This window comes from Gymnogyps californianus, chromosome 21 (assembly GCF_018139145.2).
Source record: "Gymnogyps californianus isolate 813 chromosome 21, ASM1813914v2, whole genome shotgun sequence".
Lineage (NCBI taxonomy): Eukaryota > Metazoa > Chordata > Aves > Accipitriformes > Cathartidae > Gymnogyps > Gymnogyps californianus.
In genome coordinates this window covers 3,015,882-3,127,936 of record NC_059491.1, presented here as the reverse complement: position 1 = coordinate 3,127,936, position 112,055 = coordinate 3,015,882, and the positions used below count along the sequence as shown (strand labels likewise).

General features: G+C 46.6%; 6 protein-coding genes across 17 annotated transcripts; 1 reads left to right on the top strand and 5 right to left on the bottom strand.

Moving 5' to 3' along the window:
• Positions 1-6,197: 6,197 nt before the first annotated feature.
• Positions 6,198-52,365, bottom strand: MXRA8 (matrix remodeling associated 8). Of its 2 annotated transcripts, XM_050909378.1 has the most exons (11): positions 52,333-52,365; positions 43,539-43,663; positions 22,814-22,834; positions 22,077-22,385; positions 21,390-21,491; positions 19,722-20,180; positions 15,310-15,468; positions 14,185-14,215; positions 13,114-13,190; positions 11,280-11,357; positions 6,198-10,385 (listed from the first exon to the last, which is right to left on the bottom strand). In XM_050909378.1, the coding sequence occupies exons 2-11, from the start codon at positions 43,570-43,572 to the stop codon at positions 10,360-10,362; spliced, it is 1,296 nt and encodes a 431-aa protein (XP_050765335.1). In that variant the 5' UTR covers positions 43,573-43,663; positions 52,333-52,365; the 3' UTR covers positions 6,198-10,359. The 2 variants fall into 2 exon arrangements, with proteins under 2 accessions (XP_050765335.1, XP_050765334.1); XM_050909377.1 differs by lacking the exons at positions 43,539-43,663; positions 52,333-52,365 and adding an exon at positions 30,476-30,607.
• Positions 50,280-52,929, bottom strand: AURKAIP1 (aurora kinase A interacting protein 1). 2 transcript variants are annotated; one of them, XM_050909380.1, is made up of 4 exons: positions 52,916-52,929; positions 52,333-52,421; positions 51,385-51,833; positions 50,280-50,456 (listed from the first exon to the last, which is right to left on the bottom strand). In XM_050909380.1, the coding sequence occupies exons 2-4, from the start codon at positions 52,382-52,384 to the stop codon at positions 50,349-50,351; spliced, it is 609 nt and encodes a 202-aa protein (XP_050765337.1). In that variant the 5' UTR covers positions 52,385-52,421; positions 52,916-52,929; the 3' UTR covers positions 50,280-50,348. The 2 variants fall into 2 exon arrangements, with proteins under 2 accessions (XP_050765337.1, XP_050765336.1); XM_050909379.1 differs by lacking the exon at positions 52,916-52,929 and adding an exon at positions 52,552-52,799.
• Positions 52,930-54,361: 1,432 nt separating this feature from the next.
• Positions 54,362-66,166, bottom strand: LOC127024761 (C-factor-like). Its single transcript, XM_050909422.1, has 6 exons — positions 66,026-66,166; positions 57,396-57,447; positions 56,913-57,100; positions 56,316-56,471; positions 55,334-55,444; positions 54,362-55,118 (listed from the first exon to the last, which is right to left on the bottom strand). The coding sequence occupies exons 1-6, from the start codon at positions 66,164-66,166 to the stop codon at positions 55,005-55,007; spliced, it is 762 nt and encodes a 253-aa protein (XP_050765379.1). The 3' UTR covers positions 54,362-55,004.
• Positions 66,167-76,802: 10,636 nt separating this feature from the next.
• Positions 76,803-87,485, bottom strand: CCNL2 (cyclin L2). 8 transcript variants are annotated; one of them, XM_050909254.1, is made up of 11 exons: positions 87,162-87,485; positions 86,078-86,152; positions 85,683-85,792; positions 85,288-85,408; positions 83,965-84,029; positions 81,022-81,121; positions 80,832-80,936; positions 80,457-80,598; positions 79,532-79,649; positions 79,356-79,448; positions 76,803-78,055 (listed from the first exon to the last, which is right to left on the bottom strand). In XM_050909254.1, the coding sequence occupies exons 1-11, from the start codon at positions 87,483-87,485 to the stop codon at positions 77,701-77,703; spliced, it is 1,608 nt and encodes a 535-aa protein (XP_050765211.1). In that variant the 3' UTR covers positions 76,803-77,700. The 8 variants fall into 8 exon arrangements, with proteins under 8 accessions (XP_050765211.1, XP_050765216.1, XP_050765217.1 ...); XM_050909259.1 differs by lacking the exons at positions 83,965-84,029; positions 85,288-85,408; positions 85,683-85,792; positions 86,078-86,152; positions 87,162-87,485 and adding an exon at positions 81,481-83,209; XM_050909260.1 differs by lacking the exons at positions 83,965-84,029; positions 85,288-85,408; positions 85,683-85,792; positions 86,078-86,152; positions 87,162-87,485 and adding an exon at positions 81,498-83,209.
• Positions 87,486-87,922: 437 nt separating this feature from the next.
• Positions 87,923-93,196, bottom strand: MRPL20 (mitochondrial ribosomal protein L20). 3 transcript variants are annotated; one of them, XM_050909433.1, is made up of 6 exons: positions 93,049-93,196; positions 92,675-92,763; positions 92,462-92,599; positions 90,438-90,548; positions 90,052-90,129; positions 87,923-88,428 (listed from the first exon to the last, which is right to left on the bottom strand). In XM_050909433.1, exons 3-6 carry the CDS (start codon positions 92,546-92,548, stop codon positions 88,255-88,257), a joined length of 450 nt encoding a protein of 149 aa, XP_050765390.1. In that variant the 5' UTR covers positions 92,549-92,599; positions 92,675-92,763; positions 93,049-93,196; the 3' UTR covers positions 87,923-88,254. The 3 variants fall into 3 exon arrangements, with proteins under 3 accessions (XP_050765390.1, XP_050765391.1, XP_050765389.1); XM_050909434.1 differs by lacking the exon at positions 92,675-92,763; XM_050909432.1 differs by lacking the exons at positions 92,462-92,599; positions 92,675-92,763; positions 93,049-93,196 and adding an exon at positions 91,865-91,966.
• A 3,780-nt stretch (positions 93,197-96,976) lies between these two features.
• On the top strand, positions 96,977-111,302 carry CCDC8 (coiled-coil domain containing 8). Its single transcript, XM_050909649.1, has 7 exons — positions 96,977-97,076; positions 97,801-97,986; positions 100,460-100,645; positions 103,119-103,304; positions 105,774-105,959; positions 108,429-108,614; positions 111,082-111,302. The coding sequence occupies exons 1-7, from the start codon at positions 96,977-96,979 to the stop codon at positions 111,300-111,302; spliced, it is 1,251 nt and encodes a 416-aa protein (XP_050765606.1).
• The last annotated feature ends 753 nt before the right edge of the window (positions 111,303-112,055 follow it).

Below are 112,055 nucleotides of genomic sequence, written 5' to 3'. Positions count from 1 at the left end.
TGTACAAGCATCACAGTCTTTGGCCTAAGAAAAACACTTGGCGTCCCAGTAAACGTTCCCAAAGGGTTATATAAACACTATTAGTCCCCTTGCAGCTCTCCCCTGATTTTCTCCTTCTAGGAATTAGTAAACGCTTTCCAGGTACAGACCCCTAGGCATTGTACACAGGTTGTCAGTATCCTTATTCACATGACAGCAGGAAAAGGGAGGTACGTTACCATACGTATACTTGGTTAGCACAGCTTTCTATCCTAACTCAGCAGTCTTTGCAAGATGCAAGACACATTCTCTCCAATGTATTTATATGAGAGATGGGCAGGGCAGAGAACTGACTAACGTTACTCACAGCATTATCATGGCAGGCAGACTACTGTATTTCGGGTATCTCAAGAATTTGGACTCCCCTCCCCCAGCGGACCGGTGCCCTTTGTGTTTCATGAGAATTGAGATGGGTTCTGTTCAAGCAATGAGCTCATGGATTCTCTGCAGATCATGAAATTTTCCACAGTGCACCTGGCTTCTCCACAGCTTATGCTAATAAGAGAGCAGAGACACATTCATGGCTCAGAAGAAATTGCTTTTAATAGCTGCTTCAATGGAAGCCTGTTGGGCACAGAGCCCATTGAGGTGCTTGGCACGGAGCAAGCTTTAGACCTATCATCTCTTGAATTTCACAGAACAGCAAGAGTCACTGTTCAATGCTGCCAGGTGAAATAGGTATATTTTGGAGCACACAGTCCAGAGAAAAGTCTTTAGAGTGCCATGTTTTGCAGGTGATGTATTTGGGAAGAGTTCACCTTTCTTTCTAGAAATCTCCAGAAATGACAGCCAGAAAATGAAGATTTCAGAACAGTGTGCTTAGGTCTCAAGGAATCTTTAGTTCATTAAAAAATATTTCTTCAGGAAAATCCCAAGCCGAAGGACTCGGCTTCCTTTGGCAGGACTATAAGATAACTCTAGTACAAGCTATATTTTCTGAGATACTGAGCTTTATGTAGTTTTTGCAGGATGAAACTCAGGCAAAATATTAACATCCAACCCTTTGGTCTCTTCAGTTCGTACTTAATGACCTCCTGAATTCCTCAGAGACCCAGGTGGTATCCACACAAAGACTAAATCTCCAAAGAGCTCTGTTCTTGCTCTATTAGCTTTGCTTTTACTTTTGACAACTGAACATATAATGAGTTGTATAATTATCAGATGACTACCTTGGAACAGACGTGATAAGACTGGATCTATGACTCACAAAAAGCTTTCTGTGTCCCCATAAAGCACAGAAGAGAGGAGATAACCCACTTTCATGTTACAGTCAAACCACAAGCTAATCCAATTAAAGAGCGGACATAGGAATGCAGAATACACCACCTTAGCAAACCACTGGTCCATCAGGGCTAATATCTTGCTTCTTGTGGAGTTCAGGCCTTAACACTTCAGTGGAAAATAAATATAAGGCATAAAATCTCTTGCTATTAGTACTGTGCTCTCTGTGATAGAGCAAATAGTCTTGCTGACCGCTGCAGGGAGCAGATAGCGTCCTGAGGCGTAAAAGCCGCTCACCCTTTTCTTCGTTTACATAGTAGTGCACTTCATTACCACACAGAGAATAAGCAAGCCCTTTTAAAAAGCCATCCTTTGAATTATAGTGATGGTTGTTGTTTGTCTCAGTGAATTCAAAAAGCTCATCACACTCTGGGTGCTTAGCAAATAAGTATTTGTTTGAAGAGATATGACAAAAAGAAAACCAAAGCTCTGAGCACTCTGACACTCACCAAAGCTGTGACTTGGGACCCACTCTGAGATTTCATGGGTATTTTTTATCCATCTGCAAGAATTTATTTGTAAAAGAACAAAATTTTCTTTCACTTGGAGGATCATTTCTTCCCAAGAGTCAGTCGCTGGCAGTTTTGCCACTCATGTCAATGAAATCGGGTTTGACTATGAGTACTTTCATTTGGATAGTCAACCATGGGAAATGAAGGCTTCTATTTTCATTTGTTTCAGCAACACAGCAGGATCAATGTGGTTAGCATCACTGCAAGCTTCCCATCATTTACTGCCAGCTATCCATGCCACTTGTAGGACTGATGGTACCTACAAGGAGACCAGTAGTGCAGATGTATTAGAAACTAAACTGACGACACCCATTAGCCAGGGAAGATTCCTTCCAGATTGGAATCACAGTAGTGACCTAGAGACACAAAATCTGGGTTGCCAAAGTATTGAGTCCCATCAGTAGGGCTAATCCTTATATTCCTTCGCTGAAGTATTTTCTCTAAAATCACCATTGTTTAAAAATAAAAGGAGAAATGGATTTTGGACTTTTATCATTGAAGGGATGTATCAGAAGCTGGTGTCTGAATGAACCACACAGGAACTGTTAGCCAACCTGTTCCTCCTCTTCAGAGATCCTAAGTTTCCCCACACTGAGCACTATGTGAAAACTTTCAGCACATTCAAAAAGGTAAGCCACTCTTCATCTCTAGGGCAAAGACTCCATCTTATTCTACCGATTCACATAGGCAAGATTAGCATCAATGTAGAATAGGACATGAAACATGGAAATGATCCTAAAAGAGAAAGATATAACTGCAACCACACACTTCAGATGTGCTTAAAATTAAGATGCTGTAGGCTGGCTCCCAAGCTGATATACGTCAGCAGGATGCAATCCAAGTCAGTTTACTCATGGATCTGTTCTAAAAGATCTGCAAGTTTTTTTTCCTTTTATTCTTCCTCTCTGTGCAGCGGACCTTGGGCACAGTCAGGTCCTGGCAGAACTCAGTCCCAATAGTTTACAAGAAAATAAAGACATCAAACGCTAGAGGGAGGCAAAAGACCTGCAGTCCAGCAATCTGCTCTCCAGCCTCCTGGGCAAAGCTCCCCAGGGCTTTCATTGCCGCTGGATTCAAATACAAATAAACCTGGGGGGAAATGACAGGGAGTATTTTCAGTGACATTTCCAAAAGCCCTCTTAATTGAGGAATGTGTGTTACGGAGGGATATTGCCCTACAGGTCTGTAGGAATGAGGCACTGTGTACTTCGTATGGGAGGGGAAAAGAGGAGAATAGAGGACAACGTTCATGTGTGCTCCACAGGGACTGCTAAAAAGAAATTAGAAGAACGTAATGGAAAACATTAACCAACATTGTTAGCAGATGCACACAACTTATGGGATTCATAGGAACGAAGAGTGTCTCCTCCAATTTCAGTCTCTTTTTCATCTAACTTGCGTCTATTGATGACTGTTCAGTTACTGCTACCAAAAGTCTGATGCATCTCAGTTCTGTTACAGTGTGATCCTGTAGCGCTGGAAATGCTATCACACTGAACAAACTATGTTCCTGTCCTTTCAAGGTCTCCCAGCAACAGCAAACCTCAAGTGAAAATCAGATACTCATACAGAATGGCATCAAGCTCCCTACCTCTGCCGCAGAAATGCTGCTAACTTCTGTCTTGGAACTCAATTGTACTTTAAAGCAACAATCAAAACAGTGGCGATAAGTCTGGAAAGATGTGAAATGTTATTGCAAAAGGCAACAGGTTGAGCACTTCAAATCACTGAGTGACATCAAGCTGGTTTTGATGAAGTACCTTTTTCTCCATCATGTGTTTGCTGTAGATGGGTCTTCAGAAGGAAATTTTCATGAGACGCTCTGGTGTCTGGGCAAAAAGCTCTGACTGTGAAAGGAAGAAGTGATGCCTTCCAGGCAAGACCTCCCTTGTTGCTGAACCACATACACAAAACGCTGTGGGTTAGAACATCAGTACTCCCGCTATGAAAATTCAGCACTCCCACATTTTCTCTGGAGTCTTCTTAGTGCGAATCATGGAGAACCAGTCACTATTGCACACACACACTTTTGGCAGTCTCAAGCATTTTCAAACACTTTCATGCAATGCACACCTCATCAATAAGTTTAATGGGTCAACCCCAGCTCCTACTCATCATGACTGTTTTCTTTCCTCAGCCATTTTCTGGTTCTCCTACCTCTTCTTAGCAGCTGCAGCACTTTTTTAAAAGAGGAAAGTCACACTTGAAAAATTTCCCTGCAACAATTGTCTTCAGAGCAGCTGATCTGCAGAGGGCCACATACACGTTCAAAAACTTGACCTCTAGGACACAGTGGAGTTTTTTGCTTAGGAATGTCTATTCGGATCTTTATCTTACTTCTCTCAGGTCCCCAGTGTTTCTTCTTCCCCTCAGAAATTTGTTCTGTTAATGACTAGCAAGTCCCTCTCCACTGGTAAGACTCTCCCCAGATTGGGAGGCAGAAACGAAACGGGGACAATCTGGACTTCATTTCAGACAAGTTGAAGACAATGAAAACAGTTAATTTCAGTGGTCTGCAAAGCAGGCCCTGTGGTTGCTAAATTAGCTTTTCCTTGTTCCCAGCTGCTTTCCTGGAAAATCAGACCCCTTGCCTACGGAGACAGAGGAAAGTAACAAGATGCTCCAGCAACAAATAACCAGCAGTGCCTGGGCTGGAGTCTGCCAGCAGAGACCCAGTGTACCAACAGAAAGGAACAGGGCTTAAAGCGTTAATGACACGCAGCACTAGCTAAGGCTATCCAGTAAAATCTCACTCTTCAAGATAATTGCATAATTGCAGCTGCCTTTTTTGCAGGCTCCTCCATGTGTAGAAAAAAAAAGCCACACTGGGTTCAAGAGGGAACCAGGCAATTTATACATGCATATTGTCAGGCAAGTACAAATAAGCAGGCCTGCAAACACTGAATTTGTACTTTTGAAGCCCTCAAAAAAACTCCACTCAAGCTCCATATTCCCCCAACAAAGAACAAATATAGAAATCCAATCCAACATGTGTCACCTCAGTCCAGCAAAATGGTGGCATCTCTGGCTCCCAACATCAACAGTATAATTTGAATACTTTTTTTTTGCAGCATGGTGCTCTAGTTTGCCTGTGGCATTTAAGGGGGGGGAAAAAAAAAGTAAGTTTAAATCCTGGAAAAGTGCTGTTGAGTCAGATGTTCCCAGTGGGACTGGCACCAGCTCCAGGATGATCTCACTTTGCCCAAAGTATCTTTTTTTCAGTAGTTCTCATTTGGCTTCTCCTCACCGTGAAGAATCTCACTGGGGGGGGCAGGGAGCGAGCGAACAGCTGTGTGGTGTTTAACTGCCTGCTGGGTTAAACCACGACAAGGCTATAGCAGTGGCTGACCAGTAAAGTCCCACAACAGTACCAGAAAGGGTACTTCGGATGAGATCTTTATTGTACATGGACCCTGGCTCCACCTGCTCAAGAACTCATCATTCATTCTCAGCAACAGCAGAGCCCAATGAGAAGGAACTACTCCCCATCCACTTCTCACTGTCTTCAACTCCCAACCCTTTTAACCTCTTTGGTTTTTGGGTTTTTTTTCCCCCCTCTGGTTATCTGACAAACCACAAGCAGCCATCACAGGATGATTCACCCCAGTGAAGAGGTGGTATGAAATGGCAGGAGACTGGCTGTAGTATGATTTCTAACCAGGTAAGAGAAGATAATACTTTCACCAGAGCTAGACAAGCTGGTCAATAATCTTAGTTTTCTAAATGCACTTCTTTGCCACTTTATAGTTTCATATCCTGCTTTGATCCTTCAAACTCTTGCACCTGCACCCTGCACTGTCCATCCAAGCAGCAATACAAGCTGTTTCCATCAGTGTCCCTGGCAGAACTCTGTCATGCCAGCTGGGATACTACTCAGTGGGTGGAAGCCCTCCAAGAGCAGAATGTCCAGCAGGAACTTTGCAAGGTGTTAGTTCTGCAAGGAAAAGAGGAATTTGGGCTGGGAGCAAAGTATAAAACTGTGCAGTTAACTATTCCAGCAGGATATGTTATCCTCCCTTCTGGACCTGCAGAATTATGTACTATGAAGGAGCTGTCAGCCTTCATCTCTGATAGATGGTTTGAACTCCATCTACAGCTGCAGATCTGTTCATTATGCAACACTTTTGGAGAGCTAAAATTTGTCCGTGGGTCCCATGACCAAGTCAAATGATCATGTCCCATGCAGAAACCATATTGAAATCACTGGAATAACTTATTGCATCCAATCTGCACTTTGTCAAGCACTTCAGGATGCTCCGAGATGAAACACACTGCACAGCTATTGGGAAGAATTAGCTAATGCTGGCTAATAGCTTAGATAGCATCTCCAAAGGGCAAGAAATAAAATCAACCTTAACTTGAAACTCCATTATATTCTCCTTTATTTCTTAAATGTTAGGAGAGTTACACAACAATGATAAATGGTAAAAGTTAAGTAACAATAATAACGAAAATTAATTCTGTTACAACAAAGAAAAAAAACAAGCTTTACGGAACAAGTCCTCCTCAAGTCTTGAGAGGAAGCAGAGTGTGTACAGAGCTGAAAAGAGGGGGCTCTAGTTCTAGTCTCAGTTTTAACCCCTTTTAAGGTCACTGCCATACACCCTTTCCTTGTTCCACAACAAGGGCTTACAGTCCATATATTACCCAAAAAGAGACTTTCATTTCTCTGCCCTCATTGAGCTAGAGTACTCACTGAGAATTAATTGGTATAAAAATATTAGGGGTTATTATTATTTTAGCTAACTGAACATAAAATGCATGTCTCAGGAAACCAAGGAGACTATAATGAGGCAAAGCCTGCCAAGAGCCTGCAAAGTGACAGGTAAAGAAGTCTATCAAGATGCAGCATTCCATTAGTACAGTAAGAACATTACTTTGAGTAACTCAGGCAAAGCATATTTACCAAAGTGCTACACACATTAAAAAATTGTTTCTCTATGAGAGGCAAGTTACTGTCCCATATTAGGGAAAGAAAGGCTGAGATGAGAGAGAGAGAAAACCAACCTGTCTAGAATTGCACTGAGTCTATGGCAGAGTGGGAAGGGAAAACAGTGGTCCTGCCCCTAGCCTAGTGGTCAATTACAAGTCAAGCCTTCTAATTTTCACATGCAAGATCAGCTACCTAGACTTCATGCCAATGCCAATGCCAAAGACTGACAGAGTACAAAGTGCATACGTAAAGGACCCAAATGGCTTCTCACCAGTAGTTAAGGGCAAATAGCCTTTGATAATTCCTCTGTATTAAGAAATAAACAAACAAAACTCTTCAGTTTAGCATTCAGTTTTCTTTCTCTCTTCTTTTCAACAGTTTGAAAACACAACTGGTTATCCAGCAGTCTTGCCTGGATCTCTTTCAAGCAGAATTTTAATATACTAAATTACATACTGGATGCAGGCTGCTTTTGAAAACCACTGTTCTGATCATCAGTCCAATCACACAACATATGCCTCTCCTGAAGAAAAAAGGGCTATAATCTCAACTTGAACTCCCATCTTGATCAGTCTTGGGTTGTACTGGCATGTCTGACCATTAGCCAAATTCAAACTAGTGATCAAAGCAAGGATGAGGAACTCATAAAGCTCTTCCTAGTGCTTGTTTCAGAGAACACATTAATTTTTTTCCCTTAAGCTATTTTGCAGCCTAGAAGTCAAATAAAATATTTAAATGCCTCTGGAGTTTATGAGTAACCCCACTTTGAGCTGGTGTCTATATGAGCTGTACTAAGCAATTTGAACTGGCAAGTAAAGATCTCCAACCTTTGACTCACAGACATGAAAGGGAGGGAGAAAGACATTAATGACAATTACTTGAGACTGTGCCACCCTGATGGAATAACCAGCGCAGCCTTATGCACCTGCAGGAATGCGCCTTGGGTTTCAATCAGGTCCAGCCAAAGGCAGCCTAAGAATGGCTGTCTGCTTTGGGGGAAGGGCAGGCAAACAGGGACCTGGGCCCAACCCCAGACCCTCCTCTCCACTAGTCATGGGTCTGCCCAATCTGAGCACTTTTGTAGGGGTGAATCTTAAGTGAAAATAAAGGCAGTTAATCACAAAAACTGTCCAGAGAGCAGTGGAAGGGCTAAGCAAACTAAAAGATAAGGATCTGCCCAGCTGTAGCTTAGGAAGGCTCTCCTCCACCTGTTATATTCTATTATTAATGTTTTTAATATTTGAAAGCATTAAAAATAAGGGTCCCCAATATATTTATTCTTTAACATAGTCCTCACTAACAGAGAGAAGTATTAATATCTATAAAAATTGACATCGTCCATTTTCCACTCCTATAAAAAATGTGCATTGAAGTACTGACGTCCTAGCCTCCGAGTAGACAATACAGTCCCTTCTGGTATATAGGAGGCCTTACCCACCACACTTTTGGCAGAGCTAGGGAGCTGAGCTCAGCTTCAGCGTGAGTAGCTGCAACTCGGCAACCATTACACCCAGTGTAGTATACCTCTGAGTTGCTGAGTCTCAATGAGCCCTGTCACACAACAGCAGAGATCAGTGGTGTTTGTGGGAGGAGGGAGAGGGGGTCTGAAATGGCATTTAGATGTCTAGAAACATTGGCATCAGTCAGATGACACTCAAGTTGGTAGGAGTGGAAAGGAAGGGGCAGGTATGGGACTTGATGTTGATTCCTGCATGAGGGAGGCCCATAGCGTTGGATAGCTCTCAAAACAGCACTGGACCCTTACAGTACATGTGCTCTTGCAGTAGGCAGCTTTGCCCAGCCATGACATCATCTCTTTCCAGTTTGACCAAACTTATGCCCCTATTAGACAGCACTGACACGTTCCCGGAAGAGTGGCGAGGATGGCTAAAACAACAGTCGAGACACATACCATACTAGGCAGCAGGTCACATTCCGAATTGTTTAGCTGGTAGACTGAGATGCTTTCATTGGACCACAACTACTTCATCGCCTGCAAAGACCTCAGAATTCTCCATCCCCAGGAAGAAATCCATGCTGAGATACCAGTTGCAAGCAAAGCACTACTTCAAGGCTGAAACCACACCATCACCCTCACATCCTCCCTCACCCTCACGGTAGTTCCACACAAGCTCCTCTTCACACTTCCACCACCTGCAACATCCTGGAGACCCTACCCCAGTTCCATTCAGTCACCAAGCCCTTCGCCCTTACACAACAAGAATACAAGCCACTGTCATCACGCTCACAACAGTAGGAAAGACCTTTTCCTCTGTGCCCCAAGGACCACAGGCGTGCCTGATTTGGGAATGGTGCCACAGAATATCCCAAGTAGTCAGAGGAGCTGTGTAGAACTGTTAATTTTCTCCAGCTTTCCTGATGCTTTAACTTGCTTGGATTACAACACTGAATTATTGACTTCCAATTTTTTGACATCCCCACCTGACACACTGTTCTTATGTAGAACTCCCCTTCAGCCCACAGCCCCACTATCTCAGGTATCCGCTCCCCAAAACAATGCCAAAATCCACAAGAATGGACGCATCTCCCTCCTCGACTGCCCTTCTGAGATCCTGGCCCATGAAAATTCCTGACAGGCTATTTAGTGGAGTGTGTTGTTACTCTTGTTCCTCATGGTCTGCTCATGAGAAGCTATTCCTTTTAACAATCTGTCTGCCTGTGCTGTAATCATACCTTTGTTTTGATGTGCACACAAGCTCTGTGTGGCCTGGATCCACCCAAGGACTGCAGGAAAATCACATTCCAGATTCCACACAGGAGTTTAGCCCTCTCCATAATATTTCTGGTTCTGATCTAACTGAGACTGGTATTACAGCACTGTAACTCCATCAACTTCAGCTGAAAGTGTCTGCTCATGCCAAATTTGATTTGGTCTGCACTGAAACAAAAACAAATCAACAAACAAGCTTAGAGTGAGAAACACAGCATTAGGCTTCCAGAGCTCTTTGGAGCTCATCCCAACCCTATCCTTGGTCATTTGTGTGCCTCCCTTTCCCCTGTAAAATGAGGGTATTGACATTTCCCCGTTCATAAAATGAGGTATTTACATTGTCATTTGTGAACGGGTGTACTCTTTGTACTTCACCTGGAATACGTAAAGTGCTATGTCACACTGATTTATGCCAGCCTATGAGAGATCACAATCAGGCTTTGCTATTATTTTTCTGATGAATACACTACATGGAAAAATGCCTGATATAATGATGGCTCAAGATTAGTGATGCAGGTTGGTTTATTTAAAGCAGTAACATCAAAGCAAAAGGTCTGCTGATTCAGCTCATAAAAATCATTGATGCATAAAATCAACAATAGTTTCAAGAAAGAAAAGGGGAATGGAGGATCGGGAGAACAGAAGAAGAAAAGGCAACCCAAACCCATCATAAGTACACATGAAACAGATGGTCTAACTCTTTCGAGAAGCATTTGCAAATACCCTTGTGCTTAGTCGGGAGAAAGTCTATGTGAAAAAATCTATGATAACTGGAGGGACATGATATTAAGAAAAGGCATCTCTCTTCCATTTATCTATCTTTGATTGAAGCTTCTGGTCCAGCCAGCAGCTTGGGAATGTCTTCATTTACAATATTCCTTCCTGAAATCTGAAAGCAAATTGAAATGGAGGTCAGTACCTGAAGAGAGATTTCAAACCACCCAAAGAAGCACACTATAATATGGACTTAGCTATACAGTGACAAGTGACCATTTGCAGTCAACTATGTCCCCAATATCCTCTTCATAGAGCCCACAGTGAGATATACTGTGTATAAATTATTGCACAGATCATCTCTGCAGAATGTAGGTAAAAATATAATGACAACTGCAGCAAGAACAGCAGGTCTAAGGCAACTCATGGACTCTCCAGACCATTCCCTTCTTGATATCATTTCAGTCACATTTATTATATTCTAAATTCACATGAAAGGAGTCATGGAACCTAACAACTTCTTACAAGCACTGCTTGACATAAGCGTGACTCTACAAACTGAGGCATAATACTCAGGATTAATACTGGATAAGCAAAAGGAGATTCAGCCGCTAGGGAGGGAGAGTTGTTTGCTTTTGTTGGATGAAGTAAGTGACTGCCCATTATCCATAAATTAATTCAACTCAAAACACTCTCTTCTGCACAGTGTTTTCTTCTCAAACACCATGCCAGGACATTTTTGAGATACATCTCCCTCTGAGGTTACAGTACAGAATGCGCTATTCCAGCCCTGCAAGGCATTCTTTTTCCAATAAAGAAAAATTCTATTTGTGCCACGCCAAAAGTTTTTAAAAGCCTAATCACTACTTGCATCTTGTGGCTCCATGATGAAAGGATAGGAAGGGAACTAGCTTCTCATTCCTGCTGTCATTTGTCATGATGTTTATCATTCCTCATTCGGCTGTGGCTTGGTCAGCTCACTGCTAAACTGTGTTCTTCTCTCCTCCATCCTTCAACCCATCAGAAGGTTCCTACAGCCACCAATTAGGGTGAAGCAAGTCATTATTACCTTTGTCTAAATCAATGTTCTTTGCTGGGAAGCTTCTGGCTTGCTCAGCCTTCTCCTTCAGGATGTTGTTTTTGTAATCTGTGTAAGGGAGGAGTGTAATTCAGACAGCCATTAGAACATTAAAAGAAAACAAAGCTTTACAGGCAAGGCAGACATGTGATCAGTCCTTCCCTGAAGGACTCTAGGCCTGGCATCTCCAGATCTCTAGGAGTAACTCATGGAGTTACTCAGCCACTCAGCAGGAAAAGGAAAGCTGCTATGACTTAATTTTTGCTCTTGGCACTAATCAGTTATGCATACTTCAGTTTCCTTCTCCTCATAGGTACCACAGATTCTTCCAGCATGTAACAAAAACCTCTGGATTATCTACGCGAAGCTCACCTGAAGGTGACTGATGCAGTTACTCAAACAATTTGCTCACAGGGGAGCTCTCCTGAGACACACAGAGAACTTGTACTTGCTGCTGTCCTGATTTGCAACCCACCCTCTGCAATTCCTTTGTTCTTTACTTCAGATTTTGTATCTACCTCTTGTATACTGGGGCCCTTACAGCAATACTGTACCTTGGGACCTAAAGTTTGTCAGCTTGCTCTTTTAAAGGTTGTACCTTTACTGGGGGTGCACAGAGAAAAAAAAGGGATGGACTCAGTTGTTTCGTGGTTTATCAACACATTCACTGACATACGGCAAGTTGCAACAGCTATGAACTTGGCATCATAGCGAGTCTTCAGGAATCTCAGGGTAGTGCAGACAAGAGGATCAATTTTGCTTTACAGACAATCCACTCCAAGCCCAAGCAAGAAGACACTCCTGATCAATTACTGACACAATAAACTCAAGGCTGCACCTTCAAGCTCTAATAAGGAGCAGCATCCATCTTCAGGAATGTTGTAAGTTCCCCAAGTCAGTCCTACATATCCCAGCAAAAGTACTTTCACAGACCACCAGTGAGATTAGTTTCCTTCCCCTCTTTTCAGTATGTTTCATGTTACCATGAGTTCCAGTGTTTGTTGTATTTTCTATCTATCTTTTGTATTCTAGAACGTTTGTTGCAAATTTTCTTCCTATCATGTTCCCCAAGTTTATTTGTCCTAATTGCTATCACAGACCTTGATAGAAGACCCAACTGTTCACTAAATGATTTGACACCCAGGGAGGATGAAATTGTAGAAAGTTAAACCAAACTGGCTTCAATAGAAGGTGGAGGCAATGAACTCAGCTAACTCATGACTTCTCTTTATCCCCACTTCAGTCACCTACAGTTCAAACTCACTTTCAAGAGAGATGATAAGGTCAGCAGTTAGTACTAAAGACTGTTGATCTAATTTTTTTCTCCAAATCACTCACTTTGAGCTAGTTTTTATTTACTGTAGAATGATGATATTCATATTGACAAATGCTTCTAGTTTCTTGGACAGAAGATTCTAGAGAACTGCCTTGTTGATCCTCTTCCCTACACAAACTGTTTAAATTTGGGGAATCCTCTTCCCTAGATGCTGTCTTGATCTCATTCCACATTGTTTTGAACTCACTTGAATTTGGCTCTCAGGTGCATGTCAAAGAACCCCAAAAACTCCAGGTGAAACAAAAGAAGCTGTGCCTTGTTTCTGACCAACCTCATCAATTAGCCTCTAGTTCAACTCAAAAGTCAGGGCTGCCCTCTCCAGCTGCAGTCCCCCTGCTTGCACTGACTTGTGGGTTGAGGTTCTCAAAGCTGCCATTTAAAATCAGGAGGTTAAGTCACTTCAAAATGGGCATCTAAATGCCATTAGAAAATCCTCAATTCTAACAATTTTTGACCTGGTTTGGAGAATGGTTGCTAGTTGATGCATACCCAGCCTGATGTCTTCACTTTTGTATTGAGTCAGATCTGTTGTGTCGACTGTAAATTCTTTAAGATTTACATCCTTCCTGAAAAAGGAATAACAGTGAAAAATGGTATTGTCACATCCTTTAATAACTGGCTCCTTTGACACTTTTTCACAATAGCTTTTCTAATGCTACTTTAGAGAATTTAATTTACAGTGTTTATTTGCTATATATCTGGAGAAAAGTTGAAAATAATCCATAGAAGATTTCATTCTCTATTAAGTACTGGTGATTTTCACAGCAATCCTTACAGAATCCTTTCCAGTTTCTACAAGGCTTCCCTGGAGAAAGCATGACAGATAGGTAACAGCAGTGGCAGCCACCGTACATGGGTACTTTTCCTGTCTTTGCCCCTAAGCTATCAAACAGCTTTCAGAAGGTCATACTGCTTACTAGTGAATCCAGTTCTCCTCTGTCTTCCTTTTACTGTCTTTTCTGTTAACACCTTGAGATCTCTGGCTAGCTGGCTTTTTTCCCCATGTGTTTGTCCAGAGCTTAGAACAATAGGGACCCAATCTGTTCTGGAACCTCCCCAACTCTTCCACTTTAATAATATATAATAAAACATAAAGGAAACCAGCTACACAATCTTGGCCCCATCTCACAGTAGGGTTTACAGTAGATCTGTGCATTACCCCTTTACCACTAACTCCTAATGACATCTCACAGAAACATGATCTGTGGATCAGTTCCCAAAGTATAACAAGAGGAAATACAATTGCCAAAATCAGCCCTACAAACCATTCTCTCCTTCTGTACTTTGACCGCATGGAAGTTGCTCCCTCATATGCAATCATTATGCAAGTGTATATTCCTGGGAACATTAGAGTAATAATGACTAGAGTGTAAAGCTGCAAAAGAATTGGTGGAAAGCAATGAATGAACTCTATCAAACGGCCTATGCTTTATATGGCTGTACTCGTACTAACCAGATCCTCAGCTGTTTTAGGCTCTTAATGACAGCTGAGGGTTGGGGCCCATAAGTTCATTTTTATGCATTCTAATCCTAGATAATAGACCCTGTAATTATACTTACTCTCCATATTTCTTCACATTGTATTCATAACCTAAACAGGGAGAAGAAACAGAATGAGCAGTCATATCCAGTCCAACCAACTCCTCCCAGATAACAGTGATAACAGTAACACCTACTACTTATTCACAGTGCTCCTTATTTGTGATGCTTACAATGGTCACTTTCACAATCCCTCCAATACACAAGAATTCATGTGTGTTCCACTGCCACAGGGAGCTTCCCTTTCCTTTACTGACCAGCTTTTCAGTGGTCTTCCCAGATCTATGGATGATCAGCCATGAGAAACTATAGCCATTGCTGTATTTCGTTTCTTTCCACCTCCCATTTATTATAAAAATATTAGCCAGACCTGTCATCTCTTGTGTGCTGGTGCTGCACTGGCCCATCCCCAGCTCATTGCTTAGGCCTGCATCCATCACATGCTACAGATGCTGGTTTTCATCAGCCTCCCACACGCCAGGTATCTAACTACACTCCTGTCTCACCTCACCCTGCAAGGAGTGATGATTTCAGGCTCCTCAAAGGCCAGGGCCAGGAGTCTGTCCCCTCTGTGATTGCAAAGTAACTCCACTTAAGTCAGTAGAGATAGCCCCATTTTGTGTTGGTGCTAATCCCCTGACACGTAAATAAAGATGAATGTGGTACTGCAAAGAACACACCAGAAGACAGACATTCCCTGGTATTTGCTTTTTGTGTGGCATCCAAAACTATTTGTGTGGAAGTCACCAAATGATCTCAGTGTCCATTTATCTAATTACACACAGAGTCACGCAGCACAGGGAGTCCAGCAAGGACTCAGACATCCTAGTTCCTAAGGGATACATGTGGGCCTTCTGCTCTAAATAAATTCCACTTGTAAAGAGCAACTATCTAGCAGTTCTAATTTTCTTCTCCCTTACAACAGAGCAACTCAGCAAATCTAGGCCTGGAAATTTTTACACCACACTAATGAATCTCTCTTGCCATCAGCACCTGCAAAGACTCCCCACTGCATAGGTTGCTGGTTTTCCAGAAGAGGATCACTGCCTTCAGCGTTGTGGTTTGCAGTAATTATTTGCAGAATCAGCTCTGCTGTCATGAGACATCCCTATAAGCACCATAGGGCTGTTTTTTTCTAGCACTTACCCCTCTGCCGGCGCTTGCGGGTGACGAGGACAACAATGATGAGGAGGACAACGAAGAGCAGCAGAGTTGCCAGGATGTAGCCCAGCTGCTGGAAGAAGTGCACCCGGCTCTCGGGGATGATGACATTTATTACATTGTGGCCCCTGACAACATTTGGATCTGATGGCAGAGGAAAAGGAAAACAGGCTGATAATTGTAATTGGCATCCAAAGCAAACCACGTTCACACATGGGCCCATATGTGGACCCGAAAAGCATGTTCAGTGAGAAACTCTTCTGAACTGCATGAAGTAAGGGGCAAATGGCTGCCTAACTTACAACATACTGCACTTTTGTCAGATGGAAAATGCCTGTGCTCTTCACAAGACCATTATACTTCCCAGGAGCATGAAGTATTAACAGTGACTGTCACACATTCCCTTCCTGCTGCCTGGCTATCAGTGTGTTCTTGTTTATTGCAGAGGGGAAGTCCAGAAAGAAGCCACACTAGACAGCCCCAAGTCTTTCTGCAGGGTAACACAACCCTTCTCTGGGTCCCTTACAACACACATACCACGTTGCTTCGGCTCCAGACAGCTAAAGTATGAAGCAGCCCCTCCCTGCCAAGGGTTATAATTTACAGAGTAGGAAGAATTTTCAGTGCCAAAGAATGAGTTTCCTTTTAAATAAAATAAAAATCAATAAAATAAATAAAATAAAAACCCACAAAGAAAAGCCAAGATTCCATTCCATTTGTGGGTGCAGCAGTGTTTCAGTTCCGCAGCACAGGGAAGGGTAACTCAAAACTTTTACGTGGAACATTTTTGTAGATCTCAAATAAATAGGTCAATGTTTTACACATATAAAGAGGAAGTGACTTCTCTGCTTGCAATAGTCAGAGGAGTGGACAAATCCAGCCCAGGCACAGACAGCAAACCTGTAAGACACACTGTGCTGGGAGAGGCTTTTCTCTTCAAAACAGAGCTGAAAGCGACACCTTCTCCCCATAACAGGGAACATTCACAGAGCACCAGGCAAGAACCAGCATGAAGTTCTGGCCTACCATTCTCTTGGGAGTTTAACCCTGTAAATTAGTCAGAGGGAATAAGAGGAAAGACGGGGGGAAAATACCCCAAAAGCCACAGTACCATTTAACACGTGTTCTAATGTGAGAAATGTTGACATTTTTGGAACTGCTGGCATAGCGACTCGTTCCAGTTTGCCAGGTAGCTTGTTTTCAGCATTTAAAAACACCAACCCATCAACAATAAAATCACGTAAGACGATAGTGGATTGAAATAAACACTTTGAAACCAGAGATGATCATTTGCTAATGCTAACAGCAGTCCTAGAAAATCAAGAGGTTTTAGCATATGCTCTGTTCTGGTAGCCCAGCCCTCCACTCCAGCAACACTCCACTTTTTACTGGTGTTGCTAGATGCTGCGTGCTTGCTGGCTATAGTACTGAAAACTAGCACGTGTTTTTCACCACGGCTAAGCTAAAAAATACCAAACCAAAACACTCACTTGCAAAGCTGCAAACAGTATACGTGACAGTTCTACTTCAACAAATCTCTGGATCATGAAAGGCTTCTTCAGTAGCTGCCATAATGAGATGGTAGCCACTGGAGCAGCTGTTGAGGCAGAAGTCAGCAAACTTAAATGCATTCTATTCCTGGCTTTTTGCTTTCCCACAATACTGCAAGTTAGGGTAGGAGCTGAGTTAAACTTTAGTCAACATTGGAGAGGTCACTGTAACAACAAACAGTGCAAACAGAGATTCAATAACTTTGGGCCTCTTTGGCTTACTCAATCAAGTAATACTAAAAATACTTGTCATACTAGTGTTTTGACAAAGCATCACTGGTCGACTTCAAAGTGCATCACCACGAAGGCAGTAGAATATATCCCATTTTATAATTGGGGAAACTGAGGCAGAGAGTAACGGTTGACTCAGTGGCACGCAGTACATGAATGTCAGCACCTAGACTAGTATCACCAAGGTAATACAGACTCTCCTCCTCATCCTAGTGTTTTATCAGAATTTAAGCTGAGGTGATGAAGGTTTATTCTGTAACCAAGATCTGATCTTTCAGTACATCTCAACACGGCATGCCCATCTGCCTCCAATCCACTCATGTGATCTGGTTTAACTACTGGAAAATAAGTTCTAATGGTAAGGGAAAAGAAAAGTTAGAACAGAGGTGCCTTTACATTACTTTACCAAAGTGTCAAGGGTCAGATTCTTCTGCTGGGAAAAATGGAAACCTCTCCACCAAGAGAGCTCACAAATGCTGGCCATGCGGCCCATTTTCTTTTCAAGGCTGGCAAAGCATTGAGAATAGTTTAGCAATAAGCATGAGACACAACAGACACCATTCTTCAATCACTTGCTCCAAAGCAAACGCAGAGTGAAAATGCACTGAATTAGTAGACATACACCACATTTATACTGCTGAGACTGAGAGCAGAATTGAGCTTATGCTTACATTCAAAACACGATGAAGTTTCCTGCCTGGAAATGGCTCCGGGCCTTGGAGCTATGCCAGAAACTATAGCTGCTTGCTGAAAAAGCTCATTGTTTTGCTTTTGTTATCTCCTGAAGTTTCATTTTGGCTTTATGTTATATCCCCAGAAGAGTTCTATACAGTTTTTCATGGAATGGGGCAATAGCTCAGCCTTTCCTGTTGTACACAAATAGGGCATGTCCCAGCAGGCTCCTCATCAGCAGTGGGTTTGAAAAAGGCACTCTGGATGTCTCAGCTTCTTTCACATTCCCACCGACTCAGCACATTTTTGTGTGTGGTGCTCTCAAACCAGCTGAGCGTTCACTGCCCATAGGGGACAAAGCTCTTCTACAGCTGTTCTTTTTGACAGTGGAAATGGCTTTTCTCAGGAAGGCAAGTTCCTCCAGCACTGAGGGCACTACTGCCAAACTAAGAGAGCCCTGGCAGGTTAAAGTGCTTGTAGGTTCTGTCTAACTTCTGAGCAGGTACATGACTACTCAGCAACAACCAGGACAACATCCAGGAAAGAGAGGAATAAATTCCTGGGTGGGCAACTCTGAAAATAAGATCTAGCTTCCATCTGCACAATGTGATCTGGATAGGGCTCAAGGGCAGCAAAAGGGCGGCAGGCAGGGAGACTGATATTTTTATGTCCTGGCCTCCATGTCAGCTCAGTGCCAACAGCCACCTCTATTTAGTACTGCCTGGGTTTTCTGGACACCAACCTTAGTCCCAGGGGGGAGGTTTAGGTTTCTGTGACTTGAAAAAGCCAATTGCTAGAGAAGAATAGACCTATTTAAAAATGTATGAAGCATGTCAAAATTCTGTATTAAGCAGCCAATAAATATTAAACCGCAATGAATATTTTAAAATGTTAATAAGGAACTATACCCAAAAGACTTAAAAAAAAATACTAAACTTGGGATTTTTATTTTATTTTTCTGCCTGAACTAAGCATGATGGTTTTGAGTTTGGACAGGCTGTCAGATGATAGCTCACTGCAGTGGAAAATGTGAAAACTGGTTTAAGACAAAAAAAAGCTGAAGGGTGGAGGAAAATTCCTGGTGCTTGATTCTGCACAGTCTGGCATCTTGCACAGCCTAAACCCCTGTGCAAAGGGGAGAGAAACACTTACAATCTACACTGGTGAGAATAGTGGCATGTTGTAACAGCAAAGGCAGAGCAGAATCGACTCCGGCCCCACACCTTCTCCTGTTCCATAAAAGCAATCAGGAAAGGGAGCCTGTTAGAAAAACAGCTTGTTTGCCTTAAGGCATGTCAGCATTGCAGAGCAAAACATGCTGCAGAATTGCCCTGGAGCAAAGAAAACAGAAGCTGGACATGATGTCACTACAGCACTTCAAGCAGGGTAATTAACCCTGATGGGTGGGACACTCCACTTTTGGTGCAGCACAGTGTTAAAGCAGATCTACAGGATCCTCACTAGTATCAGTACGCATGCAGCTCCAGGCATACCAATGCAATGGAAATAGCTCAGAAACAACCAAGCCCATACACTAGAGCCATATACTAGTAGTAAGGGAGGCAAGACTTCATCTACTCTTCTAACCCCAAGGGCAGGAATAGCCGCCGGCTCAGTTGTGAGAAACCTTCATAGAGGAAACCTCAGTGTTGCTCTAAGTGGCACCCTCACTTGAGTGGTGTCTATGGTACTTCTGCAGGGCACAGGTTTGCCTTGACCATGCTCCCTCCTGCTGGCACTAAGTGATCCCTGCAGACCACTGTGGAGGGACAGGAAAGGCAAGGATATTTTGGCATTTGGAGCAAAGGCCTCCTGAGGTGATGACGGGGAATAATGTGTTATATTCCTGTCCCATGGCTTACTGAGCTCTTTAGAGCTCAAAGGTGCAACTGTAGATACTTATCCCTTCCTCAATCAGGAGAGCCACTTTCAGTGGCCACTTACCTATGGCTGGGGCAATGTTGTGAGTTGTGAGGTTCACCACCTTCTTCTCTCTCACTGGCTCTGTCACGAAGACTTGGTAGATCCTGCGCTCATGCAGGCCACAGTAGTGATGGTGCAGGTGGCAGGAGTAAGTGCCTTCATCTGCACTTTCCAGCTGTGAAATCCGCAGGGAAAAGTCACCCAGGGCAAAGGCTGTGTCAGTGATGTTCATCTTCTGGCGAATGAAGAGAGGTCCATAAGAACGGCGCTCACCAGAGGCGTACAGATCAATGAGGCGGTCAGCCCGGTCATGAGGAACCCCTGGGGGCTGCCTGTCCCAGTGGACCACTTGTTGTTCCTCTTCACTGTGCCGTTCGGTCCAGATGTGGTTATGGTTCACACAGGGGAGCATCACTGTGCTGCCTTCTAGGGCAAGAATCACAGGCTTTTCCCCATCCCAGTACTGCTTTGCATCCTCAGCTGTAGAGACAATACAAGTTGTGCAACCTTGGTACGTGCATCTTTACACACTTGTCCTATTCTTAAGGACACCCAGGCACACCTAAGATTGCTCTCAGACCCTGCAATCCTGTAACACATCCCCTCCAAAGATCTTTAAGTGCCACAAGGATAGCGTGCCTTGTTCACACTTACTTCAGCAGTTAGTAAAGAAATGCACCTTTATCTTCTACATCCTAGGTCAATGCATTAAGCAAGACCACTTTCTTTTCCTTATAACTGAGAGTTAATCTCTTGCTTCAGAAAGCCGGAAGTATATTCTTTCTACAGACTAAGAATGGAACGAGAATAACAGATTTCATCTTCAATATGCTGTATCCCAAACCTCCAAGCAGGAAATGCTTTTCTACCCACAAATGCCCTAATTACTGGAGAAGTTCAAGAAGCACTGTTTTGTATTTTGTTCTTGAAAAGGAATAACAGAAGAACCAAAACACAGATGAGCAGACTGGGGCTCACAGGCCTGCCTGGGTGTTTTTATTGCATAGAAGAGATGCACTTCTCTACTATCCCATCAGCCCTTCAACAGCTTCCCAGTAGCACCACTTGTGCATTATACAAAGGTCGATTTAAATGACACGGTAGTGATGAACGTGTGGCATGGGTGGCACACACTGCAGTTGCCAACAGCCCTTAGAAGCTTGCTTTTAGAGCTGGAGTTAAGGTGTTGTAACTTGAGGGGGCGTTTTAACTACAGACAGAGTAAGCTCACCAACCAATGTACAAGGCAAATCTTTGTGGCTAACCTGACTGATGATGGATTGTTACTAGGGATGTTCTACTGCTGGAGCAGTAACAGGACAGTTAGCTAATTGGGATGCCTAGAGTAAACATTTAACTTAACAGGCTCCATGCATTGTTTGGCACATGCCAAAAATTTCTGAAATGCAGGGAATCCGATAGCAAACAGCATAGTGAGCACCACTGTCTCCCAATGCTTTCCAAGCGTCTTGCAGCATCTGTGCCCTGAACCTGCAACTGAGAAGGCATGGGCAAAACCCTGCATGCACACCACTCTTCTCTGACACTAGCAGAACAGCATGCAAGGCCTACCGTGAATCAGCACACAAGCCCCAGTGTGAACTCGACAGAGTCCTGGTGGCCACGGGACTCCAGTTGCCAGACCAGGTCCCTTGCAGAAAGGAACACCAAGCTGTCTGCCACACCTACCTTTCTTGGTGATAGCTAGTTGGATTTTCACAGTTTCGTATAAGTGGCAGTAGTGATGGTGAAGATTACAAGAATATGTGCCTTCATCACTCTCTGCAACATCTAGTACAACACGGAAGAGAAAGGAAGTTGAATGTTTTATACTGAGATAATGATTACTTTTGTTATTTATACTGTTTCCCAAATGCTTGTGTGGATGCAAAAGGGCCTTTATATAACTTCGTTCTAACCCATCCTTATCACCAGGGTGGGCTAAACAGAGAAGAATCATCTTACCTAATACAATAATTTATTCAGTTTATTTTACTTTTGTGCGGAATGTATTTGTATCAACAGATGGAAAGAGAAAGCTGATTTAAGTTTAGCTAAGAGCAGGCATAGGAAGAATGACAATCTTGGGTTTATAGTTCAGGAACTGAAATACAGTCAAAGGTCCACAAGAAGCCCAAGTGACTTTCAGGCAATGAGTTGTTAACAATTCTCTTTTAAAATGGGACTGTTTCAAAGGGAAATAAAACACTATTGCCAGTGCTTCAGAGAACCTCATTAACCTCATTAGACTGATAGTTATTTATTTATAGAAAATGCTCTGTAAAATAGCCATTTTCACTGAAAACCACAAAGTTAATTTAGTCATGAATCCTCCATTCTGCAGATAGCATAGGGAGAAAAGATGCTGTTTAGTACCTTTGATCACCAAGGAGAAGTTGCCATCTGTAAATGCATTCTGGGGCATGAATATCCTCCCTTGGTTGTAGGAGCTGTATACACGTTGATCTCCAGCTGAGTACATGTCACATAGCCTCTCTATCTTATTATCTCCATAGTAGTTGCTGTACAGATCCCAGTGGACTACACGCTGCCGGTCATTCAGACGATCCTGGGTCCACACCATGCGGTAACTCTTGCAGGGCAGAACAGCCTGTGACCCCAATGTAGCACTGATGTTTAACACTGACACTACAACGCTGTCTGGGTTTGAGGCATCAGCTGGGACTGAGAGCCAGGAGCAAAGAACAAAAAACAGAGTTACCAGATTAAAGGCATGTGAAGAAGACACTAGAGTAGGACTCATACCTGTCCTAGAATCTCTGCACACCTTCCACCCAAAAGAAAGTAACTTTCAAGACCAACATACAGCTCTCTCATAGAGAAATACAATAGAAAGCCACTTAAAAACACATTTCGTTCAGTGAAAGCAACATCTATGATGTCTGTTATCAGGATTGTAGATTTGCCCTGTCCTGTCTACCCATCCTAATCCTAACCGTTTAATCAAAGTTTAGAGACACTAGTTCATGGGATGCATGGTTCATGCCTATGGAAGTCAGCAATGAAAGCCCCATTGCATGTTATGGAATCAGGGTCGCTCTCATTTCTTCTCATGATCACAAAAAAAGGCAGATTACAAAGATGTCACTCACCTGAATATAAATGAACAGAACCTGTGAAAGCAGAAAAAAAGACTGTTACTGACAACAAAAGGAAGAAAAAACTACAAATACGCTCATAGTCAGCAGCCACCTCCTCTGTTATTATTCCATCTATTCCTCCCTTCTCTGTTAATATACTTATTTAACATGTGTATTGTGGTTAAGCCCAGAGGCTCATACCTTGGTTGGTCCATGCTGCAGCAGATGCTGTACACTTACAGGAAAAGACAGTGCCCAACCCAACAAATTTAAGCTTAAGAGCCATGTGGGATATGCTTAGCCTGCAACTGAATTTCATACAGCCCAAGTCTTTATTTCATACCATCTATAGCCACAGAGTTTTTCCACCATGCTATTCAAACATTACACCAAAGGTATCTGTCAATGCATCACCCACCAAAACTGTGTGAAAGGCCCAAGAGGAAACTATTTAACAAACGTTGTGTAAGACAAAACAAGAACCCACGCAGGCAGGAGCGGGCAGGGGGAAGGGAGGCATGAGTATTATCTTAGGATCTGATATTGGTCCTGCATAAATAACAAGGCACCAGCAGAAACAGTACAGCAAGAACAGTTCATAGAATCATGGAATAGTTTGGGTTGGAAGAGACCTTTAAAGGTCATCTAGTCCAACCCCCCTGCAATAGGCAGGGACATCTTCAACTAGATCAGGTTGCTCAGAGCCCCATCCTACCTGACCTGGAATGTTTCCAGGGATGGGGCATCTACCACCTCTCTGGGCAACCTGTGCTGGTGTTTCACCACTCCCATTGTAAAAGATTTCTTCCTTATATCTAGTCTGAATCTATCTTCTTTTAGTTTAAAACCATTACCCCCTGTCCTATCGCAACAGGGCCTACTAAAAAGCCTGTCCCCATCTTTCTTATAAACCCCCTTTAAGTATTGAAAGGCCGTAATAAGGTCTCCTCGGAGCCTTCTCTTCTCCAGGCTGAACAACCTCAACTCTCCCAGCCTTTCCTCATAGGAGAGGTGTTCCATCCCTCCGATCATTTTTGTGGCCCTCCTCTGGACCTGCTCCAACAGGTCCATGTCTTTTTTGTACTGAGGACTCCAGAGCTGGACACAGTACTCCAGGAGGGGTCTCACCAGAGTGGAGTAGAGGGGTAACTCTATCCAGATGTGACCAGTTAAAACCATGTTCACTTTTGTGCTGTTTGACCATTGTGAAATGAATGTGACAGTTTCATTTCCATCTCCTCCCCAGCAGACATCCACATCTCAGTCAACTTTCTCTGCTAAGGCAAAGGCCTGAATAGACTTGGAGACAGAGCTGACCCCAGCTCATTTGCTGGGGGTTAGAGCTGCCCAAGTAGAGGGAAGTGGATCCACACTGCTGATGCACTAGATTGAGGGCCAAAAGATAACTTTCATCTCCAAGACTCCAAATCAAACTCCTACAAAATTGATGGTGGTATTAATGCAATGAGCGAATTCTGTAACTCTGCAGTATGCCGAGTCTACCTGTCAAATGAGGAGTGATATGACTTGGCTGTTTCACTTCACACTCATGACACACACTGTTGTCAGCACTTTGCTGAGCAAACACATCCTCACTTTGGGAGCATGCCCCCCAGAGTCTCTCCTGCTCACATTCCTGGTCTGCACAGTTAACACTGTAATGCTCTGGATGCAACTGCAACTCTCTCAACTCATGTGACTCAGATCTATGCAGGAAGAACTTCACAAGAAATGAACTAACGCCTTTGTTTCTGAATTTCTCTGACCCGGTCCCTCCTGCTTTTTGTGTAGGAGGGGTCTAGGAGGTCTCCTGGCATCATGCTTTGAGAGCATGATTCAGATTCCCAACACAATGACATCATTCATCTCTTTAACCAGTCAGGCCCAAGTGGGTTCCAGCAAGATCATTAGATGTTTTGTCCTGCTAATGTCATAGGCACAATGTCCTCCAGACAAAGGCTGTATTTTTTTTTTCAACCCTGGAATTTATACATTTCAAAAAAGAATAAATTAACTCCAGACTGGGGCTATTTTAACCACACCCCCAGTGCATGGGCTGAGAATAAACTCTGTTTCCTTTCGTTTTCCTATCACAAAACACTGGGCAGTGACACCAGAGAACAAAAACGAGCAGCATCGTCTGTTGAACTGCCAGTTCAAAGACACTCCAAATGTAAGTTATTTTTTCTACATTTATAATCTCAGCATCACAAAGAAAAAAAAAAATCTCAGACAAAGTCTGCACTGCTCTGGATATAAGAAAGAGACATCATACACAAGACATTATAATTCCATCATTTGATGGTCTCTCCTAATAGGCTGCAAAATGCCTGACGGTAAGCTGCCAGCCTCTGTCTCCAGAAGCCACGACTTAGATTTAGCTTAGGACAACAAAGAATGATACAAAGCTCTTTTACAGCACCAAATCAGCCTTCTCCAGCAGAAATCGGTTTCACTCGCGACAGGACAACCAGCTGTCAGCACACCAGCATCCACTTGTATCAGTGTGACAAAGCAATGCCCATGTGTCTGAATTGGTATTGTTTGCCCTGTGGCAAGGGAAAAACACAGTATCACAACATGAACAGTGGCTTGCGTGCTAGGGAGTGGTGTCTATGAGCTGGCTGGCTGCACAGCCAGTGCTTCCAGAGTCTTGCATTACTGCTCATTAACAGAAAATTGATTTGGTGCTACAGAAACATCCTCTCCTGGCTCAGCAAGAGGAATGCATTTACTTTTGTCCTTTCCTCTTGCAAGTTAATGTAAAAAACATCGAGCCCAAATGCAGCATCATAAATATAACAACTGACAAAAGTATCCACCTAAGCCTTCCAATACGCTCTGCTCAGCAGCCTGTCACAGCCCTAAACTAACAATAGCACTAAGCCCTAGTTTCGTATCTTTTAGCTGGCTCTACTGGCATGGTAAGGACCACCCAGGTCCTAACTCTATCACACCCACAGGGACCTTTTGCCAGGCTAGGCTGCTGGAGCTCTGTCAACCAGCTACGTGCATTTCTCCAGCACATTTCCAAACACAACTCTCTGTAAAACAAGGAAGCGGTGAAGTTGTCTGTAATGCAACAGCTTTTAGATAAGAAAAGCTTATGTCTTGTGGGTTTTGACAGCGTTTTCCTTCCACTCTTAAAGCTTCTGCTAGCAGCTTCCTAAGAAGCAGGGCAGGAGCACTCTCGCTTACTTGACAGTTACACTCCAGGGTCTTTCTAGGTCTGCCCCTCAGTGACCAGATGTTGCTTCCTGTTGGGAAAAGGGAATAGTCTGTCGATGCTTTACCTGCATTTTACCATACTGCTATTTTGACTTGCTGAGCATTGCCACACAAAGCTGAACGGCCCAGAGTTACAGTGACATTACGCTCTAGAACAAAACCCATCCAGGATGAAGGTATAGTTAAGTATTGTGTTGGAGTTCAGCACAGAGATGAGATACGGAAGAGAAAGGGTTTTTCACTACATGTCTGTGCACACTCACATGCACACACACAGATTCTGGACAGAAGCTTTGGGTCTGAAGCCTGCCCTAGGGTATCATTCATAGTCTCAGACAAAGTGGTAGGTGCAAATATCAAAAAGACAACAGCATAGCAGCCAATAAGCAAAGTTCTACAAGGGAAGGAAAAGACAAGTCTTTACAAGAGGCATGGGAACTCCACAAGACAAAGAAGGAAGAACTGATTGTTCCGATTCCCCAGAAATGCTGCAAATCTGCACACATACAGCAGGTAATGGATAAGACTCAAACTTATTTGACATGGCTGTAAATGAGGTCACTTAGAAATCTAAGGAATCTGGTATGTCTCTCATCTCTTGTATGCCTGGAGAAAATGGAATTTAAAACAACTGACCTTCAATAACCTGAACATAGAGCAGTAGTTAAAGAAGGAATTTTCTCTTTTCAGTCTCCTTCCTCTGCTATGAGACCTAGCTCTGCTCTGTGAGACAAGCAGAGCAAACAAGACATGTCCCCCAGCCATGCTTTTTAAAGTTATTGTTTATATAACACAGTAGCTACTGAACAAAGGCAGAGATATATCCATAACCCAGCAAAGTTGACAGCTTATGAACTACAGGATTGGGGTAAACTGGAAGCAGTTATTTTGGTGAGTCACACTTCCCAACTTGCAACTGTAAAATCAAGGAGTATTTATGCACCTAGTGAAAGCTCAGACTTTTGTAATCACAGGACTCCAGGACCTGGAGCTTCAAAACCACCAAATACCTTAATAGTTGTCAACGCAGAACTCGCTGTACCTTTCATTTTAAAATTTCAAATTCCATGTGATGGGTAATCACATTGTCCTCTCTGTGTGATGTACCCACAAAAAACCAACAAAAAGACGTCTATATGCTGTCCTCTGAAATGTTCTGTGCAGACTCGGCATGCCTCTCAGCGGGATCCCAGAGGTATTCTGCTGGTCCCACAATATAGGAAGAGGAAAGCAGCCTGCAAAAGCATTTCCTAATCCCTTGTAAAAAGCAGAGCCAGCTCTTGCTTCTTGAATCCCATCCACTTCTCAAGTAAAGAATTAAGCCAAAAAAAAATGCAGGCAAACTAGAAGTAGAAGCCTCAGGCTCTGAAAGGCATCTTACTCACTCAGAGCTCTCTAGGCAGTGTCCTTGGAGCAGTTCAAACAGAAAACTGTCCCTTGAGTCTTGCCTGAACAATACCACCACTTCTCTCCTCCTGGAGATAGCTGCTGGCAGAGGGTCTGCTTCACAGGTAGATGCATGTGCTAATGAAACCACTAAGTACCTGTCTCATAGTGGAGGATGAAAGACTACCAGAGCAGAAAAGGAAATTGCAAACACCATAAGTGGCAGCCTGAGTGCCAAGTGGCATATACGCTCCACAGGAGATGACACCACCAGCTCTACCTGCAGTGCTTCTGCTGAACTCGGGAAGAGCCTTGCCATTGATGTCAGCAGAGCGAGGATAAGCTGCCTGGAACAGTGCCTTACAAGGCAATAAGCATCAATGAAGTCCAGATTGTAGTGGTGGGCAGGAAAGAAAACAAACTAGGAGAAATGTCACTGGAGAAATGAGTGTCATAACCCACCAGGTGTGTGGGTTGAAACAACAGTCTGTGAGGTTGACACTCCGCTTGCCTAAGTAAGCTCTGCTCATTATTCCTTTGCACACCTTCTCTAGTGTCTCCTGGTCTGTCTCAGCTTCTTTTTTCTTTTGAAAAAGGAAGTGACATCACCTTTACATTAGGGGCACAGAGGGATGGTCTAGTCCTAGAGAAAGGACATGTTCTTCACGAAATCTGTATGTGTCAGATTCCTTATTTCTCCCATAAATCCCATTGTCTATGCAGGGGATTTAATGGTCTCTGTAGAGCCATTACACAATTATTGCAAAAACAGCAGCCTGTGCTATTAAGCTATTTCCAAATATTTTTGGGGAATGGCAGTAGCTCCATCCTTACTCTTTAGGGAACTGACCCAGCGTCTAAGAGGCCATAATGGCTTATGAGGCAGTAACGTCAAGGTGACAGCTACACAAATGAGCTCAGCTCTCTTCTGGTAGCCATTTTTTTAAAACCCACTGACCAGTAACCAAGAATAACATCTGGGCCCATCTTGAAGAGGCAGAGGAGGGAGATAGTGAGCAATACAGTTCCACCTAGACATCTCCCATTCACCACCTGCCCCTGGCCTAGGACTGCAAGACTAAGCTTTTCAGTAAAATAAGGTTTCCCTTACAAAGCCAACTGACAGGCAAGGCAGGCTTTGAACTGGGCTTTTATCTAAGTCTCTATGTTTGTTTATGAAGTTTTTAAAGGCTTCCTGGGACAACTTTCTCAGCAGCAGTCTTCTGCTTTCAAAAAGGATGTCAGGACTGGAGAGCCCTTAACTACCCATCTAGTCCCAACAATTCCAGCACCTCACTGCAGGTAGGAACATGCCCATGAATTGGCAAAAAGCAAGAATGTGCTCCGTCGGCAGAAAGGAAGAAGTCTTCTGTCTGTACAAGAAACCAATCACCATCTTGGCCACTGCACAATCAGGATCCCTCACAGATTTGCCCTAACTTTCTCACAGACAGTTCAGATATTAGCTCAGTTTTATAAACCCTTTTCTGCTTTGTGTACCTCATGTTGGCTCTAGGCCCACAGAATAGTTTGTAGAGCCATTCCAAACACAGTGCTGTTCCTCCCTGCAAGACATTAACACTTGAGGGTGTGGTTCCTCTCCAGAAGGGATCATCTCAGCAAATATGGAACGGCACAGATTTCCTCCCTTCTCCCCTTCCCGTCTTCACTCATTATGTTATAACCAGATTTGTGCAGGGATAGCAGGACCCAAACATCAGGGCTGCCTGGCACATGGACAGTTATCTCTCCAAAATACACCTGAAAAAAGTCTGTCAGAGATCATCTGTCCTTAGGTGGGATACTGTTGCCTCTATGCAGCTCCCCCACTGCTCTATAGCAACCCAACCTGCTATTCCTGCCCTGGGTGCTCCCCAAGCTCTGCCAACATGCTAAACCACACTGGGGAGTAGCGGGACTGGTTGGTGCTTCTGAAATACAGTAAGTGGCCTCTCCTCCTTCTCCAGGCTTAACCCACCCCCACACACTAGTTTTCTGAGACATTTTAACCCTTCTGTCCCTATGACTGATCCCCTATGTTGCTAATTCCTAAACCTTGCCTTGAGGCATTGCAAAACTGGGGATGATGTGGTGACACGGAGACTAGATTAATCAGGGACCAAACTGAGAACTCTTCAGCTTACTCCATCTACGTATTGAGAAATTTTGAGAGGCTCAGGTGGCTAGCCACAGCCTTTCATTAACAGGGCTGTGAAGAGCAGGGGGGTCACTGGTCCCCCAAAAGCTTGTGCTCCTCACTTCCTACTGTCAGCACCCTGAATGAAGTCTCTCCATACTGTTCTTAGAGCTGTAATTGGTCCTTTGCTCACAGGTGCCTTCCTTAGAGCCCAAAATGTTGCAAGCGTGGATTTGCTGGGGTTTTGCAATTAATCCTCAGATCTTGTCCTGCCATCCAAGCCTTACTGGGGTTTCTCTGTTTAGCTTGGGGCCAGGCTCTCAGGACCCTGAATCTGCTTTCAGCTCCTACAGAACTCTGTGATTAAGGAAAAGGTACAAGCCATTCTGTTATTGTAAGCTCATCAGACTTGTCCTCATCCTTTTCTTGCACCTTATCCAAAAGTGAATGCCTATGTCTCTGTCTTTATGCTGACAGGAAAAAAAAACCCACCACTTTAATTTTTTCCTCTATCCTGAACACTCACACACACGTACCAGCTGTTTCTGCCTCTTCAAAAGTATAAAATAACCTTAGATCATGTAAATCGAACTATGCAAGCTTTACTGTACTCACATTCAAGCTTATTGTTTTTGAATTTGCTGATCAAGGTAACTGATAGGAAAAAATAGATTATACAAACATGCTGAATGGAGTACTGCTTAAACAACCTTAAATATTTCTCCATTCTCTCCCCTTTCCTCTCCAAAAAGCATGAGAAATCCATGATTCCCTCCCCTCACAGACGAAAACACAGCTAACTTAGGAATCTGAACAAGATCTTACAAAGATAACAGTTCAAAATCTTCTAGCTAACCTCCAGCCCCGTCCTCTGCAGCTGAAATAAAAACAAGTAACATCATGCCGATCAGCTAGGAGCTTACTTTGCTGAAGCAAAATCTGCCACAGAAGGAGTTTTGCTAGTTGCTCCATTTCTTCAGCTTCTCCGTGTTTTCGTCTCTCTTGAAAAACAAGTTGAAGACTTTTTTTTTTTTTTTAACTTTTTTTTTTTGGTAACTGGAAAACACTATGACCTCATCAATTTACATCCAGAAAGCTGTGGACAGCAGCTCATATTCTGCAGAGTTACTCCACCTACAACTTCCAATTCCCCACCTCCCCATTCTGCTCTCCCCCTACACTCACACTCCACCTCCTTCCTTTCCCTAACGCTTTCTGCACAACTACTACCAACACCCACTCTTCTCATTCCCCTCCCTCTGGGACCTTCTGATCTGCCCCCGACTTTGATGTAAAAGTTTTATCGGGTAAAGTTGGTCCCACACAGCTCTGGGCTCGTGAAAGAATCTTTCTCCCTCCCCCTAGGGATGGAACTAATTTTCCTTGTGCTTTACTTGATCCAGCTGTTCCTTCCTTTGTTTGACACTCATCCAGCTGTCTGCTTGAGACTGGATTTATTCTGTTGCCTTCAGTAGTTTTTTGATCTTTGTCTCCTCATATGGTTTTACTTCAAGCTCAAGTCTCCAAAGACAACCTAGAAAACAATATTTACTCTGTCCTGTGATTTGTAAGCAAGGGCTTAATAGCAGCTATCTTAGCAAAAGGATAATAATGACAAAGACTGAATATGTGGGAGCTTAGGGCAGTGCAGGCAAAAGAGCCTAGAATGCAACTAAAAGCCCCAGAATACTGCAATGTGGGGAACAGGTTTCCCTGTCACAGGGGCCAGAACACGGAAAGCTGGGTCAGATTTAGAACTTCTGCTTTCAGCCCTTCATACAAGAACTGAACTATGCTAGTAGTTGCTTGACTGGCACCAAGACAAACAGCCAACGCATTGCAGTAACCTTAACCACAGAAGACCTGATACACTACTGCTCTTCTCCTTTGTGTACTCATAAGATAATACCAGCCCTGATAGCAGTGCCAAGACACAGCAACGTCAAGCAATGACTGAATTTTCAGCAGTCTTTGCTCAAGGGAAAGACTGTTGAATTACATTAACCAGTTCCTAAAGCCTGTACTGATGTATTTAACTGTGTTTATATAACCCACTTCACTGTGTCCCACAATGATTAAGAGTATTAACGCAGTCAGTTACTGAAAACAATCAATGACAAACAGCAGAGAAAGCAGCAGTGAATTCTTAAACTCCAAGCACTGCTTCACAAAAGAAAATCTACATACACCCTTTATGTGTATACACTAACAGACCAGTTAAAGTTCAGATCGCCTTAGTTTGCATCTGCAGACCAGAGACAGTCATTTTTTCAGTTTAGGGGATTACCTCTTTAGATGCTGCAGGGTGTTCAGAGGGGACGGACTCCTTAAAATGGCACAGCTAACCAAGCATGGAATGAAATCATGCCCTCATGCAAGTTTAAACAGTTGAAACTTTACCAGCCTAACCTGAAGAGGGCAGCAACCTTCACAGGTAGTGGGAACAGCTTAATCAGGCTGCTGGCTGAACCATCTGGAATAGGCTCTAAACTGGTTTAAGTTAGTCTCCTCTGATGACTCTGTAAGTGTTAAGACATTTCTCTTCCACATGAATCCAAGTCTGAGTTCTGAAAAAAGCAATTCATTTCCAGTGGAAAAAATTATTTTATTTTCAAGTGGGACAAGATGGTAAAAGACACTGAGTCAGAGTATTCAACACCCTGTTCCATAAAGCACCTTTGGATATGGGTATGAAAGGTGTAAATGTTGCTTTAGACTTGGAATATGGCTCCACCTGAATCTGGCCTTGTGGAGGCCTAACAACCTAATCCATGTAAGCGACTGAATTAACCAGTAGTCTTTTAATACAAGACTTGCAGGAAAATTACAGGAGTATGAAGTCAGGAAATAGTGTAGCTGCTGCTAGTATATGTTAAAAAATAAAATACGGTAAAGCTTTCTGTTTGCTTGCATTCTGTTGTTAGATTATTGTTGTTTATGGTTAACAGTGTTTAGTGGATTTAACAATACAATCAAATTAGTCATCAAGTGGAAAATGTTGGGGAAAGGGAATTAAAACTTACCGTTCTTAAATGTCCATCTGTAGAACAGAGCTAAATATATGTGGGACTCTCATCGGAAAGCTTAAAAATACAAGCTAGTAGCCTTCCCATGGCACTCCATGGAGATAAACTTAATTGCCCCACTTGAATTTTTCCTTCTGACATTTTTCTGTACCATCTAGTATACCAGAAGATAGGTTTTCTCTACCCTAGAGGGGGCTGTGTTTCAGGAAAGAGGAGAGCATTATAATTGTAACAAAAACCTAAATAAACATCTAAATAATTATACTTTGCAACAAGGGAAACTTTGGAAACACCCAGACTAAATCAGATCAGAACTTCATCTAGTTCAGGTTCCTGTCTCCAGCAGCAGACAGAACCAGACACTTCCAAAGAAATTCCAAGAAACTGGTGCTATTATTATTGAATAATTTCACCATGAAAAAAGCCTACTGTTAACTCCAGCAGGTCTTCACACTGTCCAAAACAGATCCAGATAACTGCTGTTTTGTTTCTAGTGAAGAGTTCTAAAATAATCTTCAGATAAGAACCCTGCAAAATTTCACTGTAAACTTCAACTCTGTCATTTATATTAAGTGGGGAAGTTTGTGGGTAATTAGATACACAGTCACTCACAGTCCAAGTTCCCACACTCATCAGCTGAGCTGTGTCAATAGCCTGTATGTTCACATGTCCAGTCCAATTGTAACCCTAATGCAAAAACATAGGCTTGTCTTTCCAAGCCTCAGATATTTGCATTAGTCCTATTCCATAACCACCTGCATGCAGCAAAGGCTCCTACTACACTATGTCCCTAAACTGAAAACCTGCTGCAGATTCTCAGGCATCACAACAAAGACAATACTGATCTACAGCAGCTGAGGTGCTGGCCTGTTGCTGAGCCAGAAGTCTAATGGAAGAAGGAGCCTTTCCTGTTGTCTCTGTCAGGCCAGGGAGCCAGATGAAAGGCTCAAATCTGACAGCCTTTTGTTCAGCTGCATCATCAGAGCAGAGTCTGGAAAATGTTTGGCCGGGAGGCAAGAAGCTGCTCCCATTGTGCAGACAGCAAATACAGCACCCTCTCCTTCCCTTGGTTTCTCTCAACCACAGGCAGAACCTTCCAGGCTGCAATTCCAGGTTGCTTTTCCACCTTTCTGCCTCCTAGCTTTGGCACTGCAGAGGTTACTGGCTGTTTCTTGCATGACTTCTGGGATGGATGCAGATTGCTGTGGTTGCTGCTGTCATGAATTGGCTATTTCCTGACTGAAAGAAGCCAAGTTCAGGCCAAACCCACTGAAGTCTCCTAAAGAAAACCACCCACTGGAAGGAAAGAGCAACAGCTTCTCTGGGGTTCACAATGAAAGGAGGAAAGGGACACAGGAGGCTTTTTCACAGATCTTTGCCTTTTCCTCACTCTCTACTGCACAGTCTCTAGTCAGCCCTGTCTTCCTAGAGCTTTGCTAGTCCAAAGATCCTGGAAGGGCAGCTGTGTCAACACTTTGCCCTGTCAGGAGCTGAATTTTTAACTAGATTCTCCACGGAGGCTGACCTGACCAGTGTTCCCTAGCCCTTCTCCTTCCTCACTCCCAGAGGTATTTTGGGTATTGATTCTCAAAACAAGAAGCATCCCTTAGCTGCCCACTGCGGCATATACAGCTGTCTACCCTGACCACAAATCCTGTCCAAAGAAAGCAACTTCATCCATGCAAGGGAAAGGAACCTTCCAGCACCAACACAAGTGTTTTTGCTTCCTGGAGCTCTGCACCTGCCATCCTCATCACAGATCAGGCTAGCAGGGAGAAGAAAGGCTCCCATGTTTCCAGAGCCAGCCCTATTTCAGATAGGAAATATATGGCAATATGAAATAGATATTTCATTCTATTTCAGATATGAAATGCTGGTGACTCAGGTGGAAAAACACCCTGCCCAAAGACAGCGCAGGGGTCACAAGATTAACTGGCTTGTGGGAAACAAAAATGGGCAAGCCATGTCTGCCAGGAAGTTTCCTCTTCCCAGTCTCTTGCATTTTAACATTTTTGTTTCCTGTGGCTGCAGGCTGCACTGAAAGACTTCCCAATAAATCTGAAGACCACCAGTCTAGAAAAACTGAACAAGTATCAGATCGGGAAGAAGGTCTGATGCCAAGAGGTACCCTCCATCCTTTTATTGCAATTTTGAGAACCATTAACCCTGGGAAGCAGGAGTGGAAGTGGCCACTTCTGCCCCATTTTCACAGCTATAAATATATGTAATGTATTAAAAAGGAATTTTAAATTTAAAAAGGATTTGTCAACACTCCATGCTTATTACCAACAACTTCTTTAGATCTTCTTTAAATACAGGACCCATAGTACTCTGCCATGATCAAAGGAAAGGAGAGAATATCTACCCATGAGCAGAAGCAAGGATAATTCCTAGAACTTAAAAGTAGTAGGGAATGCTACAGCTTGGGAATAAAGAGTGCTAATTGACAGGTACAGTGGCAAAGGTAGCAAGGATCCTGCAGAGCCAAAAACATAAGGGGAAATAGAGCTTTGCATGGAAACAGCAAAAGAGAGAGAGGCAGGGGTACTGCAGTTCAGCATTAATGTACACTGATACCATTTATTTTCTAGTGGGAATTGCTCAAGTAACCCTTGTCATGCCAGTACTGTGATCAACCTGTAACACTCAGAGGGATAAATACGCACCCATATTCACTCCCCCTTTCTAAGAAAGATCTGGTGTGGATAGGTGGAGCCTTCAGAGCTGCCTGCTGATGGAAAAGAGCAATGTAACACAGAACCATGTGAATTACCAGAGGATATGCATTTCCCAGGAGGCTTCATTTGTTTGCAAAGCTTTTCTCTAAAATAAATCTTTCAGCTGCAATGAATCCCATAAGCAAGCCTGAAATAATCCAACTTGCAGCAAGAGCTGCGAACTAAAAGGACAAAGCTGAAACCCAACCACAATAACAGGGCTGTCAAGTGAAGCCTGTCATTACTGCAGTGATGTAACAAGCCACGTACCTCTTACAGACCTGGCATTACAATGTTTGTTCCCTAGCCATAAATGCTAAAGCCCCTGATTTGCCTTCTCTGAAGAGCATATTCAGAATGACAAGTTAAGGGTCTGGCCAGATGTTTTTCTGCTTTGTTTTATTTCATTGGAGTCCACTGTGATCACTAGCCTGTGATGCAGTCACCAAACCAGCAGCTGAGGCAAATACACATGCCTAGTGTATGAGAACAGCAGATCTCTGACACCCTTTATACTAGGTACATATAAAAAAATATCATGGTTAATAATACCTCTGGTACAACCAGTTTCAAGGAAAGAGAAGGGTGACGTTCACAAAACTGCCCCATAGTGGTAGTCACTGCAGTGGTCTAAGCTATGCTATGCCCAAGCACTCCTGAAGCAAAATGAGAGGGTTGCCCAGGAACAGTAAGTGTTATTTGGGGGCTGTCCTTTGCAGGCAATTCCTCAACTTCTTCCTGTCTTGGATCTCCAGCTGGAAAGCTGTACCTCCCCATGTGCCAAAGGCATTGGAGCATATATTAATTAATGTGAAGGTCCAGGTATGCAAGATATTTAGTTAGATGGAATCTTAAGAGGTTCTTGAGCTTCTGCTTAATGCACTGAGCTTTGCAGCTTGCCTAGCAGAGACTCAGATATGCACAAATAAGGAGTTAAACTGTAGCATCCAAGCAGACTGCTCTCTTACTGAATCAATTAATATGTGTGCATGTGTGTGCTTGTATGTTCTTCCAGCACTGCTGTCCTTGTAACAGGTCAGAGAGCTCTGTCTGCATCTTTTGCTGTAAGGCGTCTCTACAGCTCAGTGGTTCCTGTCGTCTAGCATCTTTGTATGGCACGATATTTAAACACCCCCTTTTGTTGGAAAGCAGTCAGCTTCAGATTCCTGGGATTCATCTCAAAACCATTAATAGAAACCAGTTACAAAAACAGAGAAATTGCCCAGGAAACCAACACAGATTTTTTTTTTTTTTTCCAGACTAAAGCCTGAAGATTATTTTTCCAAGATAAAAATGTGTTTTGGAGATTTTTCCACAACATGAAATCCAAAAAGCTGGGTTCAGTGTGGAGAGAAAAGCCAAATGAATTTATGTGCCCAAAAAATCATCAGAGGCAGATACTTAGCAGGTATAAATCAGCAAGATTATACTAACTACCATGGACCTATGTCAGTTTACACCTGCTAAGAATCTTCCTCATAAAACCTTGTGTTCCAGAAATATCCATCAGATCATTAATCCTACCACTAGAGAGCTTTAGGTAATGGTGAAATTTGGTTACCCTTTTCATTAAAAGAAAAGAGAATGCAGAGTCTCCTTCTCTTCACCTTGTCTTTTCTGTAGATCCCACATAGCTGTGCTTCACCAGATGGTTTTTCTGGTGCTGCATAGATTTGCCTATTCATACAATGTATCATGCCATTCATAACCTGTGAAAATCACTGTCAAAACCCTATAAATAATAAATATTTTTTATAGTAAAAACAGTTCTTTTGAATCAGCATCAAATTCCACATTGTTCCAAATAAACACCTCAATCAGATGCAGTTAGGCTAAGTGTTAAGTTGGTTAAATCCCAATAGAGCAATAGATGTTCTCACTGAGGTGGTTGTTTTGGGTTTATTGTGGTTTTTTTTTTTAAATGATAGTTAATTTAAGCACAACCTCCTCAACTTCAGCAGGCAAAGGCTTTGTCTAGGGTACCTGATCAAGGGAACACTTGAGTACTAGCCTCTATCACTTTCTTTTGAACTCATTTTTAGTTCCCAAATCTTAATCAGGGTTTAAATCTACAGTCCCCTGCACTATAGCAGTGCCTCCTATTACAGCTAAAGGAGTAGTTCCTTTAGATGACAGTAATAATGGGCTGTGATCTTATATCTAGGCTAGCCACAGAAACAGAATTCCACGTGTAGCCCGCATTTTCTCAGATATCAAGTATCAAAATTATTGTATTTCATGATATCCATAGGTACCAACCATTATCAGGATCCCTTTGTGATAGAGAAGGTATGTACAGAATCGGAGTTCTCACCCTAAAAAAACATTGACCAGTGAGAAATGGGAAAACAACAAGCAGCAAGCAAATCAGGAATGGAGAGACACAAAGAAGGACCTCACTGACATCCACAAAGCAGGTGTAAATTATAGTTTTCTCTTAAGTTTAATATCTTAAGTTTAATACCTTTGAGATAAACCAAAGTGTGTAAGAAGGGGAATCTGGAAAATCAGTTCTCTATAAAAATAATTTTGCTTTAGCTGAAAAAAGAATTTTAAATTAAGTAGCTTGCCATGATTGTTTCAATTAAAAACACATAATATGTTTTTTTCTGGTCCCTCATTCATGTTTGCAAGGGTCTTTTTATTGGTGATATCACACTTGTGTTTATTTGTTCCACATAGGCAGGCTTTATATACAGCACAGCCAGCTTCTCGTAGGAAAAGTTTGTAGTCTAAACAGACAGGAGCAGGAGGGAGACATACAACACAAAAGGAAATTACTCACTCAAATTCACGCAGCAGATCAGTGGCAGAATTAGGAATACAGCCCAGACAGCTGCATGTCAGCCTAGTAGTACCTTACTCCCTAGACTATGCTGCCTCTGTCCTCTCAGGGAGCCTAGAAATCCCTGGCACTATGTGAAGACTCACTGTGCACGTAAGACTGACAAGGAAGCAGACTGAAGGGCAGAGTTAGACAAAATCTCTTTCCTGGCTTTCATCTGTGGAAAGCTTCAATGATACATGGAACTCAGACATAATTTGGACAGAACCCTGATTTTTAACTTTACCATGGCCTGTTGCATCCCTCTTACCTCTCTGATTTTTCCAGTATTCTGATGCCCTAGGGCAAACAAGAGTCATTACTACCTGCTGCTTCTTTTCAGAAGACCACAGTGAAATTATAGTTTTTTAATTTTATTTTGTTGAAAATATTCAGTACTTATCTCCTAGTCTATTCTGAAAGCCAGTAGTGTCTTCAACACACAGAATTTAAAAAAAAAAGAAAAAAGAAAAAAGCAGGTATGAGCTCAAAATCACTACATGAACCATGAAGTTCCTGAGGAGATGGAAAAATATGCAAATCTGGAGTTACATCAATCGTAACTTCAGGAGTTGGTTCTATTCATGTATACGCATCTGTTAATCTTCCTCTAAGGTTCACAGTAGCAGCACGCAATTGTGTGTTGCTAGGAAGCAGGGGGATTTTTTTCAGGGCTCCTGACAAGCTACCACTTGCAGCTGAGTGCCCCCAAAACTTCTAGATCTATACAGACAAATGATCCCCCCAAATTAACTTCTGAATATCAAGTGCCTGAGACAGAAGAGTATCCAACCTATGATACGGGACTGACTCACTCCCATGGGAGCTGTGGTTCTGTAGCATCTTAGCTTTTTCAAATCCACACTGAAACCACTAGGCTCCCCTCTAGGGGACACATACCTAGTACTGGTCCAATTTGGCAGATGGTAGACAGCACCGAGATTCAGGAGGAAATGACTGAGGGATCAAATCACCACTTTGAACATTCACTCAGCCAGTGTGTTTGTCTTAAGAAATGTGAGAGAAGGCAGCAGCTCAGAACTGTCACATTCCACCTGGCTGTTACTTATCCACTTTCTAAATTCCAGAAAAACGGCACCAGACAGGCAGACCTGGGTCCCATCTTTCAGTTCAGCAACACTCCTCTGGAAAGAAGAAGCCGGCACTTTGCACACTTTTTCATTCCGGATCTCAAGGCAGTTTACACGGAAGTTGTTAATCCTACACAAGGAAGGTAGGTTCTGAGGAAGAGAGGCGAGAAGTAATGGGACCAAGGGCCACTGAAGAACAGCATCCAGAAATCCTGCATTACTGTCCAGTCCTACTACTCACTCACAGGGCCCTTGAGCATGCCTAGCAGGCTGACCACACCACAGTCCTGGCTGACTGCGAACACAGCACAACCAGAATCTCACTCCTTCCATTCTCACCACAGGCAGAGTGACATACTAGCAGAGTCTCCGGCTGTACTGCCAAAACTTTATGATGGGACACTCATCAACACAGCGCTGGCAGTGTTACAGAAGTTACAGCGCTTTCAGGCCCTGATTGCAAGATACATCCCCAAGAAGCCCTGTGCTTCTGCTCTCCTTTATCAGAGACAAGAACATCATCCAGGTCTGAACCTAAAAGCACTCTGAAGGAGGAAGGAGGAAGATTCACATATACTTAAACAGGTTTTGATGCCATAATTGTTATTGCCTAACTCCCTATTTCTGTTTGTGTTTCTCACAAGTAGCCTGCTAAGCTTCCATGCCAGAACAAAATTAAAAGCAGTGATCACCCACTAACAGCACTGATTCAGTGCTAGTGGAGAGGACTAAACAGAGAGCCTTTTCCAGAGCAGTTCTCCAGCAATCTCACACACAGGCAGCAGCAGGTCAGGTTTCTCTAACATGGGAAAAGCTTAAGCCACAAGCACACAGCACTGTTTATTTCTGTGAAGAACCAAAAAGTTCTGAGAGTACTAAGGGAGCAGACACATTTAGCTGAGAGATGACATTTTGTGCCCCCTTTCTGACCATCAGCATTGTGCCTCAAACCACATCTTTTGGTCTCTCTGTACATGGGAACAGTGTTCTGGCACTATGAGCTTTTGAAGGGAAACTCCATTCCTCACACTAATTGCAGCCCATCCGTTGCACCCGCCTAAAATAATTAAGCACTGGGATTCCAGGCACAGCATCTTATTTAGAGACCAGAAATGACTGGGAAAGAGTGGAAAAATTAATAGGTTGGCTCTGAAAAGGGTGCTCAAAGGTTGCCTCCCAGAGAGTTTTGTTATTTACCTCAGGTTTGCAGGCCATTTCATTTAAAATAAAAATACTTCGGCTGAAAGGAGGTTGCTTTCCATAATGCAATATAATCCTGCTGCCAAATTTAGACACACAAACATGGAGCCTGGTCAACTTTTGAGTGTAGTCTATGTGAATTGTGTATTTGCTCTAGATCAATCCAAGAGGACTCTGCAACCATAACTTTAGCTGAAGAAACAGGGTGCTGCTTGCTTTGCCTCCTTTAGAAATCAAGTGTTCTGCTTCTGCATACAAACCTACTTGTTTGAACCAGCATTGCTCCTTCTATCCAGAGATATGAGTATTACACTACAGTACTAAATTTAACTTTCTACCACCCATCTGAGAAGAAAAGGATCTTCACTCCCTTTAAGAAAGAGAGGAAAACGAGAAACAAAATTTTTTAACATCTTGCCAAATGTCACAGAGGAAACACGTCAGAGCTCAGAAGCTCCTGGCTCCTTATTTCTTATTATATCTTAAATAATACAATAATCCCAGTTAAACTAGTGCTGTAACATGGAACCTTTCAGCGTTTTCTAGTCTTTCTTACTCTAATAAGCATCGTTACTATCCCTTTCTTCCATGAAATCAGCCAATAGCTCTGAGGTGCTTTTTTACCTGCTCATTAAACATAAACACCAACAGAAAGTTGCCAGCCATCAGTGAAGAAATTAACAGTACTCTGAAGTTAGTGCATCCTCTGAAAAGTGTAATTTATGAAAAATGGTTGCAAAGTACACAACTCTGCCTAATTTTTCTTGCAAAAACTGCCTGCTCTCCAAGTGGCCTTTGAGGAGTTATGGAAGAGTGAAATACCCCAGCATGATGATTCTAGCAAAATTACCTTCAACAGACAGGTCCAGAGGGAATGGTTTAGTTGAAGAAAATACGGATCCTGTAAATTTATAGAACTTGGCTCTTTACAGTCACAGATAATGAAGTGCTCCCGACAGAATCACAGCAGAGAAGGCCGCTCCTTTGGTACTTCTTGGCTTGAATAAGAGAGTGGAGGGGTGAGTGTCTCAGTTACTGTGCAGAACAGTAACCGAAAGCATCCCTCCAAAGCACACTAAGCCAGTATTAGCTGTTACCACTTTCTAGTGAAACTGAAGGAACATTTCCATAGTGCCTTCACCCAAAATGCCAAAGCACTTTTCAAAATTATCACATTCACCCATGACAAAAACGTAGACATTCTGGAGTGGAATACAGCAGGTGCTTCACAAAACAAAATCCACTATAAAAGTTGAGGACAGAGGAAAGAAAGGATATAAACTTGGAGACCCCACCCCGCACACCCCTTCTAACCTAAGCTGATACTGTGAAATCAGCAATTACTCCCAAAGACTCAAGCACCTAATTCTACCCTTTAGTAGAAGTCACAGCTTCCATCATTACATGAGTTCCCTTCTTATTCATTCATGACAGAGCTGATACTTGCAGAGGAAAACTGCACTTTTTTTTTTTTTTTTTTTAAGAATGTTGCTAGAGGTCTCTTGAACACCAAAGGCAAAAGGGAAAAAGCTTTGCACATCAAACATACCACACCCCTTGAGTGCAGCTTACAGGGCCCTGGGACACACTGAGCCATATTAAGGGAAAGAAAGTATCACTCAGTAGAATCCAGACTAAGTTATGAGCACATCTAAGCTGATTTTGACCTACTCCAGGCTGGAATACACAGCAAACAAACTGGCTTTCCCCTTGCTGGTTTTAGGCTTTTTGCAATAGCCCTTTAAAATGGAACAGGACAACTTCCCCTTGGCTCAACAGAGCAGATCTCATTCCTCTCTCCAAGCATATACCTGAAACCTGAGTGCTAACGTCAAGTTAATTCCCAGGCAGGCACACAACAGAAAGCTTTGCCTGGAGCTGATTTGCACCAGTGCCCAGTTTATGGCATACATGCTTTGTACTACTCCCTCCTAGTCCAGCATCTCACAGCTGTGCAGAACAGCACAAGCTTGTAGAGCTCTGCAGAGCCATGGAACCTGTCATCCCCCTCAACAGCCTGTGTGTGCTCGGGTAACAGAAACCATCTCGGGGCGGGGGGGACACCACCCAAAAAAACAGTAAAGCTCATTTAGAGCTCCCACTCCACGTTGGGGAGCAGCCCCATGACACCAAATGTGGTAATGCATATTCCTCCATCAGTACAATGTGGAAATGTTCAAGTTACTTTAACCTAGCAGCCCTACTCCAGAAGTAGCTGCCCCTACACTGAAAGCTACATACACATATTTTTATGTGCTCTCCTTTCCACTCCCCAGCTCCATTTCATAATTAGAAATCACTCAAGGACAAGTATTGCATCCAAGGCACAGATATCAAGATTGTTATTTTCCGCTCACTTTCTTTTCACAGTCCCAGGTTTTTGCATAAATTACTTTTGAGAGAAAGCCTTTCCTGTCTTTCCGAGGGCTACAACCCTCTTCCCTTCCCCAAGGAATAGATGATGTTATCAGAAAGTAGGACACATTTAGCTCTGTCCTACGTTCAGATGGGCCTACAGCAGAAGTTCTCACAGATGGCAGGATGCCAATAACAACACAGGCCATTCTCCCACATCACAAAAACAGTAAAAGTAGGCACAGAGTTCTCTGCAGGATGCCCATTCAGACCTAGGGAAAGCAACAGAAAAGATCATATGCAGCAGCATCTTCTGTACAGTAACTGAAACAATATGAATGGTCAGGGAAGCCAAATCAAGCCCTGCTAAGCCTGGGTGACCAGTCACAGATTCTGCCTTCAGGATGTACCTGCTGATTCTGCTGCTGAACAGACTCCAGCTGGCTGTTCCATAATGAACTAGCTGCCTCAGTGCTGACAGCAGTGAAAACCCTTTGTCAGTAGAGGAAACAGCTCTGACTCAAAAGCACCCAGGGGATAGAGCCGGTGAGTAACTTGGTGCTGTTTACACATAGTCACATTGCTGACTATAACTGTTGTAGTTTCTTCTACTGGTTGGGGGTTTTTTGGGCATGTTCTTCTATGACTGCTTATTCTTCAAGTTTAACCAATTCCTCACTGGCTGGTGGTAAAGCTCAGCCAGAAGCATCTTGCCATGAATTGTTAATTCCCTTAAAATAAACCTGACAAATTCCAAGCTACTAGTTTTTTACCTGATGTGCCGACTCCTTGCTCAGGACTCCACATCCTTATCTTAACACCAATCACTTTGCAAGTGGTTATGGTACTCTGAAGTGCTTGCAGCTGCTGAGAGGCTCCAGGAGTGTTTTCTCCAGACCTAGATATACCAAAGACAATGACACTCCCTCAGCCCAAGATCTGCATGATCAGCACCAAGTCTTGTTTATTGAATAAGTGAAAAAATTCATTTTTGACCAATATTTCATGTTATTTTTCTACTTTAAACAAAATTTTAGACACATTTCCTAAGGAAACAAGGCATATGCAGTTACATGATCCTACTGTCCATTCAGCCTCCTCCTCCTTCCTGCTATTTGGAAACACAATAGCCAATTTCAGCTACATTTGAGAGTAAGGGACAAGTGTCATAGTTTTATAGTTGTTACAAGTTTTGTAACTAGCATAACAGAGGAAAGATGCATTAGTGCCCATGCAGCAAGCAAGAATAAAAAAATCAGTCTTATTTCAGGGAATTGACAAGAGTGACATATCAGATGGTCATCTTAAATTCTCTGACGCACAGAACTCCTTGTTTCAGTTTTGTTCCTCTGTCTTATAGGGAAAGGCAAGTAAGAATAGATGCTTCGATGGGAAAGCCAGCACACTCTGTTTGCTTAAAGCTAGCTCAGATGTCCACAAGAGCTACAGTTACTGATTTTTTTTTTTTAATTTGAAAATCAGTAGGAAAAGCAAAACCCACTTTTCAAAACCATTTCAGTTCTGCAAATGCAACGCTCCAGGTTTAAGTACAGAGTGCTGTTATTTTTGGAGAGTAACCGACCAGGCTCAGCCCAAGCGAACCTAAACCAGGATGTTTTCACAGTCAGAAAAGAAATGCCAACAGCAGAACAGCATGAATGGTGAAAAGAAAAGATGTAATTTTAGTTATCCACAGGTGCTGTTGCGAGATCAGTAAGATCACTTCAGCCTGATTTTCAGCTAGTGTAAACAAGCATGGTTTATTAACTTTGGAATACATGGACTAGGGTTCACACCCACTGAAGTAGAGCTGGCTTCATATTTTGAGAAAGACCAAGTCAGAGCTACTGAAGCCAATGTACATACACCAACTTATCCTAGGTAACATTCTGACAGTTTTTAATATGAAAGCGTCCCATTTAACATGGGTATTAGCTCACCAGAGTAAAGGTACACATGGTTTCTGCTCAGGAATTACTGGGCAATGGTAGTCAGGTAACAGAAGGAGCAAGGTCCTATTAACTCCCTGAATGGTGTGTTTGGTACACCAGATGCTCATAAACATTCCCTGACATGGGCCAACATGTACTCCTTTTAAGACTGGTCTTGAGTTTACTAATAGAAGAAAGAACAACAGTTCCCACAATACAGACATAAAAAGAACTTGGGCTTCCAGTGCCAGAGTTACGGTATGTGGATAAATTCTCATGCAGCAAAGGAGAAGGCATCACCCCTGCCCTCTCCCTCTGATGAAAAAAAAAAAAAAAAAAAAACAACAAACCAAAAATACCCCAAACAAACAAAAAAAACCCCACCACACAACCAAAAACCCAAACAACCACCACCACCAAAAACCAACCAATAAACAAAAACCCCAAACAAAAAAAAAAACAAACCACCACCACCACAGAAACCCCACACTCCAAAAACACATGTTCTTAGGCACACTACCTATCAGGAGTCAATACAACAGTAACATGAAGAATATTTCTCTTTACGTTTGCTGCTACAGTTGTATGCAGCCAGGTTTACTGAGCATCCCACAGCCTGTCTTCAGCACTTCAACACACAAATGCCTGCTCCCATGAAATCATAGTCGAAAACACTGTGAATAAACCCTTTCAAGGTAACAGTCCATCAGCCTAACACAATCTGACTGTCTGGGTAATACCAACATAGATTTTTTTCCAGGCTCCCCGTACGTTAGGATTTAAGGATACTCAAACCTTTTGCCTGTCTACAAACAGCCTCAATTCAGATCAGTGTTTTCCTTCAGTGTAAAGTCTTCGGTCCCATTACAACCTATGCACCTCCTGGTTTGAATCAGCTTCATGTCTGGTCTCATGAGCAGGAGCTGGAGAAGCCATCATTACACTCCACTCCATTTCCTCTCCACATGACTCCTTCCTGGACAGCCAGCAAACTCTGCTTCTGTCTGTGCCAAGGACAGCATGGAGAGGGCATCCATGAGCTCAGACTCATTGTCTGCATGACCTCAGGGCTGCTTTAACAGCTAGCAGACTATCCAACATGCTTCGTAGGCTAAGCGCAAGAACAGGAAAGGAACATCTTGTATTGCCTGCTGGACTTCCCCTTTTCCTATGACAAACTCAAAGCTGAATAGAATTAATTTGAAGTGAGCCAAAACTACAGCAGACAATTACCAAGAAGCCTGTTCCTGTGGAGAACTGGAGCAAATGGCTGCCATATAGAGCTAAAATCTCTTCCATAGACTCCAGACCATTAGAGATGCTATGGGTAACTGCTGTTCGTGCATGAAGAGGTTATGCCAAATTGCTAAGCTGCTGCAATTTACACACACTTTAAATGCTTCTGCTTTCCACGCATTTGGGGTTCAGTCCTTGTTACCAAAGGGACCAACCTTCTTGGCTTCCTCATTTGCACTGAAATAGCGTGGTTGCTATCTTTATAAAAAGGTAATTGAAATAAATTTTCTACTCCCCATCAGTATCACAGATCTCCTGCTTCAGCATTATTTCTAAAAATCTCTTGTCATTGCTAACGCTTCATCTCTACCACTGTGGACCACTAAGCAATCATCTAGCTATGCAAAGTACTGGCAGTTGATCCAGGCTTTTCCACCGCTGTGCCAAGCAAACCTATCTTGGATTGTGTTAGACAACACAATGGCTAAGGAAAAGCTGCAGCAAGCAGTTCGTTTGCATTGCTCCCTTTCCCATATACAATCAGGCCTGATTCTCAGCTGTAAGTTATTTGTAAGTTATATTGGATTCATTTGTGTGGATGAAAGAACTGTTATTTTATGTCCAGAAGCCTCTAAAAAACTTCAAGAATCCATACTGATGCAATTGAACAACACATTTTCTAGAGAAGACTCCTAAAAACGCATTTAATTCCTACCCTAGTAAGAAACATTGCCATCCAGGTCAAGGAGACAACTAAAATCTCAAGTTTGCCAGCAACCATTATTTGCTAGCATTAGAAAGAAGTTGGCTTCTGACATAGATGTGGCAGAACTACCACTACCACCACGTTGCTGAGTTTTGACCTTTCCGAAAGGGAGAACACCTTCTGAGTTTGCAATGTGATGCTTTGGCTAAGAGAAACAAAATTCAGAACTTTCATCCCTTCTGAGTCAGCTGACTTCCTATTTTAGAGCCAACTCATTTCAGCACAAACCTGATCACTGTGATAAAACTACCAAACTTGATGTTCTGTTCAGCTAACTGAGCTTGCTGTCTGTATTTAAGTGCATACAATCCAAGAATTAGGGATGTAAGCATAAGTGTAATTGGGTTTATATTCCAATTTTGAGGGACCTTTCCAGACCAATGACTGTCAGGCAGTTTCAAATAGACTCACCTTCCCACAGGATATCTCCAGTCTCTGCAATAAAGAGCATGAATTCGTCTAGCAACCTCCTGCTGACTTTCAGCCATTTCCTCTCAGAACAGTAGAATAATAAGGAGATGAAGGAGAAGTCTTCAAGTCTTAAATATTTTGAGAATTATAAAAGTCAAACCTTTCCTGTTTACAGCCTTTTTTTTTTTGCTACCACAGCTACATATGCACATACACATATACATTTACTAAGTGTGCAGGTACATTGGTATGCACGTATTTCGGAGAGGAACAGCAACTCATAATTAAGCTTTGTGAATAGCATATTATGTACTTGTGCTCCCCCTACAGAAAAATAGGTGCAGCTTTCATCTATCTTATTCTCTCTGTTTAGCAAAGTGAGAGAGTTAAAAATTGCATGCTGGGGTCAAGAGAGTTAAAGCAAGTTGATGCAACCCTGGTATGTATTGTCCGATTAGTGCCACATAAGACAGAGAGTCTTTACAGTATCTGCCACAAAGAAAATACAAATCCTGAGACATGCTTTGAGGTACTTCAGCAAAAAGGAATATACCATTTTTATGATTAACACTGGCAGTAACTGCCATGGATGGTTTACAGACACAGGTAAATTACACAGTAGTTCCAGACTTCTATACATGGTTGTGTAATTATATCTAATAGATGTAAAAGTAACGACTACTCTTGGCAGACTACAATTTGGACTGCTACTTAGAGAGTATACCATTTAATAAGCTACTTTACTTCATGGAGACTTGCAATTCACCACACAAGTACCCTAATATAACACAATCATTGCCATAGTACAAGAGTTCACTTGCACTGGAACATCACACGGTACTGCATGGTTATGCTTTAAAATCCCCACTATTTCAATAATTCCCTTTTCTAGTTACTATTCCAATGTAAAAACAAGTTAGAGAGCAAGGTGATGTTGCCAATCCAGGAAAATGGCATACAAAGTTCTCTGCCTGCATGATCGCAGCAGACATGAGTACCATGGACAAGTTTGTGATCTACAACCCCATCATGATGCTCCCAAGAGCAAGAGAGGTTTTATGCCAAACTAGAGAGAGATAAGACCAACCTAAGCCTTCGTGGATAAAAACTGATAACATACCCTTGGGCAGTTTGTAGATTTAGAGACTACAACAGAGAACAAAGATGCCAGTTATAGGATTAAGTAAGACAAAAAGAAAGTCGAGGAAGAATAAACCTCAAAACTGGAATCAGAGTTACAGCACTGATAAATGAGCAGGGCATGCTACTGCTGTCTTTTATAAAGTCTTTTGCTCCGTTTAATTCCAAAGGCATCCCAACCCTTCAGCAGCCAGCAATGTCCTGGAAATGTGCAAACTGATTGCCATTTTTCCTTAGACAGAAAACAGCAAGCTTGGACCAAGAGTCAGTAAGAGAAGCTGTAGGACTGACAGAGAACAACAATGCTGGCATAAAGGCTCTTAAAACAAACGTGATTGGGGAAAAAAGACATGGACCTGACTTCAAAGGTGCTAATCCTCTCTGGCCCCAGCCTTTCATCTATGCATCTTTGTGCAGGGAATGCGTATTGATATTTTAGACACGCCTAGATGCACTCTGCATACTTAACAAACCTGTAAGCCAGAATCAACAGTCTATCTTCTCTTGCCTGGTGAGTTTCTAAGGCTTATGGCTAGACATCCTCCTCCTCATTGAAATCCTGACAATAGGCTGAATGAAAGAGTCCTACTGATCTTGGTTAAAAGCAACTGCTGCCTATTTAAAGCACGAAAAGGACGGAACATCTTTTTAATTTTTTTTATCAAAGTTGCCTACTGTTAACATCTGGTTTGGAAAAAAACTACAAAAATGTGCTAACCACATGTTTCTACAGGACTTCAATACAGTTCTCAGAATGCCAACAGTTCTCTGGCAAGATTAATCAATTTTTAAATGTGGGTGTACCCTTTCCTTAAAATACCAACATCAACATCCAGCCAGCTTCGACATTAAGAGTTTCAGACGCTTTGAATTTACTGCCATCTAGCGACAAGAGCAGAGAGCCATACACAGAACCTCAGACGTCCACTGTGCGCTTGGAGCCACCTGTCCTTCCTGCAGCGAGATTAAACTGTACCTTGTAGCAATGAGTTCCACAGGTCATTTTTTTCTTCCCTTTCAGTTTAGTCAAGTGCCCTGCTCCTAGCAGGTAAAAGGGAATGAATTTTCAGGGTAGCTTCCCTGTATGCTGCAGAATGACAAGCCTAAGAGAGCTCATTCTTTTTCCTTCCTTTCTCTCACAGGTCAGTCCATCCCATCTATCTGCTGGAATACAGACAGGGAAGAACTACATCACACAGAACAGAAGTTAACTGCCTCAAACAGAAAAATCAAAAGCAGAATCCAAAACAGAACCCAGATATAAAGTCCTCTGTCAGGGTTTAAAATAAACATTTATATTTTTCACAGCTTTTATGACTCTCTTCAATCATGTAAAACCAGCTGACTACAAGAAGGTTGTCTCAGGCACAAAACAGTTTTTGTAGTTAATAATTAGCTCTGAACTTTTACTGATACCAATATCTGGATGTTCTGTATGACAGGGGTCAATCGTAGAAAAAAAAACCAATTTTTTTTACTAGCACAAAACAGAACAGAAAAAATAAATATGCCTTTTAAGGATGCTCATGCAATGCCTAAGGCACATGCACACCATGGCTTCAGGTAAGTGAAAATTAAAGCTTTTGCAGATATATTCTATGGAATTCTGATCCAATCCCTATTCACCATAACGCTTAGTAAACACCAGCCCTTCTATAGTAAGACTACAAAAGAATGCAATTTTGAAAAGAACTTTTCAAAATGCTTGTGCCTTCTATAGTTATACTTGCAATTAGAAGAATTCTTTCAGTTATCCCATCTCCCACAACCGATTGTTCTTATCATTCATCATTCAGTCTAACCTTAAATAGCAACTTCAGAAATTTAGCTGCAGTCTAAGACACCTTTGCTCAGACATGCAGTTGGGGGCAGCAGCACAGGACTGTACACAGCAGTGCCAAGTCACTACACAAGGGCTCACACCATTCTTTTGAGGAGGAAAAGCATATTGCTGTCAGGTTTGCCCTTGGAAAACCACTCACCAAGACTGGAAGTTTCCTCCTACTAATTTCATCACACTCAGAAAAAGGTTAAAAGTAATCCACGTACTTAAATATTTTTTAATTACAATTACAGGTTAAAACTCATTACAAGTGTTTTTATCGCTTTGAACTTTTCAGAAATATCTTGGGTGTTTGCCATCCCGCAGGAGGATTTTTCAGGCCAGCTCTTTTCCAGATGCGCTCCAAATCTTTCTCAAATTTTATCTAAAACAGAAAAAAAAATTAAAGAAAAAATAGTAACATAGCTCAGAAGCAACACTCAAGTATTCAGCCACTGCCCATGTGTCCCAAGGAGAATCTAGGTATAACACACACAAAGGAAACAAATGCTTTAAGTAGGCAGCTTGTTCTAAGTGTCAAAATAGTTAGCTTTACTGCAGAAAAAACATTAAAATGCACAAGGATCTTGGCAGCATTATTTTAAAAGTCCTGTGCGAGGAAAACTGAGAAGATGGAAAACAAAACTAAGAAAATTCAGAGGATTTCCTCATCGTAAAGTGTTCAACACTACTTCCTACAAATCTGAAGAAATGGAATTACAATTAACCCCAATTTGCATCTAGGCAAGGTGAAAATTACCAGAGAATGAACTAAACTATATCATAGCAAATCTAACAGACTACTGAAAGGCAGTGTTGAACAAGAACATCTACAGTTTGAACGAAGGCCCGTGTCTTCCCTCACTCTTTCTATTAAGGGAACTAAAGGCTTCTATACAGGAAAAGACAATAGGAAGCACTTGAGGATGTTGGCAAGACAGGAAAGAAATTAAACCAGTCTCCCCGATATAATGCAGACACATGAATTAATCTTTCACACAAACGCTAAAATTCTTCTCCATTAGCCATGTAAGTTACTGCCATGCAAGAAAAATTACACCTAGTAACTACCACACATATACATTTACAACCACAGAAATATTCTAAATTACAACTTCTGAAGATGTACAGGTCAAACACAAAACAGAAAAAGCTACTGTACCAGTAAATACTGAATTCATTAAGGCTCTCTGAGCTGCTGCCATTTTTCCCCAAATCAATTCCACCTAAAACCATAATCCGATACCTGAACAGAGGCCAGTTTGAGAAGTGGGCGCATTTACGTCAAGAAGTTCTCTCTACCCTGAGCCTACCTGACGTTTCTTCTTGCGACCTTCCTTTATCCTCCTCCGTACAAACTTTCTTCGCTTTAGCAGCTTTTTGAACTTGTGCCGATTCATTTTCCTTCTGCGAATCTTCAAAACGTTCTTACATTCAAGTTTGTTGCTAAGTGTTCCTTCTCCTTCCTCCACATCAGCTCCCTCATCAGACGGGGGACAGTCATATCGCTGGAGCGGTTCATAGCCCACTTCTTCCTGAGCATTAAGGACTTCTACTTTAGGAAGGGAGTATCTAACCGTCAGCCAGCTTTCTAAGGGGCTTATGGAAAGTTTTCTGGGGATCAGCACCTCTTCCAGTTCAGGGTCCAGAGCGTACCACTGCTGAGGTTGGGCTCCACTCTTGTTAGATGGCTGCGTGCTATAGCGCGCAGATGTAGAATGACAGCAAAGAAAGGGAGACACTGACCTTGGCAAAAGGTGGCCTTTGAGAAAAAAAGAATTTCACTTAAGAGGCAGAATTTTCAAACAATATCTTAAGAGAAGCTCTGCCCAGCTCTCAAACCACCAGACAACTGTGGCCAGAATAATCTAATAAAGGAAGCTGCTTACAGAAATTATATTCCCATCACAAAAGCAAGGAAGTCTTTTTTAATTTTAATTTAATTACATTGCTTTAACACCATCTGCTAAAGTTACATTATACAATATTTTACTGTATAAACTGTGTAAGTGCAATTTGGAATGGCTAGGAACTGTTTGCTGTATTAAGCCTTTCTGCTGCTAAGGAATCTCCTCCTAAGCTTACAAGAGGTCAAATCAGAGGTACACAATACTGACAGAATAGATCAGAGACATAATAACATTCGACAACCACTGTATCAACAACAGCCTCACCACTCTTGCACTGCTTGCTGGAAATTTCTGGGAGCTCAATTACCCCAGAAAAAAACCAGAAAACTAGGTCACACAACATCTGTTTACCTGCAATTCGTGAAGCCTTCAATAACTGGGAAGTCAGCTGTGATATTAACATATTGTTTCACTTTGTTCACTGTCAGAGCCAGTAATGACTGTTAAAATAAGAACATTTATTCAATGAGGTAAATATGTTGTTTTCACACGTTAAAAAAAAACTTCTAAATTCAACCCAAAACCCCAAAAAGATGGGCTGAGACACTCTAAGCACCCTTCTCGTTTTACCAACAGAGTCGGATTTTGCTGTAGGGGCCTGGCGCACAAGCACCGGCGTAGCTGAGTCACAGAGATGATTAACAAAGCTTCGGCTGTTCCAGATTTAAAAATAAGGTAACTTCAGCCTGAGTCCCACTGGCACACTTCTACCCAGCTCAGCGTGAAGCCGTTACTTCCACAGCAGAAACCGGACCGCGACAAAGGCGCCTGCTGCCCTCAGACCGTGAGGAACAACCGCACGGCCTAACGAAGGGCCGTTACCAACGCGGGCCGGACCGCAGCCCTGCGCTCAGCCTCCCTCTCCGCATCTCGGCCAGCAAGCTCCGCCACCGCCCCACTCCCGAGGCACGGCCCGCACAGGGCTACCACGCACCCCGCACCGACTCGACCCTTCAGCCCGCGGCCCGCCATCACTCACCATCCCCGCCCGCCTCTGCCCCGGAACTTCCGGCGGCCGCCGGGCAGCGCGGACAGGGCAGCGCCCCCCACCGGCGCCGTCAACGCAGGCGCCGTGAAGCGCAGCGGGCGCCCGGGGTCTCCCGCCCGGGCGCCTCGGCCCCGGCCCCGGCCCCGGCCCCGGCCCCGGCCCCGGCGGCGTGGGGAGGGTTTCGTTCGGCGGCCATTTGGCAGGGTGAAGGTACCCGCAAGCAGCACGCCCCGTCCTCAGGGGGGGACGCGTCGGCGCTGGCAGCCTGGGCCCGAAGGAGGCTGGGGAAGGTGCCACAGGCCGGGCCGGCCCTGGCTGGGCCGCCCGCCTGCAGCCCGGCAGCACACAGGTGCTGCGTGCCCTCACAACAGAGGGGTCGGGCAGGAGCAGAGCCCCGGGTTGTGACCTCGTGTTGCATTGGAGCATCTAGGGGAGGAAGTGCTTGCAAGGCTTTTGCAAACAGTTCATCTTCTTTCCTGCAGCCATCTCTTCTCTCCTGCTCCCACCCATCGGAATCGCAGAGCAGGGACTGTTTCCATTGGCACTCCTCACAGCAGGCTGCAGAAGGCACACTGACTCCTTTTCCCCACTCAGCATCTGACGTTCGATTCAAACTAAATAGTTCAACTAGTTCAAACTGAGCTTGCCCCTTACCCATCAGGTTTGCGCAGATACTACAGTCACACTTTGAGATGGAAAGTCAATGGCTTCCAGCTGATAGGGAAGCACTGCATTTTGTTCACCTGCTCAGTCACAGCAGCACATCACTAAAAATAGGCGTAACAAGAAGTGTGGTGTAACAAGCAGTTGTTACAGTGAGACTTCATATCCCTGTCAATGTGGGGACCACGGAAGGCAGCTAGACACCTCTCCCTTACACACCCTCAGCTGCATCTGAGGGCAGATCTCAGAGTGGCTGCTGTCCAGGAACAGCCACACCTGTCTCTCCCACTTACCTGGCTGTTGTTTGTCTTTTCTTACTTGGTACAGGAACCCACCATCTTGGCACAGCATGAAAGTGCTGGCATGAGGGAGCGAATCCCAGACTTCAAAGAACTTTTTGCTTTTATCCCTACCTCAGCCTGAACACAGAGATCTTTTCACCAGCTGCTTTTAGTATTTCAGACCAGAACAAGGGTCTACCTCAGTTTCAGATGCACTCCACCATGTTAAACCCATCTAGTCTGAAGGAGACAGCAATGGTTAGAGTTTCTTCCTGCAATGTGGAAGTACAGTTCTCTGGTCAGGCAAGAGAAACCTACGAAGAGAAACCTACGAAGAGAAACCTACGAAGAGAAACCTACGAAGAGAAACCTACGAAGAGAAACCTACGAAGAGAAACCTACATACAGAAAAATTATCTGAAGTAGTTCAGTAGACAGACTATTTGTTTGAACAAGACTTTATTGGAGACAGTTTAGAAGTTTATGTACAAAACAACATTCCCGCCCCCATATCAGGATGTTGATCACCCACTGGGAACAAAGCAAGTGCCTGGTGTGTGCTGTCAACCTGGGGACACTCAGGTTGCTGGGGAATTTACAGAAGTACCAAATTCACATAGTTTAGAGCTGGGCAATTTCAGCCTTGGCTCAGTTAGGACTGAAGGAAACCAAAGGACCTTTTCCAGAGACATGTGTCCAGCAGACTGAATATACTGGAATCTGACAGCCTACACTGGCCTTACTCTGAAGTCAGGTCATTTACTTCTGCAGAGAGCGAGAGGCCCACTTTAGTTTTGGAAGTGAAGAGGAACCAGCCCCTGGGTTTAACTTGCAGTTTTTAATCTATTTTAGATGGTTCCAGGAGATATCCATCACTAAGAACACAGTAGTATTTGCAGGAAGCATTAGAACAGAGCAGTAGCAATACCAAGTAGGAGTCAGCCACCTCACTTTCCAAAGACACCTAGAGAGAGGCTGGATATCAGACTGGCTATTTCAACTAGCATATAAGAACACCCTAGAGACACAGACATTAGTGGCACAAGTTAAATAGTGACTGTCATGCTGTTTCTGTAGTATACTGTGCACTTCTACCACGGTAGAGTTTCCCCTTGCCAGTCCAGGAAGGAACCATTTTCTTTTTCACCAAGACGGTCCAGAACGGAGAGAATACCTGGGATAGCCTCTTGCACCTGCATGGGAGCCTAGAGCAAATCAAGCTTAGATTATTACTGGAAATATCCTACAGAAGAGAATCAAATGCATTTAAGGAGTTACTATAATCAAGTGGGATGTATTTTCGTGTTTCATAGCGTGCCTCTGCAGCACATGGAAGTGTATACTGTGCAGTGGGTTCTTGCTCAAGGGTTGGGACAACAAGGGACTCATACTTGGACATTTTCAGAGAGATGTCACTTACCATGTTTCCGCCCATGTCTGTCTGAAGCCAGCCTGGGTGCAAAGAAATACAGAGAATTCCATCCGATTTCAAGTCTGCAGCAAGACACCTGGTGATCATGTTCAGTGCAGTCTACAAGAGTGGAAAACATCTATTAGTGTGCTAGTTTTACAAGCCTTGAGCAAGACCTTAAGCCAAGCTAATTGGTACCTCCCTTCCACCATGCTGCCTCTTGACAAATGAAGGGGCAGTAACAGTATCACAGTAACTTATCCAGACTTAGTGGGGGCTTCATTCTCAGAGATACCTGTTAAGAGAAGCATTGTGAAAGCTCTACTGCCATGAGCTTACTGCAAAGATGAAACTACGTTATGATGGAAGATAAAGTAGCATTTGAAACTCCTAAGGAGCTGTGGGGAAAATAATATTGACATAAGGACTCTGTTTTTCTGCAATAATCACTACACAAACATTCAGTTTTTTACTTCTGAACAGGGAAAACAAGCATATTAACAGCTTATGAGTAGGTGGTGTAGGAGAAACTGTATGTCTAATCTTGACTATTCGTACAAACTCAGTCTCTGGATGTGACAAAACTATAAACTCCACCTCTCACTAACTAGCATTATCATGTACAGGTCAGCACACCTTTTGTTGAGTTTCATGCCTGCTATCTTGCTTGGACTGGAGAGGAACTCAGCTAATAGGGGACACACTTGATGGCATCAGTTCTTCCCTGAATGCCAAGTCCCTCTCAAGTGGATTTGTATCAGAGTAGTGATGGAGCATTTGTGAGCCTGTTCTTAAGAATTTGGCATGCTTGCTCCAGATGTACGGTTTTCACAGACCCCATTTCCACCCACATGAAGAACAAGAACAGTTCCTGTGTCAGCCTATCCAAGGAGGTGCTGCACACCTCACATCATCATCTTAAGCTCAGAGTGATCTTTGACTCACAGGCCTGACCTCACCCAGTGAGCACAGCCCAGCGAAGCCTACAAACCTTTGCTATCCTGTAGGGGTAGACCTTCAGGAACATCTCATTTGCCTGGACGAGTTGCATGGAGGCAGCAAGAGAGGACATATTGATAATAGCAGCTCTGTGGCAGCCCATTCCTGTGCTCAGCTGGGCTGCCTTCCTCAGAAGGGGTAGAAATGCCTGTGAAAACAAGAGTTTGGTTTTATTTGGTCAGCTTGCTCTTGGCCCATTCAAGGCAAGCTGGACTCTCAAGTTCTGCTCTATGAAGAACTGCAGTACAGCCCTATGCCACTAGCACAGAATGGTGATGGCTCCCCAGACAAGCTGACCATAAGAAATCTTTCTATAACAGCCAGCTGTAAGTAACAAGGACCTTCAGTCTCTTCTGCCCACCTCCTAGCCCAACCCATCCACTGAAGTGACCTCATACCAGATGGATTTAAATAAAGAGAAGATCCTTGATAAAAAAGGATCTCTTGCTGCTCTCTAGGCATGCAGTTTGATATCAGACCTGTATCTGTGCAGTTCCAAGGTGACAAATGCTTGGGTTACATGTCCAGCTCACTAGTGGAAAAGTGTCTTATAGTACCATAGATTAAGCACATTCCTCCCAATTCTTACCTTGGTGACCATCAGCTGGGCAACTGTATTGGTTTCATAAATGGTGAGCATTGTCTCTGCTGTGACTTCTTCCAGGGAAGCAAGCACATTGATGCCAGCATTGTTAATGAGGCAGTTCAGACCTTTGTCTCCCACAATTTCTTCCACTTCCTTGACTACTTTCTTGATGCTGTTTTCACAGACCACATCTGCACAGAGGAGCCAAGAATAGCCACAGTGAACTGTGTGGTTCAAATGCTGTCTGTCACTATACAACACATGCTAAACCAAAGCTAAGGCAGTAGTCTGAATGGGGACATTTAGGCAGCACACGGAGATGACAATGCACAGAAGACTTTACATAGATTATGTTTCTTAATATGAGGGTGATTGTTTTCAGCTGCTGGAGGTCATGCACACCTACTGATCACCCAGGAGACCAGTTTCTTAAGATACCCTCACCTGACTTAGTTGAACATACTTCTGTATAAGCCCTTTACTCACCCAGCTGGAGGAGCTTGATATTGCTGTATTGCTTGCTAAGCTGCTGGAGTTCCTAGAAAGAAGAAATTATTTGGGTTATCTTTTTTTTATATATCTATCCATGGCTATTACATAAAACAGTTTGAGATCTGCACCTCCAGAATTGTAACTGCCATTTATTTTCATAATTGGACTGAAGGCAGTGATACGACTTTGTTTTCCAACCTGCTGAGCAGCTTTCCTGAGAGCAAGATTGACGGCTCCAAGAAACTGGACTCTTAACCTGCTTAGTTCAAGATACCAGCATGCTAGATTACAGAGTTAGTTCTCAGTGTGTACAACTTGAGGGTGTGTTTGCAGTGTAACCAAAGGTCTCTGATCAAGCGGCTACTGCTGCCAGTTCCACAGCATACCCGGTGCTCAGACTGCATTCCAAGCCAGTAATTCCCCACTTCTGTAAGAAAAGCATAATTCTCCTGAAGCTCAGCTAGTTCTAGACATCATTTCAGGGCAACAGGAATGTTTAAGAAAAGCTATTTGGAATTACTCTTTGCAGGAAAAGTTTCATAGCAATTTTTCCGCGGAAATTCTGTTTCCCAGCGCTCTCATTAGCTTCAATTCTTGTAACTGAAGGTAAAGCACACATGAAATCGCCTACATACACAGCAACTGCCCGCAAGAACAATTCTCTCTCTGCTAGATAGCTATAATTCAGTCATCTACTACTTCTCAGTAGAGGAATGACTAGTGTTCTTGGAGAAAATTAGTACTGTGCTGGTGTTGCTGCTGGACAAAGTGTGTCCAAATTGGATTTATAGGCCCAGCTGGAATACTCAGGTTGCTGTGCCATGTAGCCAAGTGGGAAGTGTGGCCAAATGTAACAGATGGATTACATACTCCCAGCCATGTTTAGGAGACTGAGCAACCCTGGCCAAACATTCCAGCTCAAGCAAATCCATTTCTCTAGGAGCCCTTTGGGAACAGGGGTCAGGAGGGCTGATTTTAAAAGAGTACTTCTCTGCCACTTGGAGACACTTAGGGACTCCATGTCCTCTGTCAAGCTATAATGCATTACATCTTTTATCTCAGTTCATACTCTGCAGGATTCTCTCCAGGCTTGTTTAGAAAATTTGTTCTCCCGTGCAGGACAATCTACAACTGCAGTTAAGGCTATAAAGGGGAAGGAAGGGGAACAAGTCAGAAGCACAAAACCAGAAGATACTCCTTAGCTTGGATAGGGCTTAATGGGACAGTTTTCAACAGATTAAAGGCCCAGAACACACTATCTTGTTTATTGATAGTCAGGCATAAAATAGTTCTGCCATGTCAAGGCCTGCAATAATTATGTGGCTTTGAACTGTCCACTGAACTTTAGTTTGACAGTATCACTTACTTGATAACAAACTCCAGAAGTGCTCTGGCTTCTCGAGGTTTGTTCATTTATTTATGGTCAGATTGCTTTACTCTGACAGAAACAAGCTACTAACTTTTGCTAAAAGGCCAGAGATGTTTTGTGTAGTGACAGCAACTGAGAGTCTTCTGAAGCAAGTAAGCAATATGTTCAATTAAGAACTCCAAACACTGTAGCATTAAGCATTCTCCAGAACATAAACAGCATGAAATTACAATTACTGCATGCAAATCAGGTTTAAAATTCAATGGTTTTTCCTTTTAGTTAATTACTTAGTTAATAAGTGACTCCCACTTCAGTGGTTTAAGTTTCTCAGAAGCAGCTCCCAGGCATAAAGCTAACTTAGACAGCTTTGGTCTTCAAGAATGTTACTCCACCTGATATAAACATAAGCTGAAAAATCCAGTTAGAAAATCTAAAAATTGCAGAAAAGCCTATTCTTTTCCCTGCTGTGACTAGAAGAAACATGTGGAGAGGAGGACAGAGACAAGTTCATGGCAGCACAATCAGATACAGCCATTTCAAGCCACTAACCATGTATGCTGCTTCTCCTCTTCCCCCACCCCAAGTAGTTTTGATCAAAGAGATCAAAAGCCTCCTGTGTCCAGAGAACTGAAAATATTACCACAATGCCTGCATGTACTAGTTATTGACTCCCCACTGAAAGGATAAGCTTTCCTGAAACAAACTGTGGTCATCTGTCAAATGCCTTGTTCTCCGCCCATTAAAAACAAAACAAAAAAACCCGACCAAAACAAAAACAACAACAACAAAAAACCACCCCCACCAAACCTACTGTCCTGGTTTCGGCTGGGACAGAGCTAACTCTCTTCTTAGTAGCTGGTACAGTGCTGTGTTTTGGATTTAGTGAGAGAATGATGTTGATAACACTCTGATGTTTTAGTTGTTGCTAAGTAGCGCTTATCTTAAGCCAAGGACTTTTCAGTCTCCCATGCTCTGCCAGCAAGCAGCTGTGCAAGAAGCTGGGAGAGAGCATAACCAGGACAGCTGACCCAAACTAGCCAAAGGGATATTCCATACCATGGAACGTCATGCCCAGTATATAAATGGGGGGAGTTGGCCGGGAGGCGTGGATTGCGGCTCGGGAACTAACTGGGCATCGGTCAGCGGGTGGTGAGCAATTGCATTGTGCATCACTGGTTTTTTTTCTCCCCCCCCCTTCCTTTTTTTGTTATATTCCTTTTCATTATTATTATTGTATTTCATGATTACTATTGTTAGTATTATATTTTACTTTAGTTATGAAACTGTTCTTATCTCAACCCATAAGTTTTACTTTTTTTCTTTTCCTCCTCCCCACCCCTCTGGGAGGGGGGAGAGGGAAGCAGCTGCGTGGTGCTTAGTTGCTGGCTGGGGTTAAACCGCGACACCTACACCACCAAAGTTGTCTGCAAGTTTTTTTTGCAGCAGACTTGTGCTCACTTTTTTTATGCCAACATGCTAGTGAAGCGGCACTACACCCAGGACAAATAGGTTAAATCCCTGGGAAGACAAGATCTCAGAGCACAGTCTAACAGAGCCAGTGCAGCCCATAATGGCAATGCATACACAAGAATAAGTGAGCTCATTGGTACTGCTGTTTGAAGTGCAGCTTGTAATTTTAATGTCAGTCTATGCACAGTAGGTACAGCCAACGTATCCCAGGCTAAGTCATTTTTAGTTAGTGTACTGTGATAGCCAATTTAAAAACAAATGAGACAAACAAAACCAACAAAAAACCACAACACAACCCCCTAATACTGTGTTTAGCATAGTAGCTCTAGAGGCGCTCCACACCTGAATAGTTACCCCTGAGAATCAACTCCTAGGGATTCCAAGAAAAATTTAAACTCTGATTAGCATCTGTTGTTTCCTGCTTGCTGATTTTAATTACGATTAACAAAGAGTCAGCCTACTCCAATTTAAACGAGATCCTCTGGCACTCAGGGCTCCAGATACAGATTCATCAGTACACAGGATATTTATTGCTAGATTTCAACCAGGAATGTTATGTTGTGTTTGTCATTTAGCAAGATTTACTTTGCCTTCTTTATGAAAGCATTATTCACTTCGGTTACAACTCTTGGAAAGGACCTGGCCAACTTCCAGTTGGAAGTAATCAAGCCAAACTAACATAGCCTGTAGGCAGCTTTATCAGGCAAAGGGTACTTGGGTATCCATTCACATCATCCTGCTTGCACTCAGGACAAAGTCAAAGATGTATCATATTTGCCTGTGTCTCTCTGAGACAGGCTATTCAGTATCACAGTGTACAGCCAACTTACTGTTTGATTGTGTAATAGCTTACACCAAACTGCTGCGGACTGCCCCAAATCCAGTCCTCTCTGACTCAAAAAGAGCTAGACCTTAATGCTGTAGGAAGTGCAAAACACTTCCAGAAAAAAAAAAAAAACAACACTGCAATAACCCAAAATTAGAAAGACTTCAGGAATGCCCCCTTTGCCTGATATAACACATCTATCTTGCTAGAGCACTGCTCCAGAGATTGCTCAGCTGCTCTTCCCAATAGCAGACCACATGGCTAAAATATGTAGCAAAGAAAAAACAAAACCTGACAGAGACAGTGTGCAGAAGCACTTCAGTGAGAGCTCTGTGTCTGACAAGGGAACAGACACAGCAGTGTTAGTAACACTATCTCCTACTTCAGAGGAAGGGAAACAGCACATTAAGACCTGAAAGCTTTCCAGAGCCCAGTAGAGGACTCTTGAGCAGCGAGGCACTGAACGCTTTCTTGTTCACCTGGGAACACACTTGGGCTTGCGGGGAGAGCAGGAGGAACAGGAGATGCTCCTGTCCTGAGGTCCCACCTTCAGCTCTCAGCACAGCCTAGCAGAGCCAAGCTGAGTACAGGAAGCACTGTGAACAGATTTACACCATGGCCATTTGGGTCCCTTCAGCTACCTTGCTTCCCCAGAAAGCCATCTCTTCCTTCCATACCTCAGCAAGTCAGAGGGGGAACTACAGGGGCTACACCATCATTAGGCGTAGTCTCAGACTTTAGGTCAGAGTTTTTTCGCTTTTATGGGGAAGCAGGATGGGGGACGAAAGAGCAAGAAAGTAAAGCAGGAGAGGGGGAGAATTACAGATGGGTCCATGAGCCCATACAGGCTGCCTAATAATAACTGTACTGTGGTTTTGTCCATCTGGAGTGCAAAGACAGGACGTCAGGAAAATTTTGCAAGAGATTAGTAGCTGCTTCCATTCTCAGTGGTGGAGCAGCCCAAGTAAAGGCAGATCAGAATCAAAGTGTGGCTGAAGGAGTCTAGTATGGTACTTTTCAAGGAGGGGCAGCGGTTATCTAGATGCGCCTGCAGGCCTGCTGCATGTTATCGTGTGATCTAAAGCCCATTTGTTAGGCAAATGTTCTGTGGAGGCCACCTAGGAGCTATTCAGCACAAGAACTCAAGTTATTACAACTTCTGCCAGCACAGACTCACATGCAAAAGCTTGCAGCTGTTCAGCATTATCCCAGGGTTAGCAAGTTACAGGAGACGTGCTGCTTTCTGTAGTAAGCAGAGGATAGCAAAGCCAGACTCTTCTCCAGCATCTCTTTCTAAAGTCAAGTCCTTAGGGGTTCTTGTCTGTCCACTGTTTGGAGGACTCCAAAGTATGCAGTCATCTGTGTAACAGCACACACTCTGCCAAGATATTCTCTGCATAACTCTCAGGTACTGTGGAATTGCTGCTGACTGTTGTCCCCAAGATGGGCTCTGAATTTGCCAGTAGCTAAGCATATTTAATCACTTTTCCTCTAAAAACTGGAAGATGATTTTTAAAAGGCTTTTCATTTAAGCTCTTCCCATCCTTTTTGTCCTCCCTGCATTCTGCAACAGGAAAATGCTACTCTACCAAACCAGATGAGAGCAGAATTTAAGAGAACTGTCCAAAGTTGCTGTTCTCCAAGTTCATCCTCTAATCCAGGAGAGGAAGTGGGGGGCAGTGCACTCATATTAAGCAGGATTTTTCATATGGTCACTTACCACAAAGCAAAGTGGGAGGAAACAAAATTAGACCACTTGAATTGCTGTCAAGAGAAAAAGCAAGCACTGACAGCTCAGGTGTGCGGGGAAAGAACAAGTCACTCAACTTTACAGACCAGTCTGCGTGGTCAACAAACGGGTCTTAGATGGGCAAAGCCCATTTCATGTGCACTAAGACAAGTCTGCAGTGCTAGCTTCTGGAGTGCAGGAACCTGAACTCTGGGTTTTCAGGATTTGACTGGAAAGTCAGTGAAGGCAAAGTTTTCTCTCTGGGAAAGGGAGAAAAAAAAGAAAAGAAAATCACTGAACTTTTGCCTTTCCTTACCCTGCCACACTCAAGCAACATTGCCAAATTGGATCCAAGCTTTGAGATAGTCAGTTGTATACGGTGCTAAGACTCCCATCGCTAGAGGCTCAAGCACGTCTGTGCTTGCCCTCTGCCAGCTGAAAGGACTAGCAGCATGGCGGAAACACACCTCAGAAGGTCGGAAAGTTTTGTGCCAACTTTAGGCATTGCAGATGGGACAGATAATACTAGTGAGACTACTACAATACCTTTAGTAAAGATTTCCCTTCCTTGTGGGTTTTCCAAACCCATCTGTTAGAAATATGCTTTCAGCTGGCTGCAGAGGTTTCTATTGATGTACTGCCAAAGCACAGCACATGGCCTAGAGGTCCTTACAAAGAACAAAAACCCACCCTGATCCACCAAAGACAAACTTTGCCCCCCTGCCCGCCCCCCCTTCCAAAAAAAAAAAAAAAAAAAAAAAGGCTTAGGATGCACCCCATGTGGCCTGCAGAATCACCACTCAGGGTTACTGGAATGTGGCTCTTGGCCAGCTTCCTGCCTACATGAGACATGACTGCCAGCAGTCTTTCCAGGTTTCTACTGCTGCAAACGAGGAGCGACCCAGACTCTTCCCAGGCACACTGCACTATTTGAAGGCTATTTCATCTTCTTGTGCAGGTTTACCAGCCTTTTTGCTCAAGATTTTTAAGTACTGGCAATGCGAAAAACCTCACAAGTTGGGTTAAGACACACCCGTGTAATGTTTCCTAGGAAGCTCTTCCTATTGAAGGAACCATTTCGCTTCACCACGTAATTGATCCAAGACCATTATAATGAGAAATCACTGCTGAACACAAGGGCCAGTTGGTGAAAAAGAGAACCTCCCTCAGCATCGGCTAAAGCAGCTTTAGAACAAACAACTAAGCAGGGAGATTTCTATCTAACAACAGGTCATATGTCTCTGCTAGTTTCCTGTACCACTACTGCACCACACTGTTGTGCAATCACTAATAGGAAATAAATCTGGGACAAATGCCAGATCTTGTAATATGAGTTAAAAGCGAACAGAATGGTAGTGAATACCTGTTCAGGAGCTCATGTAGCGCAGAAGGGGGGCTGAGGGGGGAAGCTGCAGGAACTAGTGGCTCTGAAAGGCAGTCTGTGCACCAGATTTCAGTCTTGCTGGACTGTTTCTCAGCAATTCGATTCAGAAATATCCTAAATGTGTCTTTGTGCTGGAGAGATTTTTTTGTCAACAAGAAACAAAATTAAGACCTTTTCCTTCAGTTTCGTAAGTACCTGTAGAGGAGCACAGTGCTACTGGAGAACCGAGTGGTCAGACTGCAGGTATTATCTGCCCAACCCTGTACTACCATCCTTGAAGGGGGAGCCTTGGCACCACCTTTTAAAGTTTTTGTGTAGCTAAAGAGTAAACAAAGTTGCTACAATTTTTTTATTTCTAGCATGGTGTGATCAAAGTTTGCACAGAAAAGAATAAAATCCGCCATAAGGGAACAGCCATATAAGCTCTGTTTACCTCTGCACATGCCAGGGAATTTGCCTTTCACTAAGGCAGCCTTGTGCCATGCTTGAAATAGGGGAGATGCAGAAGTAGGACTTTTGGTATCAATTCTCCTACCAAATGCCTGTGGCAATACACAGGGGTTTGAGACAATCACAGAGTTGAGAGCTCAGGTTCTTGCAGCTCTGGAGCACTAGAGCTTTCCTAGGAAAGGAAGAGGGTGATACCTGCGTGAGTTGCTGTGTTGCCCTAGCAGCATTCTACCTCACTGAGGAGAGTCAAGATCAGGCTAGAGATGCGACAGAGGACACTAGTGGCCACAAAGTGAGTAGACTGATAACCCTCATTATCAATTTGCCTCCCAAAGGTTCGAGGAGTGACTTTAATTTGTCTGACAGTCATTTATAACAGTTTAGGGATGGGGAGGGAGTCCAAACACATTACTGCTATGCTGTAGCAGCAGGAATGCTGGCTGAAAGGAAAAAGGGCTGCAAGTGAATTCACCAGCAACATGTAACAAAAGCTACTATGTTTTCAGCAGGAGGCTCTGCTCCCTACCTAGCCAGGGAGGGCACTAAGAGGAGTGCTTAATTCGTCATTCATTTGGGCCTTCTCACTTGTCACAAGTCCAGCGGAGAAAGGAAAGAGACAGATGGGGCACAGCTCCTTCTGGGGACACAGACACACCACACAGAAGAGACAAGGAAAGCTGTAACGGATTTCACTGGGAAGGCTTCTGGGGGATGGACTACCCCTGCAGGGCTCCAGGTCTGTGCAAAACTGGAGAAGGCCAGGCATACTTATCTCCAGCTGCAAATCCAGCGAGAAACTCGGGGATTAGAAGAAGCGGCTGGCAGGAGCGCTTGAGATGCTGCAGCTGCCCAGCCTGCCCGCCCAGCTGGGGCAGGGGCTGCAGTGTTTCCAGCTCGCCTCTCCTCCTCTTGGGAATTCACAGAAGTACCCGAATAGCAATATCCCGTGCTCATTTCACCTCCAGCCTCGGAGACTTTCACGGCACCGGCTCTATCCGATCCGGCCACCTACCCCGGGCGGGAGCTCAGCCCCCAGCTCCCATCCCACCCTGGGCACTTGCTGCCAGGACACCAGCGCTTGGTCGCAGAGATGCTCGACCTGTTCTACGCTTCCAGAAGTGCCTTCTCCTCCCCCCCTCCTCCCCGCCAGCCCCCCGGGCTAGCACTGCCTGACGGCTGCCAGGACATGTGCTCCGGGCTCCATCTCCAGCCAGGCTCCTCTCCAGAGGCGCCTGCGACGTTCGCCTGGGTAGGGAGAGCTCCGGCAGCCCTGCCCAGCCCAGCCGGCACCGAGGGGCTGGGGAGCCCCGGCACACGCAGAGCGGAGGAGGCGCGGCGCTCCCGCGGGTTGGCAGCATCCCCGCCCGGGGAGCCCCGGCGCCCCCGGCCCGGTTACCTGCGCCTTCTCCGGGTATCGGCAGGTCGCAAAGACGAAATCCGGGGAGGGGCTGGCGGCTGCGAGCCCCCGCACCAGCCCCAGCCCGATGCCCCGGCTGCAGCCGGTGATGAGCACGGAGCGGCAGCGCGGCTGGGCCATGCTGGCACGGCACGGCACGGCACGGCACGGCACGGCACGGCTCGCTCTGCTCCCGGCGCGGCCCCACGCCGCTCTTAACCTACGCGGCGCGGAGCCGGCACCGCCGCCCCGATCCCGCCCCCGCCGCCCCGCCCGGCCCAGCCCGGCCCGGCCCGGCCCGGCCCGGCCCGGCTGCGCGCCTCCCCCGCTGCCTCTGGCCGCAGAGGAAGCGCCTCCCGGCCGCCCACGGCCCCTCGCCTCCCCGGGCCACCGCCGCCGCAGCCCCGGGGCTCGGCTCCCGCCCTCCCGGCGGGTCCCGGTGTCAGCGGCGCCGGCTCCTGCGGGGCGGCGGCGGCGGCGGCGGGGGGGGGAGCCGGCGAAAGGGCACCTCGAGGGAGGCGGCGGGGCCGGGCTTTGGGCTCACGGGAGCGTCCCGAGAGCCCGGGGCCGCGCAGGCAGCCCTCAGCAGCCTGGGATGTTTGCCCGAGTTTTCTGTAGTCTGTACTCCCCCGCCCCGCGGAAGAAAAGAGTGCGCTCAGAAAATGATTGGCTTTCCAACAGGGGAAGATAGATTTGTTCTTCCCTCGCTCACAGAGATCACATCCTAACTCGCTCCCTGTACAGTCACCTAAATGCCCTGTTCCACAAACTTCTGCAGGGAAAAAGCAGAACCCCCTTTGCCATAGCGGCAACTGACTGCCCCGAGCACGGCTGCAGTTCTGCCGGGCATCGCGTGACTGCTCGGTAAGAAGCAATCCTTATTCATAAGACTGACATAAATGGACAATGGTGAAATTGCTACCGCCAGCGTCTAGGAGTGGGCAGAAGAAAAGATGTGAGTTCTCTAACGGGGTGATGAAGCAGAGGCAGGAACTGAACCCACATTTCTGGACTCCCCAAGTTACTGTCAGAGGCACACGCAGATCAAGCTGCCTTTTTTGGCTGTTATGAGCATTACTTTACTATTCATTCTGCATTGTGGGTGACCTGTTCCTGGAAATCGCTACAGGCTTCCTTACTTCAGCTAGTCCTCACATATATTACCCACAGTGCTTGTGCATGCTTTCCCAGATAAATAGTCTATTACTAATCTGCACACACTCATGCACATAAACTGGTATATGTAGGTATAAAGGCTTTAATTACATCTGTTAGTACTATATTGCTTTTTATTTTCTTTATTAAAAGATCAGTAAGCTTTTAAAACATTAACTTCATGCTCCTGATATAGGTCAAGAATAGCCTCTCCCCTTGTACTTGGGAAACCAAAGCACAAAGAGATTTGGTAATTTGTTCAAATTGTGTGGAAAAGCCCAAAACATCTGATGAGTCAGCCCCATTCGCCTTTGGTTTGTTTCTTTATTTCTAAACAACTGCAGTAGCTCCAAATAATGTACGGGATCTGCCTATCTGAAAATGTCTATTACTGCTGGATAGCTCAAAAGAAGGTTTGATATTCATGTCACACTCTCAGGGTGAGATGAAGATGACAAGATACTTGCAGTCATTTCTCATATCTCAGGCCCTTAGACACAAAAAGTGTTGATTGCAAGCACAGCTGACCAGTGACATGGCTTCTCGATCAGCGTTTTTGTTGTTATCTTTGTGTAGAAAGTCATGACTATGATGCTTATTTCTGATATACACAGAACAGTCCCCAGCCTGCTCTCTTCCTTCAGCAAGCACAGAGTCCCAGGCTCTCGCTGAGCCAAATGCTTCAGTAGGTTCTTAACATTAAGCAGGAAACCGAGTCCAAGGTTTAGCGGATACAAAGTGCTTGCCCATTGCAAAAGTTTTAAATACAAAGTATGTTGTGTTTGATTGCGTGTTACATTGCCTTTTTATGGCGTCATAAACATACACAGCACTTTGCAAACAAGCCATAAGGGCAATATCCATCATAAATTGCCTCTTTCCCTGATAGGTCTGAAAATACGTAACAGAAGTGGCAAGCGTAGCTGGCTCCACTTTGCTGGGGAACAGAGGTGAAATGATTTGGTTTGAGGCCACTGAGCCGTAGGTCAGGGGACAACACCCAGTTGTTGCACTCTATCTGATGGATGACTCACACCAAAAGGGAAATGGCCACCTTGGCTTTCAGATAGGTTCTTGTTCATTTGTAGTTACAGACAAGCAGCCAGGCCTTTGTGTGAAAATCATCCCAGCCTCATTCCCTCCCGGGCAGGGTTACCCGTATACATCAGCTGGGAACCAGGACTATTGTCTCCATACTGGGCTCAAACCAATTTGCTGCAGCTTTTCAGGTTTGCTGTGTGTTACTGGGGCTGTGGTGAGTGCCCATAAATACATTCTTTCCTTGCGACAAACAGGAGATAGAAAGGGTTGGTACGGACATCCCTTGTTTAAGCTGCCGTGTTTCACATCACATCTATAATGAGCGGAGAGCACACACATGGCCAAATACCACCGCTCAGCTAATGAGCGTGAACTGGTTGGTTTAACATATTCCCTGTGAAAGGACTCATCCCATGTATATGTCGTCCCTTTCCCTGCTGTGAATGTGAGAAGCTGCATTGTGCAACACCTTTCTCAGGCCACCTGAAAGAAGTGGACATTGAAGGGGAGAGTATGGACTTGGGGATGCCGTACTTCAGGCTCACAAAGGAAAGCCCACAGTCTATTGCCAGTCTTATAACGCCAAGGATTGCCATTACAGTGATAGGTAAGGCAAATCATGGAAAGATTTCTTCTGCTTTGAATAGGCTTTGTATCAGGTCTCTGAGGACTGCTAAGGAGACGTTGAAAATGCCATTGCCTTTCACTATGCTCTCCCTGACTTATTCCCATAGAAATATTATTCTCTCTGTCCTTTGAGGTTGGGTTAGCTACATTCATTTGAAGTCAGATTGGCTTCTTACAAGCTGTTAGTGCTGGTATCAGAGGAGGCCGGAGACACCACTGGATACAAGTGCCACCTATGGCTTGTGAGGTATAGTTGGGCCAGTCCGTTTCTCCCTGGGCCCTGGCAAGGTTCAGACACTCAGCTGGGATTTAGAGAATTATACCTCAACTCCTGGCTGTACAACTGCCTTTGTCAGCTTGGACAAGTGAGCAAGAGTGTGTTCACGCTGCCTAGGTTTGGTACATTGTTTAGGCAGCTGCTATTCCAACCCAGCTGAGAGAGACAGACTCATCTACGGCAGGGCTTGGAGAAGTCTAATTGAAATTCGAATACCTGTCTTTACCCATCAGCTATACAGGAAAGAGAGGGAATTCCCCAGCTTTGGTATCTAAGTTCTCAGGCAGTATGAATATCATTCTTAGTATTTCCATATCATGTCCTCTACTGGCTCCGTGGCATTGTTTTCATAAGGAAAAGTGCTCTAAAGACTAAAAGAAACTCACATGCCATGAATGGATCAACTGTGAGTGATACTCCACAATAGGACCCTTGGGAAGGGCCTCCAACCCCTCCACCCTCTCAAGGTTCAGTGGCTTTGGAAATCGCATTGCCTGGGGGGCTGATTACCCTGACAGTGATGGGTGGTAGTCACTCACTGAAGTTTAGCTCAGCCTTGCGGATAAGAGGCCAGTTTCACACATGGAAGTTTGGAATAAATACATATTCAGCCATGCGTAAGCTGCTAGTGCTCACACACATACACAGAAATCAATAGCTAATATCAAGGGGTTCCGGAGCATCAAAACAATCAAACAAATGTCTGATTATTGCTCTGTCATATGCAAAAATGAATGTGTGGATCCATCACCCTTTATTTAAAGTGGATCCACAGAATCAGATTCCAGCGTTCTCTAAAGCTAGTGGGAAAAGCTTATCTTTGTGCAAAGATTGGATGTGGCAACAAGCCAGCAGTAAAGTTGCCCTGTATACCGATACCTCTGTTTTTCTCCTTTCTCCCAAATAAAACTCAGTTCCAGAAATCTCTCTCTGTCTCACAAATACTAACACTCTCTTCTTTTCCAAGTGGTTTAATCAATTACCTTCCTTCCCATGTGTACTCTGTTAATTTCAGAACAATTCTCTTTGTGCATTACCAACAGCATTTTGTTGGTTTTGGAGGATTTTTAAAAAATCCCTGTCAGGCATAAGACTGCTTAGTCGACCTCTTTGTGCTTGTAATTTATTCAGTCGTTGCTGTCAGCACATGCGAGTGCTAGTGCTGCCAGGCATAGCTGGAATTTTGCGCATGTGAGTTAAGCCCAGGGTGGCAGTGCTCAGATCGGCAGCCTCCGGGCTCGCGTCGGTGTGCACGCTGTTTGGTACACCAGCACTAGACAGCCTGCCATACCCCTTCCGCAGCGCAGGAGGGCTATAATCAGGCTTGACGTAATCACAGCGCAACTTTGCTGACCTGAGACATCGGAGACACCCATTAGGCACTTTACACTGTGCTTGGTGCTGCACTTGCAATCAAACATGATTGTTCCTGACTCCAAATCAAATCCATAACTGTCACTTTTTAACTCTATTTCACTGCTATTTCCTTGCACTTTCTCAGTTATTCCTTACTGTGTTCCTCCTCTAGTCTGGGTCCCGTCAGTGGAAGCACCTCTTTATCGAGCCATTTGGAGTATTCTTTTGCCAGCAGCTTTTGGACTGACCAGTAGAACAAAAAGGATCAAATCCCACTGAAGTCAAGGGGAGTTTTGTCACTGCCAGCGTGCAGCTAGGATTTCATGCCCAGGGTGCTTGTCTCTTGGCTGGAATTCAGAGTAGTTCTTGAAGGGGAAGAAACAGTCTAACTAGAGGAAGATGTTTTTCTCAGTAAATAAAACTTATACTGAAAATCCCCGCTATTGTCTAGATACACAAGACAGAGAATTGACCTGTACAGAATTCTACATAATGCTTTTCAAAGCTCTAAGGTTTTCCTACAAAAAAAAAAAAAAAAAAAAGCTCTTATTCTGCTTTTATAGATGGGGAAACTGGGACAGGGTCCAGTCATACAGCCCAAGGTCACACACAGAGCTGGCAACAGATTCCCCTGGGCGAGCAAGGTCCCATCCCATTAGCAAGGCATTTTTTCCGAGTAATAGCGGGTAGACATCCAAGTTACAAGACATGGCAAGGCACACATGAGAGAAACATTGCCAAGAGCTCCTTGCTGTGCTGGAGATGGCAAACACCAACCAGGTCCAGTGTATGAGGATTCTCTTCCACCAGCTGGAGCTGAATTGCATCCAAAGTGAATCTGGCCAGCCCCAGTCATGTCTTCTCACCTCAGCTCTCGTCACCTCCTTTCCAGCTCTTACTGCTCTGTTTGCTACGGCTTCTAACCAAGTTGTGTACTAGAAGCTAGTTCCTCCAGGCCTGCTTTTGTCTAACTCTTGAAGTAAAGTCCAGATTTCAGCACACTGTTAATCACAGTCTAATAAGGCAAATTATGCTGTTTAGCTCAACCTGAGTTGAGTTGGATACACCAGAGGCAGAATTAATTTGCTTAGTAATTTCTCACCCACATTTAAAGACAGTAAAAACAAGGGTTGCCTGGCAACCCTTGGAGGGAAGTTACCTGGCAGGACAATGGAGAAAATATTCCTTTTATTTTGTGTGAAGCAATACTCTTACAGAAAGTGCAGGTAGCAATTATTTATTTGAGTGAGCTCCATTCATTCAGCTCCTCTTTGGCTTAGGTCTGTCTTTGTGCAGGACATGCTGCAAGGCTTTCTTTTTTTTTTTTTTTTTTTTTTTTTTTTTTTTTTTCAGGTCTCTGGCACTTTTTCCACCTAAGAACATATCAGAATATCAGGATATTTATAGTGTTTGTGGAACTATAAATCATTATTAGAGTGATAGCCTGTGGGCAAAACAAGCAAAATAAGGTTTAAAACAGACACTCCCTCTAACTAAATGCACTGAATTACCAATGCACAGCCTTCAGGTCAGCAGGATTCAGTTTGAGCAGACTCTAGAAAGTCAAACACAAAAAGAGTAGCCACCCTTCACAAACAGAGGTGCACAAAATACTCTGTGCCATAAGCCAAAGCCACGATCAGCTTCAGTACTTCAGACCCATCCATATCAGACCTTAAGTGGCCTTCAGAGGTGGCAATGGACTCCAAAACTTCTGGCCAGACTCCAGAGGCATATGGAGTGAGCTCAGCAACAAAGGTGGACAATTTCTGACAGAAGTTGAACCTCTCTCCCATTTCCCACTATGCTGATTTTCCAGAGGTGCAAAGGGCCCAGCACCCAGCTCTGCGTGGAGCCAATGTCTGCACTGAAGCTGACAGTAAATCTCGATTAAAGCCTCCCTTCCAAATGTCTAACAGGGAATTTAAACCTGTTTTTTCTCATCTGATCTCAAAAATTCCAAGCTGTGTTGCTCCTTCGATTATTCTTTGATCGTGTCAACCGCTGGCTTCCTATCTTTGGCTCACCCAGTGCAGGGGGAATCTTTCCCTCTTGGTCACCACCTGCCTGGCAAACACTGAGCTAGAAGTTCCATATTTGAGGAAATAATTCTTTAGGCTCTCACCTGAAAAAGGAAAGCTTTGTTGGCTGACCCTCTGCTGATACAGAGCAAACACAGATCTGAAGGTGTGACCTTCCACCTGCACACCAGATTTATAGCTGTGGAGTCCGTTGTTGAGGAAACACTAGCCACGAAGCCTAGAGGGTTATTCCCCATGAAGGCAGGAGGACGAGGCTGCATTGCCAGAGCAGGTAGATGGCTTATCTAAGGAAAGAGAACCATAGCCTGGCCAAGACTCTAGTGTCTTCCAAGTCAGAGGTTTCAGTAAGCACTGTCCCTTCAAAGCTTCTAGCCTGTGAGATAACCTCTCTCCAAGCAGAAGGAATTACATGTGAACACCAGATACAGACAGATCACAGAAGAGCAACCCAAGGGATGTTCTGATCAGCGAGAGCCATGTTGCAGTCTTCAGATGTTCAGAACAGAGAAGTCATAACTCACCTGAAGAGCTGAGACTTGTATACGCATGCAAGTACATAAAAATGTGGTGCTTTTAAAATTTATTTTAGGTAAACCTAAGCTCCTTGTCTTCTGTTTCCTTAGCCTGATACACACAGATTTTTGCATTTTGTAATCTTTGTAACCATGAGAACTAGAATTTTCTCTGTTTTCTTAAAATGAAAACTTAGATTCTCTCACAGTTTCCTACCCCGTAGGACTACAGGTTGGAAACAAATTCTAGATATTGTATCTGTGATACAGTCACAAGCGCTGGTAGCTGGGGGGAGCTAAAGAAAAAAAGATTGGTCTCAGTACTATGAATACAGTGAAACTACTATGCACAGGTTTCAGCTGGAGGAACTGGTCAGGTCAGAGGTTGTCATGTTTTCTGACTACAAGGACTTAGACTATATGTGGATTCAAGGATAGGCATAATGCAGGCCTGCACCACTTTCTCCAGCCTCCTGAAATATGCATTAGATCAAACACTAATGGTATCTAGGAAAGAGCAGTTGATCCTTCAGTAAATAGTGAAATAATGTCTGAGCAGGATTATACATCATTTATGCTACATTCAGCTCCGCTTACTAGGAAAACGAGTAGAAATTAAAGAACTAAAAGGTTCAGAAAGCAAGCTCTTTACCAAAGAATTGACAAGTTCCCCAAGAGCTCACGTGCAGGACTGACTGCCTGGCTGACGGAAGGGTGATTTCCTAAGTCATGGTTAGGGTATAGACTGTCTCATTGTATCATTTCACATGAACCACCACAGTTCTGCCAGACACCAGTGGTTTCCGATTGCTACCCCATCAGATGACCCCAAGGTGAAGGATGTTTTTCTAATAAGACAAAAAGCAGCCCTGTTCCTTTCAGCTCTGTAGGAAACATTAGGAAAAGCAACTGACACTTAATCAGATGTAAAGAGACAAAAAGCAGGGTTGCAAGAGGGAGCCAAGCACACGCAAGCAACAAAGAAATGACTTGACACAGTATTTCTTAACATTTTCTCCAAAGACTGGGCTGATTTTTTTCCGGGCTCTTGTACAGTGTTGTGCCCAACCACATCCACTTGACACCTACCACAGGAACTGTGCGTACAAAAGACTAAGTGAACAAATGCAAACTGGTGCCAAGAAAAGAAAACAATCTGTCAGCTCCATTAACGGGACTTCTGGCTTGCTTGCTGTCAGCAGTGCTTACTTCCCAGAGTTGCCTCAACAGTTCCCCATGGCTGGCTCACATCAAAACCATCACAGATGCTCATCCACTTTGAAACATTTTCACACCCCAACAACTTAACATGTAGCCCATTTCTCTTTTCCGCGTGTCAATGGGTAAGTTTCTCATGAACCACAGTTGTCATCTCCCAGAGATCAACTGTAGTCATTACCTGTGCAACTTCTGCTCATTATTGTACACGTGAGGAGGACCAGAGCCATTACTGTTCATGAAATTCAGCTGGTATCTCAAGCACTGTTGGGTATACACACAAAAATTAAAGACAAATCCCTGGAGGCCTAAAAAGCCCCTGGCATAGATTTATTGTTTAAAAAAAGAAAAAAAAAAAGAAAAAAATCACCTCTGTTTGTAGTGCTGCTTGGGTTGGCTGAATGATGGGAGGGAAGGGGCGTAAAATATGTGAAGGGTTACTGACACCTGTCACGGCTATCTATGAAGTATGACAGATACTACATTTCTTAGCACTCAGCACAGTAAATGCTGAAAAACTACTTGCTTGTAAATTCCCCTAGAGTTACCAAATACATGTGATAACTCTTTTAATCTTGGACTTCCTGAGTGAAGTAACACAATGCAACATTTGCCTGCCCTTATGCTGTGCGCCGTACCACCAGACACTGAAAACAGGCACACCTCTATTAAGACAGAGGCGCATCTACTCGCACCCAATGAATCAGCCCCCATATTCCAACAGTTCTCTCTCACGCTTCCTCTAGCTACTCTAAGTGTCTTCCCCCAAACCCACCTCACTGCCAAGACATTCTGTGCAGCTATCTGTATTGGGCTTTTTGCTGGTAAAGACAGATTGTTCTCTCCTAGAACAGGACGTCTTTTAATCCTGTGATATAATCCCTTTAGTTTTGGAACCAAATCACTTTAATGTAAAAATACACACACTTTCTCCCTTGTTTTTTCCTCTTCAGATTTTAACAAATGTACTAGAAAGTAGATTACTATTTATTCAGCACTGTACATAAGCACAGTAGTTTATAGAACACAGATGCTGATTTTTATGTCAAGTGACATTATGTTCATGTAGAAAAGCGTACATAGCCTGGGTCTTACCTTTCTCCTTGTCCATGAGGAAGGTTATGTCTGTAGCTAGCAGAATTGAGACTTAACTAAGGTAATTCCTCTTAATGTCTTTCTGGAGGAGGCTGCAGCTGTGAAACCTGCCTCCCCATATGCTGCTTACCTCAGGAACCGGACAAGAGGCAATTCCAGAAGCATCCAGAGCAGAATGAATTAAACAGGGAAACACTGACTACCTTTTAGAACTGGAATTAGTAAACAGAGATTTGAGGTTGATCTGCTCCAAGTAATATCCAGGTAGTAAGAATTAGAAAGATGTAAAATGGGAACTCTCTAGACAACATTGTTACTTCAGGTTGTTCATATCTGAATAGATCGAAGTTACTTTTTGTATCGCATTATGTCTGAGCTACTTTAATACTTTGACTTCCACGCAATTATTTAGCGTACCAAGTATGAAATAATTAGTTTCCATCTGTGTGCAAAGGTCAACTTAAGGCAGATAGTTTGCTGCTTCAGGAAGAGATTAATTTACATCCCATAGCAGTGCTCTGCTGAAGCTCCAAGGAGCATGCCTTGTATTTGCTGCCTATCTCAATTAGTTGCCTTTTCTCAGCTGAGATGTAATCAGAACTATGGTAAAGAACTACAAACCCACTACTGCTACTGCAAGGTGACCAGGAAATAATTCGTTTTCCCCCTGCATAGGAAATAAGGCACCCACTGAAACTACCCAGGAACGATGCACTTAGAACAGGTAACTGTGTTGTGTAAAGTAGTAATGCCTGTTATGGAACAGAATATCAGACGGAGCTGCAGAGGTCAAAAGCATCACTTAGTTCAAACAAAGTCAAGCTCACAAATACATCCACTGGTAATTACACAGAATAATCCTACGCAACCTCCAGCTCAGGAAATTGGTAGACTAGAGGTTGCCTGCAAATCCTTTCAGCTGCCTTGCCTCCATATTAAAAATTAAGAAAACTGCCATGAGATTGGTTTGGGTTTAAAAGAAGTGTTAGAAGAGTCACTGTCACACTGAGGCACCTACAAGATCGACCATAAAAAACCTCACTCATCGTTTCCCCCAGAGTGGACAGAGGAAGTTTAACCAGCAGGCAGTGTTTCTAGTAAGACCTACTTGCAGAGCTTGAAAGGCTCAAATAATAGCACCCTATTTCACACAGTACACCAGTCTACTCCTCCAGGATGGGCCCAGCATGACACCTACTATACCTATATTCAGGGTGCAACAACTCAGGCTAGTCTTAAAGCTACTACAATTTGATAATCTCTTCATTCAGCACCAAATCTCTTTCCTTATGAGTAGGCACAGTGGTATAGCTCATAAGAAACTACTATCAAGTAAATTTAATAGAAAATCAAATACTTTAATGAAATTAGGGAGCATGAGAGTAACAGCTCAGATATACCACTAGAACTGATACTACTGGGCTGTGGGGTTCTTGCCTTTTTTTTTTTTTTTTTTAAATGCTCTGTTCTTCAACAAGCATGCAGATTGACAAACTACTAATTCTTCAGAGTGTCAAAGATCCTGAGTAAAGAATTTCAAACCACTTAAAATGTATATATAGGAAATGTCTTATGAGCTGGTGGCCTGCACACAGCATTGCACAGATAAAAATATACTACTCTCAATACACAGAGCTAAATACTTTCACATTTATCAGAATTTTCTACACAAGTCTTTTGATAGAATTCAAGTTTTGAATTTTCTGTATATATCTTCCACCTGTATTAAACAAATGCTTATTTACATTGTGGATAAAGTGTAAAGGCTAGTAAGGCCATATTCCCATACTGTACTGTAACACTGCAAAATATATATACACATATATAACCTAATATAGGCAACAGTTCTAAAAAAGTCACCTTACATTTGTACAACATAATTGAGTCAGTATGAAAAGACAGCTTTGTTAGCACCAAGCCACTCCAATGGTTTTTATGAACTGTCTTGAGCCTTCTAGTTCCACAGGGAAGGACTGTTCAGCACAGCATTCCAACTACTGAGCAATGGAGGTCCTGCTTGCAGAACTGGAAGTCCCAAATAACACTCCACTGCACTACGGTATGCAAATTACTAAAGAGCAGGCATAGGAGCATCCAGAGACAAGTTCTGCAGTTATTAGGTGACACTCCAGCACAACAGTCACCAAGACATTTATCAGATTAAGTCTTTCACATCATCCTGTCCTCTTAGTATCTTTCCTTTGGATTCATGATAGGAAGTACAGAATTGCCAGCAGAATGGACATTACTCAAGCTAAGTGGTTTACAAGCCAGGTTAACCCTATACTGCAAAGACCAAATGGGGAAGAGCTCCACTGCTTAAATTCCAAAGGAAAGAACTCTTTGCTTTATTCATCGCCTATGCCTGCTGTGGCCAGGATGGTCTCGGTCATAGCGATGACTTGCTCGCTCATAGGAGCGCGAACGCTCATGCCTATGATTTCTATAGTAGTGACTCTTCTTCTTGTACTTCCCCGAATGGTCAGAGCGCTCCCGGGATCGGCTCCTGGAACGTGACGAACTCCTGCTGCGTGATTTCCGTGGTTTGTGTGTTGAGTATTTGTAGTCTTTTGATTTCTTGTAACTTCTCACCTTGGAACCTTTGTAGCTAGAACTGTGGTTGAACTGTCTCGGAGGAGAGTCACTGCGGCTCCTAGAACGGCTGTGGGATTTGGAGCCGCTTGATGTGGAGTAACTTTCGCTTTTCCTATGGAAAAAGAACAGGAGAGAAAACGTATGATTTTCTTAATATTAAATAGAATTATTCTACGTTACTATTAGCACCTAAATGTAGTCACCATACATACAGCACACTTTAAATACCGTATAGACAAACGCTTCTCACTTACAGAGCTAAAGTGTGCACGCACAGTTTGAGACCAGGCACTTGATTCTGTATTCTGTTGTTCAGTATCCCATGAAAACTAATCTTGTGTCCTAGACTCGATCACATCTGGTTACTCTAGAAATACTGATTTTTAGAAACTCATATCCGTTTGGAATATAATAGTTATGTCTCAGTTTTAGATTTTTTTTCCTTCGCTACTTCGAAAACATGCATGAATAGCTAAGAGTAACTGCCAGATTCAAAGTGCTGCCAACAATAAGACAAAAGGAAAAAAACTACTTCTCTTGCTTCAGTTATAGTAATACTGTCACCAAAACGCCCAAGTTTGGATTTAATGTTCCCTTCTGTCTCTTTCGTTTCCCCTCTATTGGTATCACAGTTATATGCTGAACTTCAAAGTCAAAGGCAGTACAGAAAGCAGATTTTAAAGATGTTTCATTAAATTCAGATGATTACTAAAATGCAATTTTGAATTCAACACTGAAGAACTATAATCAGCAGATTTTAGCTTTGGTCTTTTCCACATACACATTAATACAAAGCCATACTTTTTATCAGTACAGACCCAAACCCAATGGGATAGAGACTGTTGAACAAGAAATCAAACTTGCATTGACTGAGGGGCATGAATCTCTACTACTCTCAACTAGACAGAAAACAGGATCATTTTGTATTTCATAAATTAAGGTTTTGCAGGAGCAACTGCCAATGACACTACGGCTGGAGTTAAGAGTTCATCTACTGCAGAAAATGGTAACTACTCCAGTACAGTTCAGTAAAAACGTAACTCATTAAAGGTTGTCGCCACAAACACCCAACTTTAAATATAAAAACCCCAAACCAACAAACCAACCCTACTGCTTGGTGGGCCATATGTCACCAATAAAGAGGTTGACATTCGAAAAATGTCCCAATACGCTTACACTCTCCTTTCAGTCTGTTTGGCACAGGTATGACAAGGTCAGACACTGCAACTCCCTTGACCTGTGAGCCAAGACAGTACAACTCTTAGCCATAAGATTTCTGGAGTTTTAACGAGTAGCACATATCGCTATGTTATTTCACAGCCTCTCTTGTTGAGAAACTACCAAAGCTCGCTCTGTGAAATTTTAGTCTGGGAGCTTCTCACAGCACGCCCTTCTTTTACAATAGTGCATACCTGTGCTTAGGGGATGCAGATCTGGATGGTGATCTTGAATAACTTTGATCTCGACTTCCACTTCGACTTCTGCTTTCTCTTCCTTTCTGAATGCTGCAAGAGACAATAAACAGTAAGTTATTTTGTTTAAAAGTAGTCATGGGAAAAAACAGGCTTCTTCATTACGAAAGCCTTACCCGTTTACTGGGCTATTTGAACTCATTCTTTTTGCTCCCTCTGTTTTCCTTTTAGCATTCTTCATCGCCTGAACAGGTAGCGGTGAAGGTTTATTTCCTTTAACCTCTTTTGGAGACTCTAGAAAAACAAGCCTTTGTTACTTTATTTTGAAAGTATGGGTAGTGACTGAAAGAAGGACTGAAGCCCCGCCTTGCCCCATTTCATCATCTTTGTAATCATCAGTACTGTATACATGTAGTTTACATATATGTGCTCATGTGCATGCACACACAACCGCTCACAAGAAGTACATCTGAAGAAGTTCACAGAAGGCAGAAGTTAATCTGAAACATTTCTGCTAAAATATTGAAGTAACACCAGGGATTTAACTGCAATAGCAACACATTGCTTTCAAAGCCACTTCAAGAAGGCAGAACAGTAACTTCCTTTTCTTGCTAATTATTCAGTATCTTTTTAAAGGTAAACTGAGGAGGAAGATGGCAAACATTATCTTCTAGGCAAGACATGTACCAGGCTGGAAACTTTCAACCAAGTATGCAGGAAAATACTCCCTACCATCGCCCGAAAATACTACTCCTGCCAGAGTTCCTAATCATACCTATGCTTTAATATTGCTTTAGCATAGCATGCCAATTGCAAGCATTTGTTCGAGTTTATTGCCAAAACCACATAAAAGCAAGTCCCTGTACTATACGAGTTTAAACTAGCCTTAATTTTAGACTAATTTGATTTTAGCCTTTATCCGTTTCAAGAAATTACAAAGTTACAATGCTATTCAAACTCTGCCATTTGAATAGTTGCTAGAAGCCAGCTTAAAAAAACCAAACAAAGAAAAAACAAACCACCCTGTATATGCATCCCAAAAGGGTAAATATACATTTAAGATGAGAAAGAGTTATTAAAAGTAATTTATCCATTACTTACCATTTTTTGGGACAGGGGAAAATCCTGATGTGTTATCCAAACTTGGGGCTCCCTCAGGTACTAGACCTTTAGCTTGTGCTTTTGCCTCTTCGATAGCTAATTTCTTCTTTTCTACTTTACTTTCCAGATCAGATAAATCAACCTATGAACACAGGAGCACCGCTTATGACAAAACTTAGTAAACCACACTTTCTGCTTACTCACTTACGGGGTGGGGTGGGGGCAGAATCTAAAGAGACCCAGACACTGTGACTATTATCCTGTTCCACTTAACGTACCAGGCTTGCAGCTAGTTTCAAATGGGATAAGGTTTTCCAATTCAAGTTCTAAGCAGCAGCCTTTAATGAAGGCTCACAATATGAAAAAGAAGCAAACCTTTTTCCGAGTATAGAGCTGCAGAATTTTTAAGCAGATTTCTTGAATCTCCTCCTCTGTTGCTCCGAAGAGTAAAAACCAGTGTGGACGATTAGGAAGTGGAATCTGAAAGGGAGGGGAAGACATGATCAGTTTTCTGCTTCTATTAAAAGACCTAACAAACTTGAAATTAATGGAACTGTATGCTCACCTCCAGCGTCCTAGCTGCAAGGTAAATACATGCACAGGCAATGCTTTCTGGCTGGAATCTTACAAAGACATCTGTTCTCAGGCTATCATTCATGTAATTCCTGAAAGACAGGATATCAGCAAAGTTGCATGGCACTGCAAAGCTGTTTGGTGTTTTTTGGTTTGTTTTGTTTTTACTTCTACAAGGACTATTTCTTTCTGCATTCAGTTACTAGACTTCAATATTATACTCCTGTAAATCTAAAGAAAAGTTGAATGATTTTACTAAAAAAAGATAAAAAAATAAAAAATAAATCCCTCAAGGGGAGGGATGTGTGACAGAAATTAAGTTTGACTGACTGACTGGCTGCTGAAAATTCAGTTGTGAAAAGAGAACCAATTTTAACTTCACTTTTCCTTCTGGATCTCTACTGGCCTGCTCTCATGCAATAGACAAGTTATTTTCACCACGACAACATACAATATAATCTGAAGTACTCAGTTATAGACTTTTAGGTTCACATGTTTCTCTGCAACAGAACTGAACCCAGATGGTTTGCTGAAAGCTGCAGCTCCTGTAGTAGTTCTCCCATGAAAATGCAGTCCGCTTGAACACACGTTAACTTCCAACTGGAGATTTAAGGGGTCCCTCTTCTTTCGGAAGCATTATTTTCCATCCAGAACAGAATTCTTTTTGATGCAAAAAACAGCCATAGAAGAAATCGGGGTGTTTGGGAACATCAGTTCAGGAGAATACTCAGTATTCAGGCAGATCTCCTCTTTGGCACATGAAATACGGTTTCCAAATTGTCCCATTTCAGTAAGGTTGCTTAAAATGAATATTCACAGAATGAGAAAACTGTAAAATATTGCATATATTCCAGTCAGTACACTTAAGCATTATTCTTTTAAATCTCAAATACACTAAGTAACTTCCTCTGAACCTGAAGTGCTTAAAAAGATCTAGATTTTTGAGCATATATGTCAAGCAAAGTATCAGATGGGGAAAAGCTAAAACCAGACACAACAGAAAGTCTTCAAAATAAAACGCTTTCTGAAACTAGTAATTAACCATGTGGGTACCCAGTATACAAGGATTCACTAACCCCCAAGACAGCCAAACCAGAGACCACAGTCCAGACACTTGTAACCAGTTTACATAGGACAGACAAAAGGAACTTGAATCCCAAGAGCATCAAACTCCCACCTACCCCAGTTATCTTACATTCTTGTTTATACAAAGAGCAACTGCTACCCCAGAGAAGCAATGCTCATCTCATCAGCTCATCTTTCTGGGAGAAAGGAACTTCAAAACCTACTTTTCTTGTCCTACTACAAAGAGAGCACAAACCTTTTGGCAAAAGAAGCGATAAAGAAAAGCGGTACTTCAAACATCTGGAAGTCATACAGCCTTTTTCTAACTTGCCAAATTGAAAAACATGCCTGCTTCCAAGTTTGGCCTCTGCATATTTTCCCTGTGGGCTCAGAATCAAGACACATGAGGAAATGAATCCTTGTCACAATATTTTAAGAAAAAGATAATGTTGTAAAAATGCACATTTCAAAAGACAATTATACTGGATATCCACCAGTTTTCAGGTATTGGAAGCGACAAGCATCAGCACACAAGTATGTTATTTTAACATCTGAACCATTTTTCAATTGGGTTAACCTCCTCCCTCCTCCTCACCTGCCCCTCCTTTCGTAACAAGTAGAGAACTGGTAATAAGTAGTCCGTAACTCACATTCGAGTACTTCATGCAATGGTACTGAGAAATCTGGTAGTGGGAAGTTTCTCTAAGTATTACATTTGATTCCAAGCTTCACACATATACTCAAATGTTTTCTAACTAGTTTACAAATGGAAACTAGATTTCAGTTTTTGTTGTGTTAATTCATCCCTTTAAGACTTAAATCCCACCTTAATTTGCTTCATCATTTAAGAATACATCATTTTAACAGTTATAGAAATATAACATTAAAAATCTTTCAGAACTTCAACAATCAGGTTATAAAATATACAACAGTCAAAATGCACAATAAAAGTCAAAAAGTATAAGCACAAGAAGCAGTTGGCCAGTTACTATACTATCATGTATATACCACCTGTCTAGAGTCAGCCTTCTCTTTGTAGAGCCTGCTTTGGTTTGACTGAAGACGGCAGCTATCCCTGCACCATAGCGCTTGGGCAGCAGAGGAGAAGTCTTAGTCACTTACCCTCAGAGGCTACCCTTTGATTAAAAGAGTACAGAAAAGAAAAGTCAAAACTGGTTCTCTATACACAGGTCACAGTACCAGACAGTTCAGTCAGCAGAAATATGATCTTTGGATTCACTAAAGGTTTTTAAACCACAGTATTGTTAAAAAGCATTATTGTTTAAAAGCATTATCTATTTGTTAAGTTTAAGACCTGGAATTTTACATAAGCTTCCCATCCCCAAGCAAATCTTCGCTGTAATGAGAGCGACAAGGCAGAGGACATTTCTTGGCAAACATGAAAACATTGAGTTTATCCAGTCTTAGAAGCTGACTTCTTGCATTATCTATATAGATAGAAGAAATTTATCTGTGCTGAGTTTTTGATACACCTGTAATCAAGCTCAAGCCCTGGACAAGGCATCTCCCAGCACTGGTAACAGACTTTAACTACACATAGTTTTCTCTGAAGAACAAAAAACCAAGGAAACGCTATAACCCACTCAACATTTTCCCTTCAGCTGAAAAGTGAAAGCAGAGAGGAGGGAAGTGAGAAGTCAGGGTGGAAAGCTACCTTACCATTAAAACAGTGCCTCTAACTTAAGAGGCCGATCAACATTTGGGTAGTAGTTTGGGGCACGCCAAGAAACACTGGAGCTGTCTGGTGTGGCCCACAATCATTTCTGAGCAATGATGCCCAGAGTGCCTCAAGTGACATATTTCTGCTACTGCCCCTGCTGGTCTCTTATAACAAAGAAAATCAACTTACCATGAAGTCTGGACCAGGTGTTGGTTACGTTCACATTCTAATACCTGAAGGTACATAACGATTATCTGGAAGATATGGGTTATTGAGTTATTAACAAGAATCTTGAGAGCCACCTATTTATTTCAGAGGGACATCCATGAGGCATCTGTTATTCTCTTACAAGTTCTAAAACACTCCACATGGGAGTGTTTGCAACATCCCCAGTGTTTATCCATACAGCTTCTGCTCTCCAATGCAAAAGTTGGACACTCAACCAGATCTGACCTTCCTAGCTCTCAGTCTTCTGAGCTCAGGCATCATGCTATTCATCTAGATGTCTTGTCTTCAACTGTTTTCAAGCTAGGTATGTTCTCCTATGCAACTCACGATTCCTCTTAGCTGTAACTTGGGAGAAAATATTGCTAGCTGCAATAAGCAGTAACAGAAGTATAACAGTATTTGCAGAGAACAGATCTAACATGTTGTGTGTCACTGGTTTATTCAGTTCTAGTTTTTTTCTTAGGTTTGAAAGGAAAACAAGGATGCAGATAAAAAGACTACTCTAACAGCAAATTCATAGCAATTAACAAACAAGTAGAATTGTCCTCTGGGGTACTGATAACATGCGTGAATTCTGAAAGTCAAGTAGGCTTAAAAAGAAGACTTTAACACAGCAGTAGTTTTTAGAGGAAGAAAGAGCAAGATCCCAAGTTCTGCTGGCACAGAAGTAGGAGGTTCTTTTACCACACTTAGCTACTTAAGGCATAATGCTAACGGTACTAAAGCACCAACTTAAACACTTGCAATAGTTGCATCTTTCAAGTATCATCCTAGTCTGACGTGTGATACTTAAATATTGAGAATTGTCTCATTTCTAGTCAAGCCCTTCACACCTGAATGTACTTTTTAGAACATAAGAAACACTGCTAACTAGCTCATACGGGCTAAATAACCTCAGCATGTTTCCACAAGGAGTGATCATGCCAGACAGTGTTTCTGATAATAGGCTATCACAACCCTAGGTCTCCAAATTCCTTTCTGCTTAGGAATCTGTGTTTAGTTGATGTTTTCTAACACCAAAGCTACCTACTTATATAATTTGACTTCAAGGAATACTTAGCATCTGCATCCACCTCCAGTCGTCATTCAGCAGTGATACAAGACCAACTAGTAAGAATCTCTTAAATGAGAAAGAAGACATTGGGATCATAAGCAGCTAGCTTTACTGAATTAACTAGTGTTATCCCATACAAACCATACAGCTTCCATGCAGTCAGGCAGTCTACTCAAAGCATTTATAGCATATGAAACACCGATTATAAAGTTAACTTATACAGTACAAACCTTATGAGGGTGCTTTACATGAACACAAAATCCCAACTCCTTTAACACTCTTCTTTCTGCCTTAATAATTTGATTCTTCAAGTTCACATATTCCTGATCCAGTATTAGAGGCACAGGTTTTCTGCAAGACAATTTCAAATTCTGAAGAAGATAATCTTAACCTCAAAGAATACTCATATACAGGTTGTGTTCATGTAAACATAAGAGACATCACTATTTATAACACCAAAAATATTTACTTAATAAAATGGGTCAACTCACTTTTCTCCTTCATGAGATCTCTTCAGGATGTTCCCTGATTTATGAAACAGGGAATGATACTATCATCGGCCCATGAAGTTTAATTATTAAAGTACAACACAAATACTTCAGATTATTTCAAAGTCTAAGCTTACTTTTTTTCCCGTAGATGTCTAAGGCGATGGAACACGTTAATTACATCCCTTATGCGTCTTGGTGCTTCTTCAATTTTGGATGCCAGATGAACACAGGCCATTGACACATGCTGAAATATAAGTATTGCAAGATACTGATGTTTTGCTCAAATCAGGAACTGATCTCCTCCAACAGCTTAAGGAGGGATAACAAGAGAAAATGGTGGTAAAACAAGGAAATACTAAAAATTTGACAAAATCAGTACTACGTAGCTTTGTAAAATCATGTTGATTGATAAGCAAAATCTACAGGCTAGTTACTAACACTCTGATCACATCTAAGATGACAACTTGCCAAAACAAATCAAAGATTAAATAACATTTGTAGCCATATACATCTTTTAGTATTTTCTTACCTCCATGGAATGCTTTACAAAAGACTTGGTATAAAAAAAACGTTGAAATAGCACCTGTCCTGTAGCCATGGCCACCTAAAAAGAAAGTAACCACAACAGGTATTAACAAAACAACTGCCATTCCAAAGACAAGTTACCTAGAATGCTTTCAGCACATTTAACACACAGAAGACTAGTTAAGCTATACTGAAGCATGGGAGTAAGTTCAGTGGTATCTAAAGAAAACTAGCACCCCCACCTCAGTAACAAATTAAGTTGCCCAAAATTTTATCAACACCACAAACCCTGTCTGTAAGTCAAACACATACGTTAAATCGCAAATTTCTTTCATGAAGTATGAAAACATGCTCTAAATTAAATAAAATGAAATAAAACCCCAACCCAAACACTAGAACCCAATAAAACTGAAAGTTATGACAGTACGCCAGAAAAACTTTACTTTTTTGGCGTGGAAGGAGGGGGGGAATCTAATCATATTACGATTTGCATATACTCATAACACAATTTGAGCAGCTAAGGCTCGGTAGCTCGAAGATGCCTGGGAAGTTTTTACACTCAGAGAGCAACGAGACCGTTCGCGATTGGAGTTCGCCAGGAAACAAAACCTTTCCGAAGTCACCCCAATTCAAAGGAGTCTAAGAAGCCCTTTCCGCAAGCCCCGATCTTAAAAAAAAGCACTGCGGGAGCCCCCGCCCTGCCCGCGCCGGCCCGGGGAGGCGGCGGGGGCGGCGCAGGAAGGCGGTTACATCACCCGCTTCCTGCTCCCAGCCAGGCGGGGAAGGCCGCAGGCCCCGCGGCTCTCGCGTCCCAAAGCCCAGCCAAAAGGGGCAGCTCCCCGGCCCTCCCCGCATCTGTAACTGCGGATGGCGGCCTAGCGATCGAGCGCCGGCTCCGCCCGCCGCCGAGCCCGGGGGGCCGCGCCGGCGCCAGCGGGCCGAGGCCTAGCGAACAAAGCTCTCCCCCGGCAGGGAGCACCGACGCCCGACCTCACAGCCGCCCCGCCCCGCCCCGCCGAGGCCTTCTTCCCCGGCCGCCGGCGAGAGGCCTCCCCGCCCCGACCGGCCGGGCCGCGGCCCAGCCCCACCTGCGGGAGACGAAGCAGGATGCCGGCTGCCTGGATAAGCTCGCAGCCGGTGACACGCAGCTCGGTCTCGGTGTCGGTGTCGAGGCCGCTGCTCATGGACGGGGTGAAGCGCAGCGTGTGCTCGGGCAGCAGGCAGTTCTCCAGCGTGATCAGCACCCCCGAGTACAGGCGGTCCCCGATCAGCACCGCCCCAGGGCCCGGAACCGGCGCACTGCTCCCCCCCGGGGCGGATCCCGCCGCCGCAGCGCCGGCAGCCTGAGGCCCCGCCGGCCCGCCGCCTCCCACCGCTACCACAGCCGCCGCGCTGCCCGACCCCGCCGCCATTTTGTGGTGGTGCCGCCGCCGCCGCCGCCTCGCCTGGCTCAGCTCTCCTTCCCCACCGGGCGGCGCCTCTGCCCCAGCGCCCACCTCCCCGCTTCCCCACCTCTTGTCGTCGCCTATTGGTGGGGCGCGGCGAAGCGGCGGTCGCCGATTGGCCCGGTCGCCGCGACGTCTGACGCTGAACGGAGCGGCATGACGCACCGGTTGGGAATTTGAACAGGGCTGAGGGGGTGGGACTTCCGGCGCGCGCCACCGCCCTCAGCAGCGCTGGGTCTGCCCCGGCCCGGCCGCTCCGAGCTGGCCCCGGGCCCGGCGGAGGGGCAGCGCTCCCCGGGCCCGTCCCAGAGCCGGGCTCCGTGCTGTGCGTGCCGAGATCCCCCCGGGCACGGTCCTTCCCCCGTGCGGCACCAGAAGTCACCACTCAAATTGTTTTTCCAGTAGCAGTTACCAAAAAAATACCTTTATTAAGTCCTTAAGAGAACAGAAAGCATACACAGGCTATAGATGTCGTTGTACATAGAACTTCTACAGGCCTGACTCGCGACTGCTAACTTCGAACTGCAGCTTCTAACTCAGCACATCTCGTTACAACAATAGAGGGGAAAAAGTCACCAAGGTGCGAGCTGCGCACCCGGACCCACCCCGTCCTCCTTCTGGAACCATCCTCAGAGGATTTTGTTCCACAGCTTTGATCTTAGCAGCAGTCAGCGAGTGAGTTTACTTTGCAATACAAGTTCCTGTTTATAACGCATATCTGCAGACTCTTCTAATATCAATAGTGGTGTACAATACGTGAAAATATCCCCTCTGGTTCTTTTCCATCGCCCAGGGCAGCAAGGAAGCCTTCTTGTCTCCTCCTCTGGGCTAAGGCAGCTAGGGACTTGAATGTCTTTGGCTCATAAATAGCCAAATCGGCAATCATTTTCCTATTCAGCTCCACCTGGGACTAAATGCAAGAAAATTTGTTGGTTAAGTACTGTAACTTTTAGGAACAACACTGCAATGCTTAACAATTACCCCAGGTCTTAAGGCAAATTACCTTTTTTCTATGCTGTACAATTTTGGAACTATTAGTCAGAGAACTGTCAGACATGACTACTCGGCCATGGATGTCTCATTAAGCCACTGTGTAAAGTTTTTTTACTGACTTTCTCAAAGTCTTTCTGGTAGAAACCAAGAACTGAAGAAGAATCTCTTATTTCATGGAAGGCCACGTGTTACAGGTTAATCCATGGCATTTGTTTCAGTTCTTAGACATATTCAAGTTTACTTGTTGTGCTAGAAGCTGCGTGGTATCTTAAAATGTGTCCTGGAGTAGAGAAAGACAGACTGCACGATCAAATACTCTTAACAATGCTAGATATCGCAAGGTTAACTGCATATTCTAAGAGGGAAGCATTATATAGAACAGTTTGCTTCTTTTGGATCTTTTAACAGAGAACCTTACAAGAATATACTGCTCTGAGACAAGAATCAAAGGGACAGGCATCTTGAGGGGAAAAAAAAAAAAGGCAAAAAAGAAAAATGAGTTAGCTTTTAGGCAGTGCTTGATTCTTTTGGTTACAGTATGACAAGAGTAACCAGGAGAACGAGTGTATAAATTTCAGACACTTTTACAGGAAACATGTCAGAAAGCCTAGAAAGATATCTAGGCACGTCAGAAAACCTACAAAGTTACCTATTTATTTGAAAGTCAGATAAAATGTTTTGAAATATGCTATAAATTTCTATGTAGTTCCACTTTAAGAAGCAGAAACACTACCTTTTTATTATGATCACAGCCAAGAGAAACAAGTTTTAATTCTACAGTTGCAGTATCAACAAATTAAAACCAATTCCCCAGCATGTTTAAGAACAAGCAACAGTGGCACCAACTCCCTGCATTGTCCATGCTCACTGAAACACAAAGATAGTAGTGAAAAGAGTAGAGATTTCTTAGGGTTGTTTTTGCTAATCCAAGCTTTGTATTTTTAAATTTCTTGAAGTAAAAGGAAAGGCAGCTGTCGCCTAATGCCCGCAGTAGCAACAAGTGTAAAAGCATTTTACAAGTCTAGTTCTTAAGATGCGCAGTAAAAGTTTTGGGGACAGAACAAGGTGTAGAGCAACAATGTTCACCAGGATAAGAGGGGATTATGCATATAAGGAAGAGAAACAGGTTTAGGGCAGAACTTAGTTCCTGAAGTGAATGAAACTCCTTTCATAAGCAAGAAGGCCTTTCATCGCTGGAACTAGGAAGGAGAACAGTGTTGGCAGAAGTTCAGTCTGACAGAAGGAGCTTTTCAATCCCTCCACCATGCCCTATGCTGCTAGTGCCTGCTCAGGCTCCAATCTGGAAGTCCCCACCATTACTCTTCAAAGATTGGCAAGTGGAGGCTGCAGCTTCAATTCCTTGTGGTTGCGTTCTTAGCCAGTAACCAGCAACCCTTTGATATGTTTTGTCAGACTACATCTACTTGAAAGGTTTCAGAGTTTTAAGAAATTAATTTGCCTGGCACTTCAGAAAACCTCTATCAGACATTTTCTCCAATTTATTGTTTCAAAGTAATTATTCTTCAAGCACCATCCTTACCTTAAGCAGATTGCTTACGAAAGCTGGGTATTTCAAACCATGTTCAAGAGAAGCTGCTTCAATCCTAGTGATCCAGAGCTGAAAGTGTAAAAATTAACATCGTGGATGATAAGATACTTTAGAAGCAAACCTTTTGTCATGCTGATCGGCTCACACTTAGTAAATATAACACTTTCAGACCTACAGTCTTCTCAGTGCAACATATACATGTATGAACTTCAGAATGTGAGCTGTTTCAGACCACAGAGGGACTATACTTACTTTAAACTCATATTTTTCACCCACTGGTAAAGCATTTTGAGAGAACCCCCCCAGTAAGAAAAATGGCTATTTCAGTTCTGCTCTTCTCCCATTTTAATGTTTACATCTAACATTTTGATCTTTACCGCTCTTAGAAATCTCTTCTTCTCTCTTCTGGCCTTGGTAGACTTCACAAAAGCTCTCTGAACACTTCGTACAGCCAGCTTATAGCAGCGGTTCTTCCTTCCACGAAAATGCTGCAACAAAAACAAGATGTTCTTGTTCAGTTATCTTTAAGGCTGTTAAACCCTTCAGTAATACTAATATATGCTCATTTGCATTTCACAACTCGTCATATCAAGGATCACAAAATACTTCACAAACATCAGCTAAGCCTTCAGCTGGCATATAATAAAAATATTCTTTCCTTGTTTTACAGCATGGGAAACCTGAAGCTGAAAAGTTGGAGCAGGCTGAAAAATTTCAGTCCAGCAGGAGGGAGCCGAAACCAGACCTCATTTTAGGCTGTGGTTCCAGGGGGAAGGCAACCACAAAACCATCTTCAGTGCTTTCAGCCAACCCCTAAACTGCACCATTTATTCTCATTCCTGAGCTGCCCTCTCTGTTTTGTCAGTACTAATACTGGGATGGGACAGCAGTCTCTGATACGTCAAAAACATTGCAGTTGCCCAAACAGAAAGCATAATGAAAGATGTTTACTGGAGCTACCACTGACATCCATCTAACGTGAAGTAGGAAGAAGTAGCCAGTGCTGCATAGTCAGAGAAATAAGTCACTACTACTGGTACTGTGGGCAGCTTAGGCACTACAAGACCAAGATACCGTCACTTACTTCAACATTTCCCATCTCAATACTACAGCAAGATGTACTACCTCCCAGGATGCTAAGTCTGCCCTTGAAAAAGGTTCTTCCCAAGCCTAGGTACAATAGCTTGAACTTCAGTTGAAATCGTGTTGTGAAGTAGTCTCTTTCACCTTTTAAAATGCACTTGCAGAACAAAGTTAAAATATTTTTTTCTCTGCTCCTTTGTCCAGTTAAAAAAAAAAACAAAACACACAACAAAAAACCACAACCAACACCAGTCTACAGCGTGCTGTATTTACAGACTGCTGTTCCTGTAGTGCTTGTATTCCTTCCATCACAGGGTTCTCACTTTTATTCATACCCATCCACATGCACACATGTGCTCTGTTACGGCACAAATACCAGACGCGTTTATGGCCGCCAGCTTTAATCAAATACAGACAAATTTACATACACAGAAAATGCTAAATTGATGTGAGTCAACTTCACGGACCCTCGACGTTTCTAGGAACAAGAGCCACTATACTGCTTGCTGCCCGACTTCCCCCTGCTGGGGAAGGACTTGCGGACACCTGAACAAGACGACAGGCCGTTCGCTCGCTCCTTAGACCCGGGGAGGACGGGCCATCTCCGGGAGGCGGCCGAGCAACGACCTGCCGCTGCCGCCCGTGCTCCGGAGGCCGCGGGGATCACGCGGCCGCTGCAGCCGAGCGCGGAGGCAGCCGCGGCGGCGGCGGGCGCACTCACCCGCGCGTACTTGAGCACCTCCTGCACCCTCCAGAAGCGGTCGGTGAGGCGGCTGCGGAGCCACCGCGGCGCGCTCAGCAGCACCATCTCCGCCGCCGGTTCGCGGCAGCGCGGCGCCCTCCGCCTTCCGGGGGCGGGGACAAGGGGGCCCGGCCTTCGGCCTCGGCCCTTCCGCCGGCCCCGGGCTGCTCTGCGCCGCCGCGGTGGCTTCCTCGATGGCGGCGGGGTGCGGGCAGGGAGCACTCCCCGCCCGCAGCGCCAGGCCGCGTTGTTTTGGATGCTTTCTGTGACGCACCCTGCTGTGGTATTTCTGCCCCTGCCCAAGTCTGGTGAAAGCCCTGTCAAATTGCTATGAACGTGATTGTCTAGCTGGCCATTGGGTGCGGTCCACTGCAGCAGTGTCCAAAGTGGGCCATATCTGCACCTCACTGGAGGAGCAGCTACACAACGAAGCTGTTGATTGCTGCACAACGTAATGGGGTTGTATTTGGGGAGCTGTTGCCAAAACTCCCTGAATAAGAAAGAACTGAGCTGCTTGGAGGTGTCCATTCCATGTAGCTTGGTGAAGGGGTGTGTAGCAGACTTGGTGGCACTTACCCCTGCGCTGTAGCGCACCAGTAATTTAACTGATGGGGTGCACTCATTCCGTGTTGGCATCATGTAAAGGTGTCCGTCCATTTTCATCCATGTGGGAAATCCAGAAATGAAGCCTTCAATTCATAGATGCCAGCAACACTGAAGGGAGAGAGGAAAGGAAGTCACATGAAGAGAAGTGGGGTGAAATTTAACAGTGAGCTGCTTAGTGCTCACCTGTTGTTGTCCCCTGTTGAAGTAGCTGTTTCGTATGGTGGATTCGGCCACTCCACAGAGTCAGCTGGAGTTCCTTCCAGCCCTGGAAGCTGCAATGAATATTAATTGGATTGGTTTTGAGCACTATAAACAGGGATGCCAAGTGTTACATGGGAAAGGTACGGCAAAAGTATTGTGACCTCTGCAGCAGGCACCTCTGCGTTAACAGTGAGGTCATCTGGCAGTTCTGATGACTACAGGAACCTCTGTGCTGCTGCTCTTATTTTCTCTACTGTGGATTACTGATTGAAAGAGAGATCTGACGGTTCCGGTGTGCAGCCTCTAAAAAGAAAATGCTAGTTTTTCTGAGAAGTAGCCAGTATTCTGAGACACACCTGGAGCTCTTCTATCAAACGCCATCCTCTTTCAACCATTGCCGCAGGTTTGGAGGTTGTTCCCCTTCCTTCATTGATAAGCTCTCATAGGTATGGCCACAGTGAATAGTTCATAGCTTTCATAGATATGACCTTCAAGGTGAATAGTTCATAAATGCCTGTTTTTAAGGGAGAGATACAGGATTTTTAAAGCTTATCACCAAGTTGTCAGTTAGTACCTTGAAACCAAAAATACTCACTTATGGGAATGATGGTCAAATGTGCCCTTGCAGTATTACATCTGTATGCTCAGCTCAGCTTATACAAAGCAGCATTTTGAGGGAGCAACCATCGTGATCAAATCAGATCAAAAGAAAGTCAGAGCCAGAACCCTTTATTGCCCAGTAAAGCTTCCTAGCTGCTTTTGGAGGTAGTTCCTCCACAGGCACCATCAAGAAACTCAGTCTGAGAACCCCTGGAGTTTTACAGCTGCTCCAAAAGTAAGAGTCAACAAACACAAATGAGAGATTTTTCCCTAAGAAAAAATAAAGAACTAAAGCTTGCTCTTTTCCCTAGCAACTTGCCACATGAAAGAGTTAAAAAATGCTCGCCTTCCTTACTAGCCATTCTATTTCAGGGCTGCACATACCTGTCGCTGAGGGGAGAAAGCAGGACAGCAGCCGTCACAATAGGGCCGTTTCTGAGCTCCATCCTCTGCTTCCCGCCTTTATTCACACACCGAGCCGGGCCGGAAGCTGCTCCTCCCTCCCGCGGTCCTCCCTCCCACTCGAGGGGAGGAACGTGTCAGCCCGTCTTACACGGTTACAAGTTTGGGGGACCTTTCTTCCTGAAGGTGACAGGGTGATGGCAGGGAGGGGCGCAGTCTTGGGCGACGGTGGCAGGGGACCTGCGGCAACGAAGTCCCGGAGCGCCAGCCCCGGGCGAGCGGGGACCCTCTGCCGCCCTGGCACAGGGGCTGAGCCCCGGGCCCCGCGCCCCGCCCCGTCCCGCCTCGCCTCACCTCGCCTGAGGAGGGGAGCGGGAGCGGGAGCGGGAGCGCGCGGAGGCGCGACGAGAGGTGTGAGGAGAGGCGCGCGGCCGGGCTGAGCGCGAGCAAAGGCAGCCGTTGGTCTGGGACGGATCAGGTAGCTCTGAGGGGACGGGAGTTGGCAGGAGTCATTGAGGAGATACCTGGCCATGGGCTTTGGTGAGGGGAGCGAGGGGGAGAGGTTTTGGTGGGAATCTCTGAGGGAAGAGAGGAGGAAGGGTTTTTTCTTTGGAATTGCTGAGGGGGGAGAGGAGGAAGGGTTTTTTCTTTGGAATTGCTGAGGGGGGAAAGGCGGAAAGATAATTACAGGAAGCTCTGAAAAGTGACAAAAGATAAAGATTTGTGAGGAAGTGCTGACTGAGGTGTCAGGGAGCAGGTGGGATACCCTGAGGAGAGCTGTGAGGAATGGGATTTGGGGAAAGCTCTGAGGGAGAAATGGCGCAAGGTTTTGTAGGGAATTGCTGAGGTGAGGCATGGGAAAGTGGTTTTGGCAGGAATTGCTGAGGCAGGTTTTGATGGGAATTGTTGAGGGGAGTGATGCAGAAATATTGTGACGGGAAATTCTGAGGGGAGAGGGGGAACCAGGTTTTTTTATGGGAAATGCTGACGGGAGAAAAGGGCAAAGGCAATTACAGGAAGCTCTGAGGAGTGACACAAAGATAAGGATTTGTGTGGAAAGAAATAATGGCACAGATTATCTATGAATAGATAATAGATAGATTATGACTAAGTAGAGGGGAACCATGGAAAAGAGAGGAAGCTCTAAAAGAGTAACAGGCCTGTCTGAGAGGACACATGGAAATGGGTTGTGGTGGGAACTGCTGATGGGAGACAGGGAAAGAAAATTATGGAAAGCACTGAGAAGTGATATAAAGATAAGAATCTTTGAAGAAGCACTAAGGGACGAAATTATGTAAAGACTATGTGAATAACAGTGAGGAAGAGGGATTGGCTGCAAGGAGACAAATATGTTTTGTAAAGGAATTAAGAGCGGAGACACGGGAATTGGTTGTGAATGGTATTGCTGAGGGGAAACACGTGGCCATATTTCACGGGACTATGAGCGTAGATAGTGCAACAGGTTTAGATAGCAGTCTTGAAAATACTGTAATTCCATCAAAATTCTATTCTTATTTATAAAACAGATGATACAAATTGTAGAAAAATATTTTGTCTAATACCTCACCATAATGGTATCACTATTTCCAGAACAAAAGAAAAACAAAACACAACAAAAGTCAGACATAGCAAGTTCTGAGGCCGAAGATGCAAGTCACAGAAGATGCTGGAGAAGGAAAGGGACCCTGGACACTGGCACCTCCGTGTAGTAAGGGCTCGGGAATGCAGATTGGCTTTCCCTGTTGCTCCTGAGCCCCCTTGTTGCCCGGAGCAGCGAGGCCTCCCTGTAAGGAGGAGGGCTGTGGCCTCTGCTCAGCTGGCCTGTTGCCAAGCTCCCCCTTTTGCCGGCCGCTGACTGTGACTGCCCTGTAAGGAGGGAGGAAGTCACCAGGCTGTCCATTTCTGGGGGAGAGGGAGCTCTTTAGAGGCCTGAGCCGTGGGACCGCCCAGTAAATGGGGTCCGGGTCTCTGCACCGGTGGCACTATGCCATGCAACGCCAGCCTGCGTGGCGTGGCTCCCCTGTCAGCAGGGTGGAAGCCGCGAGCTACCTACTTGGAGGCCCTCGGTACCCTGAGGTGAGAGCCCGCTCCGTAATCGGGGTCGAGGTGTCTGCCCGCGGGGCTTCAGGCCCACGTGGCAGTTAAATTTCCGCGGGCCTCGCCTGTAAGCGAGGTGCGTGGCCCGTGGCCCGGCTGCCTGTTTCTGTGTGGCCTCGGTGGTACCTTGGGCCAAGCGCCCGCTCCGTAATCGGGGTCGCGGTGTCTGCCCGCGTGGCTTCAGGCCCGCGTGGCAGTTAAATTTCAGCGGGCCTCGCCTGTAAGTCAGGTGCGTGGCCCGAGGCTTCACAGCCTCGGTGCATGCCATGCGCTGCACCTGGAGAGGAGCTGTGAAGACCTGTAGTAGCTAAGTATCGGCCACCTCGCGGTAGGCTGGATGTAGTTTTGTACCTGCCTCCACCTGGGAGAGGAGGAGGCTGGAGGTGGTGCCGCAATGTGCTCTGGTTTTCTCTTCTGGGAAAAGTATCCTGGAGTGAGTGTGTGTGTGTGTGTGTGTGTGTGTGTGTGTGCGTGCGCGCGCCTGGGGAGGAGCGTGGCTGTTGCGGAAGGCGTTGGTTTGGATGCTTAGGCCCTACCATACTGCAGCGTACTTTCCGTACTCTTCCCAGAAGCAGAAAGCAAGGAGCGTTGCGTGGGCTAACCACGGGATTCTCCTGCCTTCTCCCGGGTGGCATTTGCGTGGGTACAGAGCGCATCCCCTTGCTGCCGAGGAGCAGGCGGGCTCCGTATGAGCCCCTGTGGCAGGTACTCGGGCGTGACCTGCCTGTAAGCGTGGAGCAGGTCAGCCTCCTTTGAGTCGAGCTGCTGACTGACACTACTCTTAGCGTGGCAGCCCTCCGTGGAGATTCCGTACCATAAGCCTTCCCTACACGGGAGAAGCTGGCTGTGTGTCTCTCGCTTTATGCCAGAGTCATTTGGACTGTCCACTCCCTAAGTGGGGAGGAGGTCTCTGCAGCTGGGCTTCATGCCCGTGCGTGCGGCAGTCTGTTGTGCGCTGCGAGTAGCCCGCAATTAAGAGGCCAGAGGGCCAGACCCCTGTGTGCTCCCTGTAGCCAGGGTGCGGGTCTGTGCAGCAGTAGCAGCAGCCTCTTGGTTGATGGTGCTTTTGTCAGGCAGCCGGGGCGAGCACCTTGTAAGCTTAGGATGCCGGTTGCATTCTTGCTGCTCATGGGGGACATTGAGCTCCCTCGAACCCTGGCGTCCCAGTGACGCGGGCTGCGGCCCATGCCCTTACGGCGCCGCGCCCTGCCGACAGCCTCGGCCGAGCGACAACTCTGTAACCAGAGCGAGAGTCGCAAGAGCTGCCCGTCTGGGAAGCAGGCAGGCCCGTGGTGCCTTGAGCACCGGGGCGCCCTGCAGTGCAGGGGCCGAGCTGTTTCCTTTGGCCCCTTGGGAAGAGGCAGCTTTTTTGAGCCAGTTGCGGAAGGAGCCCCCGTCTAAGGGCGGGGTGAGGCTCTTCTGCGTGCGTAGGCCGTGGCCCCTTCCCTGACCATGCGTGTCCAGAGCCCTGGCCCTTCCTCCCTGGCCTCCAACCCTCTTGGACGTCGGCAGCGAAGCCTCAAGTCTTCTGCGCAGGAGGAGGAGGAGGAGGAGGCGGCTGGAGGAGGAGGAGGAGGCTGGAGGAAGACCCTGCCTCTGTGGCAGGTAAGGGCAAGAAGGGCAAGCCCCTCGGGCGGTCCTGGGGTGAAGGCGTGGCCGGTGTTGCTCTGGGTGGCTGTGTCGGGAGCAGGCCTGTGTGAAAGTCACCTGCAGCCTCCTTGCTTTCCGCTGGTGTGTTTTGAGCGGGGCCGCCTGGGCTGAGGGTGGAGCTGGGCTTCTGCGGGGTGGGCGTCTTGGCGGGTTTGTTGTTTTGGGGGTGTCTGGAGGGGAGCGGGAAGAGCCACGGAGAAGCGAAAGGGACCTGCGCTGGCCGTAGGGCTCGGGTGCTAGGCCGCGCGCTTGCTGAGGGGTAGCGTGCTTCAGCGGGGCCGGGGAATGGAGTTGTTCCGCGGGTGTCCTGATCTGGTGTCTCGCCTGTTTCTTGCTCCCGTTCCCCTGCTCCTGCAAAGGCAGAAGCGGCAAGAAGGCGTCGGGCTTCGGAGACTCTGCAAGCAACGAGAGGGAAGACTCTGCAAGCAACGAGAGTGAAAACTCTGCAAGCAACGAGAGGGAAGACTCTGCAAGCAACGAGAGGGAAGACTCTGCAAGCAATGAGAGTGAAAACTCTGCAAGCAACGAGAGGGAAGACTCTGCAAGCAAGTTCTGAGGCCGAAGATGCAAGTCACAGAAGATGCTGGAGAAGGAAAGGGACCCTGGACACTGGCACCTCCGTGTAGTAAGGGCTCGGGAATGCAGATTGGCTTTCCCTGTTGCTCCTGAGCCCCCTTGTTGCCCGGAGCAGCGAGGCCTCCCTGTAAGGAGGAGGGCTGTGGCCTCTGCTCAGCTGGCCTGTTGCCAAGCTCCCCCTTTTGCCGGCCGCTGACTGTGACTGCCCTGTAAGGAGGGAGGAAGTCACCAGGCTGTCCATTTCTGGGGGAGAGGGAGCTCTTTAGAGGCCTGAGCCGTGGGACCGCCCAGTAAATGGGGTCCGGGTCTCTGCACCGGTGGCACTATGCCATGCAACGCCAGCCTGCGTGGCGTGGCTCCCCTGTCAGCAGGGTGGAAGCCGCGAGCTACCTACTTGGAGGCCCTCGGTACCCTGAGGTGAGAGCCCGCTCCGTAATCGGGGTCGAGGTGTCTGCCCGCGGGGCTTCAGGCCCACGTGGCAGTTAAATTTCCGCGGGCCTCGCCTGTAAGCGAGGTGCGTGGCCCGTGGCCCGGCTGCCTGTTTCTGTGTGGCCTCGGTGGTACCTTGGGCCAAGCGCCCGCTCCGTAATCGGGGTCGCGGTGTCTGCCCGCGTGGCTTCAGGCCCGCGTGGCAGTTAAATTTCAGCGGGCCTCGCCTGTAAGTCAGGTGCGTGGCCCGAGGCTTCACAGCCTCGGTGCATGCCATGCGCTGCACCTGGAGAGGAGCTGTGAAGACCTGTAGTAGCTAAGTATCGGCCACCTCGCGGTAGGCTGGATGTAGTTTTGTACCTGCCTCCACCTGGGAGAGGAGGAGGCTGGAGGTGGTGCCGCAATGTGCTCTGGTTTTCTCTTCTGGGAAAAGTATCCTGGAGTGAGTGTGTGTGTGTGTGTGTGTGTGTGTGCGTGCGCGCGCCTGGGGAGGAGCGTGGCTGTTGCGGAAGGCGTTGGTTTGGATGCTTAGGCCCTACCATACTGCAGCGTACTTTCCGTACTCTTCCCAGAAGCAGAAAGCAAGGAGCGTTGCGTGGGCTAACCACGGGATTCTCCTGCCTTCTCCCGGGTGGCATTTGCGTGGGTACAGAGCGCATCCCCTTGCTGCCGAGGAGCAGGCGGGCTCCGTATGAGCCCCTGTGGCAGGTACTCGGGCGTGACCTGCCTGTAAGCGTGGAGCAGGTCAGCCTCCTTTGAGTCGAGCTGCTGACTGACACTACTCTTAGCGTGGCAGCCCTCCGTGGAGATTCCGTACCATAAGCCTTCCCTACACGGGAGAAGCTGGCTGTGTGTCTCTCGCTTTATGCCAGAGTCATTTGGACTGTCCACTCCCTAAGTGGGGAGGAGGTCTCTGCAGCTGGGCTTCATGCCCGTGCGTGCGGCAGTCTGTTGTGCGCTGCGAGTAGCCCGCAATTAAGAGGCCAGAGGGCCAGACCCCTCTGTGCTCCCTGTAGCCAGGGTGCAGGTCTGTGCAGCAGTAGCAGCAGCCTCTTGGTTGATGGTGCTTTTGTCAGGCAGCCGGGGCGAGCACCTTGTAAGCTTAGGATGCCGGTTGCATTCTTGCTGCTCATGGGGGACATTGAGCTCCCTCGAACCCTGGCGTCCCAGTGACGCGGGCTGCGGCCCATGCCCTTACGGCGCCGCGCCCTGCCGACAGCCTCGGCCGAGCGACAACTCTGTAACCAGAGCGAGAGTCGCAAGAGCTGCCCGTCTGGGAAGCAGGCAGGCCCGTGGTGCCTTGAGCACCGGGGCGCCCTGCAGTGCAGGGGCCGAGCTGTTTCCTTTGGCCCCTTGGGAAGAGGCAGCTTTTTTGAGCCAGTTGCGGAAGGAGCCCCCCGTCTAAGGGCGGGGTGAGGCTCTTCTGCGTGCGTAGGCCGTGGCCCCTTCCCTGACCATGCGTGTCCAGAGCCCTGGCCCTTCCTCCCTGGCCTCCAACCCTCTTGGACGTCGGCAGCGAAGCCTCAAGTCTTCTGCGCAGGAGGAGGAGGAGGAGGAGGCGGCTGGAGGAGGAGGAGGAGGCTGGAGGAAGACCCTGCCTCTGTGGCAGGTAAGGGCAAGAAGGGCAAGCCCCTCGGGCGGTCCTGGGGTGAAGGCGTGGCCGGTGTTGCTCTGGGTGGCTGTGTCGGGAGCAGGCCTGTGTGAAAGTCACCTGCAGCCTCCTTGCTTTCCGCTGGTGTGTTTTGAGCGGGGCCGCCTGGGCTGAGGGTGGAGCTGGGCTTCTGCGGGGTGGGCGTCTTGGCGGGTTTGTTGTTTTGGGGGTGTCTGGAGGGGAGCGGGAAGAGCCACGGAGAAGCGAAAGGGACCTGCGCTGGCCGTAGGGCTCGGGTGCTAGGCCGCGCGCTTGCTGAGGGGTAGCGTGCTTCAGCGGGGCCGGGGAATGGAGTTGTTCCGCGGGTGTCCTGATCTGGTGTCTCGCCTGTTTCTTGCTCCCGTTCCCCTGCTCCTGCAAAGGCAGAAGCGGCAAGAAGGCGTCGGGCTTCGGAGACTCTGCAAGCAACGAGAGGGAAGACTCTGCAAGCAACGAGAGTGAAAACTCTGCAAGCAACGAGAGGGAAGACTCTGCAAGCAACGAGAGGGAAGACTCTGCAAGCAATGAGAGTGAAAACTCTGCAAGCAACGAGAGGGAAGACTCTGCAAGCAAGTTCTGAGGCCGAAGATGCAAGTCACAGAAGATGCTGGAGAAGGAAAGGGACCCTGGACACTGGCACCTCCGTGTAGTAAGGGCTCGGGAATGCAGATTGGCTTTCCCTGTTGCTCCTGAGCCCCCTTGTTGCCCGGAGCAGCGAGGCCTCCCTGTAAGGAGGAGGGCTGTGGCCTCTGCTCAGCTGGCCTGTTGCCAAGCTCCCCCTTTTGCCGGCCGCTGACTGTGACTGCCCTGTAAGGAGGGAGGAAGTCACCAGGCTGTCCATTTCTGGGGGAGAGGGAGCTCTTTAGAGGCCTGAGCCGTGGGACCGCCCAGTAAATGGGGTCCGGGTCTCTGCACCGGTGGCACTATGCCATGCAACGCCAGCCTGCGTGGCGTGGCTCCCCTGTCAGCAGGGTGGAAGCCGCGAGCTACCTACTTGGAGGCCCTCGGTACCCTGAGGTGAGAGCCCGCTCCGTAATCGGGGTCGAGGTGTCTGCCCGCGGGGCTTCAGGCCCACGTGGCAGTTAAATTTCCGCGGGCCTCGCCTGTAAGCGAGGTGCGTGGCCCGTGGCCCGGCTGCCTGTTTCTGTGTGGCCTCGGTGGTACCTTGGGCCAAGCGCCCGCTCCGTAATCGGGGTCGCGGTGTCTGCCCGCGTGGCTTCAGGCCCGCGTGGCAGTTAAATTTCAGCGGGCCTCGCCTGTAAGTCAGGTGCGTGGCCCGAGGCTTCACAGCCTCGGTGCATGCCATGCGCTGCACCTGGAGAGGAGCTGTGAAGACCTGTAGTAGCTAAGTATCGGCCACCTCGCGGTAGGCTGGATGTAGTTTTGTACCTGCCTCCACCTGGGAGAGGAGGAGGCTGGAGGTGGTGCCGCAATGTGCTCTGGTTTTCTCTTCTGGGAAAAGTATCCTGGAGTGAGTGTGTGTGTGTGTGTGTGTGTGTGTGCGTGCGCGCGCCTGGGGAGGAGCGTGGCTGTTGCGGAAGGCGTTGGTTTGGATGCTTAGGCCCTACCATACTGCAGCGTACTTTCCGTACTCTTCCCAGAAGCAGAAAGCAAGGAGCGTTGCGTGGGCTAACCACGGGATTCTCCTGCCTTCTCCCGGGTGGCATTTGCGTGGGTACAGAGCGCATCCCCTTGCTGCCGAGGAGCAGGCGGGCTCCGTATGAGCCCCTGTGGCAGGTACTCGGGCGTGACCTGCCTGTAAGCGTGGAGCAGGTCAGCCTCCTTTGAGTCGAGCTGCTGACTGACACTACTCTTAGCGTGGCAGCCCTCCGTGGAGATTCCGTACCATAAGCCTTCCCTACACGGGAGAAGCTGGCTGTGTGTCTCTCGCTTTATGCCAGAGTCATTTGGACTGTCCACTCCCTAAGTGGGGAGGAGGTCTCTGCAGCTGGGCTTCATGCCCGTGCGTGCGGCAGTCTGTTGTGCGCTGCGAGTAGCCCGCAATTAAGAGGCCAGAGGGCCAGACCCCTCTGTGCTCCCTGTAGCCAGGGTGCAGGTCTGTGCAGCAGTAGCAGCAGCCTCTTGGTTGATGGTGCTTTTGTCAGGCAGCCGGGGCGAGCACCTTGTAAGCTTAGGATGCCGGTTGCATTCTTGCTGCTCATGGGGGACATTGAGCTCCCTCGAACCCTGGCGTCCCAGTGACGCGGGCTGCGGCCCATGCCCTTACGGCGCCGCGCCCTGCCGACAGCCTCGGCCGAGCGACAACTCTGTAACCAGAGCGAGAGTCGCAAGAGCTGCCCGTCTGGGAAGCAGGCAGGCCCGTGGTGCCTTGAGCACCGGGGCGCCCTGCAGTGCAGGGGCCGAGCTGTTTCCTTTGGCCCCTTGGGAAGAGGCAGCTTTTTTGAGCCAGTTGCGGAAGGAGCCCCCCGTCTAAGGGCGGGGTGAGGCTCTTCTGCGTGCGTAGGCCGTGGCCCCTTCCCTGACCATGCGTGTCCAGAGCCCTGGCCCTTCCTCCCTGGCCTCCAACCCTCTTGGACGTCGGCAGCGAAGCCTCAAGTCTTCTGCGCAGGAGGAGGAGGAGGAGGAGGCGGCTGGAGGAGGAGGAGGAGGCTGGAGGAAGACCCTGCCTCTGTGGCAGGTAAGGGCAAGAAGGGCAAGCCCCTCGGGCGGTCCTGGGGTGAAGGCGTGGCCGGTGTTGCTCTGGGTGGCTGTGTCGGGAGCAGGCCTGTGTGAAAGTCACCTGCAGCCTCCTTGCTTTCCGCTGGTGTGTTTTGAGCGGGGCCGCCTGGGCTGAGGGTGGAGCTGGGCTTCTGCGGGGTGGGCGTCTTGGCGGGTTTGTTGTTTTGGGGGTGTCTGGAGGGGAGCGGGAAGAGCCACGGAGAAGCGAAAGGGACCTGCGCTGGCCGTAGGGCTCGGGTGCTAGGCCGCGCGCTTGCTGAGGGGTAGCGTGCTTCAGCGGGGCCGGGGAATGGAGTTGTTCCGCGGGTGTCCTGATCTGGTGTCTCGCCTGTTTCTTGCTCCCGTTCCCCTGCTCCTGCAAAGGCAGAAGCGGCAAGAAGGCGTCGGGCTTCGGAGACTCTGCAAGCAACGAGAGGGAAGACTCTGCAAGCAACGAGAGTGAAAACTCTGCAAGCAACGAGAGGGAAGACTCTGCAAGCAACGAGAGGGAAGACTCTGCAAGCAATGAGAGTGAAAACTCTGCAAGCAACGAGAGGGAAGACTCTGCAAGCAAGTTCTGAGGCCGAAGATGCAAGTCACAGAAGATGCTGGAGAAGGAAAGGGACCCTGGACACTGGCACCTCCGTGTAGTAAGGGCTCGGGAATGCAGATTGGCTTTCCCTGTTGCTCCTGAGCCCCCTTGTTGCCCGGAGCAGCGAGGCCTCCCTGTAAGGAGGAGGGCTGTGGCCTCTGCTCAGCTGGCCTGTTGCCAAGCTCCCCCTTTTGCCGGCCGCTGACTGTGACTGCCCTGTAAGGAGGGAGGAAGTCACCAGGCTGTCCATTTCTGGGGGAGAGGGAGCTCTTTAGAGGCCTGAGCCGTGGGACCGCCCAGTAAATGGGGTCCGGGTCTCTGCACCGGTGGCACTATGCCATGCAACGCCAGCCTGCGTGGCGTGGCTCCCCTGTCAGCAGGGTGGAAGCCGCGAGCTACCTACTTGGAGGCCCTCGGTACCCTGAGGTGAGAGCCCGCTCCGTAATCGGGGTCGAGGTGTCTGCCCGCGGGGCTTCAGGCCCACGTGGCAGTTAAATTTCCGCGGGCCTCGCCTGTAAGCGAGGTGCGTGGCCCGTGGCCCGGCTGCCTGTTTCTGTGTGGCCTCGGTGGTACCTTGGGCCAAGCGCCCGCTCCGTAATCGGGGTCGCGGTGTCTGCCCGCGTGGCTTCAGGCCCGCGTGGCAGTTAAATTTCAGCGGGCCTCGCCTGTAAGTCAGGTGCGTGGCCCGAGGCTTCACAGCCTCGGTGCATGCCATGCGCTGCACCTGGAGAGGAGCTGTGAAGACCTGTAGTAGCTAAGTATCGGCCACCTCGCGGTAGGCTGGATGTAGTTTTGTACCTGCCTCCACCTGGGAGAGGAGGAGGCTGGAGGTGGTGCCGCAATGTGCTCTGGTTTTCTCTTCTGGGAAAAGTATCCTGGAGTGAGTGTGTGTGTGTGTGTGTGTGTGTGCGTGCGCGCGCCTGGGGAGGAGCGTGGCTGTTGCGGAAGGCGTTGGTTTGGATGCTTAGGCCCTACCATACTGCAGCGTACTTTCCGTACTCTTCCCAGAAGCAGAAAGCAAGGAGCGTTGCGTGGGCTAACCACGGGATTCTCCTGCCTTCTCCCGGGTGGCATTTGCGTGGGTACAGAGCGCATCCCCTTGCTGCCGAGGAGCAGGCGGGCTCCGTATGAGCCCCTGTGGCAGGTACTCGGGCGTGACCTGCCTGTAAGCGTGGAGCAGGTCAGCCTCCTTTGAGTCGAGCTGCTGACTGACACTACTCTTAGCGTGGCAGCCCTCCGTGGAGATTCCGTACCATAAGCCTTCCCTACACGGGAGAAGCTGGCTGTGTGTCTCTCGCTTTATGCCAGAGTCATTTGGACTGTCCACTCCCTAAGTGGGGAGGAGGTCTCTGCAGCTGGGCTTCATGCCCGTGCGTGCGGCAGTCTGTTGTGCGCTGCGAGTAGCCCGCAATTAAGAGGCCAGAGGGCCAGACCCCTCTGTGCTCCTGTAGCCAGGGTGCAGGTCTGTGCAGCAGTAGCAGCAGCCTCTTGGTTGATGGTGCTTTTGTCAGGCAGCCGGGGCGAGCACCTTGTAAGCTTAGGATGCCGGTTGCATTCTTGCTGCTCATGGGGGACATTGAGCTCCCTCGAACCCTGGCGTCCCAGTGACGCGGGCTGCGGCCCATGCCCTTACGGCGCCGCGCCCTGCCGACAGCCTCGGCCGAGCGACAACTCTGTAACCAGAGCGAGAGTCGCAAGAGCTGCCCGTCTGGGAAGCAGGCAGGCCCGTGGTGCCTTGAGCACCGGGGCGCCCTGCAGTGCAGGGGCCGAGCTGTTTCCTTTGGCCCCTTGGGAAGAGGCAGCTTTTTTGAGCCAGTTGCGGAAGGAGCCCCCGTCTAAGGGCGGGGTGAGGCTCTTCTGCGTGCGTAGGCCGTGGCCCCTTCCCTGACCATGCGTGTCCAGAGCCCTGGCCCTTCCTCCCTGGCCTCCAACCCTCTTGGACGTCGGCAGCGAAGCCTCAAGTCTTCTGCGCAGGAGGAGGAGGAGGAGGAGGCGGCTGGAGGAGGAGGAGGAGGCTGGAGGAAGACCCTGCCTCTGTGGCAGGTAAGGGCAAGAAGGGCAAGCCCCTCGGGCGGTCCTGGGGTGAAGGCGTGGCCGGTGTTGCTCTGGGTGGCTGTGTCGGGAGCAGGCCTGTGTGAAAGTCACCTGCAGCCTCCTTGCTTTCCGCTGGTGTGTTTTGAGCGGGGCCGCCTGGGCTGAGGGTGGAGCTGGGCTTCTGCGGGGTGGGCGTCTTGGCGGGTTTGTTGTTTTGGGGGTGTCTGGAGGGGAGCGGGAAGAGCCACGGAGAAGCGAAAGGGACCTGCGCTGGCCGTAGGGCTCGGGTGCTAGGCCGCGCGCTTGCTGAGGGGTAGCGTGCTTCAGCGGGGCCGGGGAATGGAGTTGTTCCGCGGGTGTCCTGATCTGGTGTCTCGCCTGTTTCTTGCTCCCGTTCCCCTGCTCCTGCAAAGGCAGAAGCGGCAAGAAGGCGTCGGGCTTCGGAGACTCTGCAAGCAACGAGAGGGAAGACTCTGCAAGCAACGAGAGTGAAAACTCTGCAAGCAACGAGAGGGAAGACTCTGCAAGCAACGAGAGGGAAGACTCTGCAAGCAATGAGAGTGAAAACTCTGCAAGCAACGAGAGGGAAGACTCTGCAAGCAAGTTCTGAGGCCGAAGATGCAAGTCACAGAAGATGCTGGAGAAGGAAAGGGACCCTGGACACTGGCACCTCCGTGTAGTAAGGGCTCGGGAATGCAGATTGGCTTTCCCTGTTGCTCCTGAGCCCCCTTGTTGCCCGGAGCAGCGAGGCCTCCCTGTAAGGAGGAGGGCTGTGGCCTCTGCTCAGCTGGCCTGTTGCCAAGCTCCCCCTTTTGCCGGCCGCTGACTGTGACTGCCCTGTAAGGAGGGAGGAAGTCACCAGGCTGTCCATTTCTGGGGGAGAGGGAGCTCTTTAGAGGCCTGAGCCGTGGGACCGCCCAGTAAATGGGGTCCGGGTCTCTGCACCGGTGGCACTATGCCATGCAACGCCAGCCTGCGTGGCGTGGCTCCCCTGTCAGCAGGGTGGAAGCCGCGAGCTACCTACTTGGAGGCCCTCGGTACCCTGAGGTGAGAGCCCGCTCCGTAATCGGGGTCGAGGTGTCTGCCCGCGGGGCTTCAGGCCCACGTGGCAGTTAAATTTCCGCGGGCCTCGCCTGTAAGCGAGGTGCGTGGCCCGTGGCCCGGCTGCCTGTTTCTGTGTGGCCTCGGTGGTACCTTGGGCCAAGCGCCCGCTCCGTAATCGGGGTCGCGGTGTCTGCCCGCGTGGCTTCAGGCCCGCGTGGCAGTTAAATTTCAGCGGGCCTCGCCTGTAAGTCAGGTGCGTGGCCCGAGGCTTCACAGCCTCGGTGCATGCCATGCGCTGCACCTGGAGAGGAGCTGTGAAGACCTGTAGTAGCTAAGTATCGGCCACCTCGCGGTAGGCTGGATGTAGTTTTGTACCTGCCTCCACCTGGGAGAGGAGGAGGCTGGAGGTGGTGCCGCAATGTGCTCTGGTTTTCTCTTCTGGGAAAAGTATCCTGGAGTGAGTGTGTGTGTGTGTGTGTGTGTGTGCGTGCGCGCGCCTGGGGAGGAGCGTGGCTGTTGCGGAAGGCGTTGGTTTGGATGCTTAGGCCCTACCATACTGCAGCGTACTTTCCGTACTCTTCCCAGAAGCAGAAAGCAAGGAGCGTTGCGTGGGCTAACCACGGGATTCTCCTGCCTTCTCCCGGGTGGCATTTGCGTGGGTACAGAGCGCATCCCCTTGCTGCCGAGGAGCAGGCGGGCTCCGTATGAGCCCCTGTGGCAGGTACTCGGGCGTGACCTGCCTGTAAGCGTGGAGCAGGTCAGCCTCCTTTGAGTCGAGCTGCTGACTGACACTACTCTTAGCGTGGCAGCCCTCCGTGGAGATTCCGTACCATAAGCCTTCCCTACACGGGAGAAGCTGGCTGTGTGTCTCTCGCTTTATGCAGAGTCATTTGGACTGTCCACTCCCTAAGTGGGGAGGAGGTCTCTGCAGCTGGGCTTCATGCCCGTGCGTGCGGCAGTCTGTTGTGCGCTGCGAGTAGCCCGCAATTAAGAGGCCAGAGGGCCAGACCCCTCTGTGCTCCCTGTAGCCAGGGTGCAGGTCTGTGCAGCAGTAGCAGCAGCCTCTTGGTTGATGGTGCTTTTGTCAGGCAGCCGGGGCGAGCACCTTGTAAGCTTAGGATGCCGGTTGCATTCTTGCTGCTCATGGGGGACATTGAGCTCCCTCGAACCCTGGCGTCCCAGTGACGCGGGCTGCGGCCCATGCCCTTACGGCGCCGCGCCCTGCCGACAGCCTCGGCCGAGCGACAACTCTGTAACCAGAGCGAGAGTCGCAAGAGCTGCCCGTCTGGGAAGCAGGCAGGCCCGTGGTGCCTTGAGCACCGGGGCGCCCTGCAGTGCAGGGGCCGAGCTGTTTCCTTTGGCCCCTTGGGAAGAGGCAGCTTTTTTGAGCCAGTTGCGGAAGGAGCCCCCCGTCTAAGGGCGGGGTGAGGCTCTTCTGCGTGCGTAGGCCGTGGCCCCTTCCCTGACCATGCGTGTCCAGAGCCCTGGCCCTTCCTCCCTGGCCTCCAACCCTCTTGGACGTCGGCAGCGAAGCCTCAAGTCTTCTGCGCAGGAGGAGGAGGAGGAGGAGGCGGCTGGAGGAGGAGGAGGAGGCTGGAGGAAGACCCTGCCTCTGTGGCAGGTAAGGGCAAGAAGGGCAAGCCCCTCGGGCGGTCCTGGGGTGAAGGCGTGGCCGGTGTTGCTCTGGGTGGCTGTGTCGGGAGCAGGCCTGTGTGAAAGTCACCTGCAGCCTCCTTGCTTTCCGCTGGTGTGTTTTGAGCGGGGCCGCCTGGGCTGAGGGTGGAGCTGGGCTTCTGCGGGGTGGGCGTCTTGGCGGGTTTGTTGTTTTGGGGGTGTCTGGAGGGGAGCGGGAAGAGCCACGGAGAAGCGAAAGGGACCTGCGCTGGCCGTAGGGCTCGGGTGCTAGGCCGCGCGCTTGCTGAGGGGTAGCGTGCTTCAGCGGGGCCGGGGAATGGAGTTGTTCCGCGGGTGTCCTGATCTGGTGTCTCGCCTGTTTCTTGCTCCGTTCCCCTGCTCCTGCAAAGGCAGAAGCGGCAAGAAGGCGTCGGGCTTCGGAGACTCTGCAAGCAACGAGAGGGAAGACTCTGCAAGCAACGAGAGTGAAAACTCTGCAAGCAACGAGAGGGAAGACTCTGCAAGCAACGAGAGGGAAGACTCTGCAAGCAATGAGAGTGAAAACTCTGCAAGCAACGAGAGGGAAGACTCTGCAAGCAAGTTCTGAGGCCGAAGATGCAAGTCACAGAAGATGCTGGAGAAGGAAAGGGACCCTGGACACTGGCACCTCCGTGTAGTAAGGGCTCGGGAATGCAGATTGGCTTTCCCTGTTGCTCCTGAGCCCCCTTGTTGCCCGGAGCAGCGAGGCCTCCCTGTAAGGAGGAGGGCTGTGGCCTCTGCTCAGCTGGCCTGTTGCCAAGCTCCCCTTTTGCCGGCCGCTGACTGTGACTGCCCTGTAAGGAGGGAGGAAGTCACCAGGCTGTCCATTTCTGGGGGAGAGGGAGCTCTTTAGAGGCCTGAGCCGTGGGACCGCCCAGTAAATGGGGTCCGGGTCTCTGCACCGGTGGCACTATGCCATGCAACGCCAGCCTGCGTGGCGTGGCTCCCCTGTCAGCAGGGTGGAAGCCGCGAGCTACCTACTTGGAGGCCCTCGGTACCCTGAGGTGAGAGCCCGCTCCGTAATCGGGGTCGAGGTGTCTGCCCGCGGGGCTTCAGGCCCACGTGGCAGTTAAATTTCCGCGGGCCTCGCCTGTAAGCGAGGTGCGTGGCCCGTGGCCCGGCTGCCTGTTTCTGTGTGGCCTCGGTGGTACCTTGGGCCAAGCGCCCGCTCCGTAATCGGGGTCGCGGTGTCTGCCCGCGTGGCTTCAGGCCCGCGTGGCAGTTAAATTTCAGCGGGCCTCGCCTGTAAGTCAGGTGCGTGGCCCGAGGCTTCACAGCCTCGGTGCATGCCATGCGCTGCACCTGGAGAGGAGCTGTGAAGACCTGTAGTAGCTAAGTATCGGCCACCTCGCGGTAGGCTGGATGTAGTTTTGTACCTGCCTCCACCTGGGAGAGGAGGAGGCTGGAGGTGGTGCCGCAATGTGCTCTGGTTTTCTCTTCTGGGAAAAGTATCCTGGAGTGAGTGTGTGTGTGTGTGTGTGTGTGCGCGTGCGCGCGCCTGGGGAGGAGCGTGGCTGTTGCGGAAGGCGTTGGTTTGGATGCTTAGGCCCTACCATACTGCAGCGTACTTTCCGTACTCTTCCCAGAAGCAGAAAGCAAGGAGCGTTGCGTGGGCTAACCACGGGATTCTCCTGCCTTCTCCCGGGTGGCATTTGCGTGGGTACAGAGCGCATCCCCTTGCTGCCGAGGAGCAGGCGGGCTCCGTATGAGCCCCTGTGGCAGGTACTCGGGCGTGACCTGCCTGTAAGCGTGGAGCAGGTCAGCCTCCTTTGAGTCGAGCTGCTGACTGACACTACTCTTAGCGTGGCAGCCCTCCGTGGAGATTCCGTACCATAAGCCTTCCCTACACGGGAGAAGCTGGCTGTGTGTCTCTCGCTTTATGCCAGAGTCATTTGGACTGTCCACTCCCTAAGTGGGGAGGAGGTCTCTGCAGCTGGGCTTCATGCCCGTGCGTGCGGCAGTCTGTTGTGCGCTGCGAGTAGCCCGCAATTAAGAGGCCAGAGGGCCAGACCCCTGTGTGCTCCCTGTAGCCAGGGTGCGGTCTGTGCAGCAGTAGCAGCAGCCTCTTGGTTGATGGTGCTTTTGTCAGGCAGCCGGGGCGAGCACCTTGTAAGCTTAGGATGCCGGTTGCATTCTTGCTGCTCATGGGGGACATTGAGCTCCCTCGAACCCTGGCGTCCCAGTGACGCGGGCTGCGGCCCATGCCCTTACGGCGCCGCGCCCTGCCGACAGCCTCGGCCGAGCGACAACTCTGTAACCAGAGCGAGAGTCGCAAGAGCTGCCCGTCTGGGAAGCAGGCAGGCCCGTGGTGCCTTGAGCACCGGGGCGCCCTGCAGTGCAGGGGCCGAGCTGTTTCCTTTGGCCCTTGGGAAGAGGCAGCTTTTTTGAGCCAGTTGCGGAAGGAGCCCCCCGTCTAAGGGCGGGGTGAGGCTCTTCTGCGTGCGTAGGCCGTGGCCCCTTCCCTGACCATGCGTGTCCAGAGCCCTGGCCCTTCCTCCCTGGCCTCCAACCCTCTTGGACGTCGGCAGCGAAGCCTCAAGTCTTCTGCGCAGGAGGAGGAGGAGGAGGAGGAGGCTGGAGGAGGAGGAGGAGCTGGAGGAAGACCCTGCCTCTGTGGCAGGTAAGGGCAAGAAGGGCAAGCCCCTCGGGCGGTCCTGGGGTGAAGGCGTGGCCGGTGTTGCTCTGGGTGGCTGTGTCGGGAGCAGGCCTGTGTGAAAGTCACCTGCAGCCTCCTTGCTTTCCGCTGGTGTGTTTTGAGCGGGGCCGCCTGGGCTGAGGGTGGAGCTGGGCTTCTGCGGGGTGGGCGTCTTGGCGGGTTTGTTGTTTTGGGGGTGTCTGGAGGGGAGCGGGAAGAGCCACGGAGAAGCGAAAGGGACCTGCGCTGGCCGTAGGGCTCGGGTGCTAGGCCGCGCGCTTGCTGAGGGGTAGCGTGCTTCAGCGGGGCCGGGGAATGGAGTTGTTCCGCGGGTGTCCTGATCTGGTGTCTCGCCTGTTTCTTGCTCCCGTTCCCCTGCTCCTGCAAAGGCAGAAGCGGCAAGAAGGCGTCGGGCTTCGGAGACTCTGCAAGCAACGAGAGGGAAGACTCTGCAAGCAACGAGAGGGAAGACTCTGCAAGCAACGAGAGTGAAAACTCTGCAAGCAACGAGAGGGAAGACTCTGCAAGCAACGAGAGGGAAGACTCTGCAAGCAATGAGAGTGAAAACTCTGCAAGCAACGAGAGGGAAGACTCTGCAAGCAAGTTCTGAGGCCGAAGATGCAAGTCACAGAAGATGCTGGAGAAGGAAAGGGACCCTGGACACTGGCACCTCCGTGTAGTAAGGGCTCGGGAATGCAGATTGGCTTTCCCTGTTGCTCCTGAGCCCCCTTGTTGCCCGGAGCAGCGAGGCCTCCCTGTAAGGAGGAGGGCTGTGGCCTCTGCTCAGCTGGCCTGTTGCCAAGCTCCCCTTTTGCCGGCCGCTGACTGTGACTGCCCTGTAAGGAGGGAGGAAGTCACCAGGCTGTCCATTTCTGGGGAGAGGGAGCTCTTTAGAGGCCTGAGCCGTGGGACCGCCCAGTAAATGGGTCCGGGTCTCTGCACCGGTGGCACTATGCCATGCAACGCCAGCCTGCGTGGCGTGGCTCCCTGTCAGCAGGGTGGAAGCCGCGAGCTACCTACTTGGAGCCCTCGGTACCCTGAGGTGAGAGCCCGCTCCGTAATCGGGGTCGAGGTGTCTGCCCGCGGGGCTTCAGGCCACGTGGCAGTTAAATTTCCGCGGGCCTCGCCTGTAAGCGAGGTGCGTGGCCGTGGCCCGGCTGCCTGTTTCTGTGTGGCCTCGGTGGTACCTTGGGCCAAGCGCCCGCTCCGTAATCGGGGTCGCGGTGTCTGCCCGCGTGGCTTCAGGCCCGCGTGGCAGTTAAATTTCAGCGGGCCTCGCCTGTAAGTCAGGTGCGTGGCCCGAGGCTTCACAGCCTCGGTGCATGCCATGCGCTGCACCTGGAGAGGAGCTGTGAAGACCTGT

Coding starts and splice junctions, on each gene's coding strand:
- MXRA8 (XM_050909377.1), bottom strand. CDS start 30,524: ATGGAGCAACTAGCAAAACTCCTTCTGTGGCAGATTTTGCTTCAGCAA. Junction 21,492..22,076: donor CTTCTCCTTGGTGATCAAAG/GTACTAAACAGC, acceptor GTGTTGTACTAG/ATGTTGCAGAGAGTGATGAA. Junction 14,216..15,309: donor CCGCAAGCGCCGGCAGAGGG/GTAAGTGCTAGA, acceptor CTCCCTGTTTAG/GTTATGAATACAATGTGAAG.
- LOC127024761 (XM_050909422.1), bottom strand. CDS start 66,166: ATGGCCCAGCCGCGCTGCCGCTCCGTGCTCATCACCGGCTGCAGCCGG. Junction 57,101..57,395: donor TATCAAGCTCCTCCAGCTGG/GTGAGTAAAGGG, acceptor TCCTCTGTGCAG/ATGTGGTCTGTGAAAACAGC. Junction 55,445..56,315: donor ACCCCTACAGGATAGCAAAG/GTTTGTAGGCTT, acceptor CCACTCTTGTAG/ACTGCACTGAACATGATCAC.
- MRPL20 (XM_050909433.1), bottom strand. CDS start 92,548: ATGAAAATGGACGGACACCTTTACATGATGCCAACACGGAATGAGTGC. Junction 90,549..92,461: donor TGGTGCGCTACAGCGCAGGG/GTAAGTGCCACC, acceptor TTTTTGTTGCAG/CATTTTCGTGGAAGGAAGAA. Junction 88,429..90,051: donor TCGTAAGCAATCTGCTTAAG/GTAAGGATGGTG, acceptor TCTTGCATTTAG/TCCCAGGTGGAGCTGAATAG.
- CCNL2 (XM_050909254.1), bottom strand. CDS start 87,485: ATGGCGGCGGGGTCGGGCAGCGCGGCGGCTGTGGTAGCGGTGGGAGGC. Junction 86,153..87,161: donor TCCTGCTTCGTCTCCCGCAG/GTGGGGCTGGGC, acceptor CTTTCTTTTTAG/GTGGCCATGGCTACAGGACA. Junction 80,937..81,021: donor TTGCAGCTAGGACGCTGGAG/GTGAGCATACAG, acceptor CCTCCCTTTCAG/ATTCCACTTCCTAATCGTCC.
- AURKAIP1 (XM_050909380.1), bottom strand. CDS start 52,384: ATGTTAATATCACAGCTGACTTCCCAGTTATTGAAGGCTTCACGAATT. Junction 51,834..52,332: donor GAAGGCTTCACGAATTGCAG/GTAAACAGATGT, acceptor TTTTTCTCAAAG/GCCACCTTTTGCCAAGGTCA. Junction 50,457..51,384: donor GTCGCAAGAAGAAACGTCAG/GTAGGCTCAGGG, acceptor TTTCTGTTTTAG/ATAAAATTTGAGAAAGATTT.
- CCDC8 (XM_050909649.1), top strand. CDS start 96,977: ATGCCCTTACGGCGCCGCGCCCTGCCGACAGCCTCGGCCGAGCGACAA. Junction 97,077..97,800: donor CCCGTCTGGGAAGCAGGCAG/GCCCGTGGTGCC, acceptor GCTCCTGCAAAG/GCAGAAGCGGCAAGAAGGCG. Junction 108,615..111,081: donor CGAGAGGGAAGACTCTGCAA/GCAAGTTCTGAG, acceptor GCTCCTGCAAAG/GCAGAAGCGGCAAGAAGGCG.